Raw genomic sequence first — 143,367 nt, 5'->3', positions numbered from 1 at the left:
GAACTTTGGCTGCATTCCAAACACTTAAAAGACACACCAGTTTAATGCAAACTGTAGTAGTATCAAACTCCGGTGGCAGCTTAGTGTCAAACGTAATCAACAGGGGCTGCATTTTCGGCATGTGAGACATAATGACGCTAGCTTGCTAAAACATATATATAGATGACATTGATTTTAGCGTTGGCAAATTGGAATGACGCTCAAATTGGCTTAGTCTCGTGGTGAGGAGCCTATACAACATACATAGCTAGCTTCATAAACATTTATTGGAATTCTGAAATGTATTGGAATAAGTGACAAACTATACATCTAGCTTGCTAGCTAGATGGGTAACTGTAGCTAGCTACATTAGCTTGCTAGGTACATTAATAGCTTGAGGTTAGTTGCTTTTAAGCCGAAATTCAAGATTTCCACCAAGGACGTTGCCTCTTCGATCATCACTCTCCCTCGTTTGGGCAAGGTACATTTGAGGTCGCTACACTCGTATGTGATGATGTAAAACGTCATTCAAGGGCTGAAGGTTTAGGACCGAGGGCTGTCTGATTTGCGTTTGGACCGCAACCAAGTGTTCTTACATCGTCTGACTAGTTATGGCTGACTAGCTACGGATTAGTACCCTAACTATCCGGCTACCACCCGGCTACTCAACCCTGCACGTTAGAGGATGCTGCCCTATATACATAGAATCACTGGCCACTTTAATAATGGAACACTAGTCACTAATGTTTACATACTGCTTTACTCATCTCATATGGATATACTGTATTCTATTCTACTGTATCTAGTCCATGCCCCCGACATTGCTCGTCCTAATATTTATATTTTTCTTAATTCCATTATTTTACTTTTAGATGTGTGTATTGTTGTGAATTGTTAGATACTAACGTTGCTGCACTGTTGGAGCTAGGAACACACGCATTTCGCTACACCCGCAATAACATCAGCTAAATATCTGTATGTGACCAATAAAAGTTCATTAGTAAACACCAAGTTGAGATGCAATTACAGCGAAGTCGCAGGTAAATTCTTGCATTGACCGTTTCAATCTGGTTAGAGCTGGTTGGCTAGCACATCTCCCCCCGAATAAGCATGCCCACGGGCTTTGTCTGTCGTTACGTGTACAGTCGACATGATCAAACTTGGATTATATTTACACCCCAACCATTCAGTCTTTGTTGGAAGGCCACCTACCAAAAAGCGGGGAGTTTCAAATCTCCACATGGCGGCGTTCCGTACCACTTCAGCATGCATTTTCTCCCTCGGGTTTGAATCATGTGATACAAAGGCGCTGAGTCTGCGCAGAAAGACCCGAACGTGCATCCGCGGAGCTGTGACGTCTTTCTCCAGCACGCATGATTCCTCCAGATGGGAGATGCGAGGTACTGTATATTATGCTTTCAACTGAGGAAAAGGAAGGGATTACACAAGGAATCGACGACTGCCATCGCATATTTTGATCCATTAAAATGTGCAAAAGGTAATCCATGTGTTTAGTGAAGCACATGATCCCGTCGAGAAAGACTAAGTTGATATTGCAAGCTCCAAGTCTTCTCTTTCTAGTCTGAGGATGTGGCCACCATGTTGAGTTGGGAATCAGGCGCCATTGAATTCGATCGTGTTGGCAAGGCTTTAGTGCTTAGGCCTTGCAGGCCCAAGCCACGTTTTTAGTCGCCGCAGTGCATGGCATCGAGGCCATTTGCAGAGAAGGATTTCTATCTACTTATAAGTAAAGTATAGAGGACACACCATTCGTGCCACAACTTGGTGTTGTCAACAAACACCACAGTGTATGCGATTACGGTTCGCCGGCAATACAGTAGGTCCGCCAGGATCATGTTTGTTTACCTGGGTTGTCGCGTATGGTAATGCAAAATGGCCGCCGTGAGTTCTTTGATTTCACGATATTATCGCTGTCTTTTAGAAATGTCCGTAGCATACGTATACGGTAGTCATTCGAGATGTCCTCTCAAACGTTTTCTCTATAACAGTAGAAGGTACAAGTACCCTACAGTAGGCTGCTATTTCATAACTTGACCCTGAAACGAATTATTCAAGTAAGTCGACGACATGTTTGTTAGGGTGTCCATTTTCCGTCAAAACATTGATGTCAGCATCACATTTCCTGTGAACAATATGATTTTCTCTTATTTTTCAGGCCACGTGAGGGAGGCTAAATTATCTTCAATTATATAGCCGAGGCAGCCATGCTGGGCGCTGGAGCTGCACTATGGTCTAGGATTCCTCGTACATAAAGCATCCTCCATTCATATGTGCACAGTCTTAATAAAACACTGTTTTCCAACACCATTTTAGGATTTTCGGACGTTCAGCCAAGGTTGTGCAACATAAGATGTCTGAAAATGGTGATGCAAAATTATGTTTTATTAAAGATGTACTCCGGTACTTTGGCAACTAAAGGTATTTTTTTAAACCTCCCGCTTTGGGCTGGATGTGTCAATGTAGTTCATACATGCATAATCTATTAACCAAATTACTGTTTTACCTCAGTAAGCAATGAAATCCATAGTTTGAAAGCGACTGTTTTCTTGAAGCTGTACCAAGCCATTTTCCCTACATTTCCCGCATTTGAGTGACTGCTAGTAAGAGGCCTACCCAGTGTTATCCAATGAGGTTGCAGGGCGGACACAGCTGAGAGAGGGAGGGAGCGCTCAATGACGTGGTGCACAAATCCGCGTATATGTGATGTATGCAATTTTTGGGGACCACTTTTGTCTCGTGAGTGCTACGTTCAGAACTACTGGCTTAAAAGTATAAAAAAAGTACCGGAGAATCTCTTTTTAGACTGTACCACAGAAATGGATAGAGGGGTACTTCTAGTGGCCAAAAGGTCGTTTTCTCATGGGCAGCGCAATTGAAGGCTTCCACCATTTTAATGTATTCAACTGCTTGGGATTTCCAACTTAGTTTGCACTACTTTGCACCCTGAATAGAGGATGCTTTATGTGTGAGCTGGTACACAAGTGTATTACGGGCTGGGCGCATCAATCCTAGGTGATAGATCTGCACTATTGGCTGCCTAGGCTACTTCAATAATAGGCCTACATTTAGGCCTATAACCAATCAATTTCCTTAGCTATTAGTAGTAAACTGGGAGATTAATTAAATGCATGTTCATGTGTTATCGTTTTGATGATTAAATTACAAGACTGATCTACAGTTCTTCGATGTGCTTCTTTTTTTGTGTTTAACTTTATTGCTTATTATCTATTGATACATTTTGGTTTGTATTTATTCCTAGTTGCATAATGTCCAAATATCTATGACTCATACATTTTTATACTATGTTGCAATTTAGCTTAGTAGTCATCATTTGTAATTAATTTGTCATATTTCCAAAGTAAGCAAATGTTTTGAGGAATGCATGTAAAAGTGTGATTTCTCAACGGTTTGAAATTTTAGTTTTTTTGCCAATAATTTATCTAAATAGCCTTCACACCGTTAAGGGCCGATAGGGCTGGACGATATAGCGAATTAATGTTTTTGTGCGAGAATAAAGGTTTTTGTAATTTTTGGTTTTTATGAGAGTTCATGTCCACTTGTTCTCTTGTATTTTTAATCTCGTCTCTGTCCTAACAATGGGGGTCGTTGTCCCAAAGACGGGAAGGCAGGCTCATTGAAACGCATTGGCCTTCTTTTGGACAGATTTTAGCGAGAGTGAAACCTCTCGCGTTGTTTATTTCTCTATGGTTTAAACACACCAAGCCCCTCCCCCCGCCTCTCACACCAACAAAGTTGAAAGATCACATCTTCCTCTCTGGCAAGCGGTTTCACCTCGCTGTTTGAGTTTTGGCATGCTGAGGTTCTGTATGGTAGTCTATGTCAGCCATGGACAGGAGATGTTATGCATAACAAATGTAAAACTAGGTAATGCAAATGTGTATTGTGTACACATTTGCATCACCGTTTCACATTTGTTATGCATAACATAACATCCCCTGCCACTGTCCCTCTAACTGTCCTGAGTTGTTCCCTTAACATGGCTTACATAGATTACTATACAGAACCTCAGCGTGCCTCAACTACCCAAATTGCGTGCAGATCATACATTACTAAAACGAGAGTGTCAACGAACATTGGTTCTGGAAAATGAATGTTCAGTTTGTCGTGCGCGGCATTGGTACTACGTACCGTTAGCTGTATTTTAGTCAGACTTATACTGGCTGTCTAGTCTGTGTTTTTATAAATGTGCAATAAGCATAAAACACAATTATATAAGGAATTGGCAACTCTTCTTTCTGAGAAATAAGGTTGGACTCTTGATTTCAACATCTGAAAATAGTGGGCAGGCTAACATGCTTTTAATAGTTGGAGACAGACATAAGGGTGTTCATAACAATTAAACAGTTCAACCTTCTTAGCTAGCAAATGGACCCTTTTTGGCTAAATTTGAAATATAAAGATTAGCTGGCTAATCACTAGCATGTGGGCTTGAGAGGTTGTTGAGACCCGTGTTAATTTTCTAAAGCCTAATGCCTGCTACAAGAAGTTAGTCATTATTAGTGAATGTGCATTATGCATGGTTCGAGTTCAATTTGTAACAAAAAAGGGCTTTTTCATAGACTTGAAAGCCAGATCAGTTATTGCAAAAAAGGAAGTTAATCTATTTTGATGAAATAATTATATTATTAGGTGGTCTGGTGGTTGTGGAAGGCTTATATTTATCCTATGTATAACAATCCCTGGATTAATTGATGTGGTGCACATATATGCGATGTAGTACGCTATTTTTGGGGATCACTTTTGGCTCGTGAGTGCTATGTTCAGAACTGCTGGCTAAAAAGTACCGGAGAATCTCTTTTTAGACCGTACCACAGAGATGGATAGAGTGGGACTTCTAGTGTCCAACAGGCCAAATAGCATGGGCAGCACCATTGAAGGCTTCCACCATTTTAATGTAGTCAACTGGGTGGGACTTCCAACTTCATTGGCTGATCCCTCAGTCATGTCGAACCGGGTCCAAGGCTTATATTTATCCTAGGTTTAACTTCACAAACCCTGGATTCATTAGATTATTGCTGTCTGTTTGTACTGCAGTGTATTTTATCTTTAATTGTACAACAGCGCTTATTATTTAGAGAGAACATTTAAACAATCTAGATATACAGTGCCTTCTGAAAGTATTCAGATCCCATGACTTTTTCCTTTATTTTGTTAGGTTACAGCCTTATTCTAAAATGTATTAAATAGTTTTCCCCTCATCAATCTACACACAATAACCCATAATGACAAAGCAAAAACAGGTTTATATACATTTTTTGCTAATGGGGGATAATAAAATTGAAATATGACATTTTCATAAGTATTAAGACCCTTTACTCAGTACTTTGTTGATGTACCCTTTGGCAGCAATTACAGCCTCGAGTCTTCTTGGGTATGACGCTACAAGCTTGGCACACCTGTATTTGGTCAGTTTCTCACATTCTTTGCAGAGCCTCTCAAGCTCTGTCAGGTTGGATGGGGAGCGTTGCTGCGCAGTTATTTTAAGGTCTCTTCAGAAATGTTCGATTGGGTTCAAGTCCAGGCTCTGGCTGGGCCACTTAAGGTCATTGAGACTTGTCCCGAAGCCACTCCTGCATTGTCTTGGTTGTCTGCTTAGGGTCATGTCCTGTTGGAAGGTGAGCCTTCGCCCCAGTCTGAGGTCCTGAACTCTGGAGCAGGTTTTCATCAAGGATCTCTCTGTGCTTTGCTCCGTTCATCTTTGCCTTGATCCTGACTAGTCTCCCAGTCCCTGCCACTGAAAAATATCCCCACAGCATGATGCTGCCACCACCATGTTTCACCGTAGGTATGGTGCCAGGTTTCCTCCAGACGTGACGCTTGTCATTCAGGCCAAAGAGTTCAATCTTGGTTTCATCAGACCAGAGAATCTTGTTTTAGGTGCCTTTTGGCAAACCCCAAGTGGGCTGTGCCTTTTTACTGAGGAGTGGCTTCCGTCTGGCCACTCTACCATAAAGGCCTGATTGGTGGTGCAGAGATGGTTGTTCTTCTGGAAGGTTCTCCCATCTCCACAGAGGAACTCTAGAGCTTTGTCAGAGTGACCATCGGGTTCTTGGTCACCTCCCTGACCAAGGACCTTCTCCCAAGACTACTCAGTTTGGCTGGGCGGCCAGCTTTAGAGTCTTGGTGGTTCAAAACTTCTTCCATTTAAGAATGATGGAGGCCACTGTGTTCTTGTAGACCTTCAATGCTGCACACATGTTTTTGGTACCCTTCCCCAGATCTGTGCTTTGACACAGTCCTGTTCCGGAGTTCTACGGACAATTCCTTTAACCTCATGGCTTGGTTTTTGCTCTGACATGCACTGTCAAATGTGGGACCTTATATAGACAGATGTGCGTGCCTTTCTGAATTATGTCCAATAATTTAATTTACCAAAGATGGACTCCAATCAAGTTGTAGAAACATCTCAAGGGTGATCAATAGAAACAGGATGCACCTGAGCTCAATTTCGAGGCTCATTGCAAAGGGTTAGAATACTTATGTACATTTTTTTAGTTTTTAATATATTTGCTAAAATTTCTAAACCTGTTTTTGTTTTGTCATTATGGGGTATTGTGTGTAGATTGCTGAGAATTTTAATTTTATTCAATCCATTTTAGAATATGTAACAATATGTGGAAAAAGTCAAGGGGTCTGAATACTTTCCGAAGGCACTGTACATCTTCCTTTCTGCCCTGGGGAGTGTTATAGTTCCTCTCAAAGCTTAAAGGGATACTTTGTGATTTTTGGCAATGAAGCCGTTTATCAGGTGGACTCATAGATACCATTTTTATCTCTCTGCCTCCATTATGAAGGAAGTTTGAGGTAGTTTTGCCAGCCAGCTCTAACTAGCATTAGCTCATTGACTGGACGTCTATGATAACAGCTAGCATGCCAGAATACTCTAGAGATCTGTCAATGTAAGGTAGCAGTATGAGGTGATTTGGCTGGCTAGAGAATTGGTAATAGCCTGGTAACTCATTTGCTAATTTGTTTCCTCTTAATTTTAATGTGGATTGGCCTTTTGATGTCAGATATTCATGATTATATCTTTATCATGCTAAATCGCTTTATTTTTGTTTTAGGATGCAGAATGAAGATATGCACAGACGGATGTAAGAGGGCGTCCTGCCCTCGAAAAAGACCGTGACAAGTTCATGGCCGCCAACAAGAAGAAGAGAATAATGGTTCTTAATGAGGAGGGGGCAGCTGCACCCATGGCACTGCACTCGACTGCGTCTCCCCCTGACCTAGTTGGTGCCCTAAAAACAGGGCAAGCAAGTGCAGTTGTAGCCAATGAGGAAGCAACTATTGCAGCAACATCCACTCCAGGCTCTGCAATGGGTGTTGCTCTTACATTTAACTCCACTGTCATTTCTAATAACCAACCAGAGAATTTACCACCAGAGAGCACCCGCAGAGGTATCAAGGTGGTGTTGGACAGCAACAACATGTGGAATGAGTTCTTCAGATGCAAAACCGAGATGATACTAACCAAACAAGGCCGGAGAATGTTCCCTTATTGCCGCTTTCGCATCTCTGGTTTGGATCCCTTCCAGAAGTACAATCTGCTCATGGATATCAACCCTGTGGACAACAAACGTTACAAGTGGACTGGGCAAAACTGGCAAATGAGTGGAAAGGCAGAAGCCCATATGCTGAGACGGATCTTCATCCACCCAGACTCTCCATCTTCTGGTCACCAATGGATGCAGAACCCAGTTTCATTCTACAAGCTTAAGCTCACTGACAACACCATGGACCAGGAGGGTAATATCATTTTGCACCCAATGCACCGGTACTTACCGCACCTCCATGTGGTCTCAGCTGAAATGGCTACGGAGGATATTCAGCTCAATGGGCATGATGTAATAACCTTCACCTTTCCCCAGACTGAGTTCTTTGCTGTAACAGCCTACCAGAACATACGCATGTCTCAGTTTAAAGCAGACTTCAACCCTTTTGCAAGTGGACCCTCTTGGGCTCTAAAGCTGAAAACGAGTCCCTCCAATGATTCAAAGAAGAATGAAACCAGCTCTCCCAATGAACTCAAGCCTGTGAAAGGATTGAATGGCCTGAAATCTTTGATGGCGGCAAAACACAGCTCTAAAGACACTTCAGCAGTAGATAAAGGACTCCCCAGCGCGGATGCTCAAAATGTTACACCTACAGGCAGTGAAACCCGATCTCCCAGTGAGCTCAAGCCTGTGAAAGGCCTCAGTGGCCTGAAGGCTTTGATGGCAAAATGCAACTCTAAAGACACTTCAGCAGTAGATCAAGGACTCCTCAATCCAAATGCTCAAAATGTCACCCTTACATTTGGTGACAAATCTGAGGTCAACAGTCATCGACCCAGCTCCATGCTAAAATCAAGTCCCTCCAATGAGATGAAGAAAGACCCCAGCAAATCTCTCATTGAGCTCAAGTCTGCGAAAAGCCTGAATAATCTTAAGTCTTTGATGGGGAAACGCGCTTCTAAAGATACTTCTGTAGCAGGTCAAGGACTTCTCACTTCCGATACTCAAAATGTTATGCTTGCAGAAAGTGACAAGTCCGGGGTCAAAATAAGTCCCTCAAATGAGTCAAAAAAAGACCACACCAGATCTCACAATGAACTCAAGCCTGTGAAAAGCCTAAATAACCTGAAGTTTTTGATGGCAAAACACAACTTTAAAGACACGTCCCCACTAGATCAAAGAGTCCTCAGCGCAGATACTCAAAATGTTTTACTTGCAGACAGTGACAAGTCCTGGGTCAACTCTATTGGGCCCAGCTCCTGCACTCCAAAGTTGATATCAAGTCCCTCCAATGAGTTGAAAAAAGTAGAAACCACATCTCAGAAGGAATTCAACCCTCTTAGAAGTAATCTGAGGTCTTTGATGGCAAAGCACAACTTTAAAGACACTTCAGCGGTAGATCAAGGACTCCTCAGCTTTCATGCTCAAAATGTTACACTTGGAGAATCTGACAAGTCAAGTGTTAATGATCATGCACCCAGCTCTTGCAAGAAATCAAGTTCCTCCAAGATGAAGAAAGATGAAACCATATCTCCCAAGGTGCGCAAGCCTGTGAAAAATACCCGAAAGTCTTTGCGCGGAAAACGCAACTTCCTGAAGACTTCAGTAGCAGATCAAGGACTCACTAGCTCCGATGCTCAAACTGCTACAGTTGCAGACAGTGAAAAGTCAGTCTGCAAGAAAGAGTCCACTGATCAAAGTTCCTGGTAAGTTCTCAAGTTCAGTAAGCTGCATGTTAGCTCTTTACTTTAAAATGCACTTCTAATCTTTTGCATTTATCTTTTGAACAGTACAATAGGTCCTCCCCAAAGTAACTTCACTGAGCTGATTCGGGAGTGTCATCTGAAAATAAGAAGGTGCAATGTGGAGATAACCAACACAGCTTGCAATGTTGAGCAAACAGACACTAAGTGCATGGTTGCCAAAGGAAAAGTTGTGGAAGTAGCTGTTAATTACAATTTTTCCCAGATTCCTGACGTGTTGTCGAAAACTATAAAAAATGTGGGAACCCAGGATAATGGGAATACGATTGACAGTGAAAAGGACCACCTCAGTTCATCTCAGTCCCAGGAACCTGTGAAGACCCCTGTGTCTATCAATGACCATTCAGCAGATGAAGTTGAAAGCAGTCAAAAGGCTTCTCAAAGCTCCTCAATGAGCTCTGAAGCAAAAAGGACAGGTTCTGATGAACAGCAGCAGGGGAAGGCTAAACCACACAAACGACCTGAACCTGTGCCTTTGCCCCTGCTTGCACTCTACCTTCAACAGTTGAAGTCGAAATCCAGACCTTTTAGGACCAAACCAAAATCTCCTTTGCCTTCTACTTCATCCCCATCTTCTGCTGTTCTAACTACTGACCCTACTGGCCCAGCCACCGACCCTACTGGTCCAGCAATGGTCCCCACTGGATATGCTGTTCTTCCAGCCAGTGATGCTGTAGTTCAAGCTACTGACCCCACTGGGCAAACCACAGACTATGCTCGTGTACCCACCAATATTTCAGTCCCGAGCACAGATTTTTTGGTTCCTGCCACAGACTCATTGTTACCAGAACCTGACCCAGTATTACTTACTACTGATCAGTCGTTACTTGTTGCTGAACCTACCTTATCCATTACACTATCATCCCCCACTCCACCCCTCATGTCGCCATTCCCTGACCCATTGTTACCAACCCCCGACTCATTAATACCAGCCCCTGCCTTGTCATCCCCAGCCCAAGAACTGCCATCCCCTGTACCTGTCACATTGAACCTAGCGGCTGATCTATCATCACTTACCTCTGACCATCCCTCAAATGCCCCTGCGCTGTCATCAACAGCTAGTGTTGCCACTTTGAAACCTGACTGTACCCCATCGTTACTATCTCCTGGCCCTTCACTAGGTGGCTTTGAGCCATCATCACCTGCATCATTACCAGATCTTGAACCCCCTTTACCTTCCCCTGTTCAATTGAAACTGGTCCCAGCCCCATCCTTACCTGTACCTGCCTCGTCATTCCCAGCCCTTGAACAATTTCCGGCCCCAAACCTTTTTGTACTCTCCTCTGAACTTTCATCACATGCATCACTGTTAGCACTACCTGCCCCTGATCCTTTTTTAACAACACCCTTTATCCCATTGTTGCCTTCCGCTCACCTTAACCCATTACCCTTTGAGGCAGCCTCATTTTCATCTAACTCTCACCCTGGCTCACTTGCTCTGGACCCTGGCTTATCCTCACCTCCCCTGGACCCCGCCTCATCATTTCAAGTTAATTATGAACCATTAACACGCCCTTCTACACCGTCTCCACTCCCATTCCAGTTATCTCCTTTTTCATCGTTAGGTCCCGACCCATTGTCACCAACCCCTTCACTTGCTGACCTCACTCACTTTTTCTCAATCTCTGATGAACTTGAGATGACTGAAGACTTTCCAAGCAGTGAGGCGGCTCCTGTCCCATGTCCTCATGTCCCAACTTTAATTACCCCTAGTGTACCAGTTGGTTCTACTCTACCGGTTGGTTCTAGTCAGCCAACCCAGAGCATTAAACCCCAGAGATCTAAGAAGAGATCTAGGACAGGAGTGAAATCTGCCAAGGGTGATCCACTCCCAGTGATTGGTGGACCCACAGATGTCACCATGCAGCCCAACCTGGAGGAAGTAGAGGAGCAGCTGTTTGTCTCTTTCACCTCCAAGGTAACGCATAGATTGTTAAATGTACTTCCATCTGTCAGCATTTTTGGTTACACTTTACTTGCATTCACAACACCTTTATGAAACTGTCTACAACCCCTTTGAGTGTTACAGGTCATTCATAACAACCTTCTTACCACAATTATACGCAAGTGTTACCCTAAGAACACATGTTTTTGGTTTATCTTGGCAGAGAACAATATGTAAGTCTTAACATGACAATTACAATTGGTGCTTTGACCAGAACTTGATCCAGGCCAGGTACACTCTTTACACCAGATCCACCTTCTCCCGGATATAATTAAATTAGATAATTCCAAGGGCTGTTTACTCAGTGGCATCCTGCCAAATTGAGAGATCACAAGAGAAGATGCACAACGCTCAATGCACACTGTCACTAACTGTTGACCCTTTACTACTCCAAACCTGTTATGTGAAAGGTGTTATGAATGCCTTATGTATACCCCCTTCAAGTAAAGTGTTACCGTTATTTCATGAGGTGCCACCTGTGTTTCCTCGGTTCTTGTTTAAGAGGCAAGTAGGTCTTTAACAAGGAAATCCTTGCTTTGATTATATTTGTTATAAAGTGAATAAAGGTACGTTTTATTTGTTTTCAGCAGTCCACGCTTGATCAACAGTCCACACTTTATAAAAAACAAAAGCGATACAGTACAATATAATACAGCATACAATTTAATACAGCATATTATAAGCTGTACAATAAGACATAAGGGCTTATACATGCTCATAACAAGGAACAAAGCATTCACTATATCCATTGGTTTCAAGTAGTGTCACATGTTTATGTATTTGCACACACTGTATATAGATTTTTCTATTGTGTTATTGACTACGTTTGTCTATCCCATGTGTAACTCTGTGTTGTTTTTGTCACACTGCTTTTCTTTATCTTGTCCAGGTCGTGGTTGTAAATGAGAACTTGATCTCAACTGGCCTACCTGGTTAAATAAAGGTGAAATAAAATTACATAAAAAAAGTTAATTGTTATAAATTACAGGAAGCACTTGAAGTCCACCTAGGAGAGCCTGCATTTCGTGAGACGACAATCGCACAACCTGAGAAAACCCCCGAGGCGAAAGAGAATGGTACAGAAAACAACAATTTGATCCATCATGTTCCCAAGCTGCTGTAGTGTGACATCTATTAAACGATGTATCTTTCAGGATCTGAAAGCACAGAGGAAAGAATAGCTGCTTTCGAGAAGGTTCTTTTGGACGATCTGAGGGTTATGAAGCATCGGCAGGTCATTCATCCTGTGCTGCAAGAAGGTAACACCTAAATAAATGGCAGTGAATGACAGAGTATTTACTATTTATTTTCGACAACTTACTTGCACACTGGCATGGGTGATGTCCCACTTTGCTTTTCATGACAGTGTTCCCGTCATCTTTAATCCTACTCATGATGGTAGAATGCTTTTTTGTGATGCATAGTCTACGCTTGAAGATCGCTTATCTGTCATCTGTCTTCCTTGAAGTTGGACTGAAGATGAGTTTACTGGATCCCACTCTGGTCATCGACCTGCAGTACTTAGGTGTCCATCTACCTCTACCGCCACCCACGCTATGTCCAGGACCAAGCACTGCAGGATTGTCATCTCCAAGTTAGTAGTCGTTTGTTATTAGAGTTTCTGTTTTGGCCAAATGGTTGAGAGTATTTGTTCAGTAACTCGTGTAGGGTTTTATGAGGAGAAGTTAATACATATTAAAAGGAGACATTGTTAATTGTTTTACCTTTTTTTTTCTTCAGGTGGTTCAGTTCCCTTTGTTTCCAGGACGGGCAAGACAACAGACTTCACCCAAATCAAAGGCTGGAGAGATAAGATTGTCCCTTCAGACTCCGCAGCATCCTCCAAGCCTGACGGTAGTATTTACATAAGAATCCTTATTTTCTGATTTGGTTAGCTACTCTTTTGTCGGAAATACTGCTTGGTGCTTGAATGGTGACAAAACAAGAAGAGGGGATACAGTTGAGACTGTTTATTCTTGACGTTTTAGCTCTGAGCGGAGTTGAGCGGCTCCATGTCCTTTCTTACCGCTCTGCTAAAAACCGCTCCACACTCTCCGAAAAAAACAGTTTAACCAAGACCCATCTATTTTTTGTGACAACATGAAACTACCAATTGGTTTTTAACTATTGAAACCAAACTATATGGATTTGAATGAAAAGTATTTGAATAAACATGAAAAGGTGAATGTAAGAAGCGAACATTATTTTCAAATAGGCTACATGTCATATTAACAGCATGTAAACACTCTAAATCGGTCGGGAGCCAGACAGGGACCCTAAGAAGGAATGTAAATGAATTATTAAGGCTATGTTATTACAATAATTTCAAGACTATAACCTACAAAGAAATACATTGTGAAGCATTTGCGAGTGTGACACAATAGGCTGGTATGGACATAAATTGCTCAGCATTTAAACAACATTTTGTTGTATTAAATCATTATAGTCTATAAATTGCGCATATAGACTGTGACTTACTTAGAATTAAATGAAAAGTGACGTATTAGTGCCTTTTGAATTCATTTTTAGAAACATGAGTTTGGCCAGTCTGTGGGTTCAGGCTCATGTGATGGTGCCTGGAGAGCCGGCCAGCAGCAGAGAATATCCTCTCAGCACTGGCAGAGCCACTGGGGATGCTAAACACCATTTTGGCCATTCTTGCCTGGCTGGGCAGAGATGCGGAGTTTTATTTTGAATTTTTCTATAGGTATGCTTAAAGGTTTTTAGACAAAATAACCCAATCAAAACGGAAAGCTCCTTGAACGTGGAAATATGCCAGACCTGTTGGGCCAAAATCAATTATGGCCTATTCTATAGATAATAAAACGAAAATGAACGAAACGTTTAAGAGATCTGATTTTAGTTTATAATGACTTTGCTACAATGACACACTTAGTTATCTACTCACCTCGTTCCTTTCTTTTAGCATGTGCACGTAGTAAGTACACCATCATACTTTTGGGATAAGTGTCTTTTCAGATTCCACAATAATTCTTTATATGTGGATGTTTGATGTAGCCAGCGTGTAACAACTATCATATTCCGCGTGTAGAACAATGGCATCCGGTCTCTAACCTAACAGTTTAGCAGGTGGCATTTTATCAGTTTCTTTGTGAAAATATTTAACTCCATGAGGGTAGCTAAAGCAAGGGGCTTTTAGCCGCACACAAGTAGCCTAGAAATGCATGCTGGGGCGGGCATGCTCGAGCTTGTGAAGTGAGCGCCACTCGAGTGAAATTGGAGTGTGTGAGAAGGCTGACGCTCCAGCCTTTGGGAATCTCGCTCCACGCTCCAGTCAAATTGGGCACGCTCCATTTCTCGCTTCATTCACGTACTCTGGCTCTGATGTCTTGAGAAAGGCCTTAAATTAACCAGTGTCTGCAATATCCCATCTTCTTGTTTTTACTATAGTATGTAGCCCAATAGGCTTTAAAGATGGCCCGAGTTCAGATGTGGTCCCGAAGAACCTGTCGGCCTTCTGCAGTGACATGTTGGATGAGTATCTGGCTAGCGAAGGCAAACTCATCGACGAGCGGGCTGCCAGTTTCACCCAGACCACCGTCGTCACCCCTGTGACCTACCAGCTGCCCACCAAGAGCACCAGCTACGTCCGAACCCTGGACAGTGTGCTGAAGAAACAGGCACCGGCACCTTCTACCACCTTTGTCCCCCCATCCCAAAAAAACAGACTGCCCCTCGCATCCAAAGGACCTAAAAAATCTGAAAAATCTGAAAAAAGGCAACAAAAACAACGCTCAAAGCAGAGCAGAACTAAACCAACTTCTGCACCAACACCATTACAAATTGCGCCACCGCCATTGATGGATCACGCTGCCCCGGCCATCACCCACGACGACACAATTAAAACTGTGAAAAGGACTAAGAGGAAGCCGAGGGTCAAGACTCCACCACCAGCCCAAGACTCTGTTGTGTCGAGGCCAGAGGTAGAAGAGCCACCTCCCCCTGACCTGGCTCCTGTGGAGGGCGACTCAGATCCAGAGTCTGCTGCTGCTGAGACCAGGGTCGTTGTTCCTGGGTTGACAAAGGCCTTTCTCAGACAGAGGGATCTGGAGGACGGGGTTATCTGGGAGGGCAAGCATCGGACCTGTATCACAGAGGACAGGGCAACGGTCGCCCTCACCTCGCTCTTCACTTCAACGGTAAGATCAGTTACACCCATACACCATTACATCTGCTCTTTGACTGATTTGTTGGGGTTTGACATGATGGAGCATATACATTTTGGAGTACATTAATAGCTTCGATCTTATTTTTGTGAGTGTTTAAACCAGCTCTACAATGGTATCCCTGAGAAATGAGCCATACTAGCACTAATTGTCTGCATTTACTTTCCTCTTTTCTCTTCAGGGCTTTGTTTGTGAGAATCCTACAGCTCCCATTAAGATTGTAAAGCGCAGTGCTCCTCCCTGCCTCAATGCATTCTGCCGGCTGGGCTGTGTGTGTGCCAGCCTGGCACAGGACCGTCGTATTACCCACTGTGGAAAGATTGAGTGTATATTTGGCTGCAGCTGCCTCAGGCAGAAAGTGGTTGTGCTCAAAAACTTAAAAGGGCCAGATTCCAGTGCGTCAGAAGAGGGCCCGTCCAGGAAGAGCAAGAAGAGAAAGCGGATGAGGATGGCATATAGTGAGTGTCGTCTAGTTTAAAAAACGACCGAGTTATGAAGCTCTATGACTGGTTCAAATAAATAAAGTAAAAGAAAAATAGTTTCCATACAAAAACAACTTTTCTATACTACCTTAGATGAAATACTTTGATGCATATGTCGCAAAGTGTGTCCATCCTAATGTTGCAGTTAAATGACATATTTTGTATTAATTTCTGCTCATTTACCGGATTCTTCTCTAACTTCAGCTCTGAGAGAGGCGGAGACCGTATCAGAACCAGCTCGGCGTGTGAGAACGTTGTGGAAGCACACTGATGGAGAGATGGACCCGGAGCCCCTCCTCGCCCCAACACCAGTCTATCTTCCATGGCTTCCATTACAGGAAGAGTCTTCAGCAGTGGTGCGTCGTAGAAGGGTGTCTATCTATCCATAAGTGTTAGATATACCACTGTAAAAGTGTTATGTATATTTTTACCCCCCCTGCCTTTTCTAAAGGTGTATTTTTTTGCAGGTGAGAGCAGAGGAAGTGACCATGACATGTGCCAGAGTGCGTGTGTTTAAAAGCAAGAGCACAAACCGACCTGAGGACATTGACAATTACTGCAAACCAATTGACTCCGCACCAGGTAAGTTCAATTAATCAAATTTGTCGTAATTTTCTTAATTCCAAACATCTGTCTGCGACATATATCTATCAGTCAATAAACCACATCAATAATTAGTTGCATCCAACAATCATAGCCTGCCCTGAAATGCATTTCTAATGGCTGTTGACTTTGTCTATTGATGTAGTGAGCCCTTCCAGGAAGTCAGAGAAGTCGTCCTCCCACGGTCCCCAGTACACGGAGCCCTCCAAGCGTCTGGAGATCATGTCTGAGTGTAAGTGGAGGAGCCTGGCGGACAGGAACTTTGTGCTGAGGATTGTTTGTGAGCACATGGCCCAGGACCACCTCACCAACCCCTTCTGGGTCAAAGGTTACCTCATCAAACCCATATCTCAGACCCTGAGGAACGACGGCGAGAGCTGCTCTGTCCACTACAAGGTACATATCTCTCAGGTCTCGCGACCGGACGGAGTGGAGGAGGCGAACAGTGAGGTGGAATGGATGAGAGAGGAAGATGACGAAACGATGGAGGAAGAGGAGGGGGAGATGGAGGAGCTGAGAGGGGAAGATAAGGAGGTGGAGGAAGGACAAAGCGTGGAGGAGAAGCAAAGAGAGCAAGAGAACAAGGCTGTGGGGAAGAAAAAGGGTCTGAAATGGAAGGGCCTGCCTTTCTTAATAGGAATTTCTCCTGCTGGCCTCCTTACTGCCAACCTAAAGCAGACAGAAATCTCAGACAAGGAACTGGTCACGGTAAGCATTATAAATACCTAGAGTTCCCCCCCAAAACACGTCTGATGATCAGTTCATTTTCCTACTTTATTGATGAGGAACGGCACCCTATTCCCTGTAGTGCACTCCCCTATCTAGTGCATAGGGTGCTGGTCAGAATTAGTGCACTACAGTGCCTTCAGAAAGTATTCCTACCCCTTGACTTATTCAACATTTTGTTGTGTTATAGCCTGAATTCAAAATGGATTAAATATATATTTTTCCCTCCCGTCTACACACAATCCACCGTAATGAAAAAGTGAAAACATGTTTTTAGAAATTGTAGCAAATTTATTGAAAATAAAATACATATCTCATTTACGTAAGTATTCACACCCCTGAGTCAATTTGTAGAAGCACCGTTGTCAGCGAATAGCTTTCTACACCTGGATTGTTCAATATTTGCCCATTTATTATTTTCAAATTTCTTCAAGCTCTGTCAAATGGGTTGTTGATGATTGCTAGACAACCATTTCCAGGTCTTTCGATATATTTTCAATTAGATTTAAGGCAAAACTGTAAGTCGGCCACTCAGGAACATTTACTGTCTTCTTGGTAAGCAACTGGCCATGTGTTTTAGGTTATTGTCTTGCTGAGAGGTGAATTAATCTCCCAGTGTCTGGTGGAAAGCACACAGAACCAGGTTTTCCTCTAGGATTTTGCCTGGGCTTAGCTCCATTTCGTTTCTTTTTTATCCTGAAAAACTCACCAAGTCCTTAACGATTACAGGCATACCCACAACATGATGCAGACACCACTATGCTTGAAAATATGGAGAGTGGCACTCAGTCACTTGTTGTATGTTTGGTGGCAAATCCTATAACACTTTGCATTCAGGACAAAAAGTTAATTGTTCAGCCGCAGTATTACTTTAGTGCCTTGTTGCTAACAGGATGCATGTTTTGGAATATTTATTTTTTTGGACTGTATATGCTTCCTTCTTTTCACTCTGTCAATTAGGTTAGTATTCACTGCCATTCAACTCTAACTGTTTTAAAGTCACCATTGGCCCCCATCTACCAATAGGTGCCCTTTTTCGGGAAGCATTGGAAAACCTTCCTTGTCTTTTTGGTTAAATCTGTGTTTGAAATCCACTGCTTGACGGAGGGACCTTACAGATCATTTTATTTCAGCTTTTCATTATTTATTATACTGAACAAAAATATAAACGCAACATGAAATAAATTAATTAGGCCCTAATCTATGGATTTCACATGACTGGGAAAATGGGTTGGCCTGGGAGGGCATAGGCCCACCCACTTGGGAGCCAGGTTCACCCACTGGGAGGCCAGGCCCAGCCAATCAGAAGGAGTTTTTCCCCACAAAATAGCTTTATTACATACAGAAATACTCCTCCGCATCCCCGTCCTCAGACGATCCCGCAGGTGAAGAAGCCGGATGTGGAGGTCCTGGGCTGACGTCGTTACACGTGGTCTGCAGCTGTGAGGCCGGTTGGACGTATTGCCAAATTCTCTAAAGTGATGGTAGAGAAATTAACATTCAATTCTCTGGCACCAGCTCTGTTGGATATTCATGCAGTCAGCATACCAATTGCATGCTCCCATCAAAACTTCTTTGGCATTGTGTTGTGACAAAACTGCACATTTTAGAGTGGTCTTTTATTGTCCCCAGCACAAGGTGCATCTCTGTAATGATCATGCTGTTTAAGCAGCTTCTTGATATGCCACACCTGTCAGGTGGATGGATTATTTTGGAAAAGGAGAAATGCTCACGAACAGGGATGTAAAATAAATTTGTGCACAAAATTTGAGCAGATTTTATGTGTATGGAACATTTCTGGGATCTTTTATTTCAGCTCATGGAACATGGGACCAACACTTTACATGTTGGGTTTTATATTTCTCCCACACTTTGACATAATGGGTTATTTGTGTGTAGGCCAGTGGAAAAAAATCTACATTTAATCAATTTTAAATTCAGGCTGTAACGCGTCAAAGGGTGTGAATACTTTCTGACGGCACTGTAGGGAATAGGCTGCCATTTGGGACGCACACAATATCTAGCTCTGAGGAGAATACACATGGTCCATTGCTACTCACACTTTCCCCTATGTATCTGTAGGTGAATGGCAGGTCCTATCCCCATGCCAAGCTACAACTGGGCATGATGGGAGCCATGCACCCAGCCAACCGACTTGCTGCTTACCTCACGGGCAAGTTACGGAGGCCTACCGGTCCAGAGCCGTCTATGGCGTCCTCCGTCTCATCACAACACCCCCCCTCAGAAACCCCTGAAGATGCAAGGTCCTCCACGGGACAACCGGCCCAGTTGACAGCCACTCCTACCACCAGTCTTACCATGGTTACCACCACCACCACCACCAGTGTTCCCTCTGTCGCTTCAGTTGCTGCAGGCCCCAAGTCCATTGGTGAGAACTACTTTTTGTTGTTAAGCGTACCTGGAATAATAGTGCTATTTTAAGCAATAATAACCTGTTATGGCTTGAATCCCGTTAGCGGGATCGATATGACGACAGCCAGTGAAAGTGCACGGCGGCAAATTCAAAACAACAAAGATCTCATAATGAAAATTTCTCAGACATACAAGTATTATACACCATTTTAAAGATATGATTCTCCTTAATCTAACCACAGTGTCCGATTTCAAAAAGGCTTTACGGCAAAAGCAAAACATTAGATTATGTTAGGACAGCACCAAAACAAGAAAAATCACACAGCCATTTTCCAAGCAAGCAGAGGCATCACAAAAACCAGAAAGTCAGCTAAAATAAATTACTAACCTTTGATGATCTTCATCAGATGACAATCCCAGGACTCAATGTTACAAAATCCATGTATGTTTTGTTCGATAAAGTTCATATTTATATCCATAAACCCCATTTTACATTGGCGCGTGATGTTCAGAAAATGTATTCCCACCAAAACCCCTGGTGAATGAGCACATCAATTTACAAAAATACTCATCATAAACGTTGATTACATTTACAACAGTTTGTGAAAGAATTATAGATATACTACTCCTTAATGCTACCGCTGTGTCAGATTTTAAAATAGCTTTTTGGCGAAAGCACATTTTGTCAATATTCTGAGTACAGAGCTCAACCATCAAAGGAAGCTATACAGATACCCGCCAAGTTCTGGAGTCAACTAAACTCAAAATTAGTATTATAAATATTCCCTTACCTTTGCTGATCTTGGTCGGAATGCACTACCAGGACTCCTACTTCCACAAGAAATGTGCTTTTTGTTCGAAATACTCCATATTTATGTCCAAATACCTCTGTTTTGTTCGTGCGTTCAGATCACTATCCAAAGGCATAACGTGTGTGCGTAAAATAAGAGACAAAAAGTGAAATAGTTCCATTACCGTTCGTAGAAACATGTCAAACGATGTTTACAATCAATCCTTAGGGTCTTTTTAAAATAAAACGTCGATAATATTCCAACCGGACAATAACGTATTCATTACAGAAGAAAAAGAATGAGCGGCGCGCCAGCGTGAACGTGCAGTAAACAACTCACTGCTCCCAGGCAGTCCACTGATAGACTGAGCTCCTATTCTCTGCCCAGTAACAGGAGACGCATGAAACACGTTTCTAAAGGCTGTTGACAGCCAATGGAAGCCTTAGGGAAGTGCAAAATGACCCAACAGACTGTAGTTTGAACAGGGATTAGATAGAACTACAAATCACTTCCTGGTTGGATTTTTTTCTCAGGTTTTTGCCTGCCATATGAGTTCTGTTATACTCACAGACATCATTCAAACAGTTTTAGAAACTTCAGAGTGTTTTCTATCCAAATCTACTAATAATATGCATATCTTAGTTTCTGGGAGTGAGCAGGAGGCAGATTACTCTGGGCACGTCAGTCATCCAAGCGACTCAATACTGCCACCATCCATAAGAAGTTAAGGTCCAAAGAGGTGTGATATAATTAAGCAATAAGGCCCGAGGGGGTGTGGTATATGGCCAATATACCACCGCTAAGGGTTGTTCTTATGCATGACTGGCACCCTCATAGATATCATCCTAACAAACTTGCCCTCTAAATACACCTCTGCTGTTTTCAACCAAGATCTCAGCGATCACTGCCTCATTGCCTGCATCCGTAATGGGTCAGCGGTCAAACGACCTCCACTCATCACTGTCAAACGCTCCCTGAAACATTTCAGCGAGCAAGCCTTTCTAATCGACCTGGCCCTGGTATGCTGTAAGGATATTGACCTCATCCCGTCAGTAGAGGATGCCTGGTTATTTTTTTTTAAATGTCTTCCTCACCATCTTAAATAAGCATGCCCCATTCAAGAAATTTAGAACCAGGAACAGATATAGCCCTTGGTTCTCCCCAGACCTGACTGCCCTTAACCAACATAAAAACATCCTGTGGCGTTCCGCATTAGCATCGAACAGCCCCCGTGATATGCAACTTTTCAGGGACGTTAGAAACCAATATACACAGGCAGTTAGAAAAGCCAAGGCTAGCTTTTTCAAGCAGAAATTTTCTTCCTGCAACACAAATTCAAAAAGGTTCTGGGACATTGTAGAGTCCATGGAGAATAAGAACACCTCCTCCCAACTGCCCACTGCACTGAGGATAGGAAACTCTGTCACCACCGATAAACCCACTATAATTGAGAATTTCAATAAGCATTTTTCTACGGCTGGCCATGCTTTCCACCTGGCTACCCCTACTGCAGTCAACAGCACTGCACCCCCCACAGCTACTCACCCAAGCCTTCCCCATTTCTCCTTCTCCCAAATCCATTCAGCTGATGTTCTGAAAGAGCTGCAAAATCTGGACCCCTACAAATCAGCCGGGCTAGACAATCTGGACCCTTTCTTTCTAAAATTATCTGCCAAAATTATTGCAACCCCTATTACTAGCCTGTTCAACCTCTCTTTCGTGTCGTCTGAGATTCCCATAGATTGGAAAGCAACTGCTGTCATCCCCCTCTTCAAAGGAGGGGACACTCTTGACCCAAATTGCTACAGACCTATATCCATCCTACCCTGCCTTTCTAAGGTCTTCGAAAGCCAAGTCAACAAACAGATTACCGACCATTTCGAATCCCACCGCACCTTCTCCGCTATGCAATCTGGTTTCAGAGCTGGTCATGGGTGCACCTCAGCCACGCTCAAGGTCCTAAACGATATCGTAACCGCCATCGATAAGAAACAATACTGTGCTGCCGTATTCATTGACCTGGCCAAAGCTTTCGACTCTGTCAATCACCACATTCTCATCGGCAGACTCAATAGCCTTGGTTTCTCAAATGATTGCATCGCCTGGTTCACCAACTACTTCTCTGATAGAGTTCAGTGTGTCAAATCGGAGGGCCTGTTGTCCGGACCTCTGGCAGTCTCTATGGGGGTGCCACAGGGTTCAATTCTTGGGCCAACTCTTTTCTCTGTATAGATCAATGATGTCGCTCTTGCTGCTGGTGAGTCTCTGATCCACCTCTACGCAGACGACACCATTCTGTATACTTCTGGCCCTTTTTTGGACCCTGTGTTAACAACCCTCCAGACGAGCTTCAATGCCATACAACTCTCCTTCCGTGGCCTCCAACTGCTCCTAAATACAAGTAAAAATAAGTGCATGCTCTTCAACCGATCGCTGCCTGCACCTGCCCGCCTGTCCAGCATCACGGTTCTGACTTAGAATATGTGGACAACTACAAATACCTAGGTGTCTGGTTAGACTGTAAGCTCTCCTTCCAGACTCACATCAAACATCTCCAATCCAAAGTTAAATCTAGAATTGGCTTCCTATTTCGCAACAAAGCATCCTTCACTCATGCTGCCAAACATACCCTCGTAAAACTGACCATCCTACCGATCCTCGACTTCGGCGATGTCATTTACAAAATAGCCTCCAATACCCTACTCAACAAACTGGATGCAGTCTATCACAGTGCCATCCGTTTTGTCACCAAAGCCCCATATACTACCCACCACTGCGACCTGTACGCTCTCGTTGGCTGGCCTTCGCTTCATAATCGTCGCCAAACCCACTGGCTTCAGGTCATCTACAAGACCCTGCTAGGTAAAGTCCCCCCTTATCTCCACTCACTGGTCACCATAGCAGCACCCACCTGTTGCACGCGCTCCAGCAGGTATATCTCTCTGGTCACCCCCAAAGCCAATTACTCCTTCGGCCGTCTCTCCTTCCAGTTTTCTGCTGCCAATGACTGGAACGAACTACAAAAATCTCTGAAGCTGGAAACACTTACCTCCCTCACTAGCTTTAAGCACCAGCTGTCAGAGCAGCTCACAGATCACTGCACCTGTACATAGCCCATCTATAATTTAGCCCAAACAACTACCTCTTCCCCTACTGTATTTATTTATTTTATTTTGCTCCTTTGCACCCCATTATTTATTTCTACTTTGCACTTTCCTCTACTACAAATCTACCATTCCAGTGTTTTACTTGCTATATTGTATTTACTTTGCCACCATGGACTTTTTTTGCCTTTACCTCCCTTCTCTCACCTCATTTGCTCACATTGTATATAGACTTATTTTTCTACTGTATTATTGACTGTACTTTTGTTTTTCTCCATGTGTAACTCTGTGTTGTTGTATGTTGTCGAACTGCTTTGCTTTATCTTGGCCAGGTCGCAATTGTAAATGAGAACTTGTTCTCAACTTGCCTACCTGGTTAAATAAAGGTGAAATAAAAATAAATAAAATAAAAATGACGCAATGCAGAGTGCCTGGACACAGCCCTTGGCCGTGGTATATTGGCATTATACCACATACCCCCAAGGTGCCTTATTGCAATTATAAACAGGTTACCAATCTAATTGTCATACCCGTGGTATACGGCTGAAAGCCGTGGTATATCAGACTGTATACCACGGGTATGACAAAACATTTATTTTTTACTGCTCTAATTACAAACAGGTGTCCACATATTTTGAGGTGTATATTGGCCATATACCTGACCTACTCAGGCCTTATTGCTTAGATATACCACGACTAAGGGCTGTTCTTAGGCACGACACAAAGCAGTGGATTATTGACCATATACCATAAACCCCAGAGGAGCCTTTTTGCTTTTATAAACCAGTTACCAACAGAGAACAGTAAACAAGTATTTTTTGCATTATATATTGTCTGATAAACACGTCTGGAATGTTGTTTCAGCCAATCGGCATCCATCCTGTATAGAACATTTTAATAGTTCAATTACAATTCGTTTTTTTAGTCTGATGAAGGAAGCTGTTTTCCCTCAGAGCAATTTAATAGTGTTTGTCCATAGCAATATCCGATTCATGACAGATTCACACACGTACACAAGCGTGGGATACTGACCCTCTACCTCCATCTCTGCTCCACGGTGACTAACCTGCCCCCTGCGGGAAAGGTCTTCACACGGCTTGTGGTCAACCAAATCAGCTCCTCACAGCAGAGGCTGCTCCTCACTAGTGATCCACCACAGTCGTTGAGCAGTATTCAGCAGCTTGCCGTGCCCTCTACCTCTCTGGTAGAGGTAGCATCAGGCAGCTCTTGTGCCATTTCCTCCACTGGTACACCCAGTCCTGCCACCATTTTTAGAAAGCCCCTCTAATCTATTTGTGCTGCTATCTTGACTCCCCAACCTCCCACAGGCTAACCGTTGATCGCATGGCCTGCCACTTTCATATTGTCTGTTTGTGGTCGTGACACATACGCATAGTGCTAGCATAGCTCTGATGTGGTGATTGTTCTGTGCGGTGCGTGGTTGTTTGTGGTGTCTTTTTATCCATGCGGTTTTCTATCGTTGTTGAGAAACAGAATGCTTTGTTTTTCAGGTGATGTGTCTCTTCCAAAGACCTCCCCAAGCAGTGGCGTGGTTACTAGTCCCCCCGTGCTGGTGCTCCCTGACCCAGGGACCAGTAACTCTGTCAGAATGGCGTGTCCTCCTACCTCCCAGACCCCAACCCCTCTCATCCCCCTGACCCCTCTCGCAGCAGGGCGGAGGATGGTTCTGCAGCCGGTGCGGAGTGCCTCAGGGACCACCCTATACCGGAACCCCAACGGACAGCTAATCCAGCTGGTTCCCCTCAGCCAGCTGCAGGCCCTCAACCCCAACCTCGTCATGCGCAACAAGGGTGAGTGTCTGACCGTTGATGATATTAATGCCAAGGCACTGCTGCTCTGTCACATGCAAGACTGAGTATGTTAACCCCTTAGCCTCGTGGGAATTGGCTTATATGGATAGGGCAAAATAATGTTTCTTGCAGAAGAAATATGGAAAGCATATGCATAACCATGGTTGCAGCCCCGTCTTTACAGAATTACTGTTTACTTTATGCAATCCAAAAATGGTGCATTTATAAATCGCTATCTGCGTCAGGTGGGTATAATTTGAAAGCTTGTTTTATTGTCGACATGACTGGCTAAATGATAAAATACGATCTTGCGGTGTTATGCTTTCACACGGCAATTCAGAGAAGCATATCTTAATTTTGGTGCACATAGAATGGACTCGAGTGCATTCCGATGCGTGGTCCGCGCCAAATCTTCAAAATATAACAGACATAGGCACATTCTGTTCAGAACAACCCAGGGTATAACGTCATTTTGTAGCTGTACGTCAAACATAGTGATCATAAACCAGGGTTCGTCAACTAGGTTTGGCCTCGGGCCCATTTTTTTACGCGCTAATAGTCAGCGGTACCTAACATACAGTGGAAGTTTACATACACCTTAGCCAAATATATTTAAACTCAGTTTTTCACAATTCCTCACATTTAATCCTAGTAAAAATTCCCTGTCTTAGGTCAGTTAGGATCACCACTTTATTTTAAGAATGTGAAATGTCAGAATAATAATAGTGATTTATTTCAGCTTTTATTTCTTTCATCACATTCCCAGTGGGTCAGAAGTTTACATACACTCAGTTAGTATTTGGTAGAATTGTCTTTAAATTGTTTAACTTGGGTCAAACTTGGGTGAATTTTGGCCTATTCCTCCTGACAGAGCTGGTGTAACTGAGTCAAGTTGTTAGCCTTTTGCTCGCACACGCCTTTTCAGTTCTGCCCACATATTTTCTATAGGATTGAGATCAGGGCTTTGTGATGGCCACTCCAATACCTTGACTTTGTTGTCCTTAAGCCATTTTGCCACAACTTTGGAAGTATGCTTGGTGTCATTGTCCATTTGGAAGACCCATTTTGCGACCAAGCTTTAACTTCCTGACTGACGTCTTGAGATGTTGCTTCAATATGTCCATCATTTTCCTTTCTCATGATGCCATCTATTATGTGAAGTGCACCTGTCCCTCCTGCAGCAAAGCACCCCCACAACATGATGCTCCCACCCCCGTGCTTCACGGTTGGGATGGTGTTCTTCGGCTTCCAAGAGTCCCCCCTTTTCCTCCAAACATAACGATGGTCATTATGGCCGAACAGTTTTATTTTTGTTTCGTCAGACCAGAGGACATTCCTCCAAAACGTACGATCTTTGTCCCCATGTGCAGTTGCAAACCGTAGTCTGGCTTTTTTATGGCGGTTTTGGAGCAGTGGCTTCTTCCTTGCTGAGCGGCCTTTCAGGTTATGCCGATATAGGACTTGTTTTACTGTGGATATAGATACTTTTGTACCTGTTTCCTCCAGCATCCTCACAAGGTCCTTTGCTGTTGTTCTGGGATTGATTTGCACTTTTTGCTCCAAAGTACGTTCATCTCTAGGAGACAGAATGCGTCTCCTTCCTGAGCGGTATGACGGCTGCGTGACCCACTGGAATTGTGATACAGTGAATTATAAGTGAAATTGTCTGTCTGTAAACAATTGTTGGAATAATGACTTGTGTCATGCACAAAGTAGATGTCCTAACCGACTTGCCAAAACTATAGTTTGTTAACAAGAAATTTGTGGAGTGGTTGAAAAACGAGCTTTTATGACTCCAACCTAAGTGTATGTAAACTTCCGACTTCAACTGTAATTAGTATATTATAATAATAGCACAATTAATTGGCCTACACTACAAATTCAACAACATTTTTAACACATCTGATTAGTACATAATAAATTCAGTGACAATAACATAATCATTTTGATCTGATCACACTCTTAAAATCACCATGTCTGTCTTTAATTATTTTGTCTATTTCTCTGTGCGTTGATTGGTGGGGAAGAACAGGTCTACTTAGCCTACTGTACTTAGTTTAACGTCAACATTCGTTCAGAACAATTAGCTTGATAGCAAGAGAAAATGTCGCTCTCAATAAGAGTAGAAAGGTGGATAATGAAAATGTTTCAGGGAAGATTGGACAGCGATGCGTTCATCTCACAAACTTTTCCCAATGCCAAGCCGGTGTCTCATTTGCAATGAAAATGTCGACGTTTGCAAGGAATTCAATCTCAGATGTCATTATGAATCTAAGCATGGAGCTTTCAAAGTGGCCTTCCCTCTCCAGACATAGGCCCGACGCAGAAACATTGAAGCGTTAACTGCAAGCTACCCACACAGCTTTTTGGGCTGACATGTTCTGTCACTTAAACAGGTTAAAGCTGCACTTACAAGGAAGAGGGAAAACAATCGTAGACATAGTGGAAAAACGTGAGGCCTTTACTAGGAAGCTTGAGTTGTTTGATTTGGACTTGTCATCTGGAAGGCTACTGCACCTCAGCACACTGAAGAAATGACAGGCAGAAGGAGCAGGCTGCAGCGTTGTCAGAGGTGATGGAAGATTTCATCAACTTCTCCATCAGATTTGAAGACTACAGCATGCCCAAGGATATCATTGCGTTTGTAGGTGATCCTCTAACAGTCCGCCCCAGGTGGAGAATTCTCCTCCCTTGCTAAGAAAACGATACCCTCACTGGATGAGTCCGCAATTCAAACTTAGTTGATTGAATTCCAGGCATCGGGCCAAATCAGGGATGTGCTCAGGAGTGCGGAATCCTTGTGTGCGTTTTGGGTGGCATGCTCAGAGGAATACAGCACAATAAAGAAACGTTTTATGTGCTAACAGTGTTCGGATCGACTTACATCTGCGAGTTTTCATTTTCCTCTATGAACGCAATATGGACTCGCGACAGGAACCGGCTTTCACATAAGTCAATCGAGGACTGCCTCCGCATCAAAATCACATCCATCTCACCCGACATCCACAAGATCGTGTCTAAGGGGAAATGCAACTTTCCCATTAGTAAGTAACTTAGTGGCCTATATGACTATATTTAGTAAATACTAACGTTATTGTGAGTGATTATCCAGGGATATTTAGGTCTCAAGCTGAAATAAGCAGGCTATTCAGAGACAAACATCGCCTTTTTTTCTTTAAATGATTGTTTTATGTAGGATGTTACATTTTTGGACAGTTGCAATTGTAAGTAGGCCTAATAAATAAAAAAATCCCACTTCTATTAGGCCATATATTGTTTTTATTGTGAAAAATGTTAAGTCTCATAGCCTACCTCAGCCAGTTAAGTAATTTTATATAGGCCTAGGCTCGGAAGAAATATACTACAATTAAGCCCTCTTCTTGTTTTTAAAGTCAAATTAAAATGAAGATTATTGTTTAAATGAGTTCCTTGACTGGTGTAGGTTTTCTCCATCTGTTGCTGTGCCACACTTGCATAACTAGTTGGCTATATTCTCAGCACCAGGCGCTGTTCACCTATTGTGAACGTTTCAGCACCACAAAATGGTCCGCTGCCTGCTTTATTAGTTGACCGTCTCCTTGCATTCTCTCTCTTCATGAATGAAGTTACATTTTAACGTTTGCATTATTTAGGTAGGGTAACTTCCTTCTTGGGACATCGCATTTGGGAGTTTTTGCATCTCGGAACCGAGATTTTTATTTATTTATTTATTTATTTATGAAAAAATGTTGGGGCTGTGGGGGGCCAAATGCTATTGCTGATTGGCCAGATTTGGACGCGGGCTGCCAATTGGGATACCCTGTCATAAACGATGACACTGTATATTACATTAGTTTAATGAATGGAAATGTGAAGGGCACATTTAGACTGTTTGGCTTGGTTGTATAACATCAAAGCGGTATTTATTATAATCCTCAATGTCTCATCTGTCAAAAATGGAGTCCTCTTAATGTACAGCATTTCCCACACTCAGACAATTCTTTTTTTGAAGTTGCCCAATTAGCGGGAGGCATGGGGGCATCTTCTTGTCGCTCGCGGTGCTAAAGTTCAGAATTGGCTGTCAGTCAAAACCCACACAGAGCTGTGAAGAGGAGACCCTGAGCTCTGACATCATGTATAGCATGTTAATGTACAGCCACTCCGTTCCAATTTGGGCGCTTATCAATGTAAAGGGTTCATTAATAACCATTTTATGGAACAATGATTTAAACATTTTAGACGGATCAGGGAGTTCTATAGTAGTCTATGTATAATGTGAACTTATTATCTCCACTGAATGAGTGCTGTGTGAATACATTTTATTTTTTGTGTGTGTGTATTATAATTGGAAAGTTGCAGAACTTTTTCTCCTTTTTCTTTTCAGGGGGTTTGATCAGCTTAACCACACCTGCGTGCATGGCCTCTGGATCGACAGCCACCCTTAACAGCTCCCCCTCCACCACCTCTCTCACCACATGGCAGAACACCATCACTACCATCCCCCTGGTCCCTTTCACTGTCCCAAAGACTCCAGGCAGCACCACCGCCCCTAAAACCACACCTCCCGAAGTCACTTCCTCCATATCAGGCTCCAAGTCTTTCAACATCAGTAACGCTAATCTCTCACCCACTGAGACAAATAGCGGGACGTACACTTTGAAGATTGTTCCTCAGACGGGTAACAAGGAGCCCATCATCATCAAGTGTCCCAAGGTGCCAGCCCAGCCAGCCCAGGGCTCCTCCAAGGTCATGCCTATAGTAGGGGGCTTTACTGTGCTGCAGCCTTCCCCGAAAACCACAGTAATTACTGTCAAATTCCCCACAAAGACTGATAGGGAAACAGGTGTCAAAGTTGCCACCACCACCACCACAGTGGACTCCCATCTAGACTGTAAGGTCACGTCTGAGCTGTATAGTTGGATGCTGCCTTGCCAGAAAAGCACAAAACCCCCTGTAAGCCACAAGTTTAAATTTATTAAAGCTGACACTATCTCCACAACGGACTCCAATACAGATCCTAAGATCCAGCCTGAGATGGGACGAGTGCCCCCCAAAATCCTCAGACCCCCTATAAGCCCGGTTCCAAAGACAGATGCAACTTCGAGACCTATCTCGTCAGCGGACTCCAATGTAGACCCCAAGCTCCTTCCTAGGATGGCTTGTGTCAATCAACCCTACCAGACCTGGACAGGACGACCAAAGAAGAAGAAGAGGAGGAAGGAGTTTGAGGTTGTGGATCTGATGGAGGATGAGGACGACTCTGACGACATGGACGAGGAGACGGACAACTCATCTGACGACACTGTTAATTCCTGTGTTAATGAAGAGGATCTCATCGTCATCAGTGTAAGAACTCTTTAAGCTTTATACAAGACAAGTCTGTTTTCAAATTCCGTCATCTAAACCGTAGTCTGTCTCTCTTTCTTGGTTTGTCTTATTTGTGTGGGTAGGCCCGGGCTAATTTAGATGTAAACGGTCTAGTTTGCAGTTTGCACTCCATGATAGCGCTTCTTTCTGTTGTGTCCTGTAGAAGCAGCTGAAGCACAAACACAACGTGCTGGAGAGGCATCGGCGCTCCGAGCTCCAGGGACGCTTCCAGCAGCTGAGAGAAACACTGGAACTTGACGAGAAAGCTGCTAAAATTAAAATCCTCAACGACGTAAGCACCAATAAGTCAATAGAATCCCTTGAATTAAAGGGTGCATCCCAAATCGCACCATATTCCCTATATAGTGCACTACTTTTTGACTAGTGATTGGGGGGGGATTGATACAGTTGCATATCGCAATGTTATTTTGGACGATATTATACTGAACAAAACTATAAATGCAACAATTTCAACCATTTTACTGAGTTAGCGTTCATATAAGTAAATCAGTCAGTTGAAATAAATTCATTAGGTCCGAATCTATGGATTTCACATGACTGGGCAGGGGAGCAGCCATGGGTGGGCCTATGAGAGCATAGCTCCACCGACTTGGGATCCAGGTCCACCTACTGGGGAGCCAAGCCCAGCCAATCAGGACAAGTTTTTCCCGTCAAAAGGGCTTTATTACAGACAGAAATACTCCACAGTTTCATCAGCTGTCCGGGTGGCTTGTCTCAGACAATCCCGCAGGTGAAGAAGCCGGATGTGGAGGTCCTGGGCTGGCATGGTTACACGTGGTCTGCGGTTTTGAGGCCGGTTGGACATACTGACAAATTCTCTAAAATGACGACGGAGGTGGCTTATGGTAGAGAAATGAACATTACATTCTCTGGTAACAGTTCTGGTGGATATTCCTGCAGTCAGCATGTCAACTGCACGCTCCCTCAACTTGAGACATCAGTGGCATTGTATTGTGTGACAAACTGCACATTTTAGTGGCCTTTTATTGTCCCCAGCACAAGGTGCACCTGTGTAATGATAATGCTGTTTAATCAGCTTCTTGATATGCCACACCTGTCAGGTGGATGAATTATCTTGGGGATGGAGAAATGCTCACTAACAGGGATGTGAACATATTAGTGCACAACATTTGAAAGAAATTAGCTTTTTGTGCGAATGGAACATTTCTGGGATCTTTTTTTCAGCTCATGAAACATGGGACCAGTATATATTGATACTTTGACCCCAAGTATCGATTTGTAGGGTTACCTGGCGATAGTCGGCAGTACCGTTATTTTTCATCTTATAGCTTGTTCTCCATCTTATTTTTAAAAAGTGAGCCAACGTGTTTTCAGCACTTTTATTTCCATGACTCATCAAAACTAATTTTCACATGGCTCTCTCTTGTCTCTCTGCAGCAGACATATAGTGAGCAATATGTTTGGAACATCAAATCATTATAAAATCCAAGTATCAAATCGCAATACATAGAATAGTTAGAATCACAATACATATAGAATAGTTAGAATCACAATACATATAGAATAGTTAGAATCACAATACATATAGAATAGTTAGAATCACAGTACATATAGTTAGAATCACAATACATATAGTATCAGCACCTAAGTACTGTGATAATGTCATATTGTGAGGTCCCTAGCAATTACCAGCTTTACTTTTGACCAGAGCCCTATGGCACTATATATGGAATAGGTCGCGATTTGGGACTCATAAAAGGTCATATTTGTGTATTTTGTTATTGTGGCCAATCAGAGCGGCGCTCTAGTTTTGTTTCGTTGAAGCAACCATCCTCAATAGATAACACGTTAACTCTGTTATTTAACCAGGCGAAGGAGGAGATCCAGGTCTTGACAAAGAAAAGCACCAACGTGGAGAAGCTGAGGAGTTCACTGACCCTGGAGAGAGCAGTTCATGTCAAGAAGATGTCCCAGTTAACTGGTAATAATGGACATTACATTTGACCCCCCCAACTCTCCATTTCCTCTTATGTACTTCCTCTCTCCTCCTGTAACATGTCAACATTCTGTATTCTGTGGGTTTGCGACAACTAATGTAAAAAAGGTCTTTGTAGATGAATGCATTTGACTGACTGATTGATTGTACATTCAACCAACATGTTTCCTCCACAGGAGAGTCTGAGGAACAGATACTGACGAACATTAAGTACATCGGTTCCCAGCAGAAGATCGAGAAGCTGCACGCCAACTGGAAGAAAGAAGGGAAAGTCTCCTCTGCTCTCTCGTCTTCCTCAGTTGTCTCCACCTGCGGTGAGTCTGAGCAGAGACCAAGGCCTGGTCCAATCTCAAAGAGGACCACAGAAGAGGTTCAAGGGGGTAAGAGCATGGGAGGAGTGACAGCAGAAACGGAGGAGGACAGGGATGAGGTGGTGGACCTTCTGGAGGACACGGAGGACGAGAAAACCGACAACTCCTCGGATGAGACTGAGGATTCTGACGTTGACGACGACAAAAACTACAACGCTAAAGGGCACGTCATTAATACCATCAGTGTAAGAAATAATTGATTATTCGGTTTCTGTTGATTAAATCTCTTCTCTTGAGAATTGTGGTTTTTCCAGTTGTTTTATTCTCTCGTTACGACTCATCTGTCTTTCAGGATGAGGAGGAGCTTGTTGACATTGAGAGTGTGGAGGACAATGCAATGAAGATCACCACTCCACAATTGAAGGCAAAATGCACTAAAGAGGTGGAACGACCTTTTATTCCTTCCTTCAAATATGGTTATGCTGTGATTTCAGTGTCCATGGTTGTAATTTGCGGTGTTTTTGGTTCAATGTTACCATTAGCACTGGGACTTGCATAACAAATATGAGAGACAACGCTGTGCTGAGTTTCGGAAGAGCTTTAAAGCCCTGATAGAGACTTTGGACGTTGGCAACCCGGCACCTACTAATGTTTTCATCCTTGGGCAGGTAAGACTAAGGATGCATCACAAATGGCGCCCTGTTCCCTATATAGTGCACTACTTTTGACCAGGGCCCATAGGACCCATAACACCTCAGAGCTCTCCAGAGTAGCTCATGTATCATGTGATTTACCATGCCATACAGTACATTTCAGTAGGTGGTGTAGGCTTCCACATTACATGGATGCCATTACATTACTCCCAAGTGACACAGCGGTCTAAGGCACTACATCTCAGTGCTAGAGGCGTCACTCCAGACTGGTTCGATCCCGGGCTGTACCACAACTGGCCGTGATTTGGAGTCCCATAGGGCGGCGCACAATTGGCCCAGCGTCGTCCGGGTTAGGGGAGAGTTTAGCCGGTGTAGGCCGTCATTGTAAACAAGAATTTGTTCTTAACTGACTTGCCTAGTTAAATAAAAAATAAATAAACATGGTACAACTTGAAACTTATACGTCCTCCAGCAATTTTTTTTTTTTATTATTATTTTTTTTTCATTTTTAAAAATAAATGTTTTACTTTTTTTAACTTTTACTGTTGAAAAAACATATCCCAGGTATAGATACAGTAAAGTACTACACGCACTAAAGGGTAAAAAAAATGCTTTGTGCCAAATTATATATTTTTGGGGGACACAACTGCAAACTTCAAGGAGTTGATCTGATGGGGATTGGTGATGTCATCGGCCTCCCTCCTTGCTTGAGGAACAGCAGAGAACAAAAGAGGAAAAGCTCACCCCTTCTTCTGCCATGTCATGATGATACCTGGACCACTTATTAAGATGTGCCTTTTGTTAAGTAAATTAGGTGATCAATGAGCTGGAAAGGAGACTGGAGTGAGACTTTCAATATTGATTGTTGGGAGTGTTAAGTAAAATAAGCTATGGCCATTTAAATTTTTCTTGATGATTTCGTTTAGGAAATGATTGTCATATTCAGGGGAGTTAGCAGACTAATTAATTGACGCTGCCTTGTGACATACAGTACCTCCCTGAACTGCATCGAGTTTTATTTAGTAAGTAACCTCTTCACTAAATGATACCAAGTATTGTTTCTGTTATTTAACAGGCCCGAAAACAAGTCATTGACCTGAGAGACAAATGCGAACGCCTGGAAAAACTGAAGAGTGCGCTAACCGAAGAACGAGCTGCTTATATCAAGAAAATCTCCCAGAAATCTGGTAATGGGCCTTACATTTGACTATCCTCTCCTCTCCAGTCTCTCCCTCCGGTAACACTGGCCTGTTGTCTCTCTCTACAGGAAAGACAGAGGAGCTCATCCTCAGGAAGCTTCAGGACATCTCTACCAAACAGAAGAACATGGACGTGATGTTCAAAGGGAAGCGGAGAGGGGCGTCCTCCGCCCCCTCGTCATCAGTCCTACCCAATAAAGCCATCTCACCCAGCAGCAATCAACAGACTAAGCCAAAATCCCTGGCTCCCGGTCTCAGATTAAAGGTGGTACCCACCCCTGTCCCTCACTCTATCCCCCCACAGCCTGCACCCCAACAACCCAAGACAAGTCCCATCATCTCCCCACCCTCCAGGAAACCCCCCTCAAGGTGTCGTTCTCCGGGTGAAAGGACAAGACCTAACATCCTGTCTCGCAGGAAACCACAACCTCCCCTAGGTAAGGCACCTGTCCCTCTGACCCTGTTACTGTCTAGCTGCATCAAATGGGCCAGGCTGACTGCAGATCTAGAGACTGAACTTCCATGTGAAGAAATAAAGCACTGTCAATCATTTGGATTTGTTTTTCTGCCTCCCCAACAGATTCCCCACCTGTTCATGCTCGGTTTCTCCCTCCTCAAATGCTGTCAATAGTGGGGGAAGTGATACCATCTCAGCAGGGGATCACTAAGAGCCCAATGCAGCCTGCCAGTTCTCTGCTGCCGGTAGGACGCGTCACTGGAATCGAAATGCAACGGTCTCTAATACCAGGTAGGCTTTCAGTGACTCAATGTACTCAAAGTTTCAAACCACATTTCTTGTTGATTTGATTCTGATTCTTCTTAAATTTCTTTTTTTAGGTGTCGCTTCAGTTACCATCTGTATCCCCTCAATGTCACAACCCATTTCTCTCACTCCACCTCGTAATATCCTCAACAGGGGAGGTAACTTCCGACACGTTTTTACCGCTTGGATGTAGAAATCTATGAATCTGATTAAGTTAGCTGAATGTTTTTCCCATTGAGACAAAACTGTTATTTTGTTTCCCATTTTTCAGTTCCTCATAGCACCAATGTGATTTCACTGGTCAAAGCCCCTCCAGGTGTGTCAGGGGGAACTCCGAGGAGGCCATCTCCAGTGAAGGGTAAGGGAAGTGGGCTGGAGGACGGGGAGCTGGGGAAGCAGTTGGACCACTCTGGAGACGGTGTAAAGATCAACGACGCAGACCGGAATTCTGATGAGGAGGACGAAGACAACGAAGAAGGTGACGTTGAAGACGAGAGTCTGACATCTCTCCTCAACGAGATCGTCTTCCTCAACCAGCAGATGACCACAGACAACATCAGCCCCAGTGGTCTTCCAGTGGTCACCCACAAACCAGCCACTGAGCCTGGGGAGGCTGGGACGGACCGGTCCTCACCACCACCACCACCACCGCCGCAGGCAGAGAAGGAAATCATCAGAGATGGAGATGACGAGCGCTCCCTCAGCCCCTTGTTTCTGAGACTTGACGAGGACCTTCTGGGGCTGAAAGAGAGACAAGGACAGGATGAGGCTTCCAAAGGCCCAGGCCTGCCAGTGCCACAGGCAGAGGACCTTAAAGTGGGTTCTGGATCCAACGAGAAACCAACAGAGACAGGTTTTGCTCCTGCTCCGATTGTCAATGGGCACTGCCCACAAGGACCAGCATGCACTGCAAAAGGTCACGGTGTACTTCAAAAGGCGCTGACCCCGCCTCCGCTGTTGCAGATGAAAGTTGGCGTGGCCAAGGTGCTGGAGTCCATTGATAAGCCGGGGGATGCCCTAGCCCCGCCCCCGCTACTGCAGATGAGGCCAATGCCGAGGCTAGCCCCACTAGGACTTAAGAACAACCCTCAGACGTAGAACTAAGCACTAATTAACTTAGGGTCAATGTTGTAGCCATCTCTCCTCAAGATCCTTACTCACATGGGTCGTACTCATTTGTCACCAAACTGACAAAAACTGACTGAAACAGGGTTGGACTACTACCTGAACTTGTCCAATAAGAAATGTTCATTTTTGTTTTTCTGTTGCAAGAAGTTTCGACACGCTGTGCTGTAATAAATATGACCCTTATGTGGCTCAACCAATCAGGGATAACTACATTTAAAGGTACAATGTAGCCGTTTTTATCTCTGTCAAATCATTTCTTGGTAACAATTAAGTAGCTTACAATGATTGTTTTCAGTTAACATGGTCAAAAATAGTTTCTTAGCAAAGAGCAATTTCTTATGCAAATTTGCTAGGGGAAAACGAGCGGTTTTTGGTATATTAACTTATTTATTGCCTGGTGACGTCACCGGGCAGGCCTAAACCCCATCCCACCAAAATGGGTTGAAATGTATTTTCAAACCACTCTTACACTAAAAGCACATGATCAGAATTTTCACAATTTCACAGTATTAATCCAACCTCATAGTGTGTAAATATATCTAAAACACTGGGCCTTTGAGATCCTTGTAAAAAAAAAAAAAAAAAAAAGGTTTTTATTTATGTCTTCTGCACATTTGTTTTGTTTTATAAGCGGCACTACCTAACGTGCCTATTGGATATCCAAAGATGTTTGTTTGTATCAATATATACAGTATATTGACTTGAAATGCAAAGACTAACATGACACTGTTCTGACAGTCAGGAGTCATGTTTTTCTCTTCAAATTAGTGGATTCGGCTATTTCAGCCACACCAGTTGGTGACAAGTGTATAAAATCGAGCACTCGGCCATGCAATCTCCATAGACAAACATTGGCAGTAAAATGGCCTTAAGAGCTCAGTGACTTTCAACATGGCACCTAGGATGCCACCTTTCCAAAAAGTCAGTTTGTCAAATTTCTGCCCTGCTAGAGCTGCCCCAGTCAACTAAGTGCTGTTATTGTGAAGTGGTAACGTCTAGGAGTAACAACGGCTCAGCTACGAAGTGGTAGGCCACACAAGCTCAAAACAGGAACGCTGAAGCGCGCTGCGCGTAAAAATAATCGGTCCTCGGCTACAACACTCACTACTGAGTTCCAAACTGCCTCTGAAAGCAACGTCAGCACAAGAACTGTTCGTTGGGAGCTTCATAAAATTAGTTTCCGTGGCCGAGCGGCCACACCCCAACCAAAGATCACCATGCGCATTGCCAAGCGTCGGCTGGAGTGGTGTAAAGCTCGCCGCAATTTGACTGCAGCAGTGGAAACGCGTTCTCTGGAGTGATGAATCATGCTTCACCATCTGGCAGTCCGACGGACTAATCTGTGTTTTGGCGGATGCCAGGAGAACGCTACCTGCCCCAACGCATAGTTTGGTGGAGGAGGAATAATGTTCTGGGGTTGTTTTTCATGGTTCGGGCTAGGCCCCTTAGTTCCAGTGAAGGTAAATCTTATCGCTACAGCATACAATGACATTCTTCTGTGCTTCCAACTTTGTGGCAGCAGTTTGGGGAAGGCCACCAATACCCTTGTGCACAACGCGAGGTCCATACAGAAGTGGTTTGTCGATCGGTGTGGAAGAACTTTACTAGCCTGCACAGAGCCCTGACCTCAACCCCATCGAACACCTTTGGGATGAATTGGAACGCCGACTGCGATCCAGGCCTAATCGCGTAACATCAGTGCCTGACCTCACTAATGCTCTTGTGGCTGATTGAAAGAAAGTCCCTGCAGCAATGTTCCAACATCTAGTTGGGCTCCTGAGTGGCGCAGCGGTCTGAGGCGTCACATCCGGCCGTGGTTGGAAATCCCATAGGGCGGCGCTCAATTGGCCCAGCGTTGTCGGAGTTTGGCCGGGGTAGGCCGTCATTGTAAATAAGAATTTGTTCTTAACTGACTCCGTGTTACTGCCCATGATTTTGGAATAAGATGTTCGACGAGCAGGTGTCCACATACTTTTGGTCATGTAGTGTATGAGGGTATGTTTGTGTATGTAGGAGAGCATGTATATGCATACTTGTAAGGGTTAAGGTCTGTTTGTCATTTTGGTCACGTAGTGTATCTAGAATCAGTTTAGCCTTTTAGATCATAAGGAATAAGCTTACAAGGATCTGACGCTTAAAAACGGGCCCTGATCTGTTGCTTTTCTTCCCCTTATTTTAAAGAGGAGATGCAGTGAATTTCACATAATATTAAGCTACCAGGAACTCTACATTTTAAGGGTGTCCAGTATGTTCTGGTTTTAGAGTATATCTCTACCATCAGAGCAAGATGATCTGTAGACAGACAGCCGATAGTGCAGAGGCTGTTTGTGTTCATAGTACTATACTGTACTGTTGAGTGTATATGACTGTTTCAGAGGCCCTGTCTCCATATTGGAGTAGAGTAGGCCCTGCTTGCCATATCTTCGTGTTTGATGCAAGGAAAGTTCTCGGTCGTAGTGAATTAAGCCTTAAAGGTTAAGGGACATTTCATCTGTTTTTGTATGGCACACTGTTTGCGACACTAACCACTGTGTGCACCGCAGACAACAAATCTCAACGTAAACTTAATAAGCAATATCCTACCTAATAGGTCCCTGTAGGATGTGACCTTTCTAAGAGCAGCTTTACTTGTTCAGTGATGTATGTAATAATCAGACCGTGACGTTCACTATATAATAGGAGTAGAGGTGGCGTCCCAAATGGCACACTACTCCCTATATAGTGCACTACTTTTGGTCAAAAATAGTGCACTACTCCCTATATAGTGCACTACTTTTGGTCAAAAATAGTGCACTTTATAGGGAAGAGGGTGCCATTTGAGGGAAAATTTATTCGATGTTAAATTGGGGGAAATACATTTGCTGTAATTATTTTTATGCTGCTAAGAGGTAAGCTTGCAGAATTAACAGCCAACCAACCCTCTTGTTAAACAGCATCAATACTTTTTTGCTAGAAGCATGAAGTGTAGATTTCATTTCTGTATAAAGTATAAAATACATGTTTTTATAATAATAGGCCATGTAAATAATTACTTTTTTCCACTTTTAAGACTGTTTTTTTTCTTCTGATAATGGAGTTGTTTTTGTAAAGGTATTTCTGATATTTTTATATGGTGTCAATAACCGTTATGTTTAGGATGTTGGCATAAGAGAAATTAAGACGCCTTGAAATAAAATCTAACGATGAATGTGGGCTGCCTAGATATACATTTATCACGCAGTTACATTATGTTATATGATTTGAATAGTAATATTACTTTAATGATTAAGTGACTTACTGTAACTGTACATCTGACTTTGAACATATATGAAAAGGTATTACAGGAATATTGTGAAAGAAACATGCATGGGTAACTGATTGTTAAAATGCTAAGTAATCTTCTAATGTCGGTTTCATTTGCCCTTTTTAAATATGTGGAAAGGGAGAGATCTGACATTTTCCCAATTGACCCATGGGATCTAATTGCAAACTCATGACCTTATTCATTACCGGACAATATCATTCATTTCCCATGTCAAATAGAATTCGTAGCAATGCGTATCCCAAACGGCACTCCATTTCCTATATAGTGCACTATTTTTGACCAAAGCCCTATGGGCCCTGGCCAAAAGTAGTGCACTGTAAAGGGAATGGGGTGCCATTTGGGACAAAGCCATGATCTTCCGACGTAATGATGCCATGGTGTGATAAAAAGCTGTGAACAAAGTTGCAGAACACTTTAAAGGTTCTCAAGTGCAGCTGCGTTCTTCAAGGGTAAGTGTTGATCAGAACTATCTCTGTGTTACTTTAGTTTTATTATATATGTTTCAGTTATATTTCTTCTATGTTGTCTAAAAGTTTGCTCAAAGTTGTTTATGAATGTTAGAATGAAGACATTTTGCTTGTTATTGTTACAAAAGTGTGATTTCATATCAGAAATTAGAATATTACTCTAGAGTGTCTTTCCCAGTGTATTACCATTTTTTTTATAAATGTGATTTGACAGATGATTTGAATTTGTAATTGTTTGATCTGACACATTTATTCAATTATCAGTTGATACAGGAACTCTGTTGAAAGGAACTCTGGTGAAAGGAACTCTGGTGACAGGAACTCTGGTGAAAGGAACATGTCTGAAAAGGACTCCGTCCCCAGCTGGTTATTGCGAAGAAACGGCTCATCGTCGATTATTGAAGACCTTTCCCTGCCCTTAGTCCCCTTCGAGGACTGCAGCTCAACCCGCAACTACGCTGTAACCATCATTCCTCCATTCTACCATACCCTCTCACTGCTCGGTATCTTTGGAAACGTCTGTAGCCTGGTGATCTGCCTCAAACCGTCTCGACCTTGGAGTATCGGCTCCATCGGAGTACTGAACCTAGCTCTGTGTGACCTAGCGTACCTGGCCTCCATACCGCCCAGGGCTATCTATGTTAGTGAGAACTATGACTGGAGCATGGGCAGTTCACTGTGCATCCTGAGTAACATACTCCACTTTGTGGGTCTGACCTCCAGCACCATGTTTATCTGTGTTGTCAGCACCGACCGCTTCCTGGCTATTGTCTTCCCACTCGAGTCACGGATGGTCCGCACCCCCCGCAACGCTGCCCTGGTCTCACTGCTCCTATGGGCCATTACCATCCTGCTCATTTACCTCAGCTATCCTAACATCAACTACAGGGAGCGGAAGAGCGGCATCCGCTACTGTGGAACTGTGGTGACCTCAAGGTTCAGGTACCGCGCAGCCACCTACAATCTGTTATCCTACTACTCTGTGCAGGTGTCTGTTCCCTTGCTCCTCATCATCCCTTCCTACATGAAGATTATAGCCCGGATGAGGCAGTTGCGGCAGCAGTGGGCTGCAGGCAACATGCAGGGCCGGGGGGACAAGACCATCTGGCTGATTGCAGTTTTCATAGCCAATTTTTTTGTGTGCTGGGTACCAGGGCAGTTGCTCCATATTATAGCTTGCATCATCTTCTTCATGTTGTATGACCACACTAATACATGTAGGGTGGCCAATGTTGTGAACCTCCTAGTGGAGTCATCCCAGTTACTCTACTGCCTCAATGCTATTCTGGATCCCTTTATTTTCCACATCCAAGAGGGGCTTTGGGAGCTGGTCAGTAAAGCACTAGAGTCTGTTGGTTGTAGAGTCTGTTGGAGTAATTATGCATGGAGTGGAAAGAAACATTTTGGAGGACCTCCTTCAGTCAGTGTAGTCCAACTGAGCTGAGATGTGCTTTTAGATGCATTTTGTCAGCTGCTAGAGGGATGCAGAGAAAATGTAGGCAATGATGCATGCATTTAGCCTGGTTACCAGTCTGTTCAGCTATTACATTCCACTCCAGAGACTGGGCTTTGTTAGAATATTCATATAACATCATTGTTTTTTTTTTTTCTTCAATCATTTATTTGTTTTGGTGACATGTTTTGGTACATTTTCACAACTCAATACAAAACACCCAAAAGTCCGTTTTTTAATCACATTTTCAATTGACTAAGTATGATTTTGTGTTGTACTAACTTTTTCACCAAACTTAATCAGTTTCATCAAGAAATGTTTCACATTGCAATACATGTTCATATAAAGTAAAAGTTAATGCTTGATTGTCATTTCATTTGTTTAAATACTTAACTATTTTAAACTGGTTTGTCTACTATATACATACACTGCTCAAAAAAATAAAGGGAACACTTAAACAACACTATGTAACTCCAAGTCAATCACACTTCTGTGAAATCAAACTGTCCACTTAGGAAGCAACACTGATTGACAATACATTTCACATGCTGTTGTGCAAATGGAATAGACAACAGGTGGAAATTATAGGTAATTAGCAAGACACCCCCAATAAAGGAGTGGTTCTGCAGGTGGGGACCACAGACCACTTCTCAGTTCCTATGCTTCCTGGCTGATGTTTTGGTCACTTTTGAATGCTGGCGGTGCTTTCACTCTAGTGGTAGCATGAGACGGAGTCTACAACCCACACCAGTGACTCAGGTAGTGCAGCTCATCCAGGATGGCACATCAATGCGAGCTGTGGCAAGGTTTGCTGTGTCTGTCAGCGTAGTGTCCAGAGCATGGAGGCGCTACCAGGAGACAGGCCAGTACATCAGGAGACGTGGAGGAGGCCGTAGGAGGGCAACAACCCAGCAGCAGGACCGCTACCTCCGCCTTAGTGCAAGGAGGAGCAGGAGGAGCACTGCCAGAGCCCTGCAAAATGACCTCCAGCAGGCCACAAATGTGCATGTGTCTGCTCAAACGGTCAGAAACAGACTCCATGAGGGTGGTATGAGGGCCCGACGTCCACATGTGGGGGTTGTGCTTACAGCCCAACACCGTGCAGGACATTTGGCATTTGCCAGAGAACACCAAGATTGGCAAATTCGCCACTGGCGCCCTGTGCTCTTCACAGACGAAAGCAGGTTCACACTGAGCACATGTGACAGACGTGACAGAGTCTGGAGACGCCGTGGAGAACGTTCTGCTGCCTGCAACATCCTCCAGCATGACCGGTTTGGCGGTGGGTCAGTCATGGTGTGGGGTGGCATTTCTTTGGGGGGCGGCACAGCCCTCCATGTGCTCGCCAGAGGTAGTCTGACTGCCATTAGGTACCGAGATGAGATCCTCAGACCCCTTGTGAGACCATATGCTGGTGCGGTTGGCCCTAATGCAAGACAATGCTAGACCTCATGTGGCTGGAGTGTGTCAGCAGTTCCTGCAAGAGGAAGGCATTGATGCTATGGACTGGCCCGCCCGTTCCCCAGACCTGAATCCAATTGAGCACATCTGGGACATCATGTCTCGCTCCATCCACCAACGCCACGTTGCACCACAGACTGTCCAGGAGTTGGCGGATGCTTTCGTCCAGGTCTGGGAGGAGATCCCTCAGGAGACCATCCGCCACCTCATCAGGAGCATGCCCAGGCGTTGTAGGGAGGTCATACAGGCACGTGGAGGCCACACACACTACTGAGCCTCATTTTGACTTGTTTTAAGGACATTACATCAAAGTTGGATCAGCCTGTAGTGTGGTTTTCCACTTTAATTTTGAGTGTGACTCCAAATCCAGACCTCCATGGGTTGATAAATTGGATTTCCATTGATTTATTTTTGTGCGATTTTGTTGTCAGCACATTCAACTATGTAAAGAAAAAAGTATTTAATAAGATTATTTAATTCATTCAGATCTAGGATGTGTTATTTTAGTGTTCCCTTTATTTTTTTTGAGCAGTGTATTTTGAAATCTATAGAATGGAATTGTATGTTTGTAAAGTATACAAATATATATCATACTTATATACAGTACCAGTCAAAAGTTTGCACACACCCCACTCATTCAAGGGTTTTCTTTATTTTTTATATTTTCTACATTGTAGAATAATAGGGATAAAATAACACATGGAATCATGTAGTAACCAAAAATGTTTTAAACAAATCAAAATATATTTGAGGTTATTCAAAGTAGCCACCCTTTGCCTTGATGACCGCTTTGCACACTCTTGGCATTCTCTCAACCAGCTTTACCTGAAATGCTTTTCCAACAGTCTTGAAGGAGTTCCAAAAAATGCTGAGCACTTGTTGGCTGCTTTTCCTTGGCCAAATAGTCCTTACACAGCCTGGAGGTGTGTTTTGGGTCATTGTCCTGTTGAAAAACAAATGATAGCCATGCTGTTTAAGTGTGCCTTGAATTCTAAATAAATCACAGACAATGTCACCAGCAAAGCACCATCACACCACCACCTTCATGCTTCACGGTGGGAACCACACATGTGGAGATCATGCTTCTTACAAAGACATGGTGGTTGGAACCAAAGTTCAAATTTGGACTCATCAGACCAAATGACAGATTTCCACCGGTCAAATGTCCATTGCTCGTGTTTCTTGGCCTGAGCAAGTCTCTTCTTATTGGTGTTGGGCGGTTTTCACACTGCTTTACTACAGTAAAATTGCATTGGCCAGTAGTATACTATATTCCATGCCATTTATGTAGCAGATTCTTTCATCCAAAGTGACTACAGTAAATCAAACCCACATCCCTGTTGTTACTAGTGTCATGCACAACTGAGCCACACAAGAACATTACAGTACATAAGTACAATACTTTAAAACGCAATACATGATTACCATATGATTGTGGAAGATGTCTTCACACCTTTTTTGCCCACACATGGGATAGAAAAGATTGATTTTCAATCAATTTTGAGGGGTAGTGCAAGTGAATAGCCTGTGAAAACAGTGCCATGGCCTGTGACTTACAGTACTGTAGCATATTACTTTCAGCCCTTCAAGGGGCAATTTTGAAACATGTATCTTGCATTTTTTTTGCCATTGGATTAATGGGTTAAAACCAACTAAATTGAATAGAAATTATGTTGTGTTTTGGTGATTTAAACCATTGTTTTAGTTATATTTCAGTAAACGTATATTTTGGATCAATGGTTACTGTATGTGGTGAAAGATGTCTCCAAACAAAATGAATGCACAATGAACGGTTTTGAATGCAAGACCGAATGTGTTACAAGGAGTTTTGTACTAAAAGTTTTTAAAATGTCCTGCATACTTGTGAAAATGGCACCAAAGCGATTGAAAAATAGCTCAAGCAGATCTGATTTGATAAGCCTCACAGCTGTCCTTCATTCCAAAGGTTACGCAACTATTGGAACTCGTCAGTTAATTTCTCCAGCAACCGTTTTCTTTTTGTCAAGACGAAACGGTTTCCACTAGTTAGCACATTTTGACTTTGGGACTGTGGTATCTTTCAAAAATGGCTAGCTCGCGTCTAGGGTCTAAATTCTGAAACTAAATATATACCAACTACAAAACGCATTAACTTTCCTAGCTAACAGCAACATTTTTGTTTTTGACTTTGTTATAATTCGAATTATATTTTCGTGGCTCCACGTGTTATGGACACACTTAAATGACAGTTCTGATAACCAGCCGAAATAGCTCAGTTGGGAGAGCGTTAGACTGAAGATCTAAAGGTCCCTGGTTCGATCCCGGGTTTCGGCAGGCAATGTTTTTGGGCTGCCGAGGCGCAGTGGTTTAAGGCGTCCCTGGTTCGAATCCAGGCCGTGTCACATCCAGCCGTGATTGGGAGTCCCATAGGGCAGTGCACAATTGGCCCAGCGTCTCATTGTCAAAAACAATGAGCAACTCAACGTCCCATCGAAGTGGAACAGTAAAATGCGGTTGGTGTTTCGCGTAGGAAGTCCCAAGGATCCCGGATAGCACTAACCCTTTGGCACATGAGAGTGAGAAGAGTGGAATGTTTGTCAGATTGGTACCAAGACTAGCATGCATTGGTGTCTGGGAAAGATTTCATATATTGTCAATGTCACTTCCCAGTTCCCACACAAAGCCATGTTTGTTAAAATGAGGTCTAAGTAATGTAAAAAAGTAAACTAAAACTATTAAGTTGTGTTTGTCAGTGTAATGCCTGTACATGAAAAGGTAAATAAAATGTTAGTCTTGAAAACAAAATATTCGAAAATGTTTTACAATGCGACTAGAATTCTCTGTTTACATATAAATTACTAAAAAGCGGCTTTCAACAACTGTTTTCTTTCAAATTTTGCATTCGAGTGGAGAGGACGAAAACCAATTTACTGTTAAAGGGACGAGCTGCACATGAAATGGAGCGGGACAATTTTAACCACTAGATGGCGACATTGACTTGGTGAGCTGCTGCTGGTGAGATCTGGGTCAGAATGCTTTTCCAAAGTAATCAACAGATGACTGTCAAATGTTGACGCTTGCTACGAGGCGAGACTGAGGTTTGCCCTGACAGTCCTGCCCAAAACTTCTCAACGGGAAAGTAAAATATAGATATCAGTGTCGCAAGCGGTTGTCATTCAACCCTGCTTGGAATAAACAGAAAAAGATTGACAGAAACGGCAAGGTAGCTAGTTAGCTGGCCTGTCACTGACAGTGCTTGGGGGCTATGCACAACGTTAGCCTACAGTACCTAGCTAGCTTGCTAATGTTGTTAAATGGCATGCTAGTAGGCAATAGCACTGGGCATATTCTTCTTGAGCATGTGGTTTAGCTAACGGCAGTATCTTTCTTGCCCAATGTGGGGACGAAAGAGACAGCCGGGACATTGTCAGAAAGCTTGGCTAGCTACAGTAGCTAACCAAGAACTGGTATTGTGCCGCAGATCCAGTTTCACCAGTGGCAGTTCTCATCGCGGAGGACGCAATGACACAAGACGAGGAGTCGCGGCGTGACTGACAGTCTTCAGGAACCCGATCATCGAAGTAGCTAGCTACTACTGTTGACAATCTGGGAACATGGACAATTTTTCCAAATGCATCCAGAGAAATAGCTCTCTCAGTGGATCAGAATGTAATGCAAGAAGGACGGATACTGTAGAAAAGCTTTCCAGGCAGAGCAGGGCATGTAATGAACGGGAACCGCACACATCACGCCAACGTATCACGTATCGCATTGAACCAGAAGGAAGCATGACAGCAAATTAATGTTTATTTTATCTTTGTATTTATTTTTGCTGAACAACATTTGGTTTTGTCTGGCTATCACCACTGGTTCCCAGATTTCATGTACTAGATCTATCAACCGATGTCTGAGATCAGTCAGAATTTAGATTTCATGATGACGGTGGAGGGTTCCACAATAAAGAGTCGGATCAAAAATCTTCTCCGCTCGCCATCTATCAAATTGAGAAGGAATAAAGATCGGAACCATAAAGAGAATCTCAGTAACAAGGTATGTATCTGGCTTGGATAGGAACAGTAGTAGACCATTATAACCAGCTTGTAGGTTTGCTATCAAACACAACGAGCGACCTTCCAGGCAATATCACGATAATGTTTATATAGGCCTAATTGAAATAGCGTTAATCTACCGGTAAAATGAAATGATCAGTACATTGCTTTCCAGTGGAAATAATTGTCTGCTTCCTCATAGAGTCCAGAAACATGACATATTTAGGGAAGTGTGTCACTGATCATAAACCAAAAACATGAACATTGCATGCAGGCTTATTCCCCTTTGCAGCAACAACCCTGTGGAGGTTGTTCGTAGCATAAATCCTCATCCCTCATAGTAGCCTAGTCCTGCAGTTAACTCCATATCTTCATGTTGAAGTAATTGGTTATAACTAGTATATTACTGTCCCAATTGCAGTTACAGTGATTCTTATGGACAAAGGCTAGGATATTTGCAACTGTAAGTTGATTATATAGGAGAACTGTTCCCTAGTATTGCTCCCTTTAGTGTTGACGTGAGAAAATGGCATGTGACACACATGGCATGTGACACCTACCTCTCACAGACAGCTAGGATCCTTCCATTCACATGTAGGGTACAAGCGATCTGTGTTTTCTCTCTCACAAAGGCACACACGTGACGTGTGCCTGACTGAACCCCCTACAAAGCAATAAAGAAAAAAACATTAGCCAAGTTCAGTTGATAACATTTTTTTATGTATTTTATTTACCCTTAATTTAACCAGGCAAGTCAGTTAAGAACAAATTCTTATTTACAATGACGGCCTATCAAAAGGCAAAAGGCCTCCTGCGGGGACAGGGGCTGGGATTAAAAATGTATTTTTTAAATAAAAATATGGACTACATAAACAACACTACATAAAGAGAGACCTAGACCTAAGACAACAACATAGCATGGCAGCATCACAACATGGTAGCAGCGCAAAACATGGTACAAACATCATTGGGCACAGACAATGGCACAAAGGGCAAGAAGCTAGAGACAACAATACATCCCGCGAAGCAGCCACAACTGTCAGTAAGAGTGTCCATGATTGAGTCTTTGAATGAAGAGATTGAGATAAAACTGTCCAGTTTTTTGTTTGTTGGCTAAATCTCCATCTGTGACAATAATACTGTACATTTGAAGTTTAAGTCCACGAATGTAATCAATATGACAAGCTTTCATGTATAGTAAATACAATTTTATTTGTAGGTGTAGACTAACATTGACACATGCACCGTATACAGCAGGTGTAGACCACCGGGTAGCCAATAAATACTGACATAAGGACTAAATACACAGTGAATAACAATAAAGAGTAAAAATAACATGACTATATAGGGAGTAACACAATTGAATCGATGTGCAAGGGTACGAGGTAATTGAAGTAGCTACACTATATATACAGAAATATGTGGACAGCCTTTCAAATTAGTGGATTCGGCTATTTCAGCCACACCTGTTGCCGACAGGTGTATAAAATCGAGCACACAGCCATACAATTTCCATAAACAAACATTGGCAGTAGAATGGCCTAACTCAGTGACTTTCAACGTGGCACAGTCATAGGATGCCACCTTTCCAACAAGTCAGTGTGTAAAATTTCTGCCCTGTCAAAGTTGACCCAGTCAACTGTAAGTGCTGTTATTGGGAAGTGGAAACGTCTAAATAAATACAAATCCTCAGCAATCTACACAAAATACCACATAATGACAAAACAGGTTTTCAGAAATGTTTGCAAATGTATATTTTTTTTTAATGTAAAAATGAAATACCTTATTTACATACGTTTTCAGACCCTTTGCTATGAAACTTGAAATTGAGCTCAGGTGCATCCTGTTTCCATTGATCATCCTTGATGTTTCTACAACTTGATTGGAGTCCACCTGTGGTGAATTCAATTGATTGGACATGATTTGGAAAGGCACACACCTGTCTATATAAGGTCCCATTGTTGACAGTGCATGTCAGACCAAAAACCAAGGTAAGAGGTCGAAGGAATTGTCCGTAGAGCTCCGAGACAGGATTATGTCGAGGCACAGATCTGGGGAAGGGTACCAAACTATTTCTGCAGCATTGAAGGTCCCCAAGAACACAGTGGAAGACGTTTTGAACCACCAAGACTCTTCCTAGAGATGGCCTCCCGGCCAAACGGAGCAATCGAGGGAGAAGGGCCTTGGTTAGGGAGGTGACCAAGAACCCAATGGTCACTCTGACAGAGCTCTAGAGTTCCTCTGTGGAGATGGGAGAGAACCTTCCAGAAGGACAACCATCTCTGCAGCACTCCATCAATCATGCTTTTATGGCAGAGTTGCCAGACGGAAGCCACTCATTAAAAGGCACGTGACAGCCCGCTTAGTTTCCCAAAAGGCACCTAAAGACTCTCAGACCATGAGAAACACAATTCTCTGGTCTGATGAAACCAAGATTGAACTCTTTGGCCTGAATGACAAGCGTCACTTCTGGAGGAAACCTGGCACCATCCCTACGGTGAAGCATGGTGGTGGCAGTATCATGCTGTGGGGATGTTTTTCAGCGGCAGGGCCTGGGAGACTAGTCAGGATTGAGGCAAGGTACAGAGAGATCCCTGATGAAAACCATCTCCAGAGCGCCTCAGACTGGGGTGAAGATTCACCTTCCAACAGGACAAAAACCCTAAGCACACAGCCTGAAGGGTCTGAATACTTATTTAAATGTGATATTTAAGTTTTTATTTGTAATAAATTAGCAAACATTTCTAAAAACCTGTTTTTGCTTTGTCATTATGGGGTATTGTGTGTAGATTGAGGGGGAAAAAAACGATTTATTCCATTTTAGAATAAGGCTGTAACCTAACAAAATGTGGAAAAAGTCAAGGGTTCTGAATTCTTTCTGAAGGCACAGTATGTAGTGAATAGGCAACAGAATAGATAAAACGACTGAGCTGTAGCAGCAGCATATGTGGAGCTGTAACAGCAGTGTGTGTGTGTGTGTGTGGGTGTGTGTGTGTGTGGGTAGAGACCAGTGTGTTTGCTTAGTCCGTACAATGGAGTTAGTTAAAAAAGGATTAGAGGTCGACCGATTTTTATGATTTTTCAACGGCATACCGATACCAATTATTAGAGGACCAAAAAAAGCCGATACCGATTTAATCGATCCATATTTTTATATATGTAATAATGACAATTACAACAATACTGAATGAACAATGAACACTTCTTTTAACTTAATATAATACAAAACATCTATTTAGTCTCAAATCAATAATGAAACATGTTCAATTTGGTTTAAATAATGCAAAAACACTGTGTTGGAGAAGAAAGTAAAAGTGCAATAAGTGCCATGTAAAAAAGCTAACGTTTAAGTTCCTTGCTCAGAACATGAGAACATATGAAAGCTGGTGGTTCCTTTTAACATGAGTCTTCAATATTCCCAGGTAAGAAGTTTTAGGTTGTCATTATTATAGGAATTATGAAGCGTCGACTATTTCTCTCTATACCATTTGTATTTCATATACCTTTGACTATTGGATGTTCTTATAGGCACTTTAGTATTGCCAGCCTAATCATGGGAGTTGATAAGCTTGAAGTCATAAACAGCGCTGTGGTTCAAGCATTGCTAAGAGCTGCTGGCAAACACAGTAAAGTGCTGTTTGAATGAATGCTTACGAGCCTGCTGCTGCTTACCGCTCAGTCAGACTGCTCTATCAAATATCAAATCATAGATTTAATTATAATATAATAAACACACAGAAATACAAGCCTTTGGTCATTAATATGGTCAAATCCTGAAACTATCATTTCGAAAACAAAATGTTTATTCTTAGGGTGAAATACGGAACCGTTCCATATTTTATCGAACGGGTGGCAACCCTAAGTGTAAATATTGCTGTTACATTGCACAACCTTCAATGTTATGTCATAATTATGTAAAATTCTGGCAAATTAATTAGGGCCTTTGTTAGGAGGAAATGGTCTTCACACAGTTCGCAACGAGCCAGGCGGCCCAAACTGCTGCATATACCTTGACTCTGCTTGCACTCTGCGCAAGAGAAGTGACAATTTCTGTAATTAATATTGCCTGCAAACATCCATTTCTTTTAACTAAATATGCAGGTTTAAAACATATATACTTCTGTGTATTGATTTTAAGAAAGGCATTGATGTTTATGATTAGGTACATTTGTGCAACGATTGTGCTTTTTTCGCAAATGCGCTTTTGTTAAATCGTCACCCTTTTGGCGAAGTTGAAGTAGGCTGTGATTCGATGATAAATTAACAGGAACCGCATTGTGATTATTTGCAACGCAGGACAAGCTAGTAACCTAGTAATATCATCAACCATGTTTAATTAACTAGTGATTATGTTAAGATTGGTTGATTTTTATAAGATAAGTTTAATGCTAGCTAGCAACTTACCTTGGCTCCTTGCAGCCACAGGTCCTTTTGATGCTACACTCGCGTAACAGGTGGTCAGCCTGCCACGCAGTCTCCTCGTGGATTGCAATGTAATCGGCCATCATCAGCATCCAAAAAGGCTGATTACCGATTGTTATGAAAACTTGAAATAGGCCCTAATTAATCGGCCATGCCGATTTAATCGGTCAACCTCTAAAAAGGATCAATGCAGGTAATCCGGATAGTCATTTAATTAGTTTAGGGCTGTTCCCCCCCCCCCCCAAAAAAAAATCTTGGTCGACCAAGAGTCGTCTGTTCTTTCGACCAATTGATTGGTTGAAATGTCAAAGCGTGTATTTTTCCATATATATAGACAAATCAACTATATACAGTGAGCTTGTCTGATGCTTTAAACACACTGTTTGATTACATAATTAAGACACACAAATAACTAGAGAGTGTCCGACCAGTAATTGATTTGATTGGGCTGGGCCTGGCTCAGACTTATTACGTGTTACAAAAAAAAGACATTGAGTGACTGTGTGACTAACACCTGTTGTTTCTCTCTCCTCTCTGCTACAGCGACCACCACCAAAAATCAAAGTGTTTATCGCGCTGTCACTGCTGCAGTGACCACCACAGAACATCAAAATGTTTATCGCACTGTCTCTGCTGCAGTGACCACCACAGAACATCAAAGTGTTTATCGCTCTGTCCGTGTTGCTTAAGCTGCAACATAATTACAGCCATTTCTGACTGAAAAGTTATTTTACCGTAATCCCTCATTTGTATAGGAAAAACATTCCTTATTCCCTCAACCATTGCTCTCTTTATGTGACACATTAATGCATCACATGCACGTGACCAATAAGGCCTGACCTATAGCATATCGTAATCACATCAATAAATTGGTAATAACAAACTCTGAACACCATAAAATGGAGGCAGAGGACGTGACAAATAAATCTGAAACGGGGGAATGATTACTAGTTTCTCATGAGGTAAAGGGGAAGTCAGATGTGTGGAATGAATTTGACTAGTGGAAAATACTGGAGATAAAGAAAAATAAAGTGAGGAGCAAGCGCTGCGTGCATATTATATGTACCAAAGAGGTGCTGTTAGATCACAATATCATTTTTCTGACCGTTTGGAACAATGTAAACGACACTAAATACATTATAAGCGTACCAGACAGTGGAGGCTCCTCAGAGGAGGAAAGGGAGGACCAAATATAAAAATAGTGAAAGATTTTAGATAAAACTATATTAAATATATTCACATCACCAAATAATTGATGAAAACACACCGTTTTGCAATGAGGGTAGCACCATGTAGCTGGAGGACAGCTAGCTTCTGTCCTCCAACATTGACTTCAATACAAAACCTAGGAGGCTCACGGTTCTCACCACTTCCATAGACTTACACAGAAATTATGACAACTTCGGGAGGACGTCCTCCAACCTATCAGAGCTCTTGCATCACGAGCTGACATGTTGTCCACCCAAAGGATCCGAGAATTAATCTAGTACTGAAAGCATAAGCTACAGCTAGATAGCACTGAAGTACATAAAATGTGGTGAGTAGTTGTGTCACATGGAATGACGCTGGAGAGACGAAGCAGGTACGGGGAGTCAAACATTTAATAAAGAACAGACATGGAACGAGACAGGAACAGCGTCAGCAAACTAATAATGCAAACAAAAGACAATCAATGCAGCAGCGGGGAATAGAGCAAGGGAACTGACAAATATAGGGGAGGTAATAAACAGATGAGTGAGTCCAGGTGAGTCCAATATTGCTTATGTGCGTGACAAGGGAAGGCAGGTGTGCGTAATGGATGGAAGGAGTGCGTGATGCAGGGCAGCCTGGCGCCGTCAAGCGCCAGGGGGGAAGAACGGGAGAAGACGTGACAAGTTGACTCAAAGAGAGAGAAAAACAATAAAACATTTAACAAGTTAATTTCTTCAAAAATGAAGGAGAAGCAAGAGAGAGAGAGCTAGCTTTGTTGTGTAGTATTTATTTTTCACTTTCATTTACTTAGCTAGCATCGAATGCAGCTAGCTAGTTTAGCCTATTCAAATATCCGGCTCAAACAGAGAGGGATGCAATGTTAGCTAGCTGGCTATGGCTATCCAACACTGGAACTGTACACACTGTACTGCATGATTGTAACTGGTTTTCTAATGTATTAGTTGTAGTAGTTATGTTGACTCTGACGTTAGATAATATGGTGACAACGGTGTAGGCTGTGTATAGCAGTTAGCGACCATCATATGAAGGTTTGGCTTGGAAATTATTTTTTTCTCCTGGTCACAGACAGCTGGTGTGTTGTGCACTGAAGTCCTCAAGCGAAGGGAAAAGGTGAAATGAGGTGTTTGTATGTGGCTGCTATGAAAGTTAACTGGGTTTGCGTGTAATCAGGGTTGTATTCATTGCGCCAATTCTGTTGAAAAACTTAATTAAATGGAAGCAAACAGAACGAGACAGGGATAAGCATACCTGAATTTGTCCAATGGAAACTCTTGTTTGCAACTGTTGGACTAATGATTACACCCTATATCAGCTAGACGCAGGCAATAGTGTGCAAGGCGGTCTTGAATGTGTCGCTGTCTGTCACCTTGATCACTCAAAATTATCTCGACCTGTGCACCAACAATGTAAACTTTCATTCATAGGGTAGGTTATAGCAACCTCATGATGGGTATAGGGAAATTTCTAGTATCAGGTAGTTACCTAAACCTATCAATGTTACATTGAGCTGGGTGAATGGAATATGAATGACAGTCATCCAAAATGGTGTAATAGAAATAAGGCCATGTTCCTAAAAAAAAAGTGATCCTCCCCCATCTTAAATGGCACCTACCACCACTGGTACCAGAGAGTTTGTTGTAACGTTTTGTTGCTAAGCCTTTATTACAGCAAAGACTAAAACCAGTCACGTTCATTCCTGAATGCAATTTCCCGAAATGGAACGATTTATTTATTGTTTAAGCTAGTTATTCAAGGCTTGCTTTATTTTATTTTTAATACAAATGCTTGATTTGCATTTCAAATCATAAATGAATTGTATGCTGTGTGATGATATGAACGAATGAATGATTGATCCCATATCCTATATACTGTAAGTATTAAAATATAGGCCTAAGTAAGTTACGGTATTAAGACTAAACAGGATGTGCTCTTAGGCCTACAGCTCTATTGTGGTTATACAAGGCTGCTTTACTAAGCCTACTAATGATAATGACATTATATATTATAATGCTGATCCTAATAGTAATAATAACAAATGAGAAGGTGATCAAGAAAAAGGAGCGTTATTATTTTTCTGACATTTTGGAACAGTGTAAATAACATAATAATGATAAATAATACCAGAGGCTGTTCTAACAAAAAAAAGTTTAAAGCCTTTATTACAGCAAAGCAAAGTTTAAAAACAGCCGAATCTGTGAAATTGTTTACTTGACAATGGAATTGGTGCTCATGGAATCAGTAGGCTATTAAACAAACACTCAAACAGGCAACAGAAGCAGGATCTGTCTTATTTCTGTAGATATACACTACCGTTCAAAAGTTTGGGGTCACTTAGAAATGTCCTTGTTTTCCATGAAAACATACATGAAATTAGTTGCAAAATGAATACGAAATATAGTCAAGATGTTGAAAAGGTTATAAATAATGATTTTTAATTGAAATAATATTTTTCTCCTTCAAACTTTGCTTTCGTCAAAGAATCCTCCATTTGCAGCAATTACAGCCTTGCAGACCTTTGGCATTCTAGTTGTCCATTTGTTGAGGTAATCTGAAGAGATTTCACCCCATGCTTCCTGAAGCACCTCTCACAAGTTGGATTGGCTTGATTGGCACTTCTTTCGTACCATACGTTAAAGCTGCTCCAACAACAGCTCAATAGGGTTGAGATCCGGTCACTGTGCTCGCCACTCCATTATAGAGGGGGTAATGGGGAAGATGGGCGACACCTGGAGGGGGGTGGAGACAATCACACCGACAGGTGAAACAGATCAGGAGGAAATTGGCTCCAATTAAGCGCCGTCCACAGGGTATGGCATGGCGTTGCAAAATGGAGTGATAGCCTTCCTTCTTCAAGATCCATTTTACCCTGTACAAATCTCCAACATTACCACCACCAAAACACCCCCAGACCATCACATTGCCTCCACCATGCTTGACAGATGGCGTCAAGCACTCCTCCAGCATCTTTTCATTTTTTCTGCGTCTCACGGTTCTGCTTCTTTGTGATCCGAACACCTCAAACTTAGATTAGTCTGTCCATAACACTTTTTTCCAATCTTCCTCTGTCCAGTGTCTGTGTTCTTTTTCCCATCTTAATCTTTTCTTTTTATTGTCCAGTCTGAGATATGTCTTTTTCTTTGCAACTCTGCCTAGAAGGCCAGCATCCCAGAGTCGCTTCTTCACTGTTGACATTGAGACTGGTGTTGAGGACTTGTGAGAGGCGTCTGTTTCTCAAACTAGACACTCTAATGTACTTGTCCTCTTGCTCAGTTGTGCACCGGGGACTCCCACTCCTCTTTCTATTCTGGTTAGGGCCAGTTTGCGCTGTTCTGTGAAGGGAGTAGTGCACCGCGTTGAACGAGATCTTCAGTTTCTTGGCAATTTCTCGCATGGAATAGCCTTCATTTCTCAGAACAAGAATAGACTGACGAGTTTCAGAAGAAAGTACTTTGTTTCTGGCCATTTTGAGCCTCTAATCGAACCCACAAATGCTGATGCTCCAGACACTCAACTAGTCTCAAGAAGGACAGTTTTACTGCTTCTTTAATCAGAACAACAGTTTTCAGCTGTGCTAATATAATTGCAAAAGGGTTTTCTAATGATCAATTAGCCTTTTAAAATTATAAACACGGATTAGCTAACACAACGTGCCATTGGAACACAGGAGTGATGGTTGCTGATAATGGGCCTCTGTACGCCTATGTTGATATTCCATAAAAAAAACAGCCGTTTCCAGCTATAATAGTCATTTACGACATTAACAATGCCTACACTGTATTTCTGATCAATTTGATGTTATTTTAATGGACAATTTTTTTTATTTTCTTTCAAAAACAAGGACATTTCTAAGTGACCCCAAACTTTTGAACGGTAGTGTATATGGATGATATATAAAGCCAGGCACATTTATAAGTTAGGCTATTGATTATAAACTAAGTTTGGGTTTCTTCTCTCCTCACTTTTCTTAGACAATAAGGCAAGGGTTGTTTTCTAGTCTCCTCATTCTGCTGCTGCCTCCGCCACATTGTTTTCAACACCAATATGCTGGTTAACTTTGCTATTATGCACATAGCAACATGGTCTAGGAAAAGAGACGCCAATTCAAAAGCACACTGATGTGTTTCAGAACCGTGGACAGCGACCACTATGCGGGAGAAAGCGCATTTGTTTTAAAATATATATATATTTTTTGTGTTGCAACAATGTTCTTATGTAATATAACCATATACAATTTCAGTAGCACTGTGCCATTTCCACGGTCTCCACAATGGATCAGTCCACTCAGACAGGCGTGAATCAGACAGGTGTCTTGTACACCATGATATATACAGTACCAGTTGAAGATCTCGTACAACGCGGTGCACTACTCCCTTCATAGAACAGCGCAAACTGTCTCTAACCAGAATAGAAAGAGGAGTGGGAGGCCCCGGTGCACAACTGAGCAAGAGGACAAGTACATTAGAGTGTCTAGTTTGAGAAACAGACACCTCACAAGTCCTCAACACCAGTCTCAATGTCAACAGTGAAGAAGCGACTCTGGGATGCTGGCCACACCTACTCATTCAAGGGTTTTTCTTTATTTTGACTATTTTCTACATTGTAGAATAATAGTGAAGTCATCAAAACTATGAAATAACACATATGGAATCATGTAGTAACCAAAAAGGTGTTAAACAAATCAAAATATATTTTTGATTTTTGATTATTCAAAGTTGCCACCCTTTGCCTTGATGACAGCTTTGCACACTCTTGGCATTCTCTCAACTAGCTTCATGAGGAATCCTTTTCCGACAGTGTTGAAGGAGTTCCCACATATGCTGAGCACTTGTTTGCTGCTTTTCCTTCACTCTGCGGTCCAACTCATCCCAAACCATCTCGGGTGATTGTGGAGGCCAGGTCATCCGATATAGCAATCCATCACTCTCCTTGGTCAAATAGTCCTTCCACAGCCTGGAGGTGTTGAAGTCATGCTACTTCTTCCTATTGTTTATATTTAGTTTCGCTTAATGATATATACATAATGTGAGTCATCATTAGCCTTGCTGTGGTTGTTTTATTATTAAAGTGAGCTTCATTCATTTGTTTTCTTAGGGTGTAGGCTAATAAGAGGTGATGGAAAGCTTTTGCAGACATTGCCTACTGGCTTAGCGTGAAGCACTCTGGAGTAGGGAGTTAGACAAAGGAATAGGCCGCTTTTGTTTGAGTACGAAGGAAGTAAGGAGTGGATTTTCTTATTATCCTGGGGCTGATTTATTTCTAAGGCAGTGACTGTATGCAGCCTTGAACCTATAGTAGCATTAGTGGATGGATCCCAAATGACACCCTTTTCCCTCACATAGTGCACTTATTTTGACCATTCCACAGATCTTTGGTCCATAGACCCCCAGTCCTTAACTATTACAAGCTAGTCTTAAGAACATGATGCAGCCACCACTGTGCTTGAAGATATGGAGAGTGGTACTCAACAATGTGTTGTATTGGATTTGTATTGGACCAAAAATGTATTGCTTTACCGCATTTTTTACAGTATTACTTTAGTGTCTTGTATGTTTTGGAGTATTTGTATTCTGTACAGGCAAGTGTTTCACGATGTACCGGTACCATGGTAATATCAAGGTACAAAAACATCATAATACTTATAACATTTAGAATACCATAGTACAGTTTCAGATGATACTACCCCTACCGATCTACCCCTGGCGCCTGCTCCCCTATACCTTCATCAGTTTTTAAAATAGAATTTAGCCGTGATAGCGATGCAGACCCTGATCAGTCTTCTGTTATTGCATTTGTACATTGGAGCAGCACACAGAGCGAGCAAAGTTGGTACATTGACCTGATATAACCAAGAGCACAGGCCAATCTGAGTAGGCTTTGCAAGTTCGCTGTCACGCTGCAGTGCCTGGGAGGAAACACAGCTTCGCGACAGGCATGCGTGCTTTACAGCGAAGAAAACGTCTCGTCTCTTGCTCAAATGGTTAAGAAAATATGACCCATACAACCGGAGCTACCTTATTAATGCCGGGCCGCTAATTATTGGTTTGATAACATGACTGAACGGCGTTGTTTGTTATCTAGCTCGCTAGCAACCTGGTAACTTGACATTAGATCGAGGCAAATTTGATTGGCACTGGAAGAAAGGAAAAGGGTCTGCTACCACACGCATGTTGAGTCAGGATTCTTCTTCTTTGGGCTTTATATGGCGGTTGGCAACCAACTTTAAGGTGCATTACCACTACCGACTGGCCGGGAGTGTGGACCTCAGTTCATCTTTCAATCACCCACGTGGGTATATGTTCCTAAAAACCAATGAGGAGATGGCACGTGGGTTTATGCTCCTAAAAGCCAATGAGGAGATGGGAGAGGCGGGACTTGCAGCGTGTTAAGCGTCACAAGTAGAACCAAGTTCTGTTTTAGCACCTCGTTGACGCGTGCGAGCGGTGTGGGTACAATGATTGAATAGCATGTATTTGTACATTTATTTTGTAACGCACGCGATGCGAGCGGTGTGGTCAGCACGTAGTGTAAGCCTAAACTATATAAAACAATCTCTCTCTTTCTGGTGCGCCTTACATTCTGTTTGGTGCCCAACGTTTTTAAAGTTGAGAACAGTGTGTGTTTGTGGGAGAGAGAATGGTATGTGTGTTTATGTGAAAGGGGGAGACAGAGTGTGTGAGGGAGGATGTGTGTGTTAAAGCTGAAGAGTAAAGATGGTTTCATGCAGTGTTTTCCCAATACTGCCACAATGACATGCAAATCATTATGCATGTACACTGAGTGCACAAAACATTAGGAACACCTGCTTTCATTTAGCAAAATACCACACATTTGGCCTGTAGTTTGTGTATGAATTATTTAACAACATGGTGTAATGTAATGCGTGTTTCCATTCATTTTATTGTGTTATTTATTTTTCAGGTGACATTAGAGAAGGTGCTGGGGATCACAGCGTTTGGGAACCGTGCTTTGGCCTGCGACCCTCGCTCCGGACTAGTGGCCTACCCAGCTGGGTGAGTGACCGTGGTGAACACCTGTTGCACACCAAAACCACACCCAACAATCCTTACTCTAGTCTGTCTGAAGTGTTGTTGTAGTAGTAAGTAGCCTTATATCATTGTGGGACTGTTCCATTCTACTGACACATGATGTTATGAATCCTTTGTGGGTTCATAACTGATAGGCCCCCAGAGCCGGCTGGTTTTATCATCAAGGCGAGCGTCCATACAGCACAGTCATCTATGTGGGTATGGGGAAACTGGAATATCAGGATCCCAATTTGTTGAATGCTGAGTGTGTGACGAGGGAGGATATTTGTTTGATTTACAATGGCTTTGTTGTACAACTAGTTTAGTCTATGATGACTGAAGGATATCAGCATTTGCTGCAAATGTCTTAAATTACAGCTTTACATACCTCTTTATTGTTAGAACATTTATGGCAGAACCTGAATGCAGCACACTTTAGGTCAATTTCCATTGTGCTATATATACAGTGCAAACCTAGAATGATGGGTGCGTTCGTAAATTCACTCTGGCTATCTACTCCGATTTTGGAGCTCTCTCTCATCTGAGTGTGCCAGAGCGCAGAATAGCTGATGAATTTACGAACGCTCAACACCCATTGAATATGGCCGCTGTCAGTAAACGTTGGCAAAAAAACGTCATTAAATTGTTGCCAGCGGTAGTACAGTTACAGTCACCAACGCTCTGGATAACATGAAAACAGCCTAACCAGCTCTGCTGGGGCGAGCTGCTTAGGATGGAGCAAATGGCACTCCAGAGTAAGTTTACGAACACACCCGGTCTGATAAGTGCAATTATTGAACAGGATAATACTGTATGGGGTTTGAATGAATGTATGGCTGGATCCTCTGAAGCAGCATCTGCCGTGTATTGGTTAATTTGGATCCTTTTGCCGAAGCAGCAGCTATTCTTCCTGGGATCCACACAAAAACATAAAACACGACGAGTAACAAAACACTGATAGACAACAACAGTCTCACATTTCAATACAATGATTTACAAACAATACAACTAAAGATTGTGTGTTAGATTGTGTGTGTGCTTGTGTTTGTGTGTCATTTCACAGTCCCTAATGTGCCATGAGATATTTTATCATTTTTTAAAATCTAATTTAGCTTTTTGCTTGAGTAATGGGAGATGGAAGGGAGTTCCATGCGATCATCGCTCCGTATAATACTGTGCGTTGCCTAGCCGCAAATGTCTTTTGGACTTGGGGACTGTGAAGAGACCTCTGATGGCATGTCTAGTGATGTGGAATAAATGTCCTCAGTGAGAATGAAATGTCCTACTGCTGGATAAATCTAACATGCATGAATAGATGTGTGCCACAGACCCTCGTCCTGACCGCACTGCACTGCAGCAAACTGGGTCAGTAGTAGCACTGTGTGTGTGGGGGGGGGTGCATGTGCGTATGTGTGAGGGGAATACTCCTTAGACCACTCTGCTCCGGAGAAGAGGAGTGGGCTCTGCTCTGCCTCTGTGCTGCATTGCAGCTCTCTGCTGGAGGGTCTTACTACAGCCTGAGCCTTTGTAACTGCAAGCTTGCAAATAAGCCTGCTGTATTCGCAGAAGGATGCCGTAAAGACTTAAGGCGATGGATGGACAAAGAAATAAACGCAGAGGAGAATACAGAAATGCAGCTCAAATGAATGCTTCGACTACTAAGAATAGCCTGAATCCTGTGGCAGTAAATATTTGGCTCCCATGAGCTCTCACTTGCTCTTTATCAAGACTACTGTACAGTATGTCACTCTTCTGTAGTCTCTCTTATTGGTTCACTTAGAAAAGAAAAGCTGCACACCCTGATGGCTCCGATGCAGTACATTTAATAGATGCCAACGTTTGGACAGCTACAGTATGCTGCCTTCAGGGTTTCAGCAGATTTAAGCAGCATAGCTGGCGCTGAGCTCAGGGAAACACTAGATATCACCATCATTGTTAGCCACTTACTCTGGCCGTACTGGGCAGACAGGACAGGAAACTTGCAGTACGGCAGATTAACAACGAGGTCCTCCAGGCTGTCTCAGCATGAACAGAGGATGAGAAATAAGACAGCATCAGCATGGGGGGGAGGGGTAGGGTCTGGAGTGGACTGGCAGATTGGAGGGTGGTCTCTGTCTCTCCTCTCTTGGGTTGGAAGGAAACTGATATCCCCTCCTTGTTGACACCACAGACCCTGCGGGGCTTTCTCATCTCAGAGGCTTGACCACCTGTCAGTCTGCTAAACCAACCCACCAGATGGCTGATGGGTGACTGATGATGGTAGTGACCGTGTGGCAGTACTTTTACTCAGCTTACCATGAATTAGCCATAGGTATAGGCTCTTCTTTTAACTTGTTTTTCAAATGATCTTTGAACGATGGCCTCTCAAATATACCGATAGGCCCAATGTAGACAGCACATTCTGAAGGCGCCTATGACTTAACCTGTCGGATAAGTAAATATTTGATTTATGTTGCTTCGAAGTCGGAATACTTTCACAAGATTATGTGCTTGCTGCCATGTTGGACAACAATAGTTGATTTGCTGTGAAAGTACAGTACCAGTCAAACGTTTGGACACACCTACTCATTCAAGGGTTTTTCTTTATTTTTACTGTTTTCTACATTGTAGAATAATAGTGAAGACATCAAAACTATGAAATAACACATATGGAATCATGTAGTAACCAAAAAAGTGTTAAACAAAACATAATATATTTTAGATTCTTCAAAGTAGCCACCCTTTGCCTTGATGACAGCTTTGCACACTCTTGGCATTCTCTCAACCAGCTTTACCTGGAATGCTTTTCCAACAGTCTTGAAGGAGTTCCAACATATGCTGAGCAGTTGTTGGCTGCATTTCCTTCACTCTGCAGTCCAACTCAATCCAAACCATCTCAATTTGGTTGAGGTCGGGTGATTGTGGAGGCCAGGTCATCTGATGCAGCACTCCATCATTCTCCTTCTTGGTCAAATAGCTCTAACACAGCTTGGAGGTGTGTTGGGTCATTGACCTGTTGAAAAACAAATGATAGTCCCACTAAGTGCAAACCAGATGGGGTGGCGAATCGCTGCAGAATGCTGTGGTAGCCATACTGGTTAAGTGTGCCTTGAATTCTAAATAAATCCCGACAGTGTCACCAGCAAAGTACCCCCACACCATCACACCTCCTCCTCCATGCTTCACGGTGGGAACCACACATGCAGAGATCATCTGTTCACCTTCTCTGCGTCTCACAAAGACATGGCTGTTGAAACCAAAAATCTCAAATTTGGACTCATCAGACCAAAGGACAGATTTCCACCGATCTAATGTCCATTGCTCATGTTTTTTGGCCCAAGCAAGTCTCTTCTTATTATTGGTGTCCTTTTAGTACTGGTTTCTTTGCAGCAATTCGACCATGAAGGCCTTATTCCCGCAGTCTCCTCTGGACAGTTGATGTTGAGATGTGTCTGTTACTTGAACTCTGTGAAGCATTTGTTTGGGCTGCAATTTCTGGGTTTGGTAACTATAATGAATTAATCCTCTGCAGCAGAGGTAGCTCTGCGTCTTCCTTTCCTGTGGCGGTCCTCATGAGAGCCAGTTTCATCATAGCGCTTGATGGTTTTTGTAACTACACTTGAAGAAACTTTCGAAGTTCTTGAAATGTTCCGTGTTGACTGACCTTCATGTCTGTAATGATGGACTGTTGTTTCTCTTTGCTTATTTGAGCTGTTCCTGCCATAATATGAACTTGGTCTTTTTCTAAATAAGGCTATCTTCTGTATACCAACCCTACCTTGTCACAACACAACTGATTGGCTCAAATGCATTAAGAGGAATGAAATTCCACTTTTAACAAGGCACACCTGTTAATTGAAATGCATTCCAGGTGACTACCTCATAAAGCTGGTTGAGAGAATTCCAAGAGTGTGCAAAGCTGTCATGAAGGCAAAGGGTGGCTACTTCGAAGAATCGCATATATTAGATATATTTTGATTTGTTAAATCATTTTTGTTACTGCATGATTCCATATGTGTTATTTCATAGTTTTGATGTCTTCACTATTATACTACAATGTAGAAAATAGTAAAAATGCAGAAAAACCCTTGAATGAGTAGGTGTGTCCAAACGTTTGACTGGTAATGTAGTCCCAAATGGCACCCTATATGGTGTTTATCTATTGATCAGGGCACATAGTGCACTCCTTTTGACCAGAGCTCTATATAGGGAATAGGGTGCCATTTGGGATACATCCAATGTCGGAAGGGTAGTGTTCTTTTCTAGTTGGGGAAAACATGCTTAGTCTGACGAAAGCATAAGACCTTTCGTAATGCTTAGCTTAATTGTAGTCATGTTACTGTAGTCATGTAATTGTGTCTACCAAGCACTCCAGCTTGCGAGGGAGGGAGAGCAGCACATATTCTTCAAGAGATACTGTGAATTTATGATTCATGGCTTTGCTAATAAATAGCCAACTGTGTTTATTTGACTGTGCTTGCAGACACAGGATGAACAGCAGTGTCTGGGATAGACAAAACAGGATAGCAGGCGACAGTTTGTGCTAGCCTAGTACTGCAGACTGCCCTGTGTGAAAGAGAACGTGTAGGATTATTTTGCCTGAGAGAGGAAGCTCACCTTTATTACTCAGCCGTCCTCCTAAGGTCATTGATCTGAACCCTGTTTGTCAATCCCATCACATTCTCTATATAAATACACTCTCCAATCCAACAATTAATATTATTGGCCTAGATAGATGGATAGATATGCTAGATACTAACGACTCAATATTCCACACTTCCTCGCTTCCCCTGTGAACCCCAGTGGAACTGTGGAAGGCAGAAGTATATGGAGTGTTTGTGGTGAGATGAGTAATGGGACATTGAAACATGAGATCATTCCCCTCCCACCCCCGTGGCTCTGGCTTAAGTAATGCCACAGAGTAGACAGCCATGAGGCATTCCTTTACTGCTGACATAGGCTTTTAAAGCACAAACCAGATGGCAGCCAAGGCATTGAAGGAATTGACGTCGTAGTGCACTCACTCAGCAACGTGCAGCTTCTTTTCTACCTATTGAATGAGATGACAGCACAGCAGACAGGAGTTTTTCTGTGGTGTGGTCTCCCCCCCTCTGGCCCAGCTGGCCTGCATGTCATGTCTTCCCACAAGTCCTCTGGCTGCTCTCTGAATGTGACACCAGCAAGCAGGCAGCCTAAAACACGCTCCGGGGTCCTAGGTAATCAACCACCGACAGAGGTCGTGTACCAAATAGCACCCTAATCTCCACATTATAGTGCACTACTTTAAAGGGCTCTGGTCAAAAGTAGTGTCCTACAAAGGGAATAGGGTGCTATTTGGGATGCAACCTCATTTTCTCTCTCTCCCGTTCTCTCTCACTGTTGTTTTATTTTTACACCGTGCCAGGCAGGAGAGCTGGCTGGCTGGCTGCTGGCCACTTACTGCAACGTTCCCATTATTTATATACAACCTATGTGGCCGCAAGCAGAATCCCCTCCTGCTCCACACACAGCCATGGACCAGGGGAGGGAAAGCCTCATATCAAATTTTATTGGTCACATACACATGGTTAGCAGATGTTAATACGAGTGTAGCGAAATGCTTGTGCTTCTAGTTCCCGACAGTGCAGTAATATCTAACAAGTAGTCTAACAATTCCACAACAACTACCTTAAACACACAAATGTAAAGGGATGGAATAAGAATATGTACCTATAAATATATGGATGAGCGATTGCCGAGCGGCATAGGCAAGATGGGAAAAGATGGTTTAAAATACATTACAGTTGAAGTCGGAAGTTTACACACACTTACTTAGGTTGTCATTAAAACTCGTTTTTTCACCACTCCACAAATTTCTTGTTAACAAACTATAGTTTTGGCAAGTCAGTTAAGACATCTACTTTGTGCATGACACAAGTAATTTTTCCAACAATTGTTTACTGACAGATTATTTCACTTATAATTCACTGTATCACAATTCCAGTGGGTCAGAAGTTTACATACACTAAGTTGACTGTGCCTTTTTAAACAGCTTGGAAAATTCCAGAAAATTATATCATGGCTTTAGAAGCTTCTGATAGGCTAATTGACATAATTTCAGTCAATTAGAGGTGTACCTGTGGATGGATTTCAAGGCCTACCTTCAAACTAAATGCCTCTTTGCTTGACATCATGGGAAAATCAAAAGAAATCAGCCAAGACCTCAGAAAAATTATTGTAGACCTCCACAAGTCTGGTTCATCCTTGAGAGCAATTTCCAAACGCCTGAAGGTACCACGTTCATCTGTACCATGGGACCATGCAGCCATCATACCGCTCAGGAAGGAGATGTGTTCTGTCTCCTAGAGATGAACGTAATTTGGTGCGAAAAGTGCAAATCAATCCCAGAACAACAGCAAAGGAAGATGCTGGAGGAAACAGGTACAAAAGTATCTATATCCACAATAAAACAAGTCTTATATCGACATAACCTGAAAGGCCGCTCAGCAAGGAAGAAGCCACTGCTCCAAAACCGCCATAAAAAAGCCAGACTACGGTTTGCAACTGCACATGGGTACAAAGATCGTACTTTTTGGAGAAATGTCCTCTGGTCTGATGAAACAAAAATAGAACTGTTTGGCCATAATGACCATTGTTATGTTTGGAGGAAAAGGGGGAGGCTTTCAAGCCGAAGAACACCATCCCAACCGTGAAGCACGGGGGTGGCAGCATCATGTTGTGGGGGTGGTGATCCTATCTGACCTAAAACAGGGAATTTTTACTCAGATTATTTAAAGGGACTAGTGATCCATTTATTAAAGTGGCCAATGATTTGAGTCTATATGTAGGCAGCAGCCTATCTTTGTCAGTGATGGCTGTTTAACAGTCTGATGGCCTCGAGATAGGAGCTGTTTTTCAGTCTCTCGGTCCCAGCTTTTATGCACTTGTACTGACCTCGCCTTCTGGATGGTAGCGGCAGTGGTGGTTGTTGTCCCTGATAATCTATTTGGCCTTCCTGTGGCATCGGGTGCTATAGGTGTCCTGGAGGGCGGTAGTTTGCTCCCGGTGATGTGTTGTGCAGACCTCACCACCCTCTGGAGAGCCTTTCGGTTGAGAGCGGTGCAGTTGCCGTACCAGGCGGTGATACAGCCCGACAGGGTGCTCTCAATTGTGCATCTGTAAAAGTTTGAGGGTTTTAGGTGACAAGCTACATTTGTTCAGCCTCCTGAGGTTGAAGAGGTGCTGTTGCGCCTTCTTCACTGCATTGTCTGTGTGGGTGGACCATTTCAGTTTGTCCTTGATCTTTCCACCTTCTCCACTACTGTCCCGTCGATGTGGATAGGGGTTGCTCTCTCTGCTGTTTCCTGAAGTCCGCGATCATCTTTTTTGTTTTGTTGACGTTGAGTGAGAAGTTATTTTCCTGACACAACATTCCGAGTGCCCTCACCTCCTCCCTGTAGGCTGTCTCGTCGTTGTTGGTAATCAAGCCTACTACTGTTGTGTCGTCTGCAAACTTGATGATTGAGTTGGAGGCGTGCATGACCACGCAGTCATGGTTGAACAGGGAGTACAGGAGGGGGCTGAGCACGCATCCTTGTGGGGCCCCAGTGTTGAGGATCAGCGAAGTGGAGGTGTTGTTTCCTACCTTCACCACCTGGGGGTGGCCCGTTAAAGTCCGAGACCCAATTGTACAGGGCGGGGTTGAGACCCAGGGCCTCAAGCTTAATGATGAGCTTGAAGGGTACTATGGTGTTAGTCATGAACAGCATTCTTACATAGGCATTCCTCTTGTCCAGATTGGATACGGCAGTGTGATGGCGATTGCATCGTCTGTGGACCTGTTGGGGCTGTATGCAAACTGAAGTGGGTCTAGGTTGACAGGTAAGGGGGAGGTGATATGATCCTTGATTAGTCTCTCAAAGCACCATGATGACAGAATTAAGTGCTACGTGGGGATAGTCATTTAGTTCAGTTATCTTTGCCTTCTTGGGAACAGGAAAAATGGTGGCCATCTTGGAGCATGTGGGGACAGCAGACTGGGATAGGGAGCGATTGAATATGTCCGTAAAGACAACATCCAGCTGGTCTGTGCATGCTCTGAGGACGTGGCTAGGGATGCCGTCTGGGCCAGAAGGAGAGCGGGGGCCCCCAGTCCTTGGTAGCAGGCCGCTTCAGTGGCACTGTACTATCCTCAAAGCGGGCAAAGAAGGTGTTTGGCTTGTCTGGAAGCAAGACGTTGGTGTCCGTGACATGGCTGTTTTTTTTTGTAATCCATAATTGCCTGTAGACCCTGCCACATACGTCTCGTGTCTGAGCCATTGAATTGCAACTCCACTTTGTCCCTATACCGACATTTCACTTGTTTGATTGCCTTGCAGAGGGAATAACTACACTGTTTATATTCGGCCATATTCCCAGACATCTTTCCAGGGTTGAATGCGGTGGTTCGTGCGTTCAGTTTTGCGCGAATGTCGCCATCTATCCACTGTTTCTGGTTAGGGTACGTTCTAATAGTCACAGTGGGTACAACATCTCCAATGCACTTCCTTATAAACTCACTCACCGAGTCATTGTATAAATCAATGTTTTTCTCTGAGGCTTCGCGGAACATTTCCCAGTCCGCGTGATCAAAACAATCTTGCAGCGTGGATTCCGATTGGTCAGACCAGCGTTGAATGGTTCTAGTCACGGGTACATCCTGTTTGAGTTTCTGCCTATAGGACGTAGGAGTAAAATGAAGTCGTGGTCAGATTTGCTGAAGGGAGGGCGGGGGAGGGCCTTGTATGCATCGCGGAAGTTAGAGTAGCAGTGGTCCGGTGTATTGCCCACGTGAGTGCTACAGTCAATGTGCTGATAGAATTTAGGTAGCCTTGTTCTCAAATTAGCTTTGTTAAAATCCCCAGCTACAATAAATGCGTCCTCAATATGGTTTCGAGTTTACATAGAGTTCAGTGAAGTTCCTTGAGGGCCGTCACGGTATTTGCTTGGGGGGAATATACACGGCTGTGACTATAATCGAAGAGAATTCTCTTGGGAGATAATGTGGTTGGCATTTGATTGTAAGGAATTCTAGGTCAGGTGAACAGAAGGACTTCAGTTCCTGTATGTTGTTATGATTACACCATGAGTCGTTAATCATGAAGCAAACACCGCAGCCCTTCTTCTTACCAGAGAGATGTTTGTTTCTGTCGTGGCTGTACCGACTCCGACATCATATCCCGAGAGAGCCATGTTTCCGTGAAACAGAGAATGTTACAATATCTGAAGTCTCTCTGGAAGGCAATCCTTGTCCTAATTTCGTTGACCTTTGGTTCTAGAGATTGGACATTGGCGGGAATGTACTGGGAAGCGGTGGGTGGTGCACGCCTTTGAAGTCTGACCAGGAGGCCACTCCGTCTACCTCTCCTATGGCGACGTTGTTTTGGGTTGGCCTCTGGGATTAGATCCAATGTCCTGGGTGGTGGTCCGAACAAAGGATCCGCTTCGGGAAAGTCGTATTCCTGGTCGTAATGTTGGTAAGTTGACGTCGCTCTTATATCCAATAGTTCTTCCCGGCTATATGTAATAACACTTCAGATTTCCTGGGCTAACAATGTAAGAAATAATACATAAAAAAACAAAATACTGCATAGTTTCCTAAGGACTCGAAGTGAGGCGACAATCTCTGTCGGCGCCATCTTGGTACCTGTGTATGTATCTGAGGGAATGTGAGTTGCCCTGGGTTGAGCTGTGCCAGGGTAGACCAAGTCTGCCACGATTGTTGTCTGCCATGAGCTGTCCCCTCCCACCCTCCCTGGCTCCCTCCCTCTCTCTGGCCCTCTCTCTCAGTAGGAGACAGTTCACTGAGGGGCAAAGGACTGAGGAGCTTTACTTTATTAAGCGTTACACATGCTGTGTATCAGGTTTCAGTCACAGTGCCCAGTTTGATTCTTTGGAGACTTTCTTTAGGAGTGGACTGAGGTGAGGTAACTTTTGGCATGTCTGTAGGACCATGCCTCAGCACAGTACAGCACGTTTGGAGACTCCAATTAAAGGGAAAGTCCACTCAAAAACTATATTTTGGTATTATTTTCATTCATCCACTATTGATACAGTCCCATAATGTTTTGCATGTCAGCAGTCAAGTTTTCAAGACATTGGACTTTCAAATAAGTGTCACCGGTCACATCATCATGATGATGCAAAATGCATTGTGAGTGACGAGTTTTAGCAAGTGGAAAATATTCCCAATCCCTTGCTGAATGATAATCGCTACACAATTCCCATTTAATTCAGAAACTTTAGAATGACAAAAGATAAGTCAATCAAATGTATTTATAAAGCCCTTCTTACATCAGCTGATGTCACAAATTGCTGTACAGAAACCCAGCCTAAAACACCAAACAGTAAGCAATACAGGTGTAGAAGTACGGAAAAAATAGGAAAAACTCCCTAGAAAGGCCAGAACCTAGGAAGAAACCTAGACAGAAACCAGGCTATGAGGGGTGGCCAGTCCTCTTCTGGCTGTGCCGGGTGGAGATTATAACAGAACATGGCCAAGATGTTCAAATGTTCGTAGATGACCAGCAGGGTTAAATAATAATAATCACAGTGGTTATCGAGGGTGCAACAGTTGGCTTTTCATAGCCGATCATTCAGAGTATCTCTACCGCTCCTGCTGTCTCTAGAGAGTTGAAAACAGCAGGTCTGGGACAGGTAGCACGTCTGGTGAACAGGTCAGGGTTCCATAACCGCAGGCAGAACAGTTGAAACTGGAGCAGCAGCACGGCCAGGTGGACTGGGGACAGCAAGTAGTCATCAGGCCAGGTAGTGTTGAGGCATGGTCCTAGTGCTCAGGGGGGAGAGAGAGAAAGAAAGAAGGAGAGAAAGAGAGAGAGAATTAGAGAGAGAATACTTAAATTCACACAGGACACTGGATAAGACAGGCGAAATACTCCAGATATAACAGACTGACACTAGCCCCCCGACACAAACTACTGCAGCATAAATACTGGAGGCTGAGACAGGAGGGGTCAGGAGACACTGTGGCCCCGTCTGACGATACCCCCGGACAGGGCCAAACAGGCAGGATATAACCCCACATACTTTGTTAAAGCACAGCCCCCACACCACTAGAGGGATATCTTCAACCACCAACTTACCATCCTGAGACAAGGCCGAGTATAGCCCACAAAGATCTCCGCCACCCCACAACCCAAGGGGGGACGCCAACCCGGATAGGAAGATCACGTCAGTGACTCAACCCACTCAAGTGACGCACCCCGCCTAGGGACGGCATGGAAGAGCACCAGTAAGCCAGTGACTCAGCCCCCGTAACAGGGTTAGAGGCAGAGAATCCCAGTGGAGAGAGGGGAACCGGCCAGGCAGAGACAGCAAGGGCGGTTCGTCGCTCCAGTGCCTTTCCATTCACCTTCACACTCCTGGGCCAGACTACACTCAATCATAGGACCTACTGAAGAGATGAGCCTTCAATAAAAACCAAGTCTGTGTTTCTCACATGGATAGGCAGATCATTCCATAAATGGAGCTCTATAGGAGAAAGCCCTGCCTCCAGCCTTTTGCTTAGAAATTCTAGGGACAGTAAGGAGGCCTGCTTCTTGTGATCGTAGCGTACGTGTAGGTATGTACGGCAGGACCAAATCGGACAGATAGGTAGGAGCAAGCCCATTTAATGCTTTGTAGGTTAGCAGTAAAACTTTGAAATCAGCCCTTGCCTTAAGTAATTCCACAACTAACCCGGATTCAGATCTGGCTAGTGTGCAGTGAGAGGAATGTTGTAGGAATATCTGCTTGACTTGCACAGACCCGCCAGTGTTTTCAAAGCTGTGCTTGATGCGTTTTGCATCATGATAATGTGGCCGGCGACACTTTGCTTCTTGAAAGTCCTATATCTTGAAAACTTGACTGCTGACATGCAAAACATTTTGGGACTATATCAACAGTGGACTAATAGAAAAAGAAAATAAAACATTTTTGATTGGATTTTCCCTTTAACTCTGCAACAGCTTTTCCTCTCTCCTTTTATGGCATTTTCTTTTTTTCAGTGAAAGTACTCTGGAAGAAAAACATTTTGCGTTTACAATTGTCTTACTTAGTGCTACTTGCAAACCCCCTAAGACAATCTTTGTCAGCTGCTCTGTGGTAGTTAGGCTACTAGCTTAGCAAACAGTAATATGGTGTGGCTACTGTAGAGTTTCCCATGGTGCACCAGCTTCTTTTGTATTTCTTTCTGTCTGCACAATCTCAATGATGTCATAGTGCCTTTGATTGTATCCGTTGTACACCTGGAGCACTTCAATTCAAAGGCTTTCCCAGCAGCTCTGATGATTACCCCAGTGCTTCGCCCTAACAAGTTGTCAGTGACTGAATATACAAGTCCTCTGAGTGTCCTCTCATCTTCCCTGTTGCCATGTGATAGGATAAAAGGCCATCGTTCTCTTTTAGTCTCTTTTTAGGAGGGTTACCCCACTGGGAGATGAAACAACAAATGGAAGTACCTTAAAAAGGCAACATGGTTTTTGCTTGGTCATGCTGCTCAGTGCTCACGCATTCACTTACTCCCACACGTAGTGACTTTGTAACCGTGCCGTATGCTACTCTGATATTTAACCGAAAAAAAAACTGCAAAAGAGGGGTATTAAGTATTTATGTAACTTTATTTTAGTGCGGCTCATTTTTCATTCTTGGCTAGGTGCTTGGTAAATGGGAATATCATGTTGTTGTCGTGACTCATTCCACACTCCACTGTAGATTTATTGATGTTCACTGCTTACCTAACTTTTCTTTTTACTTAGTTAACATTTCTTTTTAGCTAGGACTTTGCGGTATGAATTAGGAGTAAACTCCTGAGCCTTGATTGTTGTAGTCATTCCCCTGAGTAGGCCTATGACCTCCGTTAGGCGATCAAAGAGGCGAACAACCATACAGAAACAAAGTGTAGTCGCAATTCAACGGCTCGGACACAAGACGCATGTGGCAGGGACTTCTGATAATCACGTATTATGAAGAGAAAACCAGCCATGACGTTGAAACCGACGCCTCACTCGCAGATAAGCTGAACACCTTTTTCGCACCGCTTAGAGGAGAATAACACAGAGCCGCCGACGGAGGCCCCCGCTGCTTACGAGGACTATTGGCTCTCGATCTCCATGGCCGAAGTGATTAAGACTCAGGGCCCTGGGACTGAACCGCTCAATTTGCAACTGGGTCCAAGTGGTGAGGGTAGGCAACAACACCTCAGCCATGCTTATCCTCAACACGGGGGCCCCCCAGGGGTGTGTGCTCAGCCCCATCCTGTACTCCCTGTTCACTGATGACTGCGTGGCTACGCACAACTCCAACGGTGGTAGGCCTGATCAACAACAACGAGACAACCTCCTCCCTGTAGGCTAAGTACCCTGGCAGAGTGGTCCCGAGGACAAAACCTCTCCCTTTACGTCAACAAAACAAAGGAGATGATCGTGGACTACAGGAGACAGCAGAGGGAGCACGTCCCATCCACATTGAAGGGGTCGCAGTGAAGAGGGTTAAAAGCTTCAAGTTCCTTGCCGTGCACATCACCAAGGACCTGAAATGGTCCCACCACACTGACACCGTGGTGAAGAAGGCGCAACAGCACCTTCAACCTCAGGAGGCTGAAGAAATTTGGCATGGCCCTCACACTGTTGAACAGCCATCACTAGCCAGCCACTGCCCAGTACTCTGCCTGGCACCTTAGACTCTGTCTCTATCCAGCTACCGCCCGGTACCTTCATTCCAGACTCTGACATTGCCGATTCTGATTTATTTTAAATATTTTTACTTTTTGAATTGTGTGTGTATTGTTATTGTGTTGCTATATATCACTGCACCTGCGACAACATCTCCAAATCTGAGTACACCAATAAACTTTCATTTTATTTATTTGGTAGTCTAACCTCTATTCTCCTCTCCCCTGCTTCTTCCCTACAGATGTGTGGTGGTGCTGCTGAACCCCAAGAAGAACAAACAGCATCACATCCTCAACAGCTCCAGGTGAGGATCCGTCGTCATACTGTATGGCTGCTGCCTCCTGTTCAGTCAGTCACCCCCAGGCAGGCCAGGCACACTAGGGGAATGGATGGATCCAGACAGCTAGCCACTGTCACTTAGGCTTAAGGGTTCGTCCTCATACATAGCATACATACAAAAACAAAACTGCAACACTGAGGATTGTAACAGCCCTGCCATGATGCTAGTGTCTCTGGATTTGGTGCATATATGTGGCTTAGAGTCATCATGTAGATGACCTGTTATTAGGCCCTATAAATACAGCCCATCTGGAGTCAATGCGAGGCAGGGAACTAACCTGGAGTGACTTGTCAAACACAACATGGCTTATGTAAGGACTGAAGACTGAGAGCACTGGACAGACACAGTCAGCCACGACCAAAGGAGCACCACGGCTTCAAAGCCTCTGCCAACCCCTTTCATGTGTGGGGAAAAGCAAAAGTAGATGTGGTCACGTCAGTGTGATTGAGTAGCTGACTCCATCCATCCATTCTAACCATTCTAACCGTAATATACCCAGAAGGGTTTGTTTCATTATTCTCTCCTGGCTGGAGGCTAATATTTGAACCTTTATACCCTCGTCACCCTACTTCTACAGCTCATCACTCTACAAACTAATTGTTTCTGTGCCATGATTAGATTACAGTATAGTAATAATGCCATGTGTGCATTTGCTTAGTACAGCATTTGATAAGATAAAAGCTGCTTGGCTAGGCCTCAAACGTTTTTACGACAGTTTAGCAAAGGAACAAATTGAGCGTCACAAATTGCACCTTATTCCCCAGTGGTGGAAAAAGTACCCAATTGTTATACTTTAGTAAAAGTAAAGATACCTTAATATAAAATGACTCAAGTAAAAGTGAAATTCACCCAGTAAAATACTACTTGAGTCAAAGTCTAAAAGTATTTGGTTTTAAATATACTTAAGTATCAAAAGTAAATGTAATTGCTAAAATATACTTAAGTATCAAAGTATAAATCATTTCAAATTCCTTATATTAAGCAAACCAGACAGCACAATTTTCTTGTTTTTTACATTTATAGATAGCCAGGGGGACACTCCAACACTCTGACATAATTTACAAACAAAGCAAGTGTGTTTAGTGAGTCCACCAGATCAGAGGCAGAAGGGATGACCAGGGATGTGCGTGAACTGGACCATTTTCCTGTCCTGCTAAGCATTCAAAATGTAACGAGTACTTTTGGCTGTCAGGGAAAATGTATGGAGTAAAAAGTACATCATTTTCTTTAGGAATGTAGTGAATTAAAAGTAAAAGTTGTCAGAAATATTAATAGTAAAGTAAAGTACAGATACCCCCAAAAACGACTTAAGTAGTACTTTAAAGTATTTTTACTTTAGTACTTTACACCACTGCTAATCCCTATATAGTGCACAATTTCTTTTAAAAAATGACTGCACTACATAGGGAATAGGGTGCCATTTGAGATGCAGACAACATCTCTGTGTATGAGTACTGGACTGGATAAGTGCTTCAACAGTTAAAGAAACACCTTGAAATCGTACCTTTTAACCAGCTAATCGACTCCCAGTCACATGCCATTGAGCCAACTACTACAGAACGTTAGAAGTGAAGGAGCCTGGCTCTAAGCTCTACTCTACTCTAGTGTATGATAATAATAATCATCAGATTGATGTATTTATTGATTGTGGTGAGTATAAGTATGCCATTGTCATAGAGTACATCCCAAGCGGAAAACCCTCTTGAGACCAGGATGCATTCATACTTCTTTTCTCTCCAACAGTAATAAAATGTTTCCTCTCCTCCATCCTGTCTCTCTTCTTCACAGGAAAACCATCACCACTCTGTCATTTTCCCCTGATGGCAAATATGTGGTCACAGGAGAGGTGAGTGTCTTCTCATTGTGTTTTTGCATGCTGTGATGATATGATAAAATGGACTGCAACTTTCTCGAAAAGAGCTGACTGTTTCCCGCTCCACTGCCAGTGCATGGCAAAGCTATCATACCAGTGTACAACCCCAGAGTTCATAAATGGAACTCTGTCTGTGCCACATCATCTACAGAGGAGTGCTTCTATAGCTGTGAATGCTACAGAACATACCCACAGATTGTTGTATACTGCACCTGTGTGTGTCTGTGTGTCTGTGTGTGTATGGGCTCGCGTTCGTGCGTGCTAGTCTAATCCTCTCCCATCTACTAAGAGCTTATTAGCCAGACAAGTGTGTGTGAAAGTGAATGTGTGTGTGCTGCAGCAGGGTTGCCATGGCAGCAGGAGGGGGCAGGGTGGCAGACTGACTCGGTTGGCTGTCTGAAGGAGAGAGAGAGAGAGAGGGAGGGAGGAGAGAGAGAAGGGGGGAAGAGACCGACGGAGAGATGGAGACTTCCAGGGATGTAGCAGAAGGCACAGAGTGCGTGCTGGTGCCCTGCCTGTCTGTCCTCTGTGGTGTAGCTAGCTGACCATGCTGCAAGCTGCTGCTGCCCTATGTATGCACTCAAAGGGAGGTCCCCCTGTCCACACAGTCTGCTTCTGTTCTGTCTTTAAAAGAGCTAGACGTCATCAGCTGTCCTGATTGTGTTCTTTTCTAAAGAAGTGCACCAAAAGCAAATTCCTTTTGTCCAACATCCCTAACCATGGGTTTACTCTACCTAGCTGCTACTGTAGTCTATGAGATTTATTTCAACAAAATGTAAAAAATGTAAAAATAATTTGCAAGCGGCAAATACAACAGGTGTAGACCTTACAGTGAAATGCTTACTTATACAAGCCCTTAACCAACAAGGCAGTTTTTAAAAAAGTGTTAAGAAAGTATTGACAAAAATAAACTGAAGTAAAAAATATATAAATAAAAAATAATTAAAGAGCAACAATAAAATAACAGTAGCGAGGCTATATACAGGGTGTACCGGTACAGAGTCAATGTGTTAGTCAAGGTAATTGAGGTAATAAACTCAGCCAAAAAAGAAACGTCCTCTCACTGTAAACTGCGATTATTTTCAGCAAACTTAACATGTGTAAATATTTGTGTGAACATAACAAGATTCAACAACTGAGACATAAACTGAACAAGTTCCACAGACATGTGACTAACAGAAATTGATTAATGTGTTCCTGAACAAAGAGGGGGTCAAAATCAAAGTAACAGTCAGTATCTGGTGTGGCCACCAGCTGCATTAAGTACTGCAGTGCATCTCGTCCTCATGGACTGCACCAGATTTGCCAGTTCTTGCTGTGAGATGTTACCCCACTCTTCCACCAAGGCACCTGCAAGTTCCCAGACATTTCTGGGGGGAATGGCCCTAGCCCTCACCCTCCGATCCAACAGGTCCCAGACGTGCTCAATGGGATTGAGATCCGGGCTCTTCGCTGGCCATGGCAGAACACTGACATTCCTGTCTTGCAGGAAATCACACACAGAACGAGCAGTATGGCTGGTGGCATTGTCATGCTGGAGGGTCATGTCAGGATGAGCCTGCAGGAAGGGTACCACATGAGGGAGGAGGATGTCTTCCCTGTAACGCACAGCGTTGAGATTGCCTGCAATGACAACAAGCTCAGTCTGATGATGCTGTGACACACCGCCCCAGATCATGACGAACCCTCCACCTCCAAATCGATCCCGCTCCAGAGTACAGGCCTCAGTGTAACGCTCTTCGACGATAAACACGAATCCGACCATCACTCCTGGTGAGACAAAACCGCGACTCGTCAGTGAAGAGCACTTTTTGCCAGTCCTGTCTGGTCCAGCGACAGTGGGTTTGTGCCCATAGGCGATGTTCTTGTCTGATGAGGACCTGCCTTACAACAGGCCTACAAGCCCTCAGTCCAGCCTCTCTCAGCCTATTGCGGACAGTCTGAGCACTGATGGAGGGATTGTGCGTTCCTGGTGTAACTCTGGCAGTTGTTGTTGCCATCCTGTACCTGTCCCGCAGGTGTGATGTTCGGATGTACCAATCCTGTGCAGGTGTTGTTACACGTGGTCTGCCACTGCGAGGACGATCAGCTGTCCGTCCTATCTCCCTGTAGCGCTGTCTTAGGCGTCTTACAGTACGGACATTGCAATTTATTGCCCTGGCCACATCTGCAGTCCTCATGCCTCCTTGCAGCATACCTAAGGCACGTTCACGCAGATGAGCAGGGACCCTGGGCATCTTTCTTTTGGTGTTTTTCAGAGTCAGTAGAAAGGCCTCTTTAGTGTCCTAAGTTTTCATAACTGTGACCTTAATTGTCTACCGTCTGTAAGCTGTTAGTGTCTTAACGACCACTCCACAGGTGCATGTTCATTAATTGTTTATGGTTCATTGAACAAGCATGGGAAACAGTGTTTAAACCCTTTACAATGAAGATCTGTGAAGTTATTTGGATTTTTATGAATTATCTTTGAGAGACAGGGTCCTGAAAAGGGGACGTTTATTTTTTTATGGGTTTATGTACATGTAGGTACAGTAGAGGTAAAGTGACTATGAATAGATAATGAACAGAGAGTAGCAGTAGCTAAAAAATGGGGGTGGGGGGAGATTGTCTTGCTCACATTGAGGGAGAGGTTGTTATCCTGGCACCACACTGCCAGGTCTCTGACCTCCTCCCTATAGGCTGTCTCATCGTTGTCTGTGATCAGGCCTACCACTGTTGTGTCGTCGGCAAACTTAATGATGGTGTGGGAGTTGTACTTGGCCATGCAGTCATGGGTGAACAGGGAGTATAGGAGGGGACTGAGCAAGCACCACTGAGGGGCCCCGTGTTGAGGATCAGCGCGGCAGATGTGTTGTTACCTACCTTTACCACCTGGGGGCGGCCTGTCAGGAAGTCCAGGATCCAGTTGCAGAGGGAGGTGTTTAGTCCCAGGGTCCTTAGCTTAGTGATGAGCTTTGAGGGCACTATGTTGTTGAACACTGAGCTGTAGTCAATGAATAGCATTCTCACGTAGGTGTACCTTTTGTCCAGGTGGGAATGGGGAGTGTGGAGTGCAGTAGAGATTGCATCATCTGTGGATGATGGGGCTGTATGCAAATTGGAGTGGGTCTAGGGTTTCTGGGATAGTGGTGTTGACATGAGCCATGACCAGCCTTTCAAAGCACTTCATGGCTACAGACGTGAGTGCTACGAGTTGGTAGGCATTTAGGCAGGTTACATTGGTGTTCTTGGGCACACGGACTATGGTGGTCGGATTGAAACATGTTGGTATTACAGACATGGTCAGGGACAGGTTGAAAATGTCAGGGAAGACACTTGCCAGTTGGTCAGCGCATGCTCGGAGTACACGTCCTGGTAATCCGTCTGGCCCTGTGGCCTTCTGAATGTTGACCTGTTTAAAAGGTACCAACAAACACTACACATACCTGTATATGAAATATATATGCCTTATCATGTTGCTAATACAATAACTATTTCCATACCCAGTATAAGAATGATGCAGGCAAAGCCTACTAGAGATGCATTAGACAGTACTAGAGATGCATTAGAATGAATTTCCTGGCTTAAGCCTCCCTCGCCTGTCCTCTTTAAATTCCCTCCACTCGATCTTTTGTTCTATCCTTGAGTTGCATAAGACAAATCATTACCCGATTGGGACGCAGTTACAGGGTACATTGAAAAGCTTAGTGGAGACTAGAGACTTCTGTCCTCAGACAACATCCGCATGATCCAGGGATTCGGACTGAGGCTACATCACCTTGTGGATACAAACCTGTCAGGTCGTCATTATAAGAATTCGTTCTTAATCCATTTGCCTGGATAAATAAACGGGAAATAAATGAAGATAAGATGAACATGTGTGGGTGTGATACATGGAGTAGACTAGAGTGAAAAGAAGTTGAATATTTTTGTGCATGATTTATCATTCTTTCTTTCACCTACCCCTATTTCTTCCTTTTCTCCTCCCTCTCTCCCCTTCCAGAGTGGGCACATGCCTGCTGTGCGGGTGTGGGACGTTGCAGAGCGGACCCAGGTGGCTGAGCTACAGGAGCATAAGTACGGCATCTCCTGCGTGGCCTTCAGCCCTAACAGCAAGTACATCGTCAGCGTGGGATACCAGCACGACATGATCGTCAATGTCTGGGCCTGGAAGGTAGCCAGCTACTCCCTTATTTGGACTTCATTGGGTCATATTAGGTCTTCAAATGTCTCCATTGGAATGAATACATTTTGGATGAGTAAAAAAATACATTAGCTACTTAGGCCCATTGATCCTTTGGAAAAAATAGGTCATCGACGACGACTCTCCAAATACATTAATATACATATAGCCAGATGGTGCGGTTTTTAAACTGCTGTTCGATGTTTTATACTGAACACCTTTCCTCTCTTCTTCTCTGAGGAAAATAAAGTATTTATCTAATGTCGATCTACAGTCCTTGTTCTGTGCTATTTTTTTCTCTGTCTCAGAAAAACATTGTGGTGGCAGCCAACAAAGTCTCCAGTAAAGTGACGGCCGTGTCCTTCTCAGACGACAGCTCCTACTTTGTCACGGCAGGGAACAGGCACGTCAAGTTCTGGTACCTGGATCACACCAAATCCTCCAAGGTATTTACAGTCGGTCACACCAACAACAGCATGACTTAATCCATAACTGATCAATAATAACTCTTTGAGTTAATGAACGAATGAGATAATAACGAACTAACTTAAGAAGAAATTAGATTCTACCTGCCACCCTAATTAGGTGTGATTTTGTTGGAATTTAACAAATACTTTATGTGGAATTGTTGGAGGTCACAAGGACCAGTTTTGGAAACTCTTCTCTTCAGGAAGCTATTAGGATGATGACAGATGTCAGATGTCAAGTTCAATATCCATGTTGATGCCCAAACTAAATGTTCTACACTACCATTCAAAAGTCAGCAGCATACCACCCTGCATACCACTGCTGGCTTGCTTCTGAAGCTAAGCAGGGTTGGTCCTGGAAGTTGTGTTGGAGGACCAGCAGGAGGCACTCTTTCCTCTGGTCTAAAAAATATCCCAATACCCCAGGGCAGTGATTGGGATATTGCCCTGTGTAGGGTGCCGTCTTTCAGATGGGACGTTAAACGGGTGTCGTGACTCTCTGAGGTCATTGAAGATGCCATGGCACTTATCCTAAGAGTAGGGGTGTTAACCCTGGTGTCCTGGCTAAATTCCCAAGCTGTCCCTCATACCGTCACCTAATCATCCCCAGCTTACAATTGGCTCATTTATCCCCCTCCTCTCCCCTGAAACTATTCCCCAGGTGGTTGCTGTTAATGAGAATGTGTTCTCAGTCAACTTAACTGGTAAAATAGAATTAAAAAGTTTGGGGTCACTTTCCATGAAAACATACATGAAATGAGTTGCAAAATTAATAGGAAATATAGTCAAGATGTTGACAAGGTTATAAATAATAATTTTGTTATTGAAATAATAATTGTGTCCTTCAAACTTTGCTTTCGTCAAAGAATCCTCCATTTTCTGCAATTACAGCCTTGCAGACCTCTAGTTGTCAATTTGTTGAGGTAATCTGAAGAGATTTCACCCCATGCTTCCTGAAGCACCTCCCACAAGTTGGATTGGCTTGATTGGCACTTCTTTCGTACCATACGTTCAAGCTGCTCCAACAACAGCTCAATAGGGTTGAGATCCGGTCACTGTGCTCGCCACTCCATTATAGACAGAATACTAGCTGACTGCTTCTTCCCTAAACAGTTCTTACATAGTTTGGAGCTGTGCTTTGGGGCATTGTCCTGTTGTTGGAGGAAATTGGCTCCAATTAAGCGCCGTCCACAGGGTATGGGATGGCTGGCGTTGCAAAATGGAGTGATAGCCTTCCTTCTTCAAGATCCCTTTTACCCTGTACAAATCTCCCACTTTACCACCACCAAAGCACCCCCAGACCATCACATTGCCTCCACCATGCTTGACAGATGGCGTCAAGCACTCCTCCAGCGTCTTTTCATTTTTTCTGCGTCTCACGGAAATGCTTCTTTGTAATCCGAACACCTCAAACTTAGATTAGTCTGTCCATAACACTTTTTTCCAATCTTCCTCTGTTCAGTGTCTGGTTTTTTTGCCCATCTTAATCTTTTCCTTTTATTGGCCAGTCTGAGATATGTCTTTTTCTTTGCAACTCTGCCTAGAAGGCCAGCATCCCGGAGTCGCCTCTTCACTGTTGACGGGTTTAGGTTAACATACCAAACTGACGGACAAGGTCTGTCAGACCCCATAGCAATGTCTCTCAAATGAATCTTCCTCCCTCCCTCTCTCCCTCCCTGTGTCTGCTAGGTGAACGCCACAGTTCCTCTGCTGGGTCGCTCAGGGCTCCTGGGGGAGTTGAGGAACAACTTCTTCTCTGACGTGGCATGTGGGAAGGGTCGTAAAGCCGGCAGCACCTTCTGCATCACTTCCTCAGGCCTGCTCTGCGAGTTCAATGACAAACGGCTGCTGGACAAATGGGTGGAGCTAAGGGTGAGTGACTTTAAACTCTGGGTCATGTTCAGTAAAGGCACAACGTAACAAAACATTTTGCAACGGAAAACGGAAATGAGCCTTGTTAAAGGAGTCATTCATAGAATCAAGATTTGGTCTCCTTGACTCAAAAGTATTTGGCTGCCAGGTTAAAAAGGCATATAAAATGGAAAGGAAACCTTGAATTCAATGACATTTTAGAGTTTCCTAGATGTGTGGTGTTGCTCACCTTTCCACTTTATTGGACAGATTTAGGCAATAGGCTACTTTCCGGTTCCACTGGAACTGTAGCTGCCTGGCTGTGTCCACAGGCGGAGAGTAACACTATGAATCGTTTAGTCTAAAACCGTGTGAATGAATGGCGTATCACTACAGAACCGATTATGTGTAAACGTTGGCAGAGAAAGAGCTGGTGACTTATCGCAGCTTCTGCTGCATAACCAGCTTAGAAAATAACCCCTTTTCAATCTACTTGTGGCACAGTTTCAAACTTTCAAGCCACTTGACTGGCTACTATATCCTAATTCTAGATGTAATATGTAGCCACCGACTGTGTCATACAGTACACTGCTTTAAGCCCCTTCTTAAAAGTCCATTATAGACAGACAACTCGTGTAGGGGGTGTGGTCCTGTAGGAGTGTTAATTTGCCCCTCCGTGCTGCTGTCTAATACTAGTCTTGTTCTGCTTTTGCTTCTTCTCTTACACTGTCCAGAAAAATGACATCATCACAGTAAGTCTGTCTCTTATCTGTGCTGCAGCAGTTGTCACTTCCATGTCACATCAGCTGAAAGTTGTGCCCCACCCTCCCCCGATACCTCCGAGAATCCCATTGGAGGCTTTCTCAGAGCACTGCATTCTATCATGCCCACCTGTCCTCCCTATTGGCTGTGTGTGTGTTTGACTTGACCCTAGTGGTCGTCGTCATTCTCAATGTCCCCTCTGCTCACACACCAGATGTTGGCCGTCCATTGTCCTCACTCAAAGTTTCCATCACCTTGTGTCCACATGATTATACATACACTCCAGAACAAAGTATAGAGGGTTTATAATGGCGTTGGTGTGAAAACAATATGACATATGAACTTATCCACAGAATGAAATAGAACACACATTGTATCTCTATGTACTCATTGATTTTCCCCCCCAGGCCTTAGATAAGTATACCTGTTTAATCACATTTAAAACCTGGGGTAAAGTTGACTTAAGCATTAACATACATTTTCCCCCAGATTTTCATGTGAAAAAAGGTATGTCATCGTTAGCATCACTCTTCGATATAGGCTAGCCTTTATTCACATTAAAACCTGAGGTAGAGTTGATTTCAGCATCACTGGTCACCTCATTTTGGTGTTGGTGTGAGAACAAAACAAGGTTTTCACCCCAGGCCTTCGATAGATACTTCTCACATCATTGCTAGTGCCAACCTCATGGTTTCATGGTTTCATATCCTGAGGGCCTGAGAAGGTCATGTTGACTTGTGGGATTATGCTCTGTTTGGGTTTTAGCTATGTACTGTACAAAGAAAAATGCATGGGAATTATCAGGTCAAACAGTGAGCTTGTACAGTATTTTCATCTGGTCGTCAGAATTCATGCAGTACTTTGATGGAGGGGCCTTAGTATGCGTCCCCAAATGGCACCCTATTCTTTACAGTGGGAAGAAAATGTATATGAACCCTTTAGAGTTACCTGGATTTCTGTATAAATTGGTCATAAACAATTTGTCTTACCGTGGACTGACTTTTAGAGATAATTTTGTAACCCTTTCCAGCTTTATGCAAGGCAACAATTCTTAATCTTAGGTCTTCTGAGATCTCTTTTGTTCGAGGCATGGTTCACATCAGGCAATGCGTCTTGTGAATAGCAAAGTCACATTTTGTGAGTGTTTTTTTATGGGGCAGGGCAGCTCTAACCAACATCTCCAATCTCATCTCATTGATTGGACTCCGGGTTAGTTGACTCCTGGCTCCAATTAGCTTTTGGAGAAGTCATTAGCCTAGGGGTTCACATACTTTTTCCAACCTACACTGTGATTGTTTAAATGATGTATTCAATATAGACAATTTGTGTGTTATTAGTTTATGCACACTGTGTTTGTCTATTGTTGTGACTTAGATGAAGATCAGATCAAATTGTATGTCAAATTTATGCAGAAATCCAGGTAATTCCAAAGGGTTCACATACTTTTTCTTGCCACTACTTTTGACCAGAGATTAAAGGGACCTGGTCAAAAATAGAAGACTATAAAGGGAATAGGGTGCCATTTCGGATGCAGACTTTGAGGTCTCAACAACCTTTGCCTGAACTTGTACCACATTATTAGAGCCCACTCTACCAGAGAGCGATCCCTACCTGATTGGCAATGCTTGGCCTGGCACCTTCGTGCTAACAGGGCTGAAGTGGGTCAGGGCTACGGTGGGGTGGGTGGGGGCAAGGGAGAGAAGAATGGAAATGAAAGTGGGGGAGAGAAAAGAGAATGAGAGGAAAGAGAGAGAGAGAGAGAGAGAGCGAGGGAGAAGAGGACTGGACAATGCTTGCTCTGTCTGATTCAGAGCTCATCAACCTCACATTCCATCCTGGCATCAAGAAAACAACTATTGTTTCTCTCAACTCAATTGATTAGTTGACGCTCTTAACATTCTCACTGTGAAGCTACTGGTGGGGATTTTTAAGGACTTCAAAACATGAGGTGCTTTAGCCTGTAACAAGTGACCACAACCACTACATCAAACTGGGACATTTGGCTTTCATCCCCTCCCATGAACTGCATATCTGACATGCAGGAGAGAAAGTATCCTCTCTCACAACTGGACTCTCACCATACACTCCTCTTCCCCAGAGGCCACTTGATGCTGTCACTTTCATATGTTTTGGTTTCTCCCCTACTAAGATGGTTGCTTCACTGGCATGCCTTGATTGTCACAGTGCCATCCGTTTTGTCACCAAAGCCCCATATACTACCCACCACTGCGACCTGTACGCTCTCGTTGGCTGGCCCTCGCTTCATACTCGTCGCCAAATCCACTGGCTCCAGGTCATCTACAAGACCCTGCTAGGTAAAGTTCCCCCTTATCTCAGCTTGCTGGTCACCATAACAGCACCCACCTGTAGCACGCGATCCAGCAGGTATATCTCTCTGGTCACCCCCAAAGCCAATTCCTCCTTCGGCCGCCTCTCCTTCCAGTTCTCTGCTGCCAATGGCTGGAACGAACCACAACAATCTCTAAAACTGGAAACACTTATCTCCCTCACTAGCTTTAAGCACCAGCTGTCAGAGCAGCTCACAGATTACTGCACCTGTACATAGCCCATCTATAATTTAGCCCAAACAACTACCTCTTCCCCTACTGTATTTATTTATTTTGCTCCTTTGCACCCCATTATTTATATTTCTACTTTGCACTTTCTTCCACTGCAAATCTACCATTCCAGTGTTTTACTTGCTATATTGTATTTACTTTGCCACCATGGCCTTTTTTTGCCTTTACCTCCCTTATCTCACCTCATTTGCTCACTTTGTATATAGACTTATTTTTCTGTATGTTTGTTTTACTCCATGTATAACTCTGTGTTGTTGTATGTGTCAAACTGCTTTGCTTTATCTTGGCCAGGTCGCAATTGTAAATGAGAACTTGTTCTCAACTTGCCTACCTGATTAAATAAAGGTGAAATATATATATATATATTTTTTAAATTGTAGGGAAGCACAGCATGCTTTGGCAACCCAAGCCCAATGGGGGAATGTGTAAAAGATTGAGTAAATTACTGTTGTTGGACTTGGAGCTAAATATGTGTCCAATCTGGGCACCATGGCTGGCTGAATCGCTGTTATACATTATTCTAAGCGTCATACTGGTAAATTGGAAAATGATATTGTTGTTTACAAGCTGTAGGCCTAGATCTCATTATGCTGCACGCAAGCATTTGTGGTTTCTGGATACCTTGCATCTTTCAGCTTTACCACAGGGAAATATATTGCATATCATTCTGTTTCTGGCATCCTGCTTCTGCGGTTAACTTTGCACAATATTGCTTTTCTAGTGAAGCCACATCTTCTGCCTAAATTAAATTACTTGAGAGATGTTTTCATATTGTTTGCCCAGGGGCCTAGCGAAAGTAAAGTCGGTAATATTGGCAAGTGAAATGAGCAGATATTAGCAATCAGTATTTACACAAAATAACAAGTCTGTGGTGCTGAGTGCTAGTGCCAAGAAGCGGGTTCTCTGATGCTTCACTGACAATGGTCTTCAATCGGTTCAATATCAGTGACAGACAGCACTCTAGTTCTTTCTGCTGTCTGTGCAAATGTATTTCCCTGAAGACCTATAAGCCTATGTTGTGCAGCAGATCGTCAGTGTTTCCCCTAGAGTATTTTCAAGGTGGTGCTTGAAAGGCCCTTAAATTAACATCCAGAGCCTCTTTAAAATCCCACTCCTTAATTCAACACAACAAATGTTTTTTCAATTGAAACTGTTTTATGCAGAGGGGAAAAGAGCCAGACGTGGTGGCCAGTCTCATATACTCTGTACAATAGCAGGGGAAGCAACGGTGTGTATATGTTTGTACAGTATGTCCTCTCTAACCCCCCTTCCTCTCCTCCGCTCCCCAGACAACTCAGGCCACGTCTCTGTCTGTGACAGAGGAGCTGATCTTCTGTGGCTGTGCAGACGGCACCGTGAGGGTCTTCAGCCCTGTCAACCTGCACTTCATCTGTACCCTGCCACGCCCACACTGCCTGGGCACAGACATCGCCACCGTGGTGGAGGCTAGGTGAGTGTCAGTCAGAGCCAGAGAGGTAAAGGTGAGTGTCTCGGAAAAAGGTCTCAGACCAAAACGTTGATATTATAAACAACGTAAAGAGGTTTTCGTGTCTGCAAGGGTGTATTTTAAGAAAAATGAACACTATTAAAAAAAAGTCAAGCAATTTAAATGTCAATATAATGACTTTTACATGATGCCCTGATTGTGAATAAAGTGTCCAGTGGCTGAATAGTTTCTTTGTGACTGTGGGAAGTGAGAGCAGTCTAGTTGGTTAGCAGAGTGGTATGGGTTGTGTGGTATCTGCTTCTCATACAGCATCATACTCTACATACCAATGCAAATACCAAACACACCAACCACACAAAATACCCCCGAATGATTTCCTTTTTGCTATTACTTTTCATCCAGGATGCACGTGGGCCCAGCTGGAGTTAAATATCAGATTGTGTTCCTATCCTGTGTCCCCCCCCGGGAGAACAGTGGGTTAACTGCCTTGCTCAGGGGCAGAATGACAGATTTTTACCTTGTCAGCTCGGGGATTCGATCCAGCAACCTTCTGGCCCAACGCTCTAACCACTAGGCTGCCTGCCGCCCTGCATGGTTGTGTCCCAAATGATACCTTATTCCCTATTTAGTGCACTACTTTTGAACAGGGCCCATAGATGGCTGTGTAGTTATGCTCATGACGAAGCTACTATTAAGTGAAGCCTGCCATCAAGGCCAGCTCGCTACTGTTTATAGAAGTTTCTGTGGGACACACCATAAAGAAGCCAGACCTCTCCCAGTATGCACATCATGTTCTGGTCAAAAGCACAGCTGATAAACTGCCTAAAAACACAACTATTAAATTACCATTAAAGTTGGGCTTTTCCATAACCCTTGTATTGGGTGACTTTTTAAGTATTTTGTACTTTAACGGTAAATTATCTCTGGGTTCTGGAAAAGTGCTTTATAAATTCAATGTCTACTTTTTTTTAAATCACAGTGTAACAGTGCTATTACATATCAACTCTCCCATCCCTCCCTCCCTCTCTCCCTCCAGCCACCTCTTCAGCCACAAGATGGACGCCCGGTACCCTGACACGGTGGCTGTCTCATATGACCCTGCGAGCCGCTGGCTGTCCTGTGTCTACAACGACCACAGCCTGTACGTGTGGGACGTACGGGACCTCAGGAAAGTGGGCAAGGTCTATTCCGCCCTCTACCACTCGGCTTGCGTGTGGAGCGTCGAGGTAAGGCCAGGGAGGGGAGGCCTGGAGGAATATGTTGCGTCACAAAGCCTTCGTCAGGGCATTCTGAAACCTTGTATCTGTATGAATGTATACATCATCTCTTCTAGACGTCGGGTCTACTAATGTTCCATGTTCTGTGTACCTGGACAGGTGTATCCGGACAGGGTAAGTGATGGTGAGCAGCCCTGTCTGCCTCCAGGCTCCTTCCTCAGCTGTTCCTCAGACAACACCATCCGGCTCTGGAACACTGACGGTCACAGCACCGCCCTCAGCCGCAACGTCATCAGCAACGTACGTCTGTCTTTCAACACACCCTGGAACTCCTGCTAGCTCACCAACTCCCCCTCCTTTAACCGTAACCCCCGCCCTCCTCAGCTGCCTGCAACGTATGTCTCACACACTCCCGTCAAGCTAAATAACTCCTGATCTCAACACGAATGGCTGCTGATTGAGTTTTGGTAGATAGTTGTTCTACTCAAGGAGGAGAGGAACCTATGAATCAGGAGTTATGCCGTGAGAGGGGGACACTGACTCTGCAGCACACACAACCACCTGACAGAGATCGATTGATGGTGAATCTACAGTGTATGGTTTTCTCAGCTAATAACCCGTCCCTCCACTTCTCTCTCTCTCTGTCTCTCCAGGACCTCCAGAAGATCATCTACATGGACAACAACACGGCCGGCCTGCTGGACACAGAGTGCCTCAACTCGGGGAACGGAGAGAAGGCCGACCCCCAGACCTCAGAGACCAGGACGGGCATCAGGACCATGTGTGTGAGCCCAGACGGGCAGCACCTGGCGTCGGGCGACCGCACCGGCACCTTGAGGTACTGTCGGAGAAAAATAGTGTTTGTTCGCACACCTGCAAGTCTATGGAAGAAACTATAGTAGAACGAGAAACTCTAGTACATTGGTAGCCTTGATAACTCTACAAACAATTGATAGGATCTTGTTTAAGCAATCAATGTTTGGGTTAGTAGACCTTCATCCGGGGAAAACCCTGAGGTACAGTACCTCTCCCATGCCTTCCTAGAGGGAGCCTTGTTTTTAATCTCCACCCTTCAGGCATCAGCACCTCTGTCCTAATTCAATTCCCTTAATTAGACTCCTGGGAGGGTGTGTGTTCTCAGAGCTGTGTTTTTTAAAATGTATTTATTTAACCTTTATTTAACTAGGCAAGTCAGTTACGAACAAATTCTTATTTACAACGACGGCCTACCCCGGCCAAACCCTAACACGGTTGATGCTGGGTCAATTGTGCACTGCCCTGTCTGACTCCCAATCACCGTGTTGTTAAATTGGGGTTAGAGGAGGTTAGAGTCCATTCAAGCTGCAGCCCTGCCCCTGACTGCATCTTTCCACATACATTTGAAGTCGGAAGTTTACATACACCTTAGCCAACTACATTTAAACTCAGTTTTTCACAATTCCTGACATTTAATCCTAGTACAAATTCCCTGTCTTAGGTCAGTTAGGATCACCACTTGGTCAGAATAATAGTAGAGAGAATGATTTATTTCAGCTTTTATTTCTTTCATCACATTACCAGTGGGTCAGAAGTTTACATGCACTCAATTAGTATTTGGTACCATTGCCTTTAAATTGTTTAACTTGGGTCAAACATTTCAGGTAGCCTTCCACAAGCTTCCCACAATAAGTTGGGTGAATTTTGGCCCATTCCTCCTGACAGAGCTGGTGTAAATGAGTCAGGTTTGTAGGGCTCCTTGCTCGCACATGCTTTTTCAGTTCTGCCTACACATTTTCTATGAGATTGAGGTCAGGGCTTTGTGATGGCCACTCCAATACCTTGTCTTTGTTGTCCTTAAGCCATTTTGCCACAACTTTGGAAGTATGCTTGGGGTCATTGTCCATTTTCAAGACCCATTTGCGACCAAGCTTTAACTTCCTGACTGATGTCTTGAGATGTTGCTTCAATATATCCACATCATTTTCCTGCCTCATGATGTCATCTATTTTGTGAAGTGCACCAGTCCCTCCTGCAGCAAAGCACCCCCACAACATGATGCTGCCACCCCCGTGCTTCACGGTTGGGATGGTGTTCTTCGGCTTGCAAGCATCCCCCTTTTTCCTCCAAACATAACAATGGTCATTATGGCCAAACAGTTCTATTTTTGTTTCATCAGACCAGAGGACATTTGTCCAAAAAGTACGATCTTTGTCCCCATGTGCAGTTGCAAACCGTAGTCTGGCTTTTTTATGGCGGTTTTGGAGCAGTGGCTTCTTCCTTGCTGAGCGGCCTTTCAGGTTATGTTGATATAGGACTCATTTTACTGTGGATATAGATAGTTTTGTATCCGTTTCCTCCAGCATCTTCACAAGGTCCTTTGCTGTTTTTCTGGGATTGATTTGCACTTTTCGCACCAAAGTACATTCATCTCTAGGAGACAGAACACGTCTCCTTCCTGAGTGGTTTGACAGCTGCGTGGTCCCATGGTGTTTATACTTGCGTACTATTGTTTGTACAGATGAACGTGGTACCTTCAGGTGTTTGGAAAATGAACCAGACTTGTGGAGGTCTACAATTTCTTTTTCTGAGGTCTTGGCTGATTTCTTTTGATTTTCCCATGATGTCAAGCAAAGAGGCACTGACTTTGAAGGTAGGCTTTGAAATACATCCACAGGTACACCTCCAATTGACTAAAGTGATGTCAATTATCCTATCAGAAGCTTCTAAAGCCATGACATAATTTTCTGGAATTTTCCAAGCTGTTTAAAGGCACAGTAAACTTCTGACCCACTGGAATAGTGATACAGTGAATTATAAGTGAAATAATCTGTCTGTAAACAATTGTTTGAAAAATGACTTGTGTCATGCACAAAGTAGATGTCCTAACCAACTTGCCAAAACTATAGTTTGTTAACAAGAAATGTGTGGAGTGGTTGAAAAACGAGTTTTAATGACTCCAACATAAATGTATGTAAATAATCCGACTTCAACTGTAAATGGATGGATGGATGGATGCACCATGGCTAGATCACTAAGGACCCGGTGAACACCAAGGCTACTTGTTGTAAATTAGAATGTCACACAAAAGTAAATGATGGCGGTCTACTCTGCATTCTACTGCGGCCCTGTGGTGTCTCTGTGTAGAGAGACAGCTGTACTGTGAACCATATGTGGTCCTCCCAAAAAAGTTGTGTTTGTTGTGTTAAGGACTAATAAAGTACTATTCTATTCTAATTGCTGTTGCAGGATCCATGAGCTAGTGAGCATGGAGGAGATTCTGAACGTTCAGGCCCACGACTCTGAGATCCTTTGTCTGGAATACTCCAAGCCTGAGACGGGTAAGTCAGACAGTGGCTTCCACTCTCCTGGGAGGAAATTAAAGAGACCATGGTTAATGATACTACTGGAGTTATAAACCACCTTCAGCTGCTTGCCAGATGCTTCACCAACCTCCCGTTGACTTCTGAAACAAACCACTTCAGAGCTCCAGCAAGTTATAAGAAGGTTGGTTTGTGCTCAAATATATGTCAATTATTTTATAAACGAGCGTCGTAGGAATTGACATTCCCAATGAACACTGTAAAATCGAAGCTCTAAATAGGCATTTGTGCAATAGAATGGGACTCTCAAAGCACTCTAGAAGTTAGTTATTTTAGTCATTTTCAATGTAACATTTTTTTTAGTGGGTGGATCAGCTTTAATATTGCAGATAGTTTGTTGCTTCTATCAATGTAATTGTCTGCATCATTTCCAATCCCCCATATATATATATATATATATATATATATATATATATAGTTTACTTCCCCTTTGTTATTTTCTCCTAACCCTACCACCCCTCCCCTAATTGGAGTTAACTAATGGACAACAACACTTAGGCTTCTACTTCCAGCTTATACATACTATATACATTTTACGGACAAAGTATAGTTTTACATTAGTTATCTTCTTTTTTTGTCCCACCCTTCAGCTCCCCTCAACCCCTCCCATCTATCTCTGAACACCATCTAGTTTTGATTTGCAAAAAATTCTAATGACCTGTTTTCGATTTGTCATTATGGGGTATTGTGTGTAGGTTGATGAGGACATTTTTTTATTTAATCCATTTTAGAATAAGGCTGTCAACGTAACAAAATGTGGAAAAGGGAAGGGGTCTGAATACTTTCTGAATGCACTGTAGTGCACTACTTTTGACAAGGGCCCATAAGGTTATCGTAGTGCGCTGTATAGGAAATAGGGTGCCATTTGGGACGCATCCAGTGGCTCACCTGTTAATAGGAGTATTAATGATATTAAGATTCTCTCCGTGGATCATTCCTCTCTAGGCCATTCGTTGGTGGTTGCCACTACATACACAGAGGGGAAGATAGAAGGGCTAAGAATAAACCCAGTACACTGACACGCCCTCTGGCTGCCGCACTGCACTGTACATTAACACCTCCAGGGTGCTAATATTCAGAGCTGTTACTTACCATTGTCCTGCAGAACTGCTGTGTTCAGGTAGCCTGCCTGCCTACTATCATAGAAATATAATTAAGGGACAAAGCCTCCCGAAGACCACGGCAATTTGACTAGACCACCCATGGGTACACTCGATATGCTCAATACGTTTTAAGTCTAGCGTTTGCCCTTGCTATTGTATCTTGCTGGAAACAAGGTTAACACAGTCACAAAGCTGCCAGATCCAGGATCGATGTGCAATCTCAGCAAGGAGAGGATAAGCTAAATAGATAGTGCTTTTCATTTACTCAGTTGAATCAGGTTGGAAATTCAATCAAGTCCCTCGGTAGAGTGCTTTAAATCAATTTTTGATTGACAATTCACATGGGTATTATGCTAATATAATCACATTTGTTGACCATGTGCAGTACCTCCACATAAGCATGGTAAGATGTTGCAGTGAATATCCTTGCATATGCAAATAGCTGTAGAGGCATCTATAAATAAATTGATAAAATATTTAGAAAGCAGTTTAATCTAGTTTTCCAGTATGATTTTAGTGAGAAATATTGGACTCGACCTAGCTGAGGATATTTCATATCCCTCTATGCAGGCGATCCCTACATGGCTCATGCTTGGCATACCGTAGCACTGGTCTCATTTCTCAGTGAGCCTCTAAGGAAAAAGAGAGTTTGCACTGCTGTGTCCTCTCATTAATAGATTACCGTTAACAGGAATAAAAGTAATACAGATGTAGGATCTTCATTTGATCACCCTGTTGCAGGAGAACTTTCCTGCATTGTAGAAAATGTAAAACTTGTAAAATATTTTAAGTTTAAAAAGGCTTCTGAAGTTTTCAATTTCCACTTTGAAATTTCAGACTTGAATTTCCTTTACGAAAAATGTATCAACCCCTACAAAAATTTAAATTAATTATAATCCACCTAATCTACATTTCCTGTTGCTACAGGATTATTTTCCTGCTGTAGCAAACTGGCTCAAATTAAGATCCTACATCTGTAGCAACAAGCACGCTTTAAGAGGTTACAGTGAGTCCACACGTGGCATTGCTATGTCAGGGAGCAGTCTGTGGAGCACATGTTCACCAGAGTACCACTGTACTCAACAGGATGTATTATGGCTGTTAAAAACATGAAAGACAACTCACTGTAATGAAACAGGTTTACCACCACTAAGATGGAGAACAGGTGTTGGCTGTTGGAAAGTTGCTGATGTCCTGTTGTGTGTGTGTTTATGTTATATCTGGCAGGGCTGAAGCTACTAGCCACAGCTAGTCGAGACCGTCTGATCCATGTGCTGGACGCAGAGCAGGAGTACAGCCTGCTGCAGACGCTGGATGAACACTCCTCCTCCATCACCGCCGTCCGATTCGCTGGTGAGACTCGCAGACGACCTTTGACCCTTTACATCATCCCGCCAACCACGCCCCCCTTTACCTCAAACTCTCAAGTCTCACTCCCTTAACTGTTATATTAGTTAATGTAACTTAGACTTTTTGGCATCCATAGGTGTCATGGAAGTGTCAAGTGTGACACTAGCTCGCTGTTTGAAGTTAACATGGTTACTATTGGCATAATAACAGTGTTTCTTCTCTTTCAGCCAATGACGGCAAGGTGAGGATGATCAGCTGTGGCGCTGACAAGAGCATCTACTTCCGCACAGCGCAGAAGGTAAAGGCCGCTATACACACCACACACACACACACACACACACACACACACATACACACACACACAATGACGCTGCTCCAGAACAGCTGTTGCTGCGGTTAAACTAAATTTGGAGGACTGATGCTTTTGTAGCACGTCTTGGCAAAAAAGATTCTTGCCAAGATCTTCTTCTCTCAGCATATTTCGGCAATGGACCACATTCTTAATCTTGGCTCAACCAACCCCTCTACTGTATATTGAGATATTTCATTTGAAAATCCTTGTTGCTTACAGGTAATTAATTAAACTCCAAGTGGCCTATTTAATAATGACACTTTTCCTCAAAGGCTTTCTGTGTCATTCTATCTGTTATATACCCAAAGTCCCCCGCCAACTTGCTGCAAATAAATGCTCTCCCCCTCCCGTGTTCCTCGCCCATTGCTTATGAGGGTCACAGTGACATTTTCACAAGGCTGCTCTACAAAAATAGTCAAATTCCTGACCCAGGGGGCTCAGAGGGCCCTCAAGACTAGGCCACTATAAAGGCATCAGCATGCTTCAGTAGCTTGAAAAACGAGAAAACAGCGGCAAAGTACTGTTTGTCCATTTTGAGACGCCGTAGCCAGTATACACATCCTCAGAATTAATCTAAGATAACTCAAGAAATCTGTCATTCATTATGACGTTTTTGCCGAATAGATATTTGCCGCGCAATTTAAAATTTAACTAAGATGTTTGGTGCAGTATTTTTCTATTAAAAAGTTGTCTCTCGTTGAATGACAACAAAGACTATTGAAGAATACCTACTGTTGACCAATCACCGACGAAGGGGCGTAGACTTCGGCTCCGAACTTCGGCTTGCCTCCAGAAAAAAACATTTTGTGCCTGAACAGCAGAAGAAACCCTCGCCGAAGTCCAAAACGAACAAAAACGTCACAAAATGTTGTCATACAGAGTTTGCACTGGGATGCATACAGTGGTTGCTCCACTAAAAGTTTAGCGATTATGCTGCGGGACTTAGAGGTAATTTGTGGTTTAGTACGGTACCCTGCATCACCACTTCATTGCTCCAGACCAGCGCAAGGGGGAGTTAGAGCACTGATTATGCTTTTGGGTCCTACTGTGTCTCTAACTGACAGTGAATGGGAGACATAAACCTAAATAGAAACTGATAATTGTGCACGACTTCAGTGTTACTTACTAAAACTGTTGTTACACTAAGGTTTTTATAATTTTATTTTGTTAGGATTATTTTGCTCTTACTATAGTAGTGTAGACTACTCCCGACCGGTCACGTTGTACAGCACCTGAGTGGTGCAATGGTATAAGACAATGCATTGTATGCAAGCTGTGTTGCTACATATGCTGGTTCAATAGCTGTGCCGGCCTCTACTGGGAGACCCATGAGATGACTGTAGGTCTTTGGTTTTTCTCCCTCTAAAAACAGAAGAAAAAAAAATCTAAATAACAAACCGACTTTATTTACAAATTAATAACAATGTCTCACCCCATGTTCAAGAATGGTATTTTTGTCACTCATTTTACGTTATTTGAAAACTAAATCATCTTTTTTTAAACAAAGCGATTATTAATTTAGAATGATATAAAAGCCCCTTGGATATTCTCCCAGATATGTTATTAACCCTGTTATTAGTAGGACAATATAAAAAGAAACGTCCTCTCACTGTCAACTGCATTTATTTTCAACAAACTTAGCATGTGTAAATATTTGTATGAACATAACAAGATTGAACAACTGAGACATGAACTGAACAAGTTCCACAGACATGTGACTAACAGAAATGGACTAATGTGTCCCTGAACAAAATCAAAAGTAACAGTCAGTATCTGGTGTGGCCACCAGCTGCATTAAGTACTGCAGTGCATCTCCTCCTCATGGACTGCACCAGATTTGCCAGTTCTTGCTGTGAGATGTTATCCCGCTCTTCCAACAAGGCACCTGCAAGTTCCCAGACATTTCTGGGGGGAATGTTGGGCATTTGTTGTTGCCATCTTGTACCTGTCCCGCAGGGGTGATGTTCGGATGTACCGATCCTGTGCAGGTGTTGTTACATTTTTACATTTTAGTCATTTAGCAGACGCTCTTATCCAGAGCGACTTACAGTAGTGAATGCATACATTTCATACATTTAATTTCATGCATTTTATTTTTTATACTGGCCCCCTGTGGGAATCGAACCCACAACCCTGGCGTTGCACACACCATGCTCTACCAACTGAGCCACAGGGAAGACCTTACACATGGTCTGCCACTGTGAGGATGATCAGCTGTCCGTCCTGTCTCCCTGTAGCGCTGTCTTAGGCGTCTCACAGTATGGACATTGCAATTTATTGCCCTGGCCACAGCTGCAGTCCTCACGCAGATGAGCAGAGACCCTGGGCATCTTTCTTTTGGTGATTTTTAGAGTCAGTAGAAAGGCCTCTTTAGTGTCCTAACTGTGACCTTAATTGCCTACCGTCTGTAAGCTGTTAGTGTCTTAACGACCGTTCCACAGGTGCATGTTCATTAATTGTTTATGGTTCATTGAACAAGCATGGGAAACAGTGTTTAAACCCTTTACAATGAAGATCTGTGAAGTTATTTGGATTTTTACGAATTATCTTTGAAAGACATGGTCCTGAAAATGGGACGTTTATTTTTTTGCTGAGTTTATATTGGTCATGTTTGTCATGGCTCCCGAGTGGGGCACAATAGGATTGCCTTGCAGCTCTCCAGCTGTATCCACTGAAAGCGCGCAAGGTTCAAGGCACGAGGACCTGGGGCACGGGATGGGCCACAGAGCCGCACACAGAAGATGAACCTAGCCCATGGGGGGTGGACCCCCACCCCACCCCACTGGGTAGCACAGAGCAAGACTTTAAGGGGCATTGCACTAATAATGGCGCTGACTAGGGAAACATTCCCGCTGTTCTTAGTGCCAATCTGCACGTTCAAACTAATAATGGCATCTTTATGCTTTCGTTAATAAAATAATGATAAAAATACTCTTTCAAAATGCCGACGTTTATTTAGTTATGGATCCATAACGAATTACTATGGGAATAAATATCACTGAATTATAGAAATATTGGAACAAAGTTGTCTAATGAAGGTAAACAAATTGTTGCTTTCTGGAAAATACTCTTTCAAACACACACGGTCATGTTGTACAGCGCCATTAAGGCTATTATTCGGTAGCTGGACAATAAACTTGCCTAGAAGGAGGGTAGGGGGAGGATTCTATCGTCAAATGTATTTCTTAGTTAGGTTGGCTGTAACACAACCGGCCGTGATTGGTTGCAATTTCAGTTTAATCCACCAGAAAAGACAAAACAAATAATACCACAAAAAGTATTATCATGTATGACATCCGACCGTGATTGGAAGTCCCATAGGGCGGCGCACAATTGGCCCTGGGTTTCTTTCCCTCTAAAAACAGAAATAAATATTTTGGCCTTTACAAATATAATTTTGGCCTTTATTCAGATTACAATCGCTCACTTTCGTTTTTTTGAAAACAAAATAACCTCCAAAATCTCGTTATATATTATCAAGTTGATGACACAGTCATATAGCCGGCACCTACATAAAGCTGAGTGACTCACTCATTCATGGTTTTGGATCAAAATAAATAAGTACCCACATTCTTTCTGATAGTCTTTAATAAAGAAATGTTTTGGTTATCCTGACCTGGACACTATGTACAGATTATTATAGCCCATTATGGGCTATTAGCAGCACAATATACCTTTACCAACACCTCTCTGTATTTTGATACTTTGTGGATGGGGCCTCCCCAGTGGCCCCATCCACAAGTCACCGCATCGCAATGCAAAATGCGTTGCTACAGATACCCGTGCCGGCCACCACCCGGAGACCCATGAGGCGGCTTTTGGTTTCAATTTAGAATCCTCCAATCCTCTATATGTAATTATTGGCGGAGAGTCACGTCATATTTTTTGATATACTGTAGCCTACCGTAGGCGGCATGAGTCTCACTAGTGTTGAGTAATGTGCTGTTAAAAGTGGTGTAGGTCTTATTTATTTAAAGAGCATATTGAAGTTAGAAGCAATAGGATTTGAAGCAATAGCCTACAACTATTTTAGCACCGTTTCACGCTGCTCTGAGACAAGCATGGGGAATGGTCTTGATAAATCAATGAGATTTTTATTTTCACTGGATCTCCGTTTGGTTATTGGTTAGACTACAATTATACAATTAGGGTGTATAAATGTTATGCTCTTAGTGTAACCTTTGTTTAACAAGGCAAGTCAGTTTAGAACATATTCTTATTTACAAGGACAGCCTACTCCTTCCTCCCCGGCGTGCCCGCACGACACAGGGATTCTTTAGCTAAATAGCCAAGTACTGTAGCCTACTCCCGACCATCACGTTGTACAGCGCCATATATTCCGTTCCATCCTAATGGAAACCCAGAGGGTTTTTCGTTTTTCTTGGAATAGAAACACCATAATGTTAATCAAATTAATAAAGCTCAATTTCTTAAAATCAGTCCCATATACTATGTTCTTACTAAAAAAGGTTTTACATTCTCTAGTACGACCTCTATTGAAGGCTTTCAAATGCTTCTCAAAGATGCCCTCTGGTAGTCAATCTAGCATTAATGGTACCAGTGTTTCACACTTAAAAAACGTGCCATAAAATCCAAGCAAGCTGCGCCGCAGTACGCTGCAACTTTTAAAGGACGAACCACTGTACTATGACCCATTCTAACTACAGTTGAAGTTGGAAGTTTATAAACACTTATGTTGGAGTCATTAAAGCCTGTTTTTAAACCACTCCACAAATGTTTTCTTAACAAACTATAGTTTTGGCAAGTCGGTTAGGACATCTACTTTGTGCATGACACAAGTCATTTTTCAAACAATTGTTTACAGACAGATTATTTCACTTATAATTCACTGTATCACAATTCCAGTGGGTCAGAAGTTTACATGCACTAAGTTGATTGTGCCTTTAAACAGCTTGGAAAATTCCAGAAAATTATGTCATGGCTTTAGAAGCTTCTGATAGGCTAATTGACATAATTTGAGTCAATTGTAGGTGTACCTGTGGATGTATTTCAAGGCCGACCTTCAAACTCAGTGCCTCTTTGCTTGACATCATGGGAAAATCAAAAGAAATCAGCCAAGACCTCAGAAAAAAAAATTGTAGACCTCCACAAGTCTGGTTCATCCTTGGGAGCAATTTCCAAACGCCTGAAGGTACCTGTACAAACAATAGTGAGCAAATAACACCATGGGACCACGCAGCCGTCATACCGCTCAGGAAGGAGATGCATTCTGTCTCCTAAAGATTAACGTACTTTGGTGAGAAAAGTGCAAATCAGTCCCAGAACAACATCAAAGGACCTTGTGAAGATGCTGGAGGAAACGGGTACAAAAGTATCTGTATCCACAGTAAAACAAGTCCTATATCGACATACAACATGACCGTTACTCGCCGCTCAGCAAGGAAGAAGCGACTGCTCCAAAACCACCATAAAAAAGCCAGACTACGGTTTGCAACTGCACATAGGGACAAAGATCGTACTTTTTGGAGAAATGTCCTCTGGTCTGATGAAACAAAAATAGAACTGTTTGGCCATAATGACCATTGTTATGTTTGGAGGAAAAAGGGGGAGGCGTGGGGGTGCTTTGCTGCAGGAGGGATTGGTGCACTTCACAAAATAGATGGCATCATGAGGCAGGAAAATGATGTGGATATATTTAAGCAACATCTCAAGATGTCAGTCAGGAAGTTAAAGCTTGGTCACAAATGGATCTTCCAAATGGACAATGACCCCTAGCATACTTTCAAAGTTGTGGCAAAATGGCTTAAGAACAACAAGGTCAAGGTATTGGAGTGGCCATCACAAAGCCCTGACCTCAATCTTATAGAAAATGTGTAGGCAGAACTGAAAAAGCATGTGCGAGCAAGGAGGCCTACAAACCTGACTGAGTTACACCAGCTCTGTCAGGAGGAATGGGCCAAAATTCACCCAACTTATTGTGGGAAGCTTGTGGAAGGCTACCTGAAACGTTTGACCCAAGTTAAACAATTTAAAGGCAATGCTACCAAATACTAATTGAGTAATATAAACTTCTGACCCACTGGGAATGTGATTAAATAAATAAAAGCTGAAATAAATAATTCTCTACTATTATTCTGACATTTCACATTCTTAAAATAAAGTGGTGATCCTAACTGACCAAAGGCAGGGAATTTTTACTAGGATTAAATGTCTGGAATTGTGAAAAACGGAGTTTAAATGTATTTGGCTAAGGTGTATATAAACTTCCGACTTCCAACTGTATGTCTGCCAAAACTCTCATTATATAAATGGTCTAGCATGACAGTGAGTGTCTAACCTGTTTTAACCTCTTGTTATGTTAACATCTTGTTTTGTTCACAGTCAGATGAAGGAACAGTGTTTACCCGCACCCACCACATCGTACGCAAGACGACGCTGTATGACATGGATATCGACCCCACCAGGAAGTACGCCGCTATTGGTTGTCAAGACCGGAGCGTTAGGTGGGGGCCTAGTCTACCTGTCCTTGCTTGTCTGTCTCTGTTGCTCTCGATGACTTTGTATTGTTAGGTTCTAATTATCTGAGTAAATCACTCAACGGACATTATGAAAGCTAAAACAAGTTTATTTCTTCCCATAGACTCAATACAGCATTCAGACAAAACAGGTTTCCACTAACACAAGTATATATACTCCAATTTAGGCACTCCTCCTTCTCGCCGATCCTTACATATTTTATGCTTAGACAGGAAGACGAAGTAATAGGGTAATAAACCATAATTTCTCCCTTAAGGGGATCTGACCTGACCTCAACCCCTCATTTGCCAAATCCACAGATCTCCACCCGTATCCCCTATAGCAATCCTGTGACATCCTCCTGTCCACCCAACACATTCCAAAGCCATCAGGCTCCTACAGATAACCATTAACTTCTGATGTAAAAACCAGTCTCTTTCACCCCTCAGATACTATACTGCTGAGTATAACAATGTTCCAAGTTTAACCCAGAATCTATCAGCATGGATTTGTGTTTCTGTGTACGTGTGTTTGTACGTCAGTGTTGGGTGTGTGTGTGTGTCCACGTGTATGCATGTGTGCGTGTATATATTAGTGTGTGTGCAGGTGTGTTTCTTTGTGAGTACGTGTGACCTCTCTCCCTCAGTAATCTATCAGACTGTGCAGTCATCCCTCCCTAGCAGGTGGATTATCCCTTAACTCAGGTGTTGTCGACACAGGGCGGATGAGATTATGGGCCTTGCCCCTGGCTTGTTCTGTCTTTAGCTATCTGCAGCTACAGACATGCTGCTGTCCATGTGCCTGACCTGAGTTTATCCTACTCATGCCTCGGTCTGCCTGCCTGCACAAGTGTTTCCATCTTTCACTCACATACTCCACCTTGTGTCAACAACAGTAACAACACGCTATGAAAGTCAAAGTTAATATGGAAAATTATGTTAACAACCACCTTCAAGTTATAGTGTACTGCTTTATTTATCAGCTGGTGTAAATAGGAGGAATGTGGGAGAAGAAGAAAAGTCCAAAAAGGGCTTTCCCTCAGCTGGAGATACTTTAAGTCAACTGTAAACACACCTCATGCTACTATGAAAACTAGGACATCTCACTGCACTTTAATGATAAATGTAGGTTGTAGAGTTAAAGGGCTTTTGTTTAACAGACTCTGGTTTGTTCCTTATGTAACTAAGCATTGGTGCTTAAGAGAACCAATGGTTGACTGGCTGCCCTCAGCCCACACTCTGCCAACTGGGCCTTGTGGGTGGTTGTCTGCCAGCTGGTGGCTGCTGGTCTTTCCTTCCTGCACTTCGTGGAAATACACCAGTTAGGCTGTTAGTGACCCCATGTGGTCAGCTGGGGAGAGACATGCTTACCAGCTGAGCTGCTGTGCTGTTAGCACACTATGTGGCACAGAGTTCACTGACTCATGAACACAACACAGTCACATGTTTCCTTGAACTCCCTAGATCAGATGACTCAGTCCCTTGATCTGAAAGTCGTGGGGTCATAACCTTAACTGCTGAGGCAGGATGTAAAGTGTCTGACTTTGGGTTATCGACTTATCGTCCTCCATTGTCCTTGTGTAGAGACGCGCTGACAGTGGATAAAACAGAGGATTGATTAACCCACTGGTGCTTCAACAGCAGAAATGTCTTTGTGATTTACTCCTGGAGTATTGAGCTGTTGGTGTGTTTCATGTTGAGATCGAAACAGGCACACCTGCACTTCTGTATGTGGAGGTGTCAAGTCTCTAGACCTGTCCTTTTGTATAACTTTTAGTTCCCCTCCCACAGAATCTTCAACATCAGTAACGGCAAACAGAAGAAACTGTACAAGGGCTCCCAAGGAGAGGATGGCACTGTTATCAAGGTCTGCATGTTTTCATGTAATGTAGTGTCACTGCGAAGACTCATTTGACAGCACAGATTGCTGGTTTATAATAATGTGCACTATAAGTGGTGTTTATATCCTTCTTCTCCTCTCCTCAGGTTCAGACCGACCCCTCAGGGCTGTATGTGGCCACCAGCTGCTCAGACAAGAACATCAGCATCTTTGACTTCTACTCTGGAGAGTGTGTGGCCACCATGTTCGGACACTCTGGTAAAAATAGCCCATTTAGTTAGAAAAAAAGACAGCAAAATGGCTGAATGACAACCTGTAGTGTGTTCAGAAGGAGAAACCAGCTGGAACTCCTCTTTCTCTCTCCCTCGCAAATTTGTTTACATCCCTGTTGGTGAGCATTTCTCCTTTACCAAGATAATCCATCCATCTGACAGGTGTGGCATATCAAGAAGCTGATTAAACAGCATGATCATTACGGAGGTGCACTTTGTGCTGGGGACAATAAAATGCCACTCTAAAATGTGCAGTTTTGTCACACAACCCAATGCCACAGATGTCTAATGTTTTGAGGGAGCGTGCAATTGGCATGCTGACTACAGGAATGTTCACCAGAGCTGTTGCCAGAGGATTGAATGTTAATTTCTCTACCATAAACCGCCTGAAGTTATTTTAGAAAATTTGGCAGTATGTCCAACCGGCCTCACAACCGCAGACCACGATTAACCACGCCAGCTCAGGATCTCTCATCCGGCTTCTTCACCTGCGGGATCATCTGAGACCAGCTACCTGGACAGCAGATACACTGAGGAGTATTTCTGTCTGTAATAAAACCCTTTTGTGGGGAAAAACTCATTCTGATTGACTGGGCCTGGCTCCCCAGTGGGTGGGCCTGGCTCCCAGTCATGTGAAATCCATAGATTAGGGCCTAATTCATTTATTTTAATTGATTGATTTCCTTATATCAGTAAAGTTGTTGAATGTTGCGTTTATATTTTTATTCAGTATAGTTCTGATCGAGGATCAGTTTTGCCTTTTAGATTATAAAAGACCAGTGAGACCTTATCCTAGATCAGCAAACCTAATCTCAGACACTTAATTCATACTGTGAATTCCACAGATCAATTCTCTGTCAAAATGTCCTAATTGTCTTCCCCATGCCTTATATAAACTTGTCCATTCCCTTTGTGATTATTCTGAAGAAGGCCTTTGAAGGCCGAAACGTCAGTCTTTTAAACTTGTCTAATAAAACGACACATTTTAATGGTGAGCGAGCGTTGAGGCTTTTCCTGTCCAACGATGTCTACACATTTTTAGGTTGCACCTCTACTCACGTTGGTTGAGCACCTTCTTCTTCTTTCCATAACTGAAAGTGCCAGATGATTTAATCCTTTTCATTTGTTTGTCTTTTCTCTTTTTCACAGAGGTCGTGACCGGAATGAAGTTCACCAATGACTGCAAGCACATGATAACTGTGTCTGGTGACAGCTGTATCTTTGTGTGGCGTCTGGCCCCGGAGCTCAGCATCAGTATGAGACAGCGTCTGTCAGACCTCAAACAGAATGGCAAGCCAGTTCAGAAGACACCACCTCACAAACCTTGCAATCTCAGGTAGCTACCGTATTGGAACACATCATTGTAGAACAAGTACCTTGATTTACATTTCTTATTCCTGTTTTGTTGTCGCTGTCCTTATTCCTGTTAGCTCCAAGTGAAGCAAAAGGCCTCCTTGGAGTACCTAGTTAATTGGATAACATGTTTTGTGCTAGCTAATACCCTTAGAAAGCAAACATGGTGTTTGCATAACGTGATCACTGGATGAGAGACGCATTCTGAAGACAATTGGAGTGAAAAACAACTGTTAATCCTGTGTTCTGTATTATTTGTAAGACAGGCTTGTTGCTATGAACGTTGCTAGTGAATGACCAGTGTCCCTTTCGTAGCGTGTTGCATTATCAGAGACATACAGCCCCATTTGACTATTGCCTCCTAGTAGTATGATTGCTCTGTTCCCTGTCTGTTCTGTGCAGCACCAGGAGAGAGGTGCACAAAACCCCTCCCATAGTCACCATGTCCTCTGACAGCGACAAAGAGGTGGAGGAGGAGGAGGAGGGGATGGAGGAGGAGGAGGAGGATGAGGAAGATATGATCTCTCCTTACATGGTGTCAGGCTGCAGTGCAGAGGAAGAGACAGGTTGGTATCTCAGAAATAGATTTGTACACAAACAACACATTTGTACACAAACAATACACTGAGTATACAAAACATTATTGAATTTGTTTTAATTTAACCTTTATTTATCTTGGCAAGTCAATTAAGAACAAGTTCTGACAAACTGGCCAGGTGAATCCAGGTGAAAACTATGATCCTTTATTGATGTCACTTGTTAAATCCACTTCAATCAATGTAGATGAAGGGGAGGAGACAGGTTAATGAAGGATTTTTTAAGCCTTGACACAATTGAGACATGGATTGTGCATGTGTGCCATTCAGAGGGTGAATGGGACAAAAGATTTAAGTGCCTTTGAACGGGGTATGGTAGTAGGTGCCAGGCGCACCGGTTTGTGTCAAGATATGCAACGCTGCTGGGTTTTTCACGCTCAACAGTTGCCCGTGTGTATCAAGAATGGTCCACCACCCAAAGGACATCCAGCCAACTTAACACAACTGTGGGAAGCATTGGAGTCAACATGGGCCAGCGTCTATGCCCCGACGAATTGAGGCTGTTCTGAGAGCAAAAGGTGGTGTGGTGCAACTCAATATAGACTGAGTGGTATACAGAGTGTATATCTACAGTATTAAGAATGTGTTTTTTTGTGGCAATGTTGATGGCAGCACACATCCTGAAATATTGGTTGGTTTTGTGTTTGCTTTCCAGACACCTCAGACGAAAAGCACAACTCTCTTAACTCTCACGGCAGAGAACTGAAAAGGGTTAGTATTTCTTTGAACTGTCAAGGAATATTTTCCCAGTAACACAGTCAGTGAATATTCCCCTTATAAACTGTTAACTGAATGTCTGTCTGTCTGTCTGTCTGTCTGTCTGTCTGTCTGTCTGTCTGTCTGTCTGTCTGTCTGTCTGTCTGTCTGTCTGTCTGTCTGTCTGTCTGTCTGTCTGTCTGTCTGTCTGTCTGTCTGTCTGTGTCTGTCTGTCTGTCTGTCTGTCTGTCTAGGAGAGCTCTTTTGGCAGGCGTTCCTCCCAGGGCAATCATCACTGTGAGGAAAGGGGTCCCCGTCCGCGGCGCCGCTGGTCCAGAGGCATGGTCAGCATGGAGCTGATGGTCAAGTCCATGTTGGACCTCAGACAGCTGGATTCCTTCGCCATGCCCCCCTCCTCCCCCAACAAGACCAAGACCCAGCCTGATGCTTTCAGAGACCCATTCAGGGAGGATGAGCTGGGTAGCACCATCAGCCTGCAGCCCCTTACTGCATGGGTGAGTGGATCCCAGAGAGAGGGAAATATCCAACCACTCGTGGAAGGACAGTGGAAGTAAAGTGGAATTCAAAAAGGCTTCTTTGTCTTCGTCCCAAATAGTACCCTAATCCCTGCACTACTTTTGACCAGGGCCCATAGGAACACTTAAAGGTAGAATAAAGTATACTTTTTTGTTCAAACCATCAGAACTAAAATGTCTCTGTTTGCTCCTTGCAGGGGGATGAGTCTGAGCAGAGGTCCCAGCAGCGACCCCACTACATCATGTTCTCTCCACAGACCCCAGAGACAGGCTCAGTGCTCTACCCCGAGGGCTGTGAGGACAGGGTCAGCTTAGCTGGCAGGTAAACTCTCTCCATTAGTGCATCTCATTTTCTCCTCACTGTATATGGCCAAAAAATGACTGCATAGTTGGGGCCTTTAGTTTTCACTGACCAAGTGCCTCTGACCTTAAACTCCTGGGGTTGTATTCAGAAAGCATCCCAAATTACACTGAACAAAAATATGAACACAATATGTAAAGTGTTGGTCCCATGTTTCATGAGCTGAAATAAAAGATCACAGAAATGTTTAATGTGCACAAAATTTGTTTTACATCCCTGTTAGTGAGCATTTCTCCTTTGCCAAGATGTTCCAACCATCTGACAGGTGTGGCATATCAAGAAGCTGATTAAACAGCATGACCATTACACAGGTGCACCTTGTGCAGGGGACAATTAAAGACCACTCTAAAATGTGCAGTTTTGTCACACAATGCCACAGATGTCTCAAGTTTTGAGGGAGCGTGCAACTGGCATGCTGACTGCAGGAATGTCCACCAGAGCTGTTGCCAGAGAATTGAATGTTAATTTCTCTACAATAAGCCGCCTCCAAAGTCATTTTAGAGAATTTGGCAGTACGTCCAACCGGCCTCATAACCCCAGACCACGATTAACCACGTCAGCCCAGGACCTCCACTTCCGGGATCAGCTACCCGGACAGCTACCCGGAGGAGTATTTCTGTCTGTATTAAAACACTTTTGTGGGGGAAAACGTATTAGGATTGGCTGGGCCTGGCTCCCCAGTGGGTGGGCCTGGCTCCCCAGTGGGTGGGCCTGGCTCCCCAGTGGGTGGGCCTGGCTCCCCAGTGGGTGGGCCTGGCTCCCCAGTGGCTGGGCCTGGCTCCCCAGTGGCTGGGCCTGGCTCCCCAGTGGCTGGGCCTGGCTCCCCAGTGGGTGGGCCTGGCTCCCCAGTGGGTGGGCCTGGCTCCCCAGTGGGTGGGCCTGGCTCCCCAGTGGGTGGGCCTGGCTCCCAATCATGTGAAATCCATAGATTAGGGCCTAATTCATTTATTTCAAATGACTGATTTCCTTATGTGAACTGTAACTCAGTAAAATTGTTGAATGTTGCGTTTATATTTTTGCTCAGTATAGTTCTGATCTAGGGTCAGTATTGCCTTTTAGATTATAAGAGACCTTATCCTAGATTAGCAAACCTAATCTGAGATACTTTATGAATACCAGCCTCCTACATATCAGATACAGTAGTCCATGTATACAGTATACCTAGTCCCAACCCATATATCCACTATCTGTGTTTCCTCTATAGTGAGTACCTAGTGAAAGAGCTACTGCCCGGGCCTGAGACCAGCAGGAGTGTGAAGGGGTACCAGAACCACAACCAGTGGAGCCAGGGCCACCATGACAAACACAGCCCAGACAGCGCCTGCTCTGTGGACTACTCCAGCCCAGACAGCCAGCAGCAGCCTCCTGGAGAGGGTGAGACTCATGCACACAGAGGCATAGGATCTTAATTTGACCTAAAATATTACAACAGCAACAGTTTTTGATGTTTAGTCCATAATGTTGCTTGATCGGTGGTTAGGCTATTAGCTGGCCAAAAGTAGACTTTATGAAAAGTGCAATACTGTAATATAACCGTGTTAGTGTGGGTTTTCAGTGAATTTATGTAAATCACAAAGCTCATCTGCATTTCCTGGATAAGTACAACAAACTATTTTTATTCACCAATCACGATTCAAAACAGATGTTTTTTTTTAACAACTCTGGATATCTGTGTGTTTTCTGTGTCGTATGACTACAGTTCTAACAGGAAAATAAACTTCTTCAAATCTATTTTCTCTGTGTCAGACTCTGAGCCCACAAAACCTCTCAGTGTGGATGGGAACTCCTCTGAATTGGACATGGAGGAACTGGAGGAGGAAGAGGGGGGTGTAGGGAGGGGAGAGGCCAAGGGGACAACAGTAGTACCTAAGACCCCTGACCAGGAGGCCTTCCTCAAACAGCACTTTGGCAACCTGGCTGAGCTTAAAAATCCAGGTAAGAACAGCATCTATGTCTCTCCTTGACTGGTATAAGAAATGTGGTGGAAACTCCCACTAGCCCATGCCTCCACCAATTCAGTGCTTTTAGATTTGTGGGAGGTAGTGAACGAGTGCACACTTCAGGAGAAAATAGATATTATTGGGATGCACCCAGAGAGATTCAGGAAAGCTTCCCTTTCAACTGGCACATGGAATATTCAATTCAAACTTTATTGTCCACACAAATTAATTGTGCAGCCAGAAGTACATTAGACACAATAGTATACACATAGAGACACACACAAGTTTATAGTACAAATATTTCACATGTATTCATTGCATTTCTCCTCTTTGATTGTCAGTGAGCCCGACCAGAGTTGTCACCCCTGACAGTGTCAGCATCTCCTCCAAGTTCCTGTCCCAATGTTCTACTGGAAGGTATGCCATACCTACACTACATGGCCAAAAGTATGTGGACACCTGTTCATCGAACTTCTCATTCTGAAATCATGGGCATTAATATGGAGGTGGTCCCCCCTTTCCTGGTATAACAGCCTCCGCGATTCTGGGAAGGCTTTCCACTAGATGTTGGAAAGTTGCTGTGGGGATGTGCTTCCATTAAGCCACGAGCATTAATGAGGTTGGGCACTGATTTTGGATGATTAAGCCTGGATCACAGTCAGCGTTGCAATTCATCCCAAAGGTGTTCGATGGGGTTGAGGTCAGGGCTCTGTGCACGCCAGTCAAGTTCTTCCACACCGATCAACAAACCATTTCTGTATGGACCTCGCTTTGTGCACGGGGGTATTGTCATGCTGAAACAGGAAAGGGCCTTACCCAAACTGTTGCACAGAATCGTATAGAATGTCATTGTATGCTGTAGTGTTAAGATTTCCCTTCACTGGAACTAAGGAGCCTAGCCCGAACCATGAAAAACAGCCCCAGACTGTTATTCCTCCTCCACCAAACTTTACAGTTGGCACTATGCATTGGGGCAGGTAGCGTTCTCCTGGCATCTGCCAAACCCAGATTCGTCCGTCGCACTGCCAGATGGTGAAGCGTAATTCCTCACTCCAGAGAATATGTTTCCACTGCTCCAGAGTCCAATGGCGGCGAGCGTTACACCACTCCAGCCGACGCTTGGTGTTGTGCATGGTGATCTTAGGCTTGGTGCGGCTGCTCGGCCATGGAAACCCATTTCATGAACCTCCCGACAAACAGTTCTTGTGCTTCCAGAGGCAGTTTGGAACTGGGTAGTGAGTATTGCAACTGAGGACAGATGATTTGTACGTGCTGTACGCGCTCGGCGGTCCCGTTCTGTGAGCTTGTGTGGCCTATCACTTCGCGGCTGAGCCGTTGTTGCTCCTAGACATTTCCACTTCACAATAACAGCACTTACAGTTGACCAGGGCAGCTCTAGCAGGACAGAAATTTGACGAACTGACTTGTTGGAAAGGTGGCATCCTACGACGGTGCCACGTTGAAAGTCACTGAGCTCTTCAGTATGGGCCATTCTACTGCCAATGTTTGTAAATGGAGATTGCATGGCTCTGTGCTCATTTTTACTTTGGGCCATTTAGTGTATCAGTTAGTTGACCAAAGAACATTCTGTTAAAACCTGTTTGGGATAGGGGGCAGTATTTTCACGGACGGATAAAAAACGTACCCGATTTAATCTGGTTACTACTCCTGCCCAGAAACTAGAATATGCATATAATTAGTAGATTTGGATAGAAAACACTCTAACGTTTCTAAAACTGTTTGAATGGTGTCTGTGAGTGTAACAGAACTCATATGGCAGGCCAAAACCTGAGAAGATTCCATACAGGAAGTGCCCTGTCTGACAATTTGTTGTCCTTCTGTTGCATCTCTATCGAAAATACAGCATCTGTGCTGTAACGTGACATTTTCTAAGGCTTCCATTGGCTCTCAGAAGGCACCAGAAAGTGGAATGGGGTGTCTGCTGTCTCTGGGCGAAGAACAGCAGGAGAATTTGTAAGTGGTCAGCCTGGGGACAGTGACACTGGAGATGCGTGTTCACGAGACTACTCCATTTTTTTCTTTCAGCCTTTGAATGAATACAGCGTTGCCCGGTTGGAATATTATCGCTATTTTATGAGAAAAATTGCATAAAAATGTATTTTAAACAGCGTTTTGACATGCTTCGAAGTACGGTAATGGAATATTTTGAAATGTTTTGACATGAAATGCGCTCGCGCGTCACCCTTCGGATAGTGACCTGAACACACGAACAAAACGGAGCTATTTGAATATAACTATGGATTATTTGGAACCAAAACAACATTTGTTGTTGAAGTAGAAGTCCTGGGAGTGCATTCTGACGAAGAACAGCAAAGGTAATCCAATTTTTCTAATAGTAATTCTGAGTTTAGTGAGCCCCAAACTTGGTGGGTGTCAAAATAGCTAGCCGTGATGGCCGAGCTATGTACTCAGAATATTGCAAAATGTGCTTTCGCCGAAAAGCTATTTTCAAATCTGACACCGCGATTGCATAAAGGAGTTCTGTATCTATGATTCTTAAAATAATTTGTTTTTTGTGAACGTTTATCATGAGTAATTTAGTAAATTCACCGGAAGTTTTCGGTGGGTATGCTAGTTCTGAACATCACATGCTAATGTAAAAAGCTGGTTTTAAATATAAATATGATCTTGATTGAACAAAACATGCATGTATTGTATAACATAATGTCCTAGGAGTGTCATCTGATGAAGATCATCAAAGGTTAGTGCTGCATTTAGCTGTGGTTTTGGTTTTTGTGACATATATGCTTGCTTTGAAAATGGCTGTGTGATTATTTTTGGCTGGGTACTCTCCTGACATAATCTAATGTTTTGCTTTCGCTGTAAAGCCTTTTTGAAATCGGACAATGTGGTTAGATTAACGAGAGTCTTGTCTTTAAAATGGTGTAAAATAGTCATATGTTTGAGAAATTGAAGTTTTTGCATTTTTGAGGTATTTGTATTTCGCGCCACGCTCTACCATTGGATATTGGTGAGGCGTTCCGCTAGCGGAACGTCTCTCCTCAACAGGTTTTAACCCACACTCATCTATCACAAAAGTGAGCTATCCTTTTAAATGACTGAGTATGTTGACAAACAGTCATATCTGAATGGCTCACTATTTTTCCTTTCTAGCAGGACTGCCTTTCCATTCCCCTCGAAGAGCAGTGTGGAGGGGAAGGTAGCCAGCGGTGTGGTGAGGCCCCTGGTCTCTGAGGTGAGGCCCCTCATGGAGCACAATCAGGGCCAGAGCCAAGGCCACAGCCAGGACCAGAGCCACAGCCAGGACCAGAGCCACGGCCAGGACCAGAGCCAAGGCCAGGGCCTGAGCCAAGGCCAGAGCCAGGGCCAAGGCCAGAGCCAAGGCCACGGCCAGAGTCAAGGCCACGTCCAGAGCCACGGCCAGAGCCAAGGCCACGGCCAGAGCCAAGGCCACAGCCAGGACCAGAGCCACAGACAGGACCAGAGCCACAGACAGGACCACAGCCAGGACCAGAGCCAAGGTCACAACCAGGACCAGGGCCAGAGCCACAACCAGGGCCAACTCCACAGCCACGGCCAGGGCCAGAGCCACAACCAGGGCCAACTCCACAGCCAGGGCCACAGCCAGGGCCACAGCCAGAGCCACAGCCAGGGCCAGAGCCACAACCAGAGGAAGGGCTCAGAAGAATCTCAGAAGGGCACTACCGGGAGACTAGAAGTAGTGGACACTACCACTACAGAGAAGGGTCTGAATCTCCGGGCCTCTCCTCTGAGGAAGAAGCTTTTTAACCCTGCAGTGGACTCCCGTAGGATTGTCAGCCCTGTGGCCAAGGCTGCAGCATCACACCTCACCTCTTCAGGCATGAGGAAGTCCCAGTCAGTCCAGAACCTGCACACTGAGGGTGAGACACTACGGATGTGATTGTGATCATTTCTAGCTAGTGTATTGATGTTATGATCATGTATTACAGGAACATTTTATGATGATGTTTTGCAGGAAAATGTTATGATTTAAAAAGGTCCTCATTTTATATTCTACACATGGTGTAAAAGGTCAAGCTCTTCCTTGAATGTCTAATAAGAGACAGAAATGTTGTTAACACTGCTCTGGCCTGCATAGACTAATCATTTACCTTCCTGTCTGCCCCTCTCTTGTTACCCGTAGAAATGCCTGTGAGCCTGTCTCGGCCCTCTAAGGAGGTAGCCCCTCAGCCCCATCACTCCCAGTCTCATCAATCCCAGGCCAACGAGCGTCCAGTGACCCTCCCCACAACCCCCCGTCGCACCCTGCCCAGTGTGCCCCCCCTCTGTAGCCCCACCTCCCCACAAACCCGGGACATCACCAGTACCAGTCACGGCACTGCCCCCACGCCCAGGAGCGTCAAATCCCGCTGCTCCTACATGAGCCCCACCACCAGCTCCATGGCCAAGATGTCCCGCTCCATGTCCATGGGAGACAGCCTAAACGTGGCCGAGGAAGAGTCTGGGTCTACAGAGTCACGCAGGGGGTCCAGCTTTGACACGTCCAACGCTCCCACCAAGAGTCGGAGCTGCTCCTCCCAGAGCTCCCAGAGTCTTAGTACTAAACCGTCTACCCCCGTGGCCGTGGTCTCTTCCACCTTATCCTCCTCCTCCCCTCTGGCGTTGGGTTTAGCCATGCCCCATGCTGCAGTTATCCCCACCCTCATCACTAGCTCTCCAAGCAACTCCAACCCCAGCCCAACCACCAAGAGTCTGCAGGCTAAGCTGATGTGCAGCACCCGGCCCCAGCTCAACCTGGACATCTCCAAGCCCCTCCCAGACAAGCCCTCCCTGGCGGTCTTCACTCCCAACAGTACCTCCAAGACCGCGGCCTCCTCCAAGACTGTCAAAGAGGACAACGACCTCTCTTCCAGATCTCCAGTCAGCTTGTTACCTCACCAGGGCCAGACTCATCCAGTACTCACCAACAAAGTCCAGCTAGTCACTGCACTGTACCTCTCCCCAGCCGCTCCTGTGGAGACTAGCCCAGCTCCGAGTCCTGAGGCGGAGCAGCGTTTTCTCACCACGGAGCTGCGTCCTGAGGCCCCCGTGGTAGACAACAGACTAGAACAGTCAAAGATGGAGGAGAGCCAGGGCCTGACCCAGGAGAAGAGTCCCGCGATGGAGGTGTCTCTACAGGGCAGTCCCGTATACCTGCTGTCATCTGGAGGTTCCGGCCAGGACCGCACAGGTTTGCTCCAGCGATCTCCCTCCTTCATCCTGTCATCTCTGTGTCTGGGCCTGCCCCTGGCCAACACCAAGCACTTCTTTACTACTGGTGCCGTGTGGCCTACCGTCTCAGTCTCCACCCCCATATACTCTGCACCTTCACCCTGTCCTCCGTCACTTAACCATTTTCTCCTGACGGGTGAGGCATGCTCTCGTTCTCTTTCATGTCCCTCTTTCTTTTTCTCTCCATCTCTGTCACTTCCCCATTTCCATGAAGAGCGTTCCCTCTGTGGTCCTCCTGTCTGTCCTTTCCTTCCTTGTGTAGTAGCTAGAACATAGCCTTGGGTTGACATACAAGCTATGGATTGTCCAATGAAATGACCTAGCTATTGTCCGTCTTGCTGTTCTGTTTTTGACTTGACTAGTTTCTTGTGGTCTAGACTGACACGTATGATGAGACTTGCAGTAGGATGGTTTAAGCGGCGTCAGCCTGACCATGTATAACTGGCTTTTTATTAGATGGTTCTCTCAGTATGGAGTCGTGCAGGGTGGTGGCCAGCGAGCTACAGAACACCTTTAGGAAGGCCTCCCAGCTCTTCAGAATGGTGAGTCACTCACTCCCCCAATAAGTATCCCATTCACTACAAATATTTGTTTACATTGGCTAGTATTTTATTGGCCACCATCTGTCTGTTTTATGTTAAGTTTACATTCATTTTTAAAAACATTTCCATACACTTATTTTTTTGTGGTAATGTTGGTCATGTCTGTGTCTTGCAGGTGAACAGTGTGCCTGTAGACTCCAGGCAGGAGCAGCATGAGATGGCCCAGGTCCTGTCTGAGGCTTTTGAGGTGGTGAGGGCCGAGCTGAGCTCCCTGCCCCAGAGCTCACCCCCATCCCCCTCTGGAGGACCTGCAGCAGGAGGCTCCCTGTGTACAGTGGGCTGCCGGCCCGTAGGACCAGTAGAACCAGGGACGGGGAGATTAGCCTCAGGGGAGGAGAGGACTCTGGCTCTGCTGGAGCAGTACTCTGAGCTCCTCCTTCAAGCTGTGGAGAAGAGGCTGGACAACAAGCAGCTCTCCTAAATACTCCTCTTCTTTCACACCCTTCCTTTAAGACTGAACCAACCAACCCCCTTGCAAATGTAGGATCTTAAGCCATTGTGCAAGGATATCTGCAGACTACAGTACTTCTTTTTATTACTTTTTTTCTCGACACGTTTTGAAAATGAACAGATTAAAATATTGCTGAAGGAAGCCTGTACATATTTTTTAGAAGTTCTTTTTTTTTTTTAAAGCACTTTTCTCTCTTTCTCTCTGCTGCACCCTCTGGTTGGGTGGTCCCCTCTCTCCCTGTCAGCTCTCTGTAGGCCTAGGAGGGGTTGGGAGGGTTGCACTCAGCACAACGACCCACTGTACTAGGCTAACATGTAACACTCATAACCAACAGCACAGATACTGATACTGTAGGGAGACTCCTCAAGATGATTAATGCCTCAGCATTCATTCCCAGTGTGGCTGAGCTGCACTACAGACTGTGTCATTCATCACCCTTCCTCCCTCTAATATATTGTGTGCTACCTACAGTACTTACCGGACACCTGCACTCTCACGACCACTGGTTTTATTTACCCCGTTTCCAAGTATTGTGCCCTGCTACTTTGTTTTAATGAAGTTGTTGTTATGGAAGTGTCTGGTTGTTCTTAACTGACTTGCCTAGTTAAATAAAGGTTCAATTAATTAATTCAATCCAAATATTTAGCACTATTAAATGCTCAAGGACAAATTTATTTAGCATTGCGACATGTTTTTCTAGATTTAGAACATAAAACATTTAGAAAGCAAACATCCTTTAGGTCTAGCAAATCAAATGCTTCAATTGTTTGAGTATATGCTGCAGAGCAGTGCTGAAAATATTTGTTCTGAATATTTACACAAAAAACAATCATAAGAGGGTGGGCCATCAGTGACATAATTGTCCAAACCACTGACGGAGTTGACAACCTATGCTCAAAACAACAAAAGTTCAATACAAACATTTGTAAAATATGGGAAATGATTCATTTGAAAATCTCCAATAAAAACGTAGCTTTACAGACCATGAGTGGGCTTGTTGCAATACATGTAATGAGGACATGAATAAGGGGTCCTTCTGATATAGATGACCCTGCTCATTCCTGATTCATTTAGGATTTTAGACAAATCTGACGGAGTTGACAGTCTCCGGACACATCTTTTAGGAATCAGTTTTGAGATAAATAGTCTTTAAAGTCACAGAGGGCTGTTGCAAGAAACTACATAAGATCATTTTCAGTTAATATCCATTATTACCTGTTTTTAGAATTTTAAATTGGGTTATTTTGCTCCAGACAAGGGCATTTCCAGGCATACAGTCGACATGGAAATTAATAATATATTCCCAAAACAAGTACATTTTAAGCTCAAATAATGCAACAAAATAATATTTTTTAAATATGAAATTAAAGTTTCCCTGCCGGACAAGTATTGTCCCAACTTTCAAGAATCCCTGAGCAAATGTCCTGTAATTCTACGCATTTTGCCATGAGGCTGAGAAAACATGTTGCAGTTTTAAAGCTAATTTCTTGTCATTCAAATAATAGAATTCATGGCTTATGACGTGTTCATATACTATATGGGGGGCCTCCGGGCTGGCAGGCCACCTGCCTTGCAGGGGCGTGTGCTATGCCAGTGGTTGGAGCTTGATGCTGGCTGTCGTTTTGTGTAGCAGAAGCTGCACTTTTTGGACAATCGGAGGCATTGCTGTTCAATGCCATTCCTGACCCCAGTGCTCTAAAACAATACAAACTGTTGTTATCACTACAATGTGAAATGTCTGTGTTGGTGTACCTGTCCCTACCAGGGCTTTTACCCACCGACACCAGGCCATAGCAGCCTCCACACTACTAGAGGAACACAGGACCCTTCCAAGTCTTAAAAGCCAGATTAATCAGACATAATCATGTTTCAGTGGGTGATTTGATTTTATACATTGTGTTTTGAGAGGCCCTGTCTGTGTGTGATGTGTGGTTGTATTTATTATGTTGTAAAAGGTCCACGTTACAAAGGGAGTTGTCAGCCCCTTGTGAGTTGTAGTTTGTTTTGTACCAGAGCTAACATTGCAAAAACAGAAGACTTGAAAATATACCGTCTCAACTGAGAGTCTCCTTGTTCATTAACTATGCTAGATGGTTTTATAAAACATGTGAATTGTATTCCCAGTACATTTTTTTTGTATTCCAAATTGATGGTCAAGGTGTGCAAATAATATAAATGTCTCAAGGAAATGGGTGCCTTAATTCAAAACCAGCGTTTTTCATAGTTTAAAATGTGTTGGGTTATACGAAAATAATATTGAATTGTAATCAAAAGGCGACTACTGAAATTGAGCTACTGCTGTGGGAAACGAATGACACTGAGGAGAAGCATTTTCTGATGACTCTGAATACAGATATCACATCTCGGAACCTAAACTGGCTGTGCACGTGTGCCATCGTGCATACATTTATTTTGTCCCCCCACACCAAACGCGATCACGACACCCAGGTTAAAATATCAAAACAAACTCTGAACCAATTACATTAATTTGGGGACAGGTCGAAAAGCATTAAACATGTATGGCAATTTGCACATGCTAGCTAATTTGACGTATTTAGCTAGCTTGCTGTTGCTAGCTAATTTGTCCTGGGATATAAACATTAAGTTGTTATTTTACCTGAAATGCACAAGGTCCTCTACTCCGACAATTAATCCACACATAAAACGGCCAACCGAATCGTTTCTAGTCATCTCTCCTCCTACCAGGCTTTTTCATACTTGAATTTATATGGTGATTGGCATCTAAACTTTTATAGTATTACCATGACGACCGGCAAAACAGTTCGTCTTTCAATCACCCATGTGGGTATAACCAATGAGGAGATGGCACGTGGGTACCTGCTTCTATAAACCAATGAGGAGATGGGAGAGGCAGGACTTGCAGCGCGATCTGTATCAGAAATAGGAATGACTTCTATTTTAGCCCTTGGCAACGCAGACGCTCGTTGGTGCGCGCGAGCAGTGTGGGTGCAATAATTGAATAACATGGATTTCTAAATTTATTTTGCAATGCACGCGATGTGTCCGGTCAGTCTTGTATCAGATACAAACCGGGCAGAAAACATTTTTTTCTCCACACTTCTTAAGAATTCCTCAACATTTATTGGCTCTTGTCTGGCTGTGGTGTATTCATCCTGGTCCCTGGCACTTTTCCACCCCAATAACAATGCACTTTCATTCCTATCAAAATGGTCATAGGTCAGATTAATGTATTTGTAATAGCTTAGGCTACTAAACTAAACCTGGGTCTCTGTGTAATGGTGTAACTGTTGTGTCAAAGGCTCACAGAATAATTGTGTTCTGATGCTGTTATGATTGTGGCCCGTGTGGCTCAGTTGGTAGAGCATGGTGTTTGCAACGCCAGGGTTGTGGGTTCGATTCCCACGGGGGACCAGTACGGAGAAAAGAAATGGATGCATTCACTACTGTAAGTCGCTCTGGATAAGAGCGTCTGCTAAATGACTAAAATGTAAATGTGGCTGCCGACTAGCACAACACTGCCCCCTGCTGTTGAACCTCCATCACAGCCCAGTTGCTACTAAAACAGAAAGCCCTATCACTTCCCTCCTACAATTTCTCTGGTCAGGATTATTCTGTGCTGTGTTTTACATACTTTTCAATACACTAGTGCCCTCAAACAATATTTTAATCACCTGTGCATACAATACTGTGTATTTTCTGAGTTATTGATAGACTTGTTATAAACGTACACTTATTGGTAGAAACAGTCTTATCAGGTACCCAAAAGGTTCTTACAGCCTCTCAAAATGCCATGCCTAGAACTCTATATTTTCTCTAGTTTTGGTTAAAGCATTGTATGTACATGACTAGATGAATGTGCATAGACAGACCGCAAAGATTTAAAAGTGCAGTCAAACCCTGAAATGACATGAGTAATGGTATAGAATAAGAATGAAGTATATTCTGCTGTTTATTAGTTATTCACTATTTCCCCATCTGACTGACAATATTCAGAACTGTGACCTTAACTAGACTGGAGGTTTCATTGAGACATAGGATTGTGTTTGATGGGACAGTAGTACAGGTGCACCCATCTGCTGCCAGTATGCATCAGTATTTATGCATGAAGGGTGTGGAGGTTGACCGACTGGCTCGTTCCTAAGTAGGATTGCATGGTTCAACGTACCCCAGGCTTGTTTAACTGTATGAGTCGATCCCACTCTTTTTCACTAGCTGGTATAATCTGTAGCTGACCCTCGTTCTTAATAACCCCCCCTTTTCTATGATGATTACTTGTCTTAAACTAGATTATGGACCACAATGTTCCTCTTTTAGGAATGATCACTTCTCAGACATTTTATGAGCTTTTGTTTTCTGTTTTGCACCAACCTCAGTTTAGTGTTCTTAGTGTTTTTACTGTATTCCCTCCCTGTGCTTCTCTTTCTGCTGGAGAATAAAAACATATTTATTACACTCAACTTGTTTTTTCAGACCAAGCATTTTATTTACATGGGTGCCATTTGGGACGTATCCTTATTCCCTATATACTGAACTACTTAACTAGAGCCCTATGGGCCCTGGTCAAAAGTAGTGCACTATATAATGGTTATAGGTTGCCATTTGAGACACTACCATGAAGACATTTGCTGGTATATCAGATTCATTTAAATGTCAAAGCGGGCCCACAGCTCCAGCCAGCGACTCCACCAGCTGGAAGTAGTTGTATTTGATGTCATACTCCATATCATACCAGAAATTCACTGAGGAAGAAAACAAAAACATGTTTAAAGATACATACATGATCCTTGGAAACAGAGCCTCAATAGTAAGGCCGTGTGTTGTCAGGAACCTCGCTGTACAATATCACGATACTTCGGTGCCGATACGATGTGTATTGCGATTATATATACAGTGCATTTGGAAAGTATTCACATCCCCTTTGAATTTCCATATTTTATTACGTTTCAGCCTTATTCTAAAATCGATTAAATTGTTTTTTTTTCTCATCTACACACAATACCCCATAATAACAAAGCAAAAACAGGTTTAGTAGAATTATTTGCAAATGTATAAAAAAATACTGAAACAAATGCATTTACATAAGTATTCAGACCCTTTACTCAGTACTTTGTTGAATCACCATTGGCAGCGATTAGTCTGTCTTCTTGGGTATGATGCTACAAGCTTGGCACACTTGTATTTCGGGAGTTTCTCCCATTTCTTCTCTGCAGATCCTCTCAAGCTCTGTCAGGTTGGATGGGGAGCGTTGCTGCACTGCTATTTTCAGGTCTCTCCAGAGATTGGGTTCAAGTCTGGGCCACTCAAGAGACTTGTCCTGAAGCCACTCCTCCATTGTCTTGGCTGTGTGCTTAGGGTCGTTGTCCCCAAGCTGAGGTCCTGAGCGCTCTGGAGCAGGTTTTCATCAAGGATCTCTCTGTACTTTGCTCCGTTCACCTTTCCCTCGATCCCGACTAGTCTCCAAGTCCCTGCCGCTGAAAAACATACCCACAGCATGATGCTGCCACCACCATGCTTCACCGTAGAGATGGTGCCAGGTTTTCTCCAGATGTGACACTTGTCATTCAGGCCAAACAGTTTAATCTTGGTTCCATCAGACCTGAGAATCTTGTTTCTCATGGTCTGAGAGTCCTTTAGGTACCTTTTGGCAAACTCCAAGTGTGCTGTCATATGCCTTTTACTGAGGATTGTTTTCTGTCTGGCCACTCTACCGTAAAAGCCTGATTGGTGGAGTGCTGCAGAGATGGTTGTCTTTCTGGAAGATTCGCCAAACTCCACAGAAGAACTCTGGAGCTCTGTCAGAGTGACCATCAGGTTCTTGGTCACCTCCCTGGCCAAGGCCCTTCTCCCCAGATTGCTCAGTTTGTCTGGCGGCCAGCTCGAGGAAGATTCTTGGTGGTTCCAAACTTCTTCCTTTTAAGAATGATGGAGGCCACTGTGTTCTTGAAGACCTTCAATGCTGCAGAAATGTTTTGGTACCCGTCCCCAGATCTGTGCCTCGACACAATCCTGTCTTGGGGCTCTACGGAAAATTCCTTCAATCTCATGGCTTGGTTTTTGCTCTGACATGCACTGTCAACTGTGGGACCTTATATAGACAGGCGTGTGCATTTCCAAATCATGTCCAATCAATTATATTTACCACAGGTGGACTCCAATCAAGTTGTAGAAACATCAAGGATGATCAATGGAAACAGGATGCACCTTAATTTCGAGTCTCATAGCAAAGGGTCTGAATACTTATGTAAATAATGTATTTCCATTATATATAAATGTGCAACATTTTCTGTTTTCGCTTTGTCATTATGGGGTATTGTGTGTAGATTGAGAAACAAAAAGGTGCAATACATTTTAGAATAAGGCTGTAACGTAACAAAATGTGGAAAAGGGAAGGGGTCTGAATACTTTCCGAACACACGATAAATATATATTTTTTTACAAATAATACTTGGGAGTCACAGTATCGATATAAAATCTGCAAGGACTAATTGTAGTACTAACAGTTCAGTCCTAATTCAAGTAACCGTATAGTACTAGTTGAAGTAACAGTACTAGTTGTAGTACCAGTACAGTACTAATTAAAGTAACAGGACAAGGACTAATTGTAGTACTAACAGTTCAGAACTAGTTGAAGTGACAGTACTAATTCAAGTTACAGTACTACTAAAAGTAATAGTACAGTACGAGTTGTAGTACCTGCAATGCAACCGTGAGACTGGCGAACATGGTGGAACCAGAGAGATGGCAGGTAGAGCATCTCCCCGGCCTTGACAGTAACATGGAGTGGGCATGCCAGGCGGTAGTCAGGGTAAAGCTCCAGGTCTGGCTTTAACGGGTCCAATGGTATCCAAGGAACCTGGGAAGAGAAAGGGAATTGCTGTTTCACTGCGCAGATCATCAGATCTCAACTGGGAAAGTTTTTGACATCATGAGTGTAGAATGCCAGTGGATTACTATCCAAAATAATCTAATAGGCTCAATTCACTCAAACCCACCTTGTCTGAATCTGCCACATCAACCACGTCGAAGTCCCCGTCCTCTCTCTGTCTGTACACTGCAGGCTGGTAGTGCTCTGAGAAGAAAAACATACACGGCCACAAAGTGGGCTTTTCATACAAATAACAGGATGCACAACATGACGTGGACAATATTTAGTGTCTAATATTGTACAATGAGATATATACCGTTGAAGTAAGAAGTTTACACACACACACACACACACACACACACACCTTAGCCAAATACATTTAAACTCAGTTTTACACAATTCCTGACATTTAATCCTAGTAAAAATTCCCTGTCTTAAATTGTTTAACTTGAGTCAAACTTTTGGGTAGCCTTCCACAAGCTTCTCACAATAAGTTGGGTAAATTTTGGCCCATTCCTCCTGACAGAGCTGGTATAACTGAGTCAGGTTTGTAGGCCTCCTTACTCGCACACGCCTTTTCAGTTCTGCCCACAATCTTTCTTTGGGATTGAGGTCAGGGTTTTGTGATGGCCACTCCAATACCTTGACTTTGTTGTCCTTAAGCCATTTTTCCACAACTTTGGAAGTATGCTTGTGGTCATTGTCCATTTGGAAGACTCATTTGCGTTCAAGCTTTAATTTCCTGACTGATGTCTTGATGTTGCTTCAATATATCCACATAACTTTCCAGCCTCATGATGCCATCTATTTTGTGAAGTGCACCAGTCCCTCCTGCAGCAAAGCACCCCCACAACATGATGCTGCCACCCCCGTGCTTCACGGTTGGGATGGTGTTCGTCAGCTTGCAAGCCTCCCCCTTTTTCCTCCAAACATAACGATGGTCATTATGGCCAAACAGTTCTATTTTTGTTTCATCAGACCAGAGGACATTTGTCCAAAAAGTACGATCTTTGTCCCCATGTGCAGTTGCAAACCGTAGTCTGGGTTTTTATGGTAGTTTTGGAGCAGTGGCTTCTTCCTTGCTGAGCGGTCTTTCAGGTTATGTCGATATAGGACTCGTTTTACTGTGGATATAGATACTTTTGTTCCTGTTTCCTCCTGCATCTTCACAAGGTCCTTTGCTGTTGTTCTGGGATTGATTTGCACTTTTCGCACCGAAGTACGTTCATCTCTAGGAGACGGTATGACGACTGCGTGGTCCCATGGTGTTTATACTTGCGTACTATTGTTTGTACAGATGAACGTGGTACCTTCAGGCATTTGGAAATTGCTCCCAAGAATGAACCAGACTTGCAGAGGTCTACAATTTTTTTCTGAGGTCTTGGCTGATTTCTTTTGATTTTCCCATGATGTCAAGCAAAGAGGCACTGAGTTTGAAGCTAGGCCTTGAAATACATCCACAGATACACCTCCAATTGACTAAAATGATTAGTCAATTAGCCTATCAGAAGCTTTTAAAGCCATGACATCATTTCCTGGAATTTCCCAAGCTGTTTAAAGGCACAGTCAACTTAGAGTATGTAAACTTCTGACCCACTGGAATTGTGATACAGTGAAAGTGAAATTGTCTGTCTGTAAACAATTGTTGGAAAAATTACAAAATGCACAAAGTAGATGTCCTAACCGACATGCCAAAACTATAGTTTATTAACAAGAAATTTGTTGAGTGTTTGAAAAACGAGTTTTAATGACTCCAACCTAAGTGTATGTAAACTTCAGACTTCAACTGTACATACAAATATATATTGTGGCGTACAGCAGGTCAGCCACCAGGGGGAGACTCGTCGAAGCCTGGTGACAGACGGCGTATACATCACGTAGCGATGGCTCCATCTGCTGGACGTGCCAGGTCTCAACAGGCTCTCCGGAAAGGACTAATTGGGGCTGATTGGGGATTGGTGAGTAATCAAGGGCTGATTGCTCACCAGCTGTACAAGTCCAATAAAGCTGCCAGAAGTGCAGCACACAGGGGAGAGACTGGGGGAGGAAAGAACTCCCGTATAGTTGGAGACGAGACAGCAAGACCTGGAGCCCGGAAGACAGTATCGTGGAGAGGGTTTCTTTTGGACTATTATTTTAATAAACACCTTTGAAACTGAGCTAATCATATTCTGTCCGTGTCTGATCTGTGTAAACGTTTTGACCCAACCCCCTGGTCTGCCACATATATATAGTTGAGACCGAATGTCTTACCATAAGGTATAAAGGGCCGGTCAGACGGAGGGAGAAGGATGAAGTGTTTCTCTCCAGTGATGACACAGTACAGGTTCTCATAGTGGTCCTTGTGCACTGGGAAACAAATACACTGATTTCAAGTTATGAAAATCCTAAATGTAGTTAGGCCTAGATTCAATCAGATCAAGCTTTGACCGGCGATAGCAGACACCCACATAGTGGATGTTTTGGTGGTGTCGGAGGTGGAACTGCGTTGGAGCCGTCAAATTGGTGAGCCGCTGCTCTTGCATCACTGTCACAAAGCCACACCGCCCCACTCACGTTAGAAGTACAGAACGAGAAAGTGTAGTCTGTAGAGACATAATTACACTCAAATAGAAAAATGATTAAACTAAATAATGAGGGTTTCTATCATCATAATGGAGGTGTAGATCACATCTCACATTCCAGTGTTCCAACTTAAAAACAAGGCTACATGGGATTTCTGTTAGTGTGACTCCGTGCAGCCAATGGCAATGTCCGCTTTAGGTATAATGCCGGGAGCCACTTGTGGATTTCACAGCTCTAACGCAGTCCCACCCCCGACACAACAAAACAACCACTATGCAGATGTTGGTTAAAGCGGATGTGATTGAATCGAGCCCTTCGTTCTGTAACTTTACATTCATTTTATTCATCAAAGACATGCAAATAGCCGTGTTGCTATCTCAATGTAGATGTCATTAGAACACTACTTACTCGACGTGACTGCACTGCCTTCTCCTAACCAGAAGTTCACTGCATCTGGTAACTTCCCTAGGGAAAAGAAAAACACTGAAGCCTGGAATTACAATGAATGTCGGAGATGAAAGGAGACCTGAAGAAGAGCTCTGCCTGTCTGTCAGACTTTCTCCCAGACCCTGACTAACAATCTCCACTCAAGCCTTTCCAAACTGCCTCTACTTCTATCTGATGCTGATTAGACACCATTCACTTTATTTTTGATCATCTTTTGTGTTTGTTTATTTTTTGTAAGTTATAGGGACCACAATGGAAACAAGTCTCTGACTTTATGATATCCCTGTCACGTTTTTAAAAGTGTATGCACTGTGTGTTTTATTTACTGGCAAATCTAATTTCTAGGTATCTATTCTATAGTTCTAAAGTTGTTTTTATTGCTACGCGTCTTAAAATGACACCCTATTCCTTTTAGGCCTTTAGTGCCCTACCTATGGTCAGAGCCTTATTTCAGACACAGACAGAGGCTGCATCCAAAATGGCAGCCTATTTCCTATGTAGAGCAAACCTTTTTAAAGTGATGAACTATATAGGGAATAGGGTGCCATGTGAGACAAAACCTTATTCTAGATTATGTATTTGCCTGGTATGGAACTCACCGAGGGCTTCACTCATCCAGGGTATGTGAGCCTCCACGTCCCCAGTCAGCTCTGGTAGCTCCTCGGTCAGGTTGGAACACTGTTTCTGGACATAGAACACTCCCCTGCTCTCCACCTTCCCCTCCACAACATCCAGCAGAGAGGAGAAGGTCATCAGCCGCTCCTCAGGCATGACAAAGCGGTCCTGGTTAACCGCGTCTGCATAGCCATTTGGGGTCACGGCCACACTGATGACCTTTGAACCCACCACTTCCCTGAAGTAAAAAGAAGATGATAGTACTCCAGTGCGCACTCCAGTACACTCAGTGCGCGCACACACACGTACCGGAGATGGGAGGGATTCCATTTGGACAAGGCTGGCCAATGACTGAAAGCATTCCGGATGACGCAGGGTTTATTTGGACCAATCCATTCCCGGTAGAACTCAAGTGGGGAAAAGGGCGGTTCTACACAAGGCACTGTTTTATTGAGATATAGCTCTGAAAATAATAAAGATCATCACCAAGCATGTAATAGGTGGGCTACAAATGTACAGTATTTCAAACTTAACCTTTTTTTGTTTTAGAGGATAATGCTGTTAACTTACCACGTGCCTCCAGAGGGAAGTCTCTCAAACACTTTTTCACTGCATCTAACGTTTTATTTTCTGCCATTACATTGCCATTAGACGAATTCAGTTTTAAAATTGACATATTTTGGGGCTCCTTCTATACATCCCGATGAAGATTATTCATAGAAAAAACATGTAATATCAATATTTGTCCCCAAGAAAATAGACAGTAAAAACATGCACATTCGTCTCCATATTTGTTTACCTTCTGTGCGCGCATGCGTCGTCTACTTCTTCTACAAAACGATTGTTGCAGTTCGACTCAAATTGTCTCCCTCTTCTGGTGGAAAACTTTTAAATAGTTTGTTAATATTGGCGTTTCCTTGATGTCATGCTCGCCATTGGTCCCTGGCAGTTTCTTTCATGTCGGGGACAACAGTTGTTGACAACTGTAGTATTGTAGCTAAGCCTAACTATTTTCCTAACCTTAACCTCATTCTCCTAACCTGCTATGTAAACAAATCATCTGTGTCAAGAAACCAATCTCATAACACCGAAACTGACCAATGGCAGGTATCAATGGACTAACCAATGGCAGACACCAATTGGCGTTTCCTGATCAAGGAATGCCCACATCAAGAAACGCCCCGAATTGTGGTCTGCAATTACACCATATTGTACTCCTGCAGGGCATGGGCGTTTGCTACAAAGTATTCACACCTGTACTTAATTTAACTGTCTGTCAATCAATGAACACCACCAAGGCTCCCAGTGGTGTTTAAAAGTGAATCGTGTTTGTTTCTACATGATCAATCATGGATGAAGATTCAGCATTGGATGACCCAATTGTAAATGTACCAGTAAGTACCCTACATGCACAGTGGTCCTGATTGCCAGTGTCAAGGGCATTATGAAAGCAGTCAATCTAGTGTTTTGGAGGTGGGAGAAACAGTTTATTATTCAGCTAAATTAACCTCAACATTTGAGATTTCAACCAGCAGGTTTTTAATCTTCAATAAGCCTATAGTAAAAAATCCATGTAATTCCACTCTCCATTGTCTTTTTCTTGTGTCTGGGCATGAAGGGCCCCCCTCAGCTTCAGGACCCGTCCTACCTCTCCTCCTTGAGCCATCCGGAGAAGGAGGTCGGGAAAGATCTGGATCTCAGCTGCTTGCCGGAAGAGACCAGTGGAAATGCTGCTTCTAATGCTAACGTGACACAAGACAGTGGCGTCTTCGATGCCTATAGGCAAGAGGGGTCTGCTGAGACTGACCCTAAAAAGGTGGCCATGCTGGGAGCCTCTACCTTCTGTCCCATGACACCCGTGACCCCAGTGGCTGAGAGTTCTGGAATCATCCCCATGTTACAGTGCGTAATGTGCATTATGAATACAACCCAGGTGATTGTAACATCTTAGCAAAACGTTTTGCAACGTAAACGGTTTACTCCAAACTTAGCGCAATATTGGAATAAAGGAGTAACGTTACTTCTTAGCCCAATGACCTTACATGCTCTGTTTTAAAGGGTGAATTGGCTATGGAAGCAAAAACAGCCAAATGCTCAATCTGAATGTGAATCGATTCTCAATTGTGGTACCATTCTTGAAACATAAATCTACTTTCATAACACATTAAGATAATTTCGCAAATGCATAATATACACTGTTTTAACAGTTGCGGCCGACCAGTATTTTTCAGTGACGACACGTTTGTGGCATCTGTCTTCCTTTTACACACAGATGTTTGGAGATGCCGATAACTAATTAGCACAGGTAGTCCACTCTGTCTTCGGTCTGTTTTCTGTAAACAAGCGCTGTAACATGGAAATATGGCTGTGCGGGATCCCTAACCCTATAAAGGTGTTTCTCAATTTAACCTTTATTTCTCGCCGACATGAAAGATGAGGTCCTTATGCTTCCAAAACTGTACCTGCAAGAGGTGCGTTTTAATGTTCAAACCGAGCGTCGCAGCTCTTATCAGAACTCCCCCCTACATAAGACGCTTCATCCAATGACTCTTATGTGTAATTGAACTGAGAGTTTGGAGTAGCCCTTGACTATCTAAATGGTTTCTGTTGTGAATCGTTTTGCTAATACTAGGGTTTGCACTAATGAATACGGCCCTGGGAAATGAAGTAGTGCACTATACAGAGGGAATTTTGTTGGTTCTGGCCAAAAGTGGTGCACTAAATAGGGAATAGTGTACAATGTCAGATTGGCCCCTACTTGTATTGATCAGTGCTTGCATGTGAGCCCTTTTATTGTTTATGCCCAGGAATATTGTATCCACAGTGAATCTGGCCTGCCCACTGGACCTGAAGTCCATTGTTCTACAAGCCAGAAATGCGGAGTACAACCCCAAGGTATTCAAGTATATCCAGTCTATGCTTAGTTTTATATACAGTATGGTGTAACTTGTTCCAAATTATGTTTTCCTGAATGATGGTAATTGGTCACGATCAGACCTTTAGTTTTCCATTATCATAATGTGGGCATTGTACTCATGTTTCAGCGTTTTGACGCCGTCATTATGCGAATACTGGAGCCTAGGACCACAGCGCTCATCTTCAGCTCTGGAAAGATGGTCTGCACAGGAGCCAAGAGGTGAGACGTAAGGACAGTATGAACCATGGTTGTGTTCAGTAGAAAGAAACTGTTTAGAAACTGAGTTAAATTGAGATATTACCTGAACTTTCCAATAAAAGTCCACTTTGTTTATGTTGCTAGATGTGGTGTTAGTGTGCCCTACTGAACACCAGTATCAAACTCATTTCCAGGGCCCTGTCCTTGATTTTTTTTGTTTTTTTTTGTTTTACTACATTTAAACATTAGGTATGTACCTCTCATTACTTGAGAAATGCCACTATGCTGTTTTTGCTTTCTATTCTGACAGTGAGGAGAAGTGTCGCTTAGCTGCCCGCAAGTATGCTCGAGTGCTGCAGAAGCTGGGCTTTCCTGCCAAATTCCTAGACTTCAAGATACATAACATGGTAGGGAGCTGTGACGTCTGCTTCCCCATCCGGCTGGAGGGTCTGTTGCTGGATCATCAGCAGTTCAGCAGGTATATTTACTGGCTGTGTTAGGCCTTTCTAACCTTCTCCAGAAGTGTGCACTTGTTCATGCCCTCTTGTGCGTTTAAAAGCAATGCATTGGTGCAAGAATGGCAGGAAAGTTTCCACCATCATATTCCACACACCAGTAGTCCATTCCTTTTAAATCCATGTGGGGGAGTGTAAAAAAATTAAAGGAATATAGAGCGTTTGTTCTATAGACAACAATTTGCAAACATCCTTTAGTCAGTGACTCTTCCATTTTGTTGCTTGAATACTAGTGTATTTTATAATCTGTTTTCACAGAATATTCAAATATACTCCAGACCTGAGCAACCTATTCTCCTGTAACTAACTGTGTGATGCCTTTTGGCCCTCTAGTTATGTGCCAGAACTGTTTCCTGGTTTGATCTATCGCATGGTGAAACCACGTATTGTGTTACTGATCTTTGTGTCTGGAAAAGTGGTTCTGACAGGTACGTATGTTGACAACAGGGGCGGGTTTAGCAGGACATTGTTGTAGAACATTCCGATAGAAATATGCTACGTAAAACAAATGCTTCTCTGGCATATGGAATCGTGTCGGCTCTATTCATGGCATTTCTATCTGCAACGTTCAATGTTTGGCTACTGCATGTGTATTCAATACGCCTATTATTGTACGGTTTTATGGCAGACTATACCTATTGGTGTCTTGCCGCCACCTACTGTACGAGGTATTGAAACAAAAAATATTAATTTGACTGGGGTCCCGACATATAAATAACACTGCATGGGTTTCTGGCACCAAGGTTCTCATTCAACCGAAATACACGTGAGAAGGGAGAGACTCTTTTAAAATAAAAGGAGTGGGCTTCCTCACTCCATCCACCATGCGGGTCAGTCTGTGTGCACCAACCACTTGATCCAATTCTTCACATACTGTATATCCTTTGCTTTTACTTCTAGTGCCACCCCAGAGATCACAGCCGTGCTAGGCTCCCTGCTTCGAAGATCCACATTCGACACATTCCAATCCGATCTCTTTAATGAGGCACAGAGCACACGCCTTCTGTTCCATAGATACACAAAAAAATAAACCTAATTCATTACTCTCATCAATGCCACCTCATCCACAATTGGTAGAGACTTCAATCGGATCTCCTAGGTAACATCGATGCAAAACCCTTACTCTGACCAAAAACTAACTAGGCTTGGATTTACTAGATTCCACTTTACTTCTCGTTTCCTTTTGCATTCGCCACTGTAATCCAATCCTTCTAATTTCCACTCCACGCGATATCTAATTCAAACATAACATCTGGTTCTGCCACTTTCTCACCGGGTTGCTCTTCTACATTGCCCGCCACCTACTGAACTGGGTATTGATTGTTACGCCTAACAGGGAGGGACCTACCTGAACGTGTCTAATACGGTACTGTGATGACCATGCTTGCCTTTCATATTTGAAAAAGAAATGTTGATTTAATGTTCACGTAACATGTAGCCAGACGTACTCTCCATTTTCTTTCAGGAGCTAAAGAACGTCGAGAAATCTATGAAGCCTTTGAGAACATATACCCCATTCTGAAGGGATTCAGAAAGCAATGAAGTGCTGATTTTTGTGTGAAGACGATGAAAGCATTTGATGCACTTAATCTTCATTTGTGTAAAAGAAATGCGTCCTAAATTGTTTAATGTTGTGTGTTGCACTTCTAGATTGTGAAATAAAGTGTGTCGATGGGCAACTTGTAACAGACTTGTGTAATGGAATACAGGACCTTCTAATAAGAGAAGTTTGCATGTTATACATCATGCAGTAGATGTTTTGTAAATCTACAGCAAATGGAATATCCATATGCCCACGTGACCATACGTACGTAAACAAACCATCTCAAGCAAAATACAGTGCCACAGTTTGCTGCGGGCTAGCTAACAGCAGCAATCTAATCCATGACTGAACACGGCATTACGGTGGTAAATATATCCGTAACATTTACAATAAGTAGTGACAACTCAGACTCGATACCAGTAGCTAGAATTTAGCTAGCGCTTGAACGGCAGTTCATCATGGCATCCTCACTGCGAAGCGAAGTCCGCTCTGGCGAAGGGACTTTGGGAGCGCTGCCCGGGGCTCGGCCACAGCTTCGCTCGCACCTCCTCCACTCCACAACCACCACAGGTTCCCCTGGGTCTCAAATGGTGGAGTCTGTGGACGATGCGGAGGGTTTGTATGTCGCCGTGGAGCGATGTCCCCTCTGCAACACCGCCAGGCGCAGGCTGACGTGCGCCCGATGCATCCATGCAGGCGATTTCATATACTTCGACGGTAGAAACCCTGAACGGTGCGTGTTTACATTCAGCTAACTTAATAACACAGCTCTAAATACAGGCTTTGAAATGTTGGCTATGCATCATCTGCTAACATTGCATTTAATAGCTACCAACAATCAATCAAACTGGCTGGCTAGCTAGCTATGTTGTTTAGCTACAACCAACACCTTTAGCAAAACGTCAGCTAGCTAGCTAGCTTGTTTACACATGTAACAGTAAGGCTGTTCTCGGAACGTTATTGGCCTAGATTGCACAACACTTAGCTATATGTTATTTTGAATCATGTCATTTGAGCACCAACTTTCTCCTGCTCAACACAGTACATACAGTAACTAACTTTCTAGTGTCTTGAAACGGAAAATAACTGTCATCGTTACGTCATGACTCTTTGTAGTCGCGAATAACTATTAATACTTTACTTCCACTGTGACTGACATACTTTTTGTATTTTTCTTAATCAAATGACTACATTGTATTTTTTTAAAGTACATTACATCTCAACTTGTTTGTGTGAAGTAGGCCTCCCTAGCATTGTAAATAAGAATTTGTTCTTAACTGACTTGCCTAGTTAAATAAAAAGCTAGGCCACACTCTTGCCAACACCTGCTTGGAGTGGGCACTGTTGCCGCATTCAAAACAACTAGGAACTCGGAGAAATACGGGGTCAAATCATGACGTCAGTGATCTTCAGGTCGGAAAGTCGGAGCTCTAGAAGGAGGCCCGAGTTCCGGAGTTGGAATTCCGAGTTGGATGACCGTTCAAATCGATTTTCCTCAGTCAGGGCTCATATTTCCCCCGAGTTCTCAGTTGTTTAGAACGCGTAATTTACTAATTCTGCAGTGATGTCATCAAAAGTAACACTTGGTTTTCTAATGGTAACAATTTTTTTCCTAGATACACTGAAAAATTGGAAAGACTTAAAATGCTGAAGGAGGAGAAAGAACGTTTCCAACAGATGTACAGTATAATATTTGCAGTTATCTTGAATATGCTAAATAATACTTTGCAGTTTTCAAGCATTTGCATTCCGACCTTCCATGGTTTATATTAACCATATTGATATTACACTCTACTCTTCATTCCAGGGTCATTACAGCCATGGACAAGAAAGTCCAGGCAGATCAGCTGGTAAGTTGAATTATGAGGCGAGGACCTCCTATATTTATATAAATTCTCGTAAATTTACGCTGCCCTACGTGAGGTATGTTTTTCAAATGCATCAATAGCCTGCCTGTTCTCTTCAACTCCCATCTACCCTTAGCATTTGTATTGTTTCATTCATTCAGAAATGGAAGATCATGTCATGCAAGATGAAAATAGAGCAGCTGAAGGAGGCTATTGGTTGTGGGAATGAAGAGGTGAAAAGTGGTGAGTTACATGGCCTTGACGGACATTCAAATCAGACATTCAAATCAGTGATAATCACCTCCATTTCTAAACCGTAAAACAGATATGTATGAAAATACCCTCCAATAAAAGGTGACATTCTGTACTGTCGCCTCATATGAAACATTTGATCTCGAATTTAAAATGTTAGCTTCACTGTCCAAATACATATGGAGGTGAGTGTAAATGACAATGCACTATTTGACTGTTCTATTATATTGTACATGATTAAAATAATCATCTTGATTTATTCTCTTCCTCATACCCATGTCTTTATGTAGCCTGTCTAAGACAACAGGCAAACCTGAAATGGTGCAAGACATTGGCTTGCATCCCAAATAGCACCCCATTCCCTATATGTGCAGGCCCTATGGGCCCTGGTCAAAAGTAGTGCACTGTATAAGGAATAGGCTGCCACCTGACCCATATTAGTCAATCAACTTATTATCTCTCCCTCTTCTCCCAGGTAAGGACCTGCTGCTTCGCTCCCAAGAGGAGAGCCAGAGGCTGCAGCGGCGGGCCAGCCGCCATCAGGAGAAGAGGGACAAGATCGAGAGACACAACCGGCGGCTGGGAGAGCTGCTGGAGAAGAGGGGCAAGGAGCTGCAGGGTCGTCTGGAGCACCTGGCTGAGGTCCGCAGAGGACACATCCTGGAGCTCACCGCTCACATCTTCCCCACACAGGAGGAGAAACAGGGTAGCAGGTAAGCATTGCCATGGTTTCAAGTTTATTTGAAGTGTATTTTACACTAACTCACCCGATTCACCGAAACAAGGGCTTGATGATACGTTAACAAGTTGAATCACGTGGGCTAGCTCTCGACTAGATCAAATATATGGAACAGCAGGGGGTCCTTGAGGAGAGCTTTGAGAACCACTGTCATACAGCGTTGGCTAGAGCCAAGTATTAAATATTACTCCATCCATGACTGGCCAGCATTATGAAGCTGGGCTTTAGTTTTCAAGGACAGCACCGATACCAAGGCTCTCTGTCCATTTGAGACATTGGTTGTTGTTTTAGGATTTGGGTCAGCTGATTCTTGATTCAAATTTGAAAGTGCCTGCTGAGGGACCTCTCATCTGCTGTTTGACTTAGTTATAGAGATGCTCTTCCTGTATTGACAGTCTCTCCCTCTCTTTGCTCCTTTCCCTCAGGGACCCAGCAGACGTGTTGTCGGAGTGTGACTTGGCCCTGACCTCCAGCACGGTGAGTGAGTTGGCTGAGGCCCGCCGCACCACCTACCTGTCAGGGCGCTGGATCTGGGATGACCAGAATGGAGAGACCTCCATTAGCATCACCGGACCCATGGTCACGCTGCCCAGCAACGGGGACTGCTCCCCCTATTACAGCTGGGTGGAGGAGAAGAGCACCAACGAGGGGCCCGGTAGGACGTTATAGCAAAATATGTTGTATGTAATAATTATATATGCCATTTAGTAGAGGCTTTTATCCAAAGGGACTCACAGTACAGTGTGTGCATACATTTTACTATATGTTTTAGTGTACTTTTCTATCTCCACACTCTCACCAAAATAAGACATCATAATCAAATGATCTGTCTTTTGAGATGTGACAAGGACAAACGACTAGCCGATTGAGAGGAACATCTAGTCCTTAGAGGTGACCAATCTGCAATGTTGACTTGTACTGTGCCAAGGCTACTTGTTCTCATGAAGAGCTTCCCTTTCCAGAGCTGGACCACATCAACCCAGCCCACACCATCAGTGCAGCCCTCTGTTTTGCTACCCAGCTCATCAACATCCTCTCTCACATCCTGGATGTCAATCTGCCCAAGAAGTTGTGTAACAGTGAGTTCTGTGGTGACAGCCTGAGCAGGTACAGGTTCACCCGGGCTGTCACCAAGCTCAACACCAACATCCTTCACCTCTGCTTCTCACAGGTACTACAGAGCATGGTTCGTCTAGAAGTTTCTTCCTTCTGGCAGTATATTTTCCTTGCCACTGTGCTGCTGCTTTCTCTTCTGGGTTCTAGGCCGTGCTACTGTTAATCACTTTGTTACATGATTGATCTAGCTTGTATGTATCAGCCCACACTGGAGATGCACGCCACTAACCAGTTGTGTGTATTCCTGTGCAGCATGTTGAGAGTGAGCTACTGCACCCTCACCACACCCTGAGGAACATCATGTTCCTGGTCTCTCCTGACAACAAAAACCTGGGCAGGTAAGAAGATCCCTTGTCATAAGTAGATTGCTATTTGGGACACCGCCTGACTCTCTCCTCTCTGTGCAGGACGGGTCCGTACGAGGTGACTGCTGACCTGGAGGACTCCATGGAGTTTGTGGAGCCGGAGGCGGCCGGCCCGGCGGAGGAAAGTGGGGATGAGATGGTGACGGATGAGGAGACAGACCTGGGAACAGACTGGGAAACGGTCCCCAGCCCACGCTTCTGTGACATCCCCTCCCAACCCATGGACCTATCCCAGAGCACGGCCATGCAGGTGTCCCAGCCCGTGGGTCAGGCCGGGGGCATGATCTCCTCAGCAGCAGCATCCGTCACCTCCTGGTTTCGGGCCTACACCGGCCAGCGCTGAGGGACGCTGGAGGCTCACTGGCCAGGGTCGTATATATTAGGGCACACTAGAGAAAACGTTTTGCAACGTAGAAGGAAAACAAGTGTTATTTTTTTTTTATTAAACAAGTTCTGGTAGTGTTTCAGTCCGTTTGGTGTCTAATGAATACACCCCAGGACTGGCTGGAGCTATGCAGCACTACCACCACACAGAGACTGTTCTGTTCTGGCCTATGCCTGTAGTCAGCCTGCAGTCCTGGTCCACTACCACCAAGAAGGGATATTTGTTTTTACTAAATTGCATGACTGAATCCCTGTGGGAGGAAGGGAAATGTATCGCTCACTTTATAAAGAAGGAGAATGTTGTCATTGACAGCAGTGATTCTTCTGGTAAAAATGGTTATAGTGCGAAAGACTGTCGCTTGGGGAGGGTGTTATTCAAAGAGTAGTCTCTCACAACTCTCGGCCATCCGCACGCTCCATCCCAGTAGTTGTGAGAAGATTTTTCAAAGAGAGACTGGAGCTTCTGTTGCTTTCCCGTGTACCCATCCATATTGTCGGTTCTTAATGTTTCTTTACTACATCCCAAATGGTACCCTATGCCTTATATAGTGCACAACTTTTGACCAGAGCCCTATGGGCCATGGTCAAAAGTAGTGCACTACATAGGTAATAGGGTGCCATTTGGGACAGAACCTTCCTTCATACTGCATTACATAAAAATGGTTTGTGTAAGGATTGTGTTTTGAAGACTGACGAATGTCAAACAAGGGGCATGACCTTAGTTATTCTCACTAAATGATGGCATGGCACTTTCTTTGTTTTACTTCAAATGCTGTTTACTTACTGTGTGTGTGTGTGTGTGTGTGTGTTTGGGGGGGGGGGGGGGGGGTGTAAGAGGATGGGACAAAACTTGACTGCAGCAATTCAATGTTGGGGGGAGAACTAGTGGCATTTGTTTTCCTCAAAAGGGTCGATTTATACTATTTATAATAACGTAGGTGCCTAAAACCTCATTGGTGTGTTCTGTGGGTCTTATTACTACAGGTGATTCGAACAGTGACATAGGTGGCTTAAATGATAGGACACTATACAGTTGAAGTCAGAAGTTTACATACACCTTAGCCAAATACATTTAAACTCAGTTTTTCCACAATTCCTGACATTTAATCCTAGTAAAAATTCCCTGTTTTAGGTCAGTTAGGATCACCACTTTATTTTGAGAATGTGAAGTGTCAGAATAATATTAGAGAGAATGATTTATTTATTTCAGCTATTAGTTCTCTCATATTCCCAGTGGGTCAGAAGTTTACATACACTCAATTAGTATTTGGTAGCATTGCCTTTAAATTGTTTAACTTGGGTCAAATGTTTCAGGTAGCCTTCCACAAGCTTCCCACAATAAGTTGGGTGAATTTTGCCTCATTCCTCTCGACAGAGCTGGTGTAACTGAGTCAGGTTTGTAGGGCTCCTTGCTCGCACATGCTTTCTCAGTTCTGCCCACAAATTTTCTATAGGATTGAGGTCAGGGCTTTGTGATGGCCACTCCAATACCTTGACTTTGTTGTCCTTAAGCCATTTTGCCACAACTTTGGAAGTATGCTTGGGGTCATTGTCCATTTGGAAGACCCATTTGCGACCAAGCTTTAACTTCCTGACTGATGTCTTGAGATGTTGCTTCTATATATCCACATCATTTTCTTGCCTCATGATGCCATCTATTTTGTGAAGTGCACCAGTCCCTCCTGCAGCAAAGCACCCCCACAACATGATGCTGCCACCCCCGTACTTCACGGTTGGGATGGTGTTATTTGGCTTGCAAGCCTCCCCCTTTTTCCTCCAAACATAACGATGGTCATTATGGCCAAACGGTTCTATTTTTTGTTTCATCAGACCAGAGGACATTTCTCCAAAAAGTACGATCTGGCTTTTTAATGGCGGTTTTGGAGCAGTGACTTCCTTTCTGAGCGGCCTTTCAGGTTATGTCGATATAGGACTCGTTAAACTTCCGACTTCAACTTTACATATTTGGCTTACTTCATAAGATGTTAGTTTATTTTTCTTATTTAGGGCTTGTAGAACTTAATTTTGAAATGACTGGTAATGCAGATTAAGCATTTACACTGTCACAATAAGCAATATTTCACATGACAAAAATGAAGACCCCTGTAATGACCTGCTAGTGACAAAATAGGTTGTGTGTAAAAAAAAAAAAAAAAAAAAGGATTAATGCGATTTGTTGGCATAAGTCTTATTTGAACCATTTTAGAAAGAAGCATCACTGTCAAGTGTATTATACAACCATATTCAGATGGAATCTAATGGGCGTGTGTTGGCTGCACTGCAAACCCCAAACTATTTACTGGTATATTTTAACTAACTGCTTCACAGAAAAACTGGTTCCACAGTTGACTCAAAGGCTGCTTTTACACAGGCAGACCAATTCTGATCTGTTTTTTTCTTCTTCATTTTCTCACAATCAGTGTAGCTCTGAAAAAGATTGTGATTGGTCAAAATCCCAATTAGTAGAAAAAATATCAGAATTGGGCTTCCTGTGTAAACGCAGCCAAAATAACCTGAGCTTTCTGGTAAATAACACTAGCTCTGTTGTATGGCAGGCAGGCACAGACGTTCTACATGAAATGAGGCCTATTAGTACTCAGATTTAACCCAGTGAGTCCCACCGGCGGGTTTGACTTCTAACCCCTTTGAAACAGTGTTTGAGCTACGGACTTCTGTGTTGTACCATTAGATGAGTGTATTTCTTTTGCATCCGTAGATGCCAACAATTAGTCTGTGATTAACGGGGGCTGAGCAAGAGCAGTGTTTGTGAGACAAGGGCGAGTCCCGAAGGGGTCTGGGTCTTTTATATAAAAACGTCTGTAGCAGTGTTTACCAACCGGTCGATTGCGATCAATAATGCATCATCCATGTAAATGTGCCGGGGTTAGCCAAAAGCTCATTTGCACCCGTAGACCCAGAGCAGGTAAGGGACTTTACACAGCCACTATACAAATACTCACACAAACAATACAAAATACAAATACATTACATCCAATAGTATATCATTCTAACAACACTATCATCAACTGTCGTCTTACATATGAGGAACCACAGATAGCTCATGTGTACAGGTTTGGATAGATTTTAGCCATATTTTTTTAATAAAAAAATATTCAGTGCAGCTTCTCAAGTCCATGGGCATTGCATTCCAGTATATTGTAGCTCTAACAGAGAAGGCAGATTGACCGATTTTACTGTGTTGAAAAGGGACAATGCAATCCCCTCTAGTTACTGCCCTTGTTATCCTGGAGGTGCTTTCCTTGAGCATGATATGCCTGCATAGGGGTGGAGGGCCAAGACCATGCAGGATCTTAAAGACAAGGCTTGCATCTACATACTGCTTAAAGCTATCCAGACTGAATAAATGATGTTTGTAAAGGATATGACAATGGTGGTAACTGTTTGGTTTGTTATCAAAAATCTGAAGTGTTTGTAGAGTGATTCAATTGGTTTCAGAATAGTAGCTCCTGCTTGTGACCAGCATGTGAGGCAATATCTCTGTTGTCAGAAGATCATAGCCTATATAGTTTGGCGGCCTCCAGAGGATGGGAAGGTCTTATAAACCTAAAGTTGGATAATCCAAACTTGACCGTCTTAACCACCATCACATGTTTCTTAAATGTCAAATTGGAGTCCAAAATGACACCAAGATACCTGAAGTTAGACACAAGTTTCAGATTCTCTCCATTAACAAGAACAGCTCGTTGGGAAGAATCAATGGATTTCTTAGAGAAGTACATACAGTCTTATTTAAATGCAGGCAATAATTAGTCATCCATTTAGAAACATGTACCATAGCTTCAGTTAACTTGTTTACAATTAGTTGTCTATTTTTTGAGTGTACATACAGAACTGTATCGTCTGCATACATCTGCATGTTAACTTGTGGGCAAGTAAGTGGGAGATCATTTATATAGATTGTAAACAGAAAGGGGGCCTAATATTGACCCTTGTGGGACCCCAATGTTATAGTAAAGAGTCCGACTGAGTGTCCCCCAAACTAACCCTTTGACTTCTGTTTGTCAGATAGGAATACATCCAACTAATAACTTCAGTGGACACATTAAGGGAGGATAGTTTGGCTAGGAGGACCTCATGATTCACAGTATCAAAGGCCTTGTTAAGATCCAAAAAGACTGCGCTGACTTCACCACCTATGTCCAGTTTAGATTGAATGTATTTCAGAAAATAGCAATTGGCTCTTTCGGTAGAATGGTTAGTTGTGAATCCAAATTGCATTTGATGTATGGAGTTGCCCTGAATGAGGTGATCAGTCAGATGATCAGCCACCCATCTTTCAGCTACTTTTGATAGCACTGGAAGAACGCGTATAGGTTGGTAATTTTCCACCAGTGTTGGGTCACCAGATTTTAAAACAGGTATCACTGCAGCAGACGTTCAAGCATTGGGGAAGAACCCATATTTGATGGACAGACTAACTAGATGTACAATAGGGGCAATCAGAGAATATTTGTGTCTCTTCAGGAATACAGTGTCTAGACAATATTTGGTTCTAGAGCTCTTGAAGAAGCGAGTAATACTCAGCTGACGCTGAGATTTCAGGAATTCTGAATATTGGTTTATTATTATCATCTATGGGAGTGAGAACTGTGGACTTGGTTGAAAATATTTGAGCCAGTTCTTTGACAATCAGCAAAAAAAATTGTTTAAGGTGGTGGATATGAAATCGGAGTCTTGAATTAGAATCCCATTAACCTTTAATTCAGGATGTTTTTTCTCTCCCTGTTGGTTTGTTGAGATTTTCCCAAACCACTTTGCTATTTCATTTTGCTTCGTTGATCACTCTAAGAAAGAACTATGCGTTTGCTTTTTTTAAATATTCCTTACCACCTTATTTCTCTTCGGTGCTTTTTTTCAAGGAAAGATCCCGTTCTCTCATCTGCCTCCAGAGGTCCTCGTTGAGCCATGGTAGAGAGGTTTCCGTCTTGGCTAACGTTTAAATTTCCGAGTAAAAGAGGTTTCCACTTTGTCAGTAGTTTACAGAAATGTTCTGTATCCAGACTCTGGGTCTTCATTGCTTAACAGATCAGACTAGTCAATTTGACTTATAGCTGCATCTTAGTTACTCTGCTCACTTTTCAGGATTTTTTTGATCGTACTGTTGCACATTAATATGTTTCCTAAATCTCTTTTTAGTTTGCTTTCTAACCACCAATGTAACATTGTGGTCAGATATACCAACCAGTTAGTCAGTTAGTGGACTTAGTTATTCGATCAGGTCTGTTAGTAAACACCAGATGAATTTGAGTCTGGGATGACTGTGTTACTCTTGTTGGACCTTGTATTATTTGAGTCAGGTTGAAATAATCTGTGATCTCTGAGTTTTTTCCTGCAAGTTTTGTTTTCCAGTTTATATTGAAATCGCCTTATGATCACATTCTTTAAGCAAGGCATTTAAATGGTCATTAAACAAGATATCAGATGTCGATGGTCGATATAATCCAATAATCATGAGGGGAGAGGAATACATTCAGTTCCATACATTCAAGGTCATTGGCATGTTTCCATATGATACAATTGCATTTAAAGTTATCTTTCATGTACATAAGCAATCCACACCCTCTCTGCCCTGTCCCTCCTGAATATGCAATATCCAGGGAGGGACATTAAAGGCATAAATAGCTTTTTCTCAGCCAGTCTCAGAAACAGAAAAAAAAATTGATTTGAGTCATTTGATAAATGTTCTACCTGTTCACGTTTAGAAATAATGCTATGAATATTCAGATGACCTCCCACTATTCCTCTAGGCTTGGAATGAGTGTCCCAGAGCATTTTAGCCTGATTAACAGTTTGAAAAAGTTTCATGGTTTTCTAATAGCTGGGTTAAGGGAACTGAGTTTCCGTCTCGAAGGTGGGTTTTGTTTGGGACATGTATCAAGAGTTGGCATTACATTTTCTGCAGATTGCTCATTCTCTTGAAAAGCCATGTTAGTGACAGAGGTTATGCTCACATACACAGATGTCCTTCTCTGAACCAGATAATATAGGCTACTTAAATATAGATTATTTCAATCATTCATGTTCCACCATTCATCAATGATTTTGGTCTGGATGGCTAATTAGGGGGACTTTTCTCAAACTTCTCCCAGAATTACACCCTCCATATCAGCCTTTTTTTCTGCAGGCGTCTTAACTCCAGACTCTGATGGGGAGCTTGGTACCCTGAGCCACTTGGGTGTTGGTTGATTCCGGTTTGTTTGAATGAAGGCCAGCATTGATGTTTGGCTGGCTTTGGTATTCTACGGAGTTGCACCACCTTCGGGGTCCATTATTAACCTCAGAGTTTTCTATTGGATTATGATTGTCACTAGTCTCAGCCACTTTCCCAGCTTCATTCTTCTTCTTGGAATGAGATGTCATTGTTGTAGACTCTGGCTCACCAGGTACCAACTCCAATGTTTCATTCACTCTGTCTTTGTCCGTGGGAGCTGAGGAATTATCCTCTTCAACCTCAGTCTCACGTCGTCATATGTGATACGTCTGCCCTACTCATGGGGACAGGATTGTTGTCCCGCAGTGTGGTAGGACTGTACTCTACCATCTCCTGACCCCCTCTAGCGTTAGATTGTGTCAGCCAGTCCTTTCTACGCGGAGGACCTTGTCCATCATAAAATATTTTGATCCAGTGAGGGCCCATCTCTATAGGCCTCCCGCTGGCCAATCACATAGTTCAGATCACTGTCTGCACAGTTTCGTCGAGACATAGACTGTAAAAAGAAACCTCAAACTCACAGAAAAGTTGAGATTTCTAAACTTTAAAACCATGACTAGAGAGACTCAAGGAATACAGCAAAGAGCTGCTGTTTTGATGAGTAAGTTTGTTATTCAGAAGTGTCAACACTTTTATAAGCCATAGAATGCACGTTCTCCCAACTTCCACTCACGCTACAACCAGCACTGCAGCTGCAATGAATGAGTATAGCAACGTGTTCCGATAAGCTTATTAGCAACTTGTCTTTTTAATATTAAGGAATATTTTACTTTCTCTGATCATAGGAGTAAGAACATGACTTGGTGCATGAGGCAGAAATAATGCAGTGCGACTTGAGTTTCGCCATCACCTGGAAGACTGTGTCCCCTTTTCTCAGTGGAGGGATGTTGAGTCGGATGAGAGGCAGCCTCACCGCTGCTCCCACCCTCCCTCCCCTCAGACTGACCATCAGATGCAGACCATTAGTCTAGTAATACTTTTATTATACTCACTCAGCTGTGCCTCACAAGTAATACAACAAATGATCTCTTACCAGTGTGATCATATACCTACATATTTTCAAATATTATTGGCAGGGAAATTCAAGCCTAGCCAGTAGAGTACCACAGAATGAGTCATAACTATAAGTCAAGGGGTCTGAATACTCTCCGAATGCACTGTGGGATTTCCTTTATTTAGTACTTTGTTGATGCACCTTTGGCATAGATTACAGCCTTGAGTCTTCTTGGGTATGACGCTACAAGCTTGGCACACCTGTATTTGGGGAGTTTCTCCCATTCTTCTCCGCAGATCCTCTCAAGCTCTGTCAGGTTGGATGGGGAGTGTCGCTGCACAGCTATTTTCAGGTCTCTCCAGAGGTGTTCGATCGAGTTCAAGTCTGAGCTCTGGCTGGGCCACACAAGGACATTCAGAGACTTGTCCTGAAGCCTCTCCTGCGTTGTCCTGTTGGAAGGTGAAGATTCGCCCCTAGTCTGAGGTCCTGAGTGCTCTGGAGCAGGTGTTAATCAAGGATCTCTCTGTACTTTGCGCCATTCATCTTTCCGTCGATCCTTATTAGTCTCCCCATTCCTGCCGCTGAAAAACATCCCCACAGCATGCTGCCACCACCATGCTTCAGGCCAAAGAGTTCAATCTTGGTTTCATCAGACCAGAGGATCTTGTTTCTCATGGTCAGAGTCCTTTAGGTGCCTTTTGGCAAACTCCAAGCAGGCTGTCATGTGCCTTTTACTGAGGAGTGGCTTCCATCTGGCCACTATACCATAAAGGCGTGATTGGTGGCATGCTGCAGAGATCGTTGTCCTTCTGGAAGTTTCTCCCATCAGTAAAGAGGAGCTCCATCAGAGCT

General features: G+C 43.4%; 5 protein-coding genes and 1 non-coding gene across 12 annotated transcripts; 5 read left to right on the top strand and 1 right to left on the bottom strand.

Moving 5' to 3' along the window:
• The first annotated feature begins 1,296 nt into the window (after positions 1–1,296).
• mgaa (MAX dimerization protein MGA a) lies at positions 1,297–39,867 on the top strand. 3 transcript variants are annotated; one of them, XM_014194859.3, is made up of 25 exons: positions 1,297–1,379; positions 7,086–9,223; positions 9,308–11,198; positions 12,214–12,301; positions 12,380–12,484; positions 12,694–12,819; positions 12,966–13,079; positions 14,637–15,385; positions 15,594–15,870; positions 16,099–16,250; positions 16,362–16,476; positions 16,643–17,205; positions 19,306–19,612; positions 25,003–25,302; positions 29,666–30,627; positions 30,812–30,940; positions 32,500–32,611; positions 32,803–33,182; positions 33,290–33,379; positions 33,480–33,605; positions 34,666–34,777; positions 34,858–35,226; positions 35,370–35,537; positions 35,627–35,710; positions 35,824–39,867. In XM_014194859.3, exons 2-25 carry the CDS (start codon positions 7,158–7,160, stop codon positions 36,648–36,650), a joined length of 10,212 nt encoding a protein of 3,403 aa, XP_014050334.3. In that variant the 5' UTR covers positions 1,297–1,379; positions 7,086–7,157; the 3' UTR covers positions 36,651–39,867. The 3 variants fall into 3 exon arrangements, with proteins under 3 accessions (XP_014050334.3, XP_014050333.3, XP_014050335.3); XM_014194858.3 differs by having other exon boundaries at positions 1,333–1,477; XM_014194860.3 differs by lacking the exon at positions 33,480–33,605 and having other exon boundaries at positions 1,333–1,477.
• Positions 39,868–45,605: 5,738 nt separating this feature from the next.
• trnaf-gaa (transfer RNA phenylalanine (anticodon GAA)) lies at positions 45,606–45,678 on the top strand. Its single transcript has one exon. It is a non-coding gene; the product is annotated as a tRNA-Phe (tRNA).
• A 585-nt stretch (positions 45,679–46,263) lies between these two features.
• On the top strand, positions 46,264–119,378 carry mapkbp1 (mitogen-activated protein kinase binding protein 1). Of its 4 annotated transcripts, none has more exons than XM_082974350.1 (30): positions 46,264–47,394; positions 59,946–60,037; positions 73,961–74,023; positions 75,848–75,905; positions 79,915–80,085; positions 80,403–80,540; positions 82,251–82,433; positions 83,147–83,164; positions 87,043–87,203; positions 88,237–88,426; positions 88,577–88,717; positions 89,071–89,255; positions 91,643–91,734; positions 94,107–94,232; positions 94,457–94,527; positions 100,924–101,045; positions 102,849–102,924; positions 103,044–103,155; positions 104,319–104,505; positions 104,925–105,088; positions 105,774–105,829; positions 106,069–106,329; positions 106,548–106,672; positions 107,916–108,085; positions 108,458–108,646; positions 108,993–109,068; positions 111,790–112,535; positions 112,799–114,022; positions 114,343–114,428; positions 114,604–119,378. In XM_082974350.1, exons 1-30 carry the CDS (start codon positions 47,248–47,250, stop codon positions 114,907–114,909), a joined length of 5,736 nt encoding a protein of 1,911 aa, XP_082830476.1. In that variant the 5' UTR covers positions 46,264–47,247; the 3' UTR covers positions 114,910–119,378. The 4 variants fall into 4 exon arrangements, with proteins under 4 accessions (XP_082830476.1, XP_082830474.1, XP_082830479.1 ...); XM_082974348.1 differs by having other exon boundaries at positions 111,787–112,535; XM_082974353.1 differs by having other exon boundaries at positions 46,265–47,394; positions 111,787–112,535; positions 112,799–113,845.
• Position 119,379: 1 nt separating this feature from the next.
• Positions 119,380–126,258, bottom strand: jmjd7 (jumonji domain containing 7). Of its 2 annotated transcripts, none has more exons than XM_014194092.3 (8): positions 125,984–126,258; positions 125,723–125,876; positions 125,398–125,651; positions 124,760–124,834; positions 124,040–124,135; positions 121,914–121,990; positions 121,615–121,774; positions 119,380–119,660 (listed from the first exon to the last, which is right to left on the bottom strand). In XM_014194092.3, the coding sequence occupies exons 1-8, from the start codon at positions 126,087–126,089 to the stop codon at positions 119,572–119,574; spliced, it is 1,011 nt and encodes a 336-aa protein (XP_014049567.2). In that variant the 5' UTR covers positions 126,090–126,258; the 3' UTR covers positions 119,380–119,571.
• A 382-nt stretch (positions 126,259–126,640) lies between these two features.
• On the top strand, positions 126,641–130,729 carry tbpl2 (TATA box binding protein like 2). Its single transcript, XM_014194801.3, has 7 exons — positions 126,641–126,807; positions 127,032–127,315; positions 128,221–128,308; positions 128,458–128,549; positions 128,839–129,006; positions 129,377–129,471; positions 130,509–130,729. Exons 1-7 carry the CDS (start codon positions 126,763–126,765, stop codon positions 130,583–130,585), a joined length of 849 nt encoding a protein of 282 aa, XP_014050276.1. The 5' UTR covers positions 126,641–126,762; the 3' UTR covers positions 130,586–130,729.
• Positions 130,730–130,865: 136 nt separating this feature from the next.
• On the top strand, positions 130,866–138,678 carry atg14 (autophagy related 14). Its single transcript, XM_014194791.3, has 9 exons — positions 130,866–131,319; positions 132,203–132,265; positions 132,394–132,436; positions 132,595–132,676; positions 133,161–133,398; positions 133,850–134,079; positions 134,387–134,595; positions 134,793–134,878; positions 134,948–138,678. Exons 1-9 carry the CDS (start codon positions 131,045–131,047, stop codon positions 135,246–135,248), a joined length of 1,527 nt encoding a protein of 508 aa, XP_014050266.1. The 5' UTR covers positions 130,866–131,044; the 3' UTR covers positions 135,249–138,678.
• The last annotated feature ends 4,689 nt before the right edge of the window (positions 138,679–143,367 follow it).

This window comes from Salmo salar, chromosome 01 (assembly GCF_965601325.2).
Source record: "Salmo salar chromosome 01, fSalSal1, whole genome shotgun sequence".
NCBI lineage: Eukaryota > Metazoa > Chordata > Actinopteri > Salmoniformes > Salmonidae > Salmo > Salmo salar.
The sequence above is the reverse complement of the archived record's forward strand: the minus strand, read 5'-3'. Positions and strand labels throughout refer to the sequence as shown.

Coding starts and splice junctions, on each gene's coding strand:
- mgaa (XM_014194859.3), top strand. CDS start 7,158: ATGGCCGCCAACAAGAAGAAGAGAATAATGGTTCTTAATGAGGAGGGG. Junction 25,303..29,665: donor CCTCGTCATGCGCAACAAGG/GTGAGTGTCTGA, acceptor TTTTCTTTTCAG/GGGGTTTGATCAGCTTAACC. Junction 35,227..35,369: donor GAAACCACAACCTCCCCTAG/GTAAGGCACCTG, acceptor CCTCCCCAACAG/ATTCCCCACCTGTTCATGCT.
- mapkbp1 (XM_082974348.1), top strand. CDS start 47,248: ATGTCTGAGATCAGTCAGAATTTAGATTTCATGATGACGGTGGAGGGT. Junction 80,086..80,402: donor TCAATGTCTGGGCCTGGAAG/GTAGCCAGCTAC, acceptor TCTCTGTCTCAG/AAAAACATTGTGGTGGCAGC. Junction 114,429..114,603: donor CCTCCCAGCTCTTCAGAATG/GTGAGTCACTCA, acceptor TGTGTCTTGCAG/GTGAACAGTGTGCCTGTAGA.
- atg14 (XM_014194791.3), top strand. CDS start 131,045: ATGGCATCCTCACTGCGAAGCGAAGTCCGCTCTGGCGAAGGGACTTTG. Junction 132,677..133,160: donor GAATGAAGAGGTGAAAAGTG/GTGAGTTACATG, acceptor CTCTTCTCCCAG/GTAAGGACCTGCTGCTTCGC. Junction 134,879..134,947: donor GACAACAAAAACCTGGGCAG/GTAAGAAGATCC, acceptor CTCTCTGTGCAG/GACGGGTCCGTACGAGGTGA.
- jmjd7 (XM_014194092.3), bottom strand. CDS start 126,089: ATGTCAATTTTAAAACTGAATTCGTCTAATGGCAATGTAATGGCAGAA. Junction 125,652..125,722: donor TGGAATCCCTCCCATCTCCG/GTACGTGTGTGT, acceptor TTTTTACTTCAG/GGAAGTGGTGGGTTCAAAGG. Junction 121,991..124,039: donor CCGGCCCTTTATACCTTATG/GTAAGACATTCG, acceptor TTTTCTTCTCAG/AGCACTACCAGCCTGCAGTG.
- tbpl2 (XM_014194801.3), top strand. CDS start 126,763: ATGGATGAAGATTCAGCATTGGATGACCCAATTGTAAATGTACCA. Junction 127,316..128,220: donor GGAATCATCCCCATGTTACA/GTGCGTAATGTG, acceptor GTTTATGCCCAG/GAATATTGTATCCACAGTGA. Junction 128,309..128,457: donor ATGCGGAGTACAACCCCAAG/GTATTCAAGTAT, acceptor CTCATGTTTCAG/CGTTTTGACGCCGTCATTAT.